At 40.6% G+C, this 144179-nt stretch overlaps 1 protein-coding gene across 4 annotated transcripts; it reads left to right on the forward strand.

Moving 5' to 3' along the window:
• Positions 1-7874: 7874 nt before the first annotated feature.
• Positions 7875-109216, forward strand: LOC120221321 (regulator of G protein signaling 7 binding protein). Of its 4 annotated transcripts, XM_039218646.1 has the most exons (6): positions 7875-8039; positions 8920-9086; positions 68164-68294; positions 85886-86033; positions 96625-96695; positions 108190-109216. In XM_039218646.1, exons 1-6 carry the CDS (start codon positions 7875-7877, stop codon positions 108279-108281), a joined length of 774 nt encoding a protein of 257 aa, XP_039074577.1. In that variant the 3' UTR covers positions 108282-109216. The 4 variants fall into 4 exon arrangements, with proteins under 4 accessions (XP_039074577.1, XP_039074581.1, XP_039074579.1 ...); XM_039218650.1 differs by lacking the exon at positions 108190-109216 and having other exon boundaries at positions 7985-8039; positions 96627-96699; XM_039218648.1 differs by lacking the exons at positions 7875-8039; positions 8920-9086 and adding an exon at positions 66632-66680.
• The last annotated feature ends 34963 nt before the right edge of the window (positions 109217-144179 follow it).

A 144179-nucleotide genomic window follows, 5' to 3' on the forward strand; every position in this document is an offset into this window, starting at 1 on the left:
GTACCTGGAAGGAAGAATCATATCTTTGATTTTATACTATATTCTCTGCAGTCAACATGGTGCCTTGTTCATGGTAAACAATGAGTAAGTACTATGGTAGAAAAATTATTCTTTACATGTTATATTAATCAGAACTTTTTTGGTTATACTTGTGGTAACCCCAATCAAAACAACTTAGTTTAAAAGGAATTTGGTTCACCTAACTGAAATTGTAGGTGTAAACTGGTTTAAGGCTAAGCCACATGCTCAAATAATATTAAAAATCGATCTTTCTATAATGACATAAAAAAAACCCACCTAGGAATAAATTTAACCAAGGAAGTGAAAGACCTATACACTGAAAACATAAAGATATTTGTGCTCATTGATTAGAAGAATGAATACTGTGATAATGTCCATAGTCCCCAAAGCAATCTACAGATTCAATGCATTATCTATCAAAATTCCAAAGGCATTTTTCACAGAAATCTAACAAACAATCCTAAAATTGGTATAGAACCCCAAGAGACTCCTAATAGCCAAAGAAATCTGGGGAAAGAAGAACAAAGCTGGAGGCATCACATACCCTAATTTCAAACTGTATTACACAGATACATAATCAAAACAGTATGGCATTGCATAAACATAGGCCTAGAGATCAATGGAACAGGGTAGAGAACCCAGAAATAAATGTACACTCATATGAACAATTCATTTACAACAAAGAAGCTGAGAGTATACAATGGGGAACACATCGTCTCTTCAATAAATGGTGTAATGCAAAACAGAACCACACCGCTATCTTACACCATACTTAAAAACCAACTCAAAATGGATTAAAACTTTGAATGTAAGACCTAACACCATAACACTCCATAAATAAAACATAGGCAACAAGCTCAATGATATTCGTCTTGACAGTGATATTTTAGATTTGACACCACAACCAAAGGCAACAAAAGTGAAAATAAACAAATGGGATTATGTCAAATTAAAAAGAATCTGCATAGCAAAGGAAATCATCAACAAAATGAAAAGGTAACCTAGTGAATGGAAGAAAGTATGTGCAAAGCATTTATGTGCTAAGAGGTTAATATCCAATATATCTTTAAAGAACTCTACAACTCAATATCAAAAAGAAAAAGAAAGGAAGGAAGAGAGGGAGGGAGGGAGAGAGAAAGAGAAAGAAAGAAGAGAAAGAAAAGAAAGAAAGAAAAGAAAGAAAGAAAGAAAGAAAGAAAGAAAGAAAGAAAGAAAGAAAGAAAGAAAGAAAGAAAGAAAAAGAAATTCAGATTAAATAAGCAAAGGATGTGAATAGACATTTTTCCAAAGAAGACAGACAGATGGTCAATAGGTACACAAAAAGTGTTCAACATTTCTAATCATCAGGGAAATGTAAATCAAAAATCAAAATCAAAATCAAAAATCAAAAATGTAAATCAAAAAAGTAAATCAAAAAAACAAACAGAAAGCGCTTCACACTCTTACAATGGCTATTTTTCAAAAGATAAGAAATAGCCAGGGTTGGTGAAGACATGGAGAGAAGTGAACCCTCATGAACTATTGGTAGGACTGTAAATTGGTGCAGCCACTGTGGAAGACAGTGGGAAGACTCCTCAAAAAATTAAAAATAAAACTACTGTATGATCCAGCAACTCCCTTTTGGGTATTTCTCTGAAGAGAATGGAAACAGTAACTCAGCCAGGGTGCCTCGCTGGCTCAGGCAGTAGAGCATGCAACTCCTGATCTCAGCGTCATGAGTCAAGCCCCACCCACATTGATGTGGAGTCTACTTTCAAAAAATTTAGTAATTATATCTTAAAAAAATATATGCACCCACATATTCACTACAACATTATTTACAATAGCAAAGATAGGAAAACAATGTAAGTGTCCACTGGTAGATGAATTAATGAAGAAAATGTGGTATACACATAAACACACACACACACACACGCACACACACACACGCACACACACACACATTTGGGCATAAAAAAGGAACTCTTGCCATTTGCCATAACATGGATGGACCTAGAGAGCATTGTGCTAAATGAAGTAACTCAGTGACAAAAAGACAGATACTATGTGATCTCACTTACATGTGGAATCCAAAAAACGATAAAGAAAAAACCGAGCTCATAGATACACAGAATAGATTGGTAGTTGCCAGAGGCAGGAGGTGGGGGTGGATCAATAGGTAATGGGAGTCACGATGTGCAAAGTTTCAGTTATAAAATAAGGAAGTTATGGTGATTCTGTGTCCAGCCTGGCAAATATAGTTAATATTGTACTGTATGTTGGAAAGTTCATCAAAGTAAATCTCAGAAGTTCTAATCAAAGGAAAAATAATTCTGCAACTACGTATGCTCACAATGTTAACTATACTTACTATGGTGATTATTTTGCAATACAACTGACCCTTGAACAATTCGGGGATTAGGAGTGCCCACCCACATGCAGTCAAACCTCCATGTATAACTTTTGACCACCCCAAAACGACTACTGATAACCTACTCTTGACCATCAACTTTACCAACAATATAAAGTCATTTAATACCTATTTTGTAACTTATATATTGTATTCTTACAATTAAAGTGAGCTAGAGAAAAAATATTAAGAAAATCACAAGAGAAAATAAGTCTTATAGAACTATACTATATTTATTCAAAAATCCACGTACAAGCTGGCCCATATAGTACAAACTTGTGTTGCTCAAGGGTCAACTGTTCATATGTTGTATGTCAATTACACCTCAAAAAAAAAAAAAAAGGAATCTTTTTCCAACTCACCCTTCCGATTTCTTCTGAGTTGGCACTCAGGCAGTCTGTTGACCATGAATAACAAAAGCTGCCACCAGAAACTCCAGGCTTACATCTTACCACCCTAGAAACTCAACAACAACAAAAAAAACAGTATTAGGCTAAAATATATGAAACTGCCATTTGTGTAGGTCAAAACCGGTTGAACAATGGTAACTTCATATGTTTCAATCTAATAGTTTCCGAAAAAACTCCCCAAGGCCTAAAGTTCATGGACTCCACTTGGACTTCATCTACTATTAACCAATCACGGTGGCCACTAGAATAGAGGACTCTTTTTGGCCAGGTCTGAGACACACGCCCCCTTGAGAGCCATGTCACAAAAAATGAGGGAACACTGATTCCTCCAAGAAAATTAAAAGTGTTTTATCAGAAAAAGAGGAATAAAAACAGAGAAGGCAAAACATGAGATGCCCATTGTGCATATAACAGACGCAAAATGTGTAAATTTACCATGAAGGTAATGAAGACTCACTTCAGGGAAACTCACCCGCACAGGCTTTGTCCAAGACTATATATCTGATCTCATATTTACATTTTTCAATTCTTTTTATTTGTTTTCTTACAAATGAGTTTCATTTGCATGCTGACCCAAGCACAGATTCCACATACAGATTTCTCATCTGCACAATGGTACGGTAACAAATGCAAAACATGCTTCATCTCAGGTACAAAAACAACTCGGCAGAATTCTTTTTCTTTAAACAGGGCCCTCCAAATCATGTAAGCTTTAGGAACAACAAAACCTGACAGTGCAACTCACAAAAATACTCAAACGTATTTGTACAACTAGTAAGTATTCTCAGTGTAGTGCCCTTCCTCCTGCTTATAGTGGAAACAAACCATTTAGTAGGTAGTTTATTTACTAAATTCTCAATAACTCAATCCCTTTTGGCACTAACAGGATCATCCCCTTCAGATCTCCCCAACTTCTCAGAACTCAGCAGACCAACAAAAATAAGGTCCTTTTTCACTCTTGCCCCACCTTGAACTTTACTCTCTGCTTCCAGGTATCCCCGTTCCTAAGAGCCCAGCCCATAAGAAAGCTGCATCCCTGGGCCTCACCGTGGTTCCATACAGCAACAACTCAAAAAAACTTAACAGATGCTCAGACTCACTCTAACCTAATGTTTATTTTTTAAAATTGCAAATCAAGCGGCACCTGGGTGGCTCTGTTAAGCATCTGACTTCGGCTTAGGTCATGATCACAGGGCTCACGAGTTTGAGCCCCGCGTCAGGCCTTGTGCTGACAGCTCAGAGCCTGAGGCCTGCTTCAGGTTCTGTGTCTCCTGCTCTCTCTCTGTCCCTCCCCAACTCATGGTGTCTCTCTATCTCTCTCAAAAATATATAAACAATAAAATGTTTTAAATAAAATTGCAAATCAAAATCAATTCTCAGAAATTACCAAAGAGAGAATGTGAACTGTAAGGTGGATCTGATATTGAAGTGAATCTAGGATGTGAGTTGGGTCAAAGCAAACATACCTACTGAGACCCCATTACCAGATTTGTGCCAAAATTGGGTCTGGACTACCAGAAAATGCACCCTTGTTACTGGGATTTCCAACTGCACTCTATCCTTCTGTTTGGCAGTCAGACAGCCCCAGGAATGTAAATTCATGCTGTTTGGAATGTGGGGGAAGGTGAGGGAACTAAGCCTGCCTGCTGCTATTCTGACTGTAGCATTTGTCCCTGGGAGAGACAGCACTGGCATTGATGGTGTTTTTCTCCCCTCTCAGGAAAATGGCTTGGGCTGTGTGTCAGGGAAGGCCAAGGGGCACCAACACGTGGCAATTTCTGCTGAATTCCCCAGCAGGCTTCCGAATCTGTAGTCCTTCAGACGTGGCACTCAGTTTGAACCGTTTATTTTCCTCTCCCCCCACCTCCTCCAAGAAATATGGCTAGAAACGGGGCAGCGCAATTGTGTTGCCTTTTTTCTTTTAATTTGTTGAAATTGTCTCTAGGCAGAAGAAGGGGGGGAGTAGAAACCAGATGGTTGTAGCTGGAGTGGAAGCCCTACTACTGAGGAGCTCTGAAACGTTCCAGTCTGGTGGCCGTCACTATTTCTCTGCAGGGAAAGGGATGAAATAAGAGTGGTGGCAAAAGATTTCCAGAAGGCTGACCACCAGAATCCTATTTTCTCTATTCTACATTTACACACATGTAAATCGAAATCTCCTTTCCTTCAACTCTCCAAACCACTGCCAACTTTGGGTTAAACCTTGGAGGTGAGGGTGTTAGTTACTTGTTATGAAAGGGGTTTACATCACGGGACTTAAACAGTCTACAAGTGAGTATTATCCTTTCTTCCTTACGGCCCCCTTAGCCGGCCTGAATCTTCCTCCTCAGCTTCCCCATCACTCACCAAATCCTAACAAATCTCTCTAAATCACCTCATGTGTTCCTCAATCTTTTCTTCCTACACACATCAAGTACTGAAACAATTGGGACTGAGGAAGGAGGAATAATCAGAAAGTTGGCTAAAAGTTAACCACTTTTATCTTCTTTTGTTTGGGGAGATGCTGACAGCAGCAGAGCTCCCCACCCTGGTCTCCAAGCCACCTAAACAGGGAGAGTAGCGCGCCAAGGTCAGGGTTAGGGCTAATGCCTCCCCCTTCCCACGCTTTGTTAGGGAAAACTGATTCTCTATCTTTTGTGTTAAAAAAAAAAAAAAAAAAAAACTATGCAAATACAACTGAATATCCATTCATATGTCCACCTGTTAGGGTCTTTTCCTCCCCAAATAGATGTATCTCTGTTAACACTACTTCTTCAGCTCTCCAGCACTAACTGGGAGTTCTACGATTCATCTCCATTCTGACACTAACTACTGGGAGTTAGCATCAGACTCCACTGGCTTAATGGCTCAATCCCACAAGACACCCACACTTCAGAGACCAGACACGAGTATCGAGTTCCCAGATTCCCCACACTTATGTCACACTGGACACTAATTCAGGGGTTCCCACAAAACCCTCTCAGATTGGATAACCTGTCAGAGTGACTCACAGAACTTGGGCAGGGCTTTACCTGCCAGTTGGCTGTCAAGAATGTGAGGCAGGAAGGGATGCCTTGGGCAAGGTATGGGAAGGGATGTGGCACTCCCATGCCCTCTCTGACCTTGCCACCTCTCCAGCGCCTCCACATTTTCAACAACCTGGAAGCTCCCTGAATGCTAGTGTGTAGTGTCTTTTATGGTAGTTTCATGATGTAGATATGATTGGCAAAGTTATTGGCTATTCGTGATTCAGTCAATCTCTAGTCCTTCTCTTTAGGGAAGTTGGTGGTGGGGTTGAAAGTTCCAAACCTCTAATTCTTAATCTTTCTGGTGACAAAAGATTCCTGTCACTCTTGTGGCTCAGGAAGCTCCAAGGGTTTTAGGAGCTCTGTGACCAGAACTGGGACAAAGACCAAAATATCATTCTTATTATACCACTCCGTTATGCTTACCTGTCTTGCAAAAAAAATCCTAGAGTCCCACTCCTTAAGGTGTTAGTCTTCCTATTTCTGTCTCTCCTTCTCTGAGTTCTCTCCATATCACCTTAAGAGATTAACCAGGAACTCCTTATATGTTGTGGTTGAGGCTTTTCAACACATAATTGGCTCCCCTGCGGTAGACCTCTTTATCTGTCCCCTACAAATAAATCCTTCATGGGAACAAGCATTCTCAGATCATGGGAGCAGAATACCAACCCCACCTCTGTTCTTCCCACAAGAATCTTAGAATGTTGTCGTAAGGGTGGACCTCAATGGCCCAGGAACTCACTCTCACCTTGTTTCTTTCCTGGGCCACCTCCCCTGGCTCTGGCTCACTGATACCCCATAAAGGAGAAGTGCTCATTTTGAAAGCCAGAAGGAGACCTGTTGGCTTTTACTTGTTAAGTCTCTAATGGGAACCCCTCAGAGCCAGTCTGGAAACTCCGGAATGCAAGATCAGGAACTTCACAGGTTAAAATGGGATGAGGACCAGTTTGGCTCTGTGCGGTCTGCGCCTCTGGTTGCCGGTTCCCCTCCCTGAATACTGTGCAAAAACAAAAAACAAAAAACATAACTAGAGCAACAACTGATTCAGGGAAACGAAGCTTTCCATTTCGGTCATCAAGAGAACTTCCTTCGAAATCAAGAACCTCTTACGCTCCTCAGTTTGGGCTTTAATGATCTGTGGCCCCCAGATGGTCTCAGATGGTGAGGGCCTTAAGTGCACACAGGTTGATTTGAAATCCATGTTTAGGTCCCGGCATGTGGCAATGTGCTCCACTCTGATGACACTTTTCGTTTCTAATAATAGCGCAGATGAAGTAATATTGCAACTGACGTTCCCGGGGATTTGATTGGATAAGTGCATAAACTGTGGAGGTGGGGAGGGGGGGGGGTTGCTCCATGGACAGATCACATTAGTATTCCCGTCCTATCAATGTGCGGGGCAGCGCACAACGTCAGGCGGACCGATTCCCTGCGTCTGCCAGTCCCGCCACGGATTCATTTGGGATCCTCAAACAGATGAGCCCGTAGAGACGGGGGATCAAGGCGGCCTATTAGAGCCAACTGCCTGCTTCGGGGACTGCCAGCCCTTCAGGCCTGGCAACGGGGGAGGGAGGGGAAAGACGACGGAGCGCCGCTGCTGCGGGAAGACACTGAAGCCAGAGCGACACTCATCCCCCCACCCCCACCTTACAGCGCAGGCTTTGAAAGCTGCTCCCCCATCTGAATGGAAACTCAGAACCGCCGGGCGGCGCGTTCCTTCTCGCCCAGCGTTGCGATCCATGCCGAAGGGCAGGTAGTGCGAGCCCGCGTCAGCGCCCAGCTCCCGGGACAGGGCCGGCAATGCTGCTGAGCAGAACTTGACCAAGCCCCTTCCTCGCGGCTAGTGGAAGCAATGCTGCACGGCGCAGCCGGCGCTTCCCAGGCTCTCCTTCAAGCTGAAGGTTACCCACCCGCGCAGCCAGCCCCAGCCCTGTGAGCGCCGCGCCTCGCTTCCCGGCTCCGGCTGCTTGGCGGCACGCAGGGCAACGACCGGGCCGCCCGCGCCGGGGCGCACTGCACCAGCGGCTTGGGCTTGGTGGATGTGTATGCATGAGTTCTGCACCGAATGGGCGCAAGAAGCGCCCCAGCCGGTCCACCCGCTCCTCGATCTTCCAGATCAGCAAGCCCCCGCTGCAGAGCGGGGAGTGGGAGCGCAGGGGCAGCAGCTCCGAGAGCGCCCACAAAACCCAACGAGCCCTGGACGACTGCAAGATGGTAGGTGAAAACTGCGCTTTTTTTTTTTTTTTTTTTTTTTGGAGAGGAGGTGGGGGAATCTTGTATGTTAATCGTTTGCTTGACTGCCTGCCACTCCCCCACCCTCAGCCCCTCCATGCCGATCACGTGCACATGCACTATTTTTAAATCTGCAGTCCCCAGATTCAGGGTAACACCCGGGTCGTAATGCCCCCAACAGAGAAGTGCCACGGTATGGGTCAGCGGCTGTAAGTCATGCCTCTACCCCCTCAGAGAATGGTGGATGCGAAAGACACGGTGAACTGGCTTGCTAACCAGGGAGGGAGGGAGAGGGGAAGGTGGGGGTGCTGCTTTGTGGGGAGACAGCAGCCAATAAACCCAAACACAGCACACGGGGCGCTGCAGAGGGGACGAAGGTTCCAGCGCTGAGGCTGTGGCCGGTCTTCCCTAAGGCTCCTGAGCCAGAGTGGTTCAGTGGCCTGGCGGGAGGTGAAAAAGGTTTGCCTCTGACAACCTGCCTTTGGCCTTTCTCCCCCTCCAAGTACACATCCTTATCTTAGCTGTAGTAAAGGGGAGCTTTTAAGTAAAAGTTCCCAGCATCAAACTCTAGTGACCCAGCGGTGGCATACACTCTTGCTCTTCAGAAACTGAGTCTGAACGGGTAGGGTGACTAGTCCCAAAATAGAGCTTCCACGACCTGACTTACCAATGAAAAATAAACACTTGCCTTGGACAAAGAGAAACGTACCCTCTTTGTACCTTGATCTTTAAACAATTTGGAGGCCCCTTAGCTGGAGACTTGTGGAGTTGGCTGAGGGGTCACCGAAAGCCCATGCTCCTTTACACTGAAATAGGAAACATTCTGATGATGTTTCATGAAAGAAATTCAATTCTCTTCCAGCTTGTCCAAGAGTTCAATACTCAAGTGGCCCTGTACCGAGAGATGGTCATTTCTATCGGGGATGTCTCTGTCAGCTGCCCCTCCCTCCGGGCGGAAATGCACAAGACAAGAACCAAAGGCTGTGAAATGGCCCGCCAGGCACACCAAAAACTTGCTGCCATCTCAGGGTAGGAGACTCTTTGGTAACTCATATACATTATTTGGTAACTCAGATACATGATGCATGGACGCGGACGCTAAGTTATGGTGGCCAAGACCTCCCAGGTGATCTTTGCAAAGGTGGGGTTTTAACCAATCACTCTGAGATCTCTTCTGAGAGCTATAGGCAAGCTATATGCCAAATTACAGTCTGAAGGTTTGTGATCCTTGTATGGACATATATTGAAGATTCGGGTATTAGGTGATTTTTTTTTTTAAAAAATCAACTTTCAATATGCGGTTCATATTGGAACTTGGGGCTTAAGATATTTTTGCAGAATGTTTGGCTATCAAAACGAACTTAAGTCATCATGCCTCAAGATTATTTGTCATCTGCTCTTAAACATCTACTGCACAAAAGGCCCGTGCAGTCGAGAGAAAATCTTTCCTAAATCCTAGATCTACTAAACTATTTATACCATGAGATAAATTCCTATGGTACCATTTAAAATAAAATCCTTAAAATAAAGTCTTAGATATAAATTACTCTCCTCACTGTAGTGTATGAAAGGGAACTTTTAACATAAGAAAATTATTTTAAAAATTGGGGAAATTCACAAATCTACCTAAACCTAGGTCGTTTATATGCCCCTCCTCACTATCTTTATTTTTATCACACTTATGGATTCCCAAACCTACTTTTGGTGCTAATATAGTGAGTGATAGGATCTCTTCTGAGACCCCATCTACTTCTTCATGATCTCTCAGTATCAAGAACAAAGTTAGTCATGGGTTTTGTCAACAGTTACTATATTCAAATAAGAACAAAGAGCCTGGAAACACAGGAATGCTTACACTAATACATTAAAGTGTTTGATTTCATCTGGATATAGCCTTTATCTTTTATCTGTGTATGTCTTTATCCCCTTCAAAGTTCAAGTCAGACTAACCAGATAATGTTGCAGATTGATCATGTGTAGAAATTATATCTAATTTACTTATTTGAAAGAATCATTCTTTGCCCTCCTTGTGTCAATAATATGTATAATGACCATAATATGTATAGTGACTATTACTGCTATATACAGATTAAAGGCATATGTTACCTTTCTCAGTAATTACCTTACATTTAACAAGTGGCATTTTCTATCATGAAAAAAGATACACAATCTAATGTCCTTGAAGTTAGTAGAAATATTGAGAAGCCTTGTCCTTTTCTGTTTTAACTGTTATACTATGAGTAACAGGAAGTGAATCTGGGATTCCATAAAGGAAATGGAAGGGATTTCAGTGTTTAAGGAATCTGCGGGAGAAATGCAGGTGTGATAAATCCCAGAGAAGAAGGGAGGAACAGCAATCAGAAACACAAATGGGAATAGTGGCAGAATAAAAACTGTAAAGAAACCATGATACAGAAGGGCAAATGGGTTTAGAATAGGAAATTTTATGCTCGGACCTAAAGAGTAGCGTCCATATAAACTTTGTGACCAAAGGCATCCAATGGGATTGTATTCAGGAACCCTGTAAGTTGAAATTCAAATGGATAACAAGTTCTAACCAGAGAAGATTGCCTAGAGAAGGAAACAAGGAGTTCAGTTTAGTGTGTTTTACTAAATGCAAGGCTCTTCCAAAGTTTCAGGAAAGAAGGAGTCGAAACTACTGCCTCCAAGTTGAGTTTTGAGGATTTGAGATGGATTTTACATACTCACAAGCGGATAGCCCTTTGCTACTTCCTTTTATCCGATCTGAGGGTTGATGTTATTGAGAGCAGTTTTTAAGACTTAGTGGGAAAACATGGTATTCTTAGAGCCTTGAAGAGGTAAGGCCAACTCTGTATAATGTTCTAGGATACGATTTGAAACATTTTCCACCTTAAAATAATAAACACAATTTAACCTTTTTTCTAAAATATGACAGTAATATGACTGAAGGAAATCGCTTTAGTTTCTCACCATGTAGCTTTCATTAATGGAAGATATGATTCCCCTTGGTGGAATTCTGTTCCTGAGACTGCTAGTTATGTGGGTTCTCATGTCAAGTTGATGTGAAAGCTGGTGAGGAGACTGTAGCATTCACTTTGAAATGTGAAGCAAGCATAAGAAAAGCAAAGGTTCTTGGGAGCAATAAAGGCAAAGACTGGATTTCTTGAGTGCCCGTCATTTGCCAGGACAATCCAGTTAATTCACAGAATGATCCTCTGAGGGAGGGATTAATATCCTTATTTTGCAAATATGTCTCAGGAAGGTTAAGGGAATTTGCCCAAAGTCACACAACTAAAAAGTAGTATAACTATGTTTCAGCCATCCGCACGGTTCTGAAATCCATCATCTTTCCTCTACCTATGGCTGCCATTTAAAAAGGTATTATGTAAGGTGGGCCTGGGTGGCTCACTTAAGCATCTGACTTCAGCTCAGGTTTTTGAGTTCGCGTCCCACATCGGGCTCTGAGCTGACAGCTTGGAGCCTGGAGCCTGCTTCAGATTCTGTGTCTCCTTCTCTTTCTGACCTACCCTTGCTCATGCTCTCTTCCTTTCACACTCTCACTCTCTCTCTCAAAATTGAAAAAAAAAAAAACCCCAAAACATTAAAAAGGTATTATGTAAAAATGAGTGAAATACTAAAACACGCTAACATATGGATCAACCAAAGATTATGTTAAATCAAAGACACCGGTCACAAAATGCCCTATATCCTAGGATTCCTTTTATATGAAACACTCAGAAAAAGCACATGTATAAGCATCAGAAAGTAGATCAGTGGTTGCCTAGATCTGGGAGTGGCAACAGGGAATTACTGCAAATGAGCTTGAGGTAACTTTTTAGAATCATCGAAGTGTTCCAAAATTGAACATGGTGATGACTGTACAGCTATGGATTTACTAAAAGTCATTAAATCGCACACTTCAAATGACTGAAGTTTATACTGTGTAAAATAGAGCTCAATAAGTGTTTTTTTAAAAAGGTATGATCTCCATCACCATGAATATCATTTGCCTTTCATTGGCCTTATTCTTTTCTACATTCCTAGCTTTTAGTTAAAGGGGCTTCAACTCGAGGGCTTGGGAAGCAGAAACCTTGGCCCTCCATGCATGCGTCAAGGTGCCTGCCGGGCAGCAATCACCCAAGCACCAAAGCTGTGCTCTGAGTAGGAACACAGGTGCTGCAAAGGCAGGACTTGAAGGAGTAAGTGAATTCACTCATTTTTTTTTTTTTTTTTTTTTTTTTTTTTACTGTTTATTTTTGAGAAAGAGAGGGAAGGAGAGTGAGCAGGGGAGGGGCAGAGAGAGCAGGAGACAAAGAATCTGAAGCAGGCTCCAGGCTCTGAGCTGTCAGCACAGATTCCCACATAGGGCTTGAACCCATGAACCATGAGATCATGAACTGAGCCGAAGTCAGATGCCTAGCTGAGCCACCCAAGTACCCATTAAAGAAAGTTTTGTAATGTTTGTTTATTTTTGAGAGAGACAAAGCACAAGCCAGGGAGGGGCAGAGAGAGGGAGAGACACAGAATCTGAAGCAGGCTCCAGGCTCTGAGCTGTCAGCACAGAGCCTGACACGGGGCTCAAACAAATGCACCATGAGATTACAAACTGAGCTGAAGTCCAGTGCTTAACCACTTAACCAACTGAACCACCCAGGTGCCCCGAATTCACTGACTCATTCTCCTGTTTACACCCTGGCTTTGGGGCCAGAGGAGGGAGACTGGGTTGGAGGTGGACAGGACAAAAAGACGATGAAGCAAGATAAATGAAGAAGGAGAGAAAAACCAGTGAGGGCTTACACCCCTTTCCTCCCTGACTGTGAAAACTCAAGAGTTTGTTTCTCACCAGCTGGCCTTGGGTAAGAAGGCCATCTTCACAGACACAGTCAAGACACTTTCTCAGACTGTGTCTAGGTCAGCAAAAGTGAGAACATAGCAGCTGAGGTCTTCTGGACAGAGCCAGCCACGTGAGTTCTCTGCCTGCCCTGAGTTACCAGAGTTACTGTCCCTTTTTTCCCTACGGTGCCGATTTTTTCCTCGGAAATAAAGTTAAGAGGGGCCTCAATGAGGACTTGCTAGAGTGGTCCCCAAACCTGTTTTAGCAGCAGAATCTTCCTTCAGTCTAAAAGTGGTTAAGTCAGATTCCTAAGGCAGGTCAAAAGTGGCATTGCTGTGCCCTGCTTGGTGTGTGTGTGTGTGTGTGTGTGTGTGTACACGCTTGTGTGCATGGCTGGCACACACATCAAGGGTAGGCGGCTGTCGGGCCAGGTCTCCTTGGACTTCCTTCCAAAAATGACTTCTGAAACACCGCTGAAGAATCCCTAGGGCTTCATGGCACACAATGTACTGATTCAGCATAATTTCCTTGTTTTGTATTTAAAGAGATTTAGAGGATTTTAAGCAACTTTAGAGGCGAGCTGGTTGAGTATGCATGAGAGGTTAGCATTTGGGCAGACCTGGGCAGAGTACCATCTTCTGTGACCTTGATGGCATTACTTCACTGTCTGAATCTCAATTTCCTCCTCCGTAAACCAGCTATGATGCTCACCATGTGGTAGTTGAGAGGGTGTGGGGGGCCAAGTATGTGACTCCCCAGCCTATAGAGGACACTGTGTCAGTCCAAGGCTGCTCTTAGCTGTCTTGTCTACCGCTCCCCAGTCTCATGCCTGCTCCGTCAAATACACCATGTCTTGAGAACGAAGAGAAAAGAGCACAGCACACAAGCTAGGAACAACCCACAGAAGCCGACATCCCGCAGGAGACCCTGGGAAATTATGCTGTGGCTGGTGGGCTGGGGGTTGGGATTCCTTTTCCAGCACTGTTTTTACGGTGCCTGTGTCTCACTCCATCTTCTTCACACCACTACCTTCTGCTAGTGGCTGCTGACGGAGTGAAAGTGAGGTTTAAGTAGGAAAATGTGCGAGGCAGCATCGTGTCATGGGAAAGAGCTTTGACTCTAAATCAGATTAGACTGGGATAAAATCCTGGCTTTACCACGTACTAGGAACGCGTGCATCTGGATATGCAAATTGCTTCCCAGGGTGGCAAATGTCAGGCTGGCACACCGGTTTAAGTACAGACTTTGGAGCCTCAGTGCCTGTGTTCAAATCTCAGCCCTGCCTTTTACAGATAGTGTATTTTTTACAGATAGTGTATCTGTACCTTTACAGACAGTGTAACCACCTGATGAAGGTAGATAATTATCCTTCTCTGCCTCAGTTTCCTCATCAGCAAAATGGGTTTTATAACTAATGGGACTGAATCAGCACTCTAAGGACTGAGTAAGTGAACATACATCAAGCACTCAGAAGGCTGAGTACTGTGTAGTAATACTATTATTAAATTCAAATTAGTGTTAGTGTAATTATTGGTAAGACATTCAAAATTCAGGTTATCGTGATACACTCATCAAAAATAAGTTTATTTGTCAAAAATGTTTCAAATAATTATTTTCGTTGAAATATATTTTGTTTCCCTTAGTTCCTTCTATCATGTTTGGGGGAATTTGTTAGCTTCCCGGAATGCTATCAAAAGGCTTCTTCTTTAAAACCTTAACAACAATATGGGTATGTGGAGGTTTAAAAGTACTTAAGTTTAGAAATATTTTCCTTGTATGGGGGCACCTGGGTGGCTCACTTGATTGAGCATCTGACTTCAGCTCAGGTTATGATGTCACAGTCGTGAGTTCGAGCCCCTCATCGAGCTCTGTGCTGGCAGCTGAGAGCCTAGAGCCTGTTTTGGATTCTGTGTCTCCTTCTCTCTCTGTTCCTCCCCTGATCGTTCATTCTCTCTCTCTCTCTCTCTGTCAGAAATAAGCATTAAAACATTTTTAATATTTTCCTTGTATGAATCAAACTGTATTCTTCATTAATTCGGTGTGATATTTACAAACTCTTTTGGCCTAGCTCTGGTAAAGGCTGTGAGACACTGGACAAGTCTGTTAAATTCTCTGTACACCTCAATGGGAGGGCTGCATTGAATGACTTCTGAACTTTCTAGTTTCATCATTAGAGTGTTCTGCATTAATTCACATAGACTTTAGGTACAGAACTAAGCTATTATAAAAAAGCATCATGAATGAAATTTCATGATTGAATTCTAGAGAGAATCTGAGATGTGAACATACTATGATCACAAGAAGAATCTCAATTTCCTAATGGCTTCTGGGAACAATATAATCAATATCGTAGAGATTCGTGCCTACAGATTTCAGATTTTTTGCCTTCAGCAACTAGTTTCCTGACCAACTATGCCCCCTAATTTTCTCTCCTTTTTTCCTTACATCTCTCCTCATGTACTTTTCCCCCCGTTTTTTTAGTCTGTTTTAGTTTTGTTTGACTAATTTACTTTTCTGCTCCATTTTTCCCAGTCCCTCTTCAAGCTAGTTCTTGTCTGTTTTCCATTCCGTTTGCTAGGAAGCTGGGAGAGCGGGGAGAGACAGAATACAGATTCACAGCTCAGTCGGTAATGCTTCGCTCCCACACTGGGGCTGAGACAGCAGCCAGTACGTGGGGTGGGCGAGTATGGAAATGCATGGAGGCAGCCCTCACAGCTTTCTTAATCCACATGATGGAGGAGGTCTTATTAGCACAAGAGGCCTGGTTGGCAGACACGCCAAGCCACCCACTCTGCCCTGTATGTTCTCTTTCTATTACAGGTGTTTTTGCTTTCAAAATTTTAACCCTCACTGGTCAAATCATGCAAGGAGATTATATGTGCACCAAAAGTATATGCCATCCATCAAAGGGAAGGATGAGAGAACAATTCTGAATTAGTTTCTGCTAGGGCTGCAGTAACAAAATATCACAGGCTGGGTAGATTACGCATCAGATTTGGAGGCTAGATATCCAAGATCAAGGTATAAAGAGGACTGGTTTCTTCTGGCAACTGGGAAGAAGAATCTGTTCCTCTCTCGTTTCTGGTGACTTGGCGGCAATCCTGGTTGTTCCTTGGCACGTGGAAGCGTCTGTCTTCATCTTCAATGTCCTTCTACCTGTGTGTGTCTATGTCCAAATTTTGTCTTTTTTATAAGGAAACCGGTCACACTAGATTAGGGGCCTACCCTACTCCAGTATGGCCTCATGCTAACATAACTAATTATATCTGCAATGATGTATTTCCAAATAAGATCTCATTCAGAAGTACCGAGATTTAGGATTTCAACGTAAGAATTTGGGGCTGAGGAGACATAATTTAACCTGGCAAATTCCCTTGAACCATCTTTAGGAATTCTCTTCAAACTTGGGGATGTTGGGCCCAGTGGGAATGGAGGTAGAGTTTTGCCCAGCACATTCTCTCAACACTTCCACACAAAGACTTCCCAGTGCCCAGGGCTTTATCATCAGACTTTAGCTTATGTTAGGGGTGGGGTTTGTGACCATGGACAAGAATGCTTTCTGTACGAAACAGATGCAGTCACAGAGGTATTGAATCCCTCGTATGGTTAGCACTCGGCTCTAATTTAACTACTAGTGTGTAAACATGGAACACAAAGGTGGTACAAAAATCCAACTGCAGGAGAGAATACTTGGGTGGAGAGAGAAGAGGCACATGACACTCCACAAGCAAGGTGTTCACCCTCTCTGGTCTTCATGGTTAGAACTGGCCAGGCACTGGTCCCTCCATGGTACTAACACTACTGCGTAAGGACCCGATGCCTACTCCGGAAACAAGTGACCTAGTAATGGCTCACATCAACTTGAAGAACCAGGCCATTATCAGTAACAAGATGACAGGTGATATGGAATCTAGACAAGAACTCTCCCTTTGCCTGTTGAAGTCAGCCTTTATGTGCTTTGACAAGACAGCAGCCTAATGACCTTCACCCGTTAGACCTTTCTTAACAAATGTGCCAATTAGAGAGAAAATGAAATCTAAAATGAACTTGAGGAAAATTTATTGTCACTTTATTATTTATATGGGCAAGCACAAGAGAGCAAGGCTGTGTTTCATGCACGCTTGCACCCTGGGGGGCGTGTCAGTGAGGATACGTCCGTTTTGTTTGTTCACTGACTTCCCTTGGCTTTGTAAAATCTACTCTGACAAAGACTTTGCAAAGTAAGAAGTGATCAGTCAGATTAGCTAATGTTTTATGACTTCAGATCATTATTTTTTTTCCTAACTGTAAAACCAGGAAGCGGTCTTTAAATAACAGAAGACTTTAAAGCACATCTAAGACTTATTTCCCAGGTATAGGTGTTCATTACCACAGAGGGCCAGCGGACAGTGTGTATTTTAGAAATGCTCCAAGTAATTATGTTTAAATAAAGTTGTTTGATAAAATATTGCCCTAATGTCTGTCTGCTTGGTGGATATTCAATAGTTTAATAATGATTTTCCATTAACATCACCCTTAAAAATCACTCTTGATATTTTTAGTCCTTGTAAGTTTAGTTACGACTCATCTAAAAAGCCATCTCCATAACGCACAGCTCGAGAGCAGTAACTATATTCACTTATTTCCTCTGCTCTGCAAGACAGGACTTAAAGAAAAGAAAAAAGAAAAACACTACATGAAAAACATTTAAGTGCTGCTCTCTATACATATATGCACATATGTATATTGCTTGTCTATATATATATACACGTATTTATATATAAACAAATACTAAAATTTGTGAAGTCGACTCTTATTAGCATAAAGTGTCTGAGCCTTTAAAGTGAAGAGCTGATTTAGCAAATAAAGGTTCCCCAATCAGGTTAACAAAATTCAACTTAACATTCGCAGCTGTAAATCAACTTCTAGTCTTTACCGACTTAAAGGAGTTTGAGCAAAAGAGTGAAATACATACTAACCCAGAGGTCAAACTCCTAGTGTATTCTTTTGTCACAAATTAAGTCAGTTAACATTAAGTCCCCGTCACCCTTATTCTGTTAGTTAGCGAACTCTGTGGTGTTTAATTTTTTTCAGTACCTACTGTCTCTCTTCCTTCCTCCCCATATCTGAGATGGCCCCCTTAGTTCACAGCTGGTACCCCCAGGCCATCAACCACTGCACGGACTCTCACCTCTTCTTTGCAGTGTATTTACTGGTTCCAGGCTAGTCCTCCTATAACTTTCCTTTAGTTTTGCCACTTCTTTGCTTTTATTTTTTAGTTTATTAATGTTGAAGTGAGATAGAGAGCAAGTGAAGGAGGGGCAGAGAGAGACAGAATAGAATCCCAAACAGGCGCTGTCAGCAGAGAGCCTGATGCGGGGCTCGAACTCACAAACCATGAGATCATGACCTGAAATGAAGTCAAGAGTCGGATACTTAACTGACTGAGCCACCCAGGTACCCGACCACTTCTTTGCTTTAAAACTTCAAGCCAACTCCCATTTTCTAAAGCAGAAATGTTTCTTCTGGATTGCCAGTCTCAGAATCACCTGGCTTGCCCTCAGACCCAAAGAACTGAAATCTCTGGAGAGCAAAATGTGTTAATTCAAATTTTTAACAAACACCACCCCATCCCCCAGGAGATTCGTGAACATGCTAAATATGAGGCCTGTCAGCCTGAAGCAGTGATTCTCAACTTGGCCTGCACACTGGAATCACCTGGGAAGCTTTAAAAAAAATTGCTGGTGCTTGAATTTCATCCCTAGAGTTCTTGATTTAAACTATCTGGGATGCAGCCTGGGCATTCGGATATTTTTTAAAGCTCCCCAAGTGAGCATCTGTATAGAAATGGCTTTCGTTTGGCTACATTTAACAAAAAATCCAAAGAAGTAGTCGTTTAAAGATACCAGGGTTTATTCTCACACAGAAAAGGAGCCCTAGAACGGGAATTTAGAATCGGTGTGGTAGCTCCATGGAGTCACTGTTCTGTTGCCCATTCTTAGCATATTGCTTCCGCCCTCAGCCTGACATGATGATGCAAGATTATGACAGGAGCTCCAGCCATCAGCCCAGACTAGAGGATGAATGGAGGAAAGGCTATGCTTCCCAGCTGGGTCAGCTCGTTTTAAGTAAACCAAAATAAAACTTCTAGAACTACATCGGGTAGTCACACCTAACTACAGAGGAGACCAGGAAGTTATTCTTCTCCAACGGACACTTTAACTAGAAGGGAAAGGGAGAGAATGGATACTGGCCAACAACCAACCACCTCACTCACAGCACCCAACCTGTATTTCTGATCGGAATTCTTCTTTTACTATCTGACTACTTACTCAGATTGATGTACTTCTTACTCCTTAAAGGTGTATAAAGGATGGTCCTTTCCTATTAGTCGACATCTGTGGGTTCTCGCTATAAAAGCCCACACATCAGCCATTAAAAGAAATCATTTAGCCTCCTAAATGCCTCCAGACTGCCTTATATGCAGTCTCATTATAGCGTACCATGCTCCTCACACAGAAATCCGCAACAGACTGAAGAGTCCCAAAGGGATCAACAAGACTTTGCCACTTTTAAATGGACCCATGGAAAAGATCAGAAGTGCAGGAACCTCTTGGGAGAGCAAGAAGTTAGGCAAGGTATGTTTGAGTATAGTTTTCAGAAGACAGGAGTATGGTTTGAGTATAGCTTCCACAAGACAGGAAGAGATGAGACACAGTCTACAAGGAGTATAGGCAGTGGCACTCAAGAAATCAATTAGAGGGGTGTCTGGGTGGTTCAGCTGACTAAGCATCCAACTTCAGGTCAGGTCATGATCTCACGGTTCCTGAGTTCGAGCCCTACATCTGGCTTTGTGCTGATAGTGCAGAGTCTGCTTGAGATTCTCTCCTTTTCCCACTCTCTCTCAGCCCCTGCCCCACTCACTCTCTCACACTCTTTCCAAATAAATAATAAACTTATAAATAAATTTAAAAAGAAATCATTTAGAAAATATCTACCCGAGATTGAGTGAGGCTCTTACTGAAACAATGTTAATTAAACTTCCTTTAATAAACCAAAGAAAGAAGTTCGTTGAGGAGTTAACATCTGATGAGCTATTAAGAATAAAAGGTAGAGAGGCAACATTTTCTGGATATACAGGTAAGCTGTAAGATGACCTACGATCAAGATTATAATAAAGTCGTTAAGAAAAATTGAACCTAGAGCACCTAGGTCATAAAATGCATTTAACCCATAGTTTGCTCAATTATAAGCCTATGCAACACATTATAACATATTCTTTGGGGAAACATATTCATTTGTAACTCTGGAAGTATGCTCTCTTCCTGGACAACTATTTATAGAGCATCCACCATATGCCACGTGCTTTTCTAGGTGCTGGAGATAGAGCAGTTCTGAACAAAATAAAGAAGGCTCCTGCATTCATGGCAAGGATGATCAAGAAACGCTGTGGCTCTGAATGTTTGTGTCTCTGCACAGTAGGCCTCAGTAGGGAGGGCCTTTAGGTGGAGCTTAAGTTCGAAGGTTAAAGCCTTCAGGAATGCAGTCAATGCCCTGATAAAAGCGGCTCCAAAAACGTGTCTCTTCTACCATATGAGGACACAGCAATAAAGCACCAGCTAGGAACCAGGAAGAGAGCCCTCACCAAAAAAGAGCATCCCGGCACCTTGGTCCTGTACTGCCGAAGCTCCAAACTAACAAGCAATAAATTTCTGTTGTTGTAAACCATCCAGTTCATGATGTTTTGTTATAGCAGCCTGAACGTACTGAGAAAAAAACCAAACAGGCAAAAAAGAGTACAATTCAGAGAGTGATCAATGCAGTAAAGAAAGTAGAATGATATAATGCAAGAATGTTGGATACGATGTGGGGAGTTATTGTCAGATCGGGTTTTCAGGAAGGCCCCTCTGGAAGGTGACATTCTAACTCGGTATTTATTTATTAAGTCACGGCTTTCAGGGACTTAAACAGACAACAGTTTATTTTCTCTCATAATTAAAAACTCAGGGATAGGGGATAGGAAGCACTGGTTCATGATTCAAAGATATCAGGTATGAGATGCGAGATTTCTGGAATACTTTGGCCTTTTCTTCAAGGTTCCAAGAAGGCTGCTCAGCTCTAGAAGGATCTCCCAACCATACATTTCATGATCTCATTTGCATACATCTCCCACCGTACTAACTATCCAGCAAGGACAAAAGTTTCCCCATCTATAAGCCAAAGCAATGCTTCCTGAGGCCCAGGATAGGATCTTTAGTGAGACTAGGGATCAGTAGGGAGCTCGGACAGGAGATGTGAGGAAAGAGGAGCTACACTGGGGAGAGAGAAGTATGAACAGATTCCTCAACATCTACCCACTCCTTCCTGCCCACTTTCTTCTTGGGGTGCTCAATGAACACCTACTTGGTCCAGGCACTGTGCTAGGTTCTGGGAAAGTCAAAATAAAACACAGCCACTGCCCTTGTGAACTTTGGGCTAGCATCTGTGTAGACAGACTTGTAAACAAATCATTGCAGAGCAGGGTCCTCAATGCTGAGATAGAAATATGCAGATGATACAGGAGACTCACACAGCTATTAGCTATGCTTGAGTGGGAGTAGCCAGGAAGAGAGACTTCATAAAGAGACGGTGGTGCTTACACCGAACTTTGAAGAACAATTAATGAGTGAGTAAAGGCTTCTGTCTTGAACCCTGGGACAATAGAAATAGCAATGTAAATGTGCGGACAACCAACCAAATGTGCCATACCCCTTATACATATATCACTTCATGAGTACATGAGTTCATCTGAAATAATATTTACTTAGAACCCAGTAAAATGTTTTTTTTAATGTCTGTTTACTTTTGAGAGAGAGGGCATGAGCTGGGGAGAAGCAGAGAGGGACAGAGGATCTGAAGCAGGTAATCTTTGCTGACAACAACGAGTTCGATGTGGGGCTTGAACTCACAAACCACAAGATCATGAACTGAGCCACCTAGGCACCCCCAGTGACAAGTTTTAAAGCCTGATATTTTGGCTAAGAAATCCATTTACCTAAAAGTTGCAGACATTAAACCACAGGGGCCTAGTCACGGAGCCAAAATGTATAAAGATGGGAGCTGGGATTACCTCAGCAGTTCGGTCCCACTAAGACTACAGTCTTTGGGATTCTTTGGACTTTTCCTTAACGCTTCCATGATAGTGGTCCCACCAGAGCCACTGAGGCTTCAAAGCTCCCTCCTGAATCTAGATAAGGTACACCTGGAGGCTTTCTGGAACACACAGGACACCAGATTTTTTTTCAATGTTTATTTATGGGGGTAGGGGCAGCGGAGGGTACGAGGAAAGGAGGGAGACAGGGAGGGGCAGAGAGAGAGAGAGAGAGAGAGAGAGAGAGAGAGAGAATCCGAACCAGGCTTCAGGCTCTGAGCTGTCAGCACAGAGCTGGAGCAAGGCTCCAACTCACGAACTCTGAGATCATGACCCGAGCTGAAATCAGACACTTAAATGACTGAGCCACCCAGGGGCCTGAAGAATACCAGATAATTTTTCAATTTTCATTTTGTAGTAAATTTAGGTTGATAAAGTTGAGACATTTAGTCAATTGGTGGGGTTGGGGTTTCAATACTGGTCTCTCAGGTAGCAGAGTCTTTCTTCTTAATGCTATGCCAGGCTCTTCCCCAGACGGCTCCCTTCCCTTTCACTTCCACCAAATATTATTTCCACTCAAAGCCTCTCTCCTCCCCTGGACACACTTCAGGACAAGGACCTCTTCAGCCAGCACACAGATGATTTGAAGGCTTTTAAGGTTTCCTCAGCTAGTTGGAAGAAGAAAACAAGCAAGAAAGTAAAAATAACACAATGATGGTCTTTCTGAAGCTGCCAACGGAATGTGAATGGATCTGGGCTCTGCATTCTGGAGGCCTAAGCACTTCTCTCTGAGCCCTGACTTTTTCAGACTTTCTTCATCCATGCTATGTCTACTCAGATTGCTCCTTAGACACCTTCTTTCCTGTCTGCCCACACAAGTCCTAAAAATGAGCATGTGGAACCAGACTTTTTCCCAGGTCTGGGTAGGCTGAATTCTGGGTTTCAAGAGTCAACCTGCTTCTTTCTAGCAGAGGACATTTGAGTAGGAGTGGGACACCCCATTACCCCAGTGACGTTGGCCACAAAGCTCCACTGTCCATCAGTACAGAGTACAAGGGGTTAAAGAGAAAGGGAAATGAGGAATGGTACCAAGTGTGCCGGGGCTCAAAGGAAAGCGAACTTCCCAGTGTGGTGATGGGTACACGCAAGAAAGTAACACTGAAGCTGGATAAAAAGATGGGAAGGGGCACCGGGGTGGCTCAGTTGGCTAAGCGTCTGACTTCAGCTCAGGTCATGATCTTACGGCTTTGTGAATTCGAGCCCCACATCAGAAACTGGGCTGACAGCTCAGAGCCTGGAGCCTGCTTTGGATTCTCTATCTCCCCCTGTCTCTCCCCCCACCCTCTAAAAAAACAAACATTAAAAAAAAAAAAAAAAAAGGAAGGGAAGGGAAGAACTCAAAATGAACAAGAATGGGAAGAGATTATCAGAACAATCTCAAAACGCTCCTTCTTAAAAGGCCCAAATCCCTTATCAGTGAACTCACAAGAGCTCCTGTCTCCCTAGCAAAGGGACTTTAAAATCACCAGAGTTATTATCCACCTTGCTCCCCCTTGTCAGAATTCCAGTTTTTAGCCAGAATGATGGGTTGTTAGAGCTTCAGGCTCTGAGTCTTGGACTCTTATTCGCTTAGTGGGTCTAGTTTTGAAGCATTTCAATTTGACTTGGCATTTCTATTTCCATTCTTGCCGTCTATTCACTGAGCTGAGGAATTAAGTGATGCTGGGGGTTTCTTTCCTTTTGCAGATGTTCATGATCCACAAACGGATCATTTTTCATCTTTCACTATCATTCCTATCATGTGGTCACTATGGAAATTCTTATTTATCTTAGAATTAAAGAATAAACCACTCCTCCTCACCTGCACCAAAATATTTCTGATATATGTTTGATATGTAAATTTATTAGGCAGAAACAGAGTTCCTAAAATTGTTGCTGGTGCACAGTAAGAACTTCATGCTTATTGAATGATACATCCCAAACGTTTTGGGTTTTGTGTCCTTATTTTTGTTCAAATGGATTTTTTTTTTTCAGTCATTCAACTCCTGTCTGTCCTTACTCTAGTCCAAAAGCAGCAGGCAGGGTAAGAAATGAGTAATGGGAAAGTTAGTCAAGGATAAATCTTAATTTTCAGACTGCTGTTCTTTATTAACTTTCATAAAAATTGATTCATTTTGATTTCACAATAATTCTTATCCAAAAATATTGGCTGGTGTACAAAGACCTTCCCTATGAGGACCACTACAGTATTTTTACCCCCAAATGAGCTAGATAAGACAACTATAAAGGACCAGAATCTTTATGTGAATGTGATTTGAGAATGTATAGTTTGAGTAAGTACAGCTGTCCCCTCCATGGAACACAGAAACACCCTACTGAGAGGTGCACGGAAGATATCTCCTAAATTGGGTGTGTTAGGATTCTTCAGAGAAAGAGAACCAATAGGTTATATAGGGTGTGTGTGTGTGTGTGTGCGTGTGTGTGTGTGTGTATGCTATAAAGCAGAGAATTGGCCCATACAGTTTTGGATGCTGAGCAATCTCACAATTTCCTGTCTGCAAGCTGGAGACACAATAAAGCAGGAATTGTAGTTCGGTCAGAGTCCAAAGGCCTGAGAACCAAGAGAGTGAATGGTTTAAGTCCAAGTCTAAGCGCAGGAAGAGACTGATGTCCCTGCTCAGTAGCCAGGGATAGAGAATTGACGCTCCCTTAATGTTTTTATTCTATTCAGGCCCTCAGTGGATTGGGTGATGTCTACCCACATCAGGGGGGGCCATCTGCTTTACTCAGTATACCAATTCAAACACTAATCTCTTTCACAAAGACCCCCACAGACACACAGAGAAATAATATTTAACCAAATATCTGGGCATCCTATGGCTCAAACAAGTTAAAACATAAAATTAACCACCATACTGGGCTAGTGTAGCTGTGGAGAGATCATCTGTGGACATTTGGGAAGCCTTCTGTATGTCCGGTGAGGAGAGAGACATCAGCAAGCCCCTACCAGTCAGCATATGGGCAGGAATCAGGACATCATTCACCCCTCACCAGGAGTAACTACGTAGGCAACAGTAGTTTCTGAAGAATTGCTGGATCTTCCCAACTGGGTGACTCCCATGAACATTTTTCCCCATAAGTCATGTTTTCTTACTATCTGATTTTTGAGCTCAAATGGCTGCATCTGTTTTAGTACTGTACCATCACTGAATAATGAGGAAACTGCTCAGATTATTTTAGGCCACACCATGCACCATAATGCAAAATCACTCGGCAAATGTTCTCTCCATAAAACAAGCCTTATCAACTGTTTTTATATTCATAGATTCAATCTTTTGTTTTCTGAGGATGAAATATGTTTCAAGTTACCGAGTCTGTTCAGACTCAGAGTGCCTTTAAATTATTCTCTAAATTTCACCATTAGGTTATTGTTACCAGCACCACTGTAGCTCTGACATGACAATGTGAAGGGAGTTCAGGTATCTATTTAGGTGTAATCTTTGCAAAAGAAATGTCATCACAGTTCATTCTGGGACAGTCTTGCTTCACGCTTTAGCATTATCAGGGCATTCTCCAACTTCAGGCAAGGAAACTCTATGGGCCATGAGGGGGAAAGATGTAGGAAACAGCCGTGAGGTAGCTGGAAAGACAGTGAGGTAAGACGAATGAATCTGTTCTCTGGGAACTATGCCGATTCAAGAGTTGGTATTGCCAAGAGACAAAGGAATGAAGTGAAGAGAAAATAAAGGCAGCTCTGCGGTCACAGGGTTAGTGGTCAGAGGACATTAAAGCTTTCCAAACTTAAGTCCGCCACAGGCCCAGAAGGCAGGGTGAAAAAGTGACGCGGGCCTGGGGTGGTGGTGAAGGAGAGAGCATGTGCCTGCGTGGCTGAAGCAGGCTTCACTGACTGTGCATTCACATGTGGAAGAATGGGCCAAATGTGCCCTATTTGTGACTTGTTTGTTTCTTAAGAAGATCCAAGAATTCATGTTTATGTGTCAAATGTTGTAATTTTAAAATAGTGCCCAATAGAAAGATTCTGCTGACGCTAAGTGGCCCTCAGCAATTAGTGTCTATCTCTGTTACTTATCACCTGCTTCCTGCTCAGAACATTTACAGGCTGTTGGCTGTGAACGAACAGTACAAGAAATACAAAGATGTCTTACCATTTGGGGTTAGCTTTAGTAACTGTGACCTGTATTACCTTCTTAATTTCTTTGTTGCTTTCAGAATGGTACGTTGTTGATGTTAAAATTTGTTAGTACCTGTCACCTCATCAGTAAAAAAAAAATTTAGCCAAAAATAGAAAAATATTTTAGCCTTGAGTCATTAGGTAATTAAGGCCCCCGAACACTTAATTAGCATTAAGAACATGTTAAACATTTCTAGAGTTGAACCTAAGGAGAGAAAATAGAGTATTTGTACATTTGCCCTCAAGTCAAATTGCTTGAAAGACCCTTTCTCCTTTGAGAAGATGACAATTATTTAAATTATCATACAGCTGACACATTACTTTCTCATATCAAACAGGAGCCATTGATCTTATTATGATCAAGATCAAGACAAATAGCCTGTCAGATGTGTAAGAGTCTGAGGGCCATATAAATGCTGAACAGAAGGCTTTTTTTTTTTTTCAAACTAAATGAAATCCTAAGGGGGCGGGGGAGGCAAGGATCAACCTGATTTCTTGTTATTTATAGGATTTGAAACTGGATAGTATTTCACTGAAAGAAGACACAATATACCAAGTACTGACAAATGTCCATTCGCCTGAGAGTCATGACCGTTTCTAAATAGCTGCTTCTGAATTCCCAGCAGAAAGTGTTCATTCCATGACTTGTTTTTTTTCTACTTCCAATCGTGGGAACGACATCAAACCTTTGCTTTCAATACTCAATGTGTCCCTATTCTAAGATTCAAGACTTAATGTAGCCCATGGGATTACCCATTCTTCTCTTGCCTGTCCCCCTGCTTACCCACCCTCCTTCCCTCAATCACCCACGGATCTTCCTCAGCCCAAAATGGGGTTACGTGGTAATAAACCCATCATAAATTGAAAATATTCTAGGTGGGAAATGCGTTAAAACACCTAATCTAGTGAACTTCATAGTTTAGCCTGGCCTATCTTAAAGGTACACAGAACACTTTGTTCTTAGCCTACAGTAGGGCAAAATCATCTAGTGTGAAACTTGTTTTATAATAAAATGATGAAGAGCCCATGTTATTTACTGAATACTGTACTGACAGTGAGAAACAGAGTGGTTGCCAGTGTATGGGCTGTTTACCCCCAGCTCGCCTGGCTGATTGGGAGCGTCGGCTCGCTGTTGGTGTGAGCATCACCAGAGAGGATCATTCTACACATTGATTGTCTGGGGAAAGGTCAAAATTCAAAACTCAAAGTACAGTTTCTACTGAATGTGTCTTGCTCTCTTGCCATCACGAAGCTGAAAACTTCCTAAGTCAGATCATCATGGGTCAGGGACCACCAGTATATAGGTGAACTAAGGTCAAGGTGGAGGGATGGGGGGTGGGGGGCTAGAAAGGCATAGGTGGCACCCTCAGAGGGACAGAAGTTGGGAGAAGAAACTTAAGCATTTGGAGAGAAGCCAGGTCAGATGACTGACCTTTAGGTTCACAAAAATTCTGAGATCCTGGGATTCCATAATAACTTAATTTTCTTCTTGGTTAGTTCTAGATATAGACACAGCATCTATATCTATGATTCAACATCAACGTTTCAAACATCAGTGTGATACTGCTGATACCATTGTACTTTCTGGGAGCACAGTGTCAGTAAGGTCGCCGATTCCTGAGCTTTCAAAGTGCTTTGAAAAATGTTATTATTGGTTATTATACTATTATTCCCCAAAGAGATAGCACACATGAACCTACTCATCAGTCTGTCATCACAGGCACCATGCTCTTTTATCCCTGCTCCGTCTGCCCCCAAAGCCCCTGAGCACTGTGAGGAATCCAGATGAGGGGCTATGTGGAGGTGTCTGGAGAGCTCCCTGTCCGCAGAGGGGCAGAGAGGTGCTGGGTTCCACACTGAGGTGGGAAAACGGCCTCCTCTTCAACTCTGTGCCATACCTGATCATCAGGGACTTCAAGAAACTCTGTTCCTCAACTCTGATAGATCTATTAATGTTTCTGTTTCTACTCCATCTCAGCACAGAGGTCGCAATTTAGCCTCGAACCCAGGTGGTAAGCAGACATTATTCAACCCACCGCAGACTTATTCCTCCCTCTTGTGTCTATTTCCTACTCCAATCTACTTCTTCTCCTCCAAGGATACAACAGATGCCCCAGAGCATATCCACAGATGCAAATACTGGTGATGGAGGTAGCGATGGGGGCACGAAAGGGATAAGGAAAGGTGTTCTCGGTGTGGGTCTCGTTTGATAGTCTAAAAAGGTCAAGAAAATAACTCAAACAGCTACTGAGGCTCATATTCCTTCCTAGGTGGTTTTCTAAAGACCCTTCCCATCCCCTGCCATTGCAGGGTTCTTTGGGCCCCCAACTTTAGAGCTGAAGTGGGTGCTATATACAATCCCTTGACTGCTTTCAGCCTTTAAGGCCCCTGAAAGGTGTACTTACTCTTTATTGAGTAAGTACAACCCACTGTCACTATGGATTTCTAGTGCTTTGCAGGATGCAAAGTGCATCTACAAATACAATGTCCATAAACCCTTTCTACCTTTTGGAGCTGCGGATCATTCTATTCTACATACAAGCAAACTGAAGAGCTCTGAGAGGTGAAGTGACATGCCTCCCACCACATAGCATAGCAATGACAGACTTGGAATAGGAAACCAGGTCTAGGGACTCCCAGCTCCTAGCCCTGTCCACTGCCCCATAGGTACCACCCTCCCATCATCTCATCATTTGTCTTGAAAGATCCAGGAGCTGAGATCACATGGATTCCTCTATCTCGTGTAAGGGGACATGCATTCCCTTTATGTGTGTTCCCTCATTTACCTTCAGTGGGTGTTCTGACATATTAGGCAGAGCTGGGAAAACCCAGGTCGTTGGAGGGACAGCACGGAGTCCTCAGGAGCAAATCCACCCCAAGAAAGAAGGCATCTTACAGGTATAATTACTCACAGAGTAGTGTTCTGGGGATCACAGGGCCCCTAAACTCTTCCCAGCCCAGGCCCTGGGATGGAATCTGTAGTTTTGCACTGAAAGCTGAATCGCTCAATGCTAGAGCTTTGCAGTCCAATTAGCTTTGCTCCCAGATGCTTCTTCAAATAAATGAAAGACACAGCAGGCAGTCTTTCTAACTTGCAGTCTCTGCCCTGGAGGGGTGGTGGGTAAGCTCCAGTTTGCTCAGCCTCCGGGTACAATCAACTCCCAGCTCCACTGAAGCCAGGAAGGGGCCATGGCAATGATGGACAGTTCTAGTCTCTTGGCACCTCTGTGGGACGGTTGCGGCCTGAGGCTGCAGCGGATCAGGCTAGCTCACTGTGGCAGTGAGCAACTAAAGGCATTGTTTAGACACCTAATGATCTTTTACAGAAATCACCCCAGGGCTCTTGGAGACGCCTGGGAGAGGCTGGCTGCCACCTAGATAAGGAGGGGCTAGAAGCTATGAAGATGTGCGGGCAGACGGGCAAACGCTAATAGGCTTTGTAGCTGTGGGTGCAGGTGGTAGTTGCCCTTCCTCTGTACCAGCTCTACAGCAAACATTCAAAGCCTCTCTAAAACCTGAATCGTTAAAGGAATACACACTCCTCTTTCCACTTGCAAGACCAAAGACTCCTGAAAATGAAAAAGCCACCCGAGTAATATTCTCGGGTGCTGGTAGCTCAATAAAGAGTAATTATAGGATGTTTTGAGTTCTGCCTTTAATTTGCACAAAGGCCGAGAGGATCCCAGGACACCTGTCGGTATGCTCTTGATTCCAGAATCATCATGGCCTAAGCAGTGATCCTAACCCTGCTGTATATTCTAGTACCCGGAGGAGTTTTTCAAGATGCTACCCGGGGGCTCCACCCCAGATCAATGACATCAGAACATCTGGGGGTGAGGCCTGGCCGTGGTGTTTGTAAAAAAAAAACTCTACAAGTATTTTGCAAGCCTACAGCAGGGTCTGAGAACCACTGAGAGGCTGAGAGGAAGGAGGACTAGACTGATTAGCAGAAGACCCTATTTAGAGTTACCACCATGCTTTCAACTGGGTTGCTTTGATCAATCCCCTTGATCACTACAGGCTGTAGTTATCATGTCTACATTTCCTTGAAGCTGCACAAATGTGTGTGTACATTACAGCATGGCTTGTGACAGTAAAAATGAGGGAATGATCCAAGAATCCAATAGAGGATTGATTAAATAATAGACCCAGGTGCTAAAATACTGTGCAAACCTTTAAAACGACATGCAGTGAAAAAAGCATATTATAAAACAGTTTTACATAATGACCCCATTTTTTAAACAAAATGAAAATTATATAAGTAGATCTAATTGAAAGGATACACACCAAAATCTTTACAAGTGTTTCTTTCTAGATAAATGACTCTCATCTTTTTTTACATATCTGTATTTTCTAAATATTTTGTATTAGATGTTTAGGGGCAAGATCGACACACCCATGTCAAGCCTTGAATATCAGTCTTGGATACAAGCAGGAAAATATAAAAAATAATTGATTTATATAGGTAGAGTTCTAGTTCTTCTGCTTATTAGGTGGGAAGATGCAAAAACCTGATGCTTTGCTTGTCTTGTAAGTTACTTATAAAAAGGTACTAGCCTTGGGACACCTGGGTGGCTCAGCCACTTCAGTGTCTGAATCTTGGTTTCTGCTCAGGTCATGATCCCAGGGTTGTGGGAGAAAGCCCCATGTCAGGCTCTGCGAAGAGTGTGGGGCCTGCTTAAGATTCTCTCCCTCTGTCTGTCCTTTCCCCTGCTCATGCTGGTGCTCTCTCTAAAATTACAAAAAAAGAAAGGTACTAGCCTTAAACTTGTTCATCTTCCTTATTTGGAACTAAAGATCCAGAGGGAAAAAATGAGAGAAAACATCTCTCCTACAGTATTTGTTCTGGGCCCTGCCGGGGCTGCCCCCATTTCCTTGGAGGGAATAATTAGAGAGGAAGCAGGAGTGAAAAAGTCAGGAGGCTGGAGAGCCAGGAGAGAAGGCTTTTGATCTGTTTTTCTCTTCCAGAACATTCTGTCATATTTTTTGCCTCGTGTGTTGGTGGTTATGAAGATAAAATGAAATCAAAGGACTGAGCACACCTTTAGACACACAACTGTTCAACATTCCCATTCATTCACACATGTTTCTGTAAAGGGAATTACTTGGCTACTTATCACACGTGTGACCTCAGAGCGTCCCCATATCCTTCATCTCTGTTTCTATCCCTAGAAAAGTAAGGAAAATAATAGCACCAACCTCCCTGGGTTGCTCTGAGAATGAACTCATGGGATATAGGTAAAGCACTTAGCAAAACATTGAATACACAATAAGCATTCAATACATGCCAGCTATTATTATTACAACTTAGTCCAGCATTCCTTAATCAAAACCACCTTGGAGTATTGGTAAGCTTTTCACTGTAATCCAGAGAAAGAATTGTACAAGTTGTATAGCTCTAACAGTTTGGGATGAGAATGATAAAAATAGTTGGAAAGATTCTGTTTTGATTAGAAAAATGTACTTTTTTTTTTCATCATTTCAGTACTAAAAAAAGATTATTATTTCAAGTGCTCAAGAATAACCCCTCTGTGGTTTAACACCAAGAATAGAATATTTCATTTCAGAAAGAATGCCTAAGAGAAATGATGAGCCACTGATAAAGGTTATTACACTACAAAATGACTTTGAGTGTAAGGCAAGTATTTTTGTGTTATAAAAGTTCAAAACAGCACGGTGTTTGCATATAATATAATGAACACCTAATGACTTGTTGTCAGGCTCAAGGTTCAAGAGGACCAGGACTTAGTAGAGGGATGGCGAGACAGAAACTTGGACATTGATGGTTTCAATTCACAAGCTTTACTGGGAAAAATTGAGTATGAGAGCAACGTAGAACAGCAGTTCCCAAACTTTTAATACCCTTGTAGTAGCCTGGGGAGCTTCAGAAAACATGAGTGCCAGGGGCTTGTCCTCAGACGTTCTGATTTACCTGATGTGGGGCATGATCTGGGCTCCACAATTCATTAAGCATCTTCAGGTGATTCTGATGTGTGACTAGGTTTGGGAACCACTGCCCCAGGCAAAGGATCTATCTGAGCAAATGGCCCCCAGGTGTCTCCCTTCTTCCGCCCTCAGGGGGAAGATGCCAGGGCATGGAATGGCAAGCAGCCCCCACTTGGGGCCCTCTTTGCTTTCCCGGTTTTTCCCTGCCTTGTGCTCGAAGAGTTACATCAACTGCCCAGAAATAGTTTGGGATACATCATCCAAGTCCAATGATCACATTTCAGACTATAATTCACACTGTGCCAGCAAGATGCCACCTCCCTTTCTCTACATCTCTGTCTAAGCTTTGAGACCCATTAGCTGTGTCACACACCCAGAAAACTTTCATTTACTTCCCCAGAAGTGCTTCCATGGGCAGGATTTTAATTCTGAATTAAATGGTATCAATAAAATGAGAAAACATGTTTCAATCACTGATTTTAGGTAGGCCCCAAAATTTAGATGGCAGGCTTGAAGGATCTGGCAAATGCCTGCTGGTCTGAGTTCTTCTCTACATGGGGATGTCTGTCTGTAAAGGAACGAGCTAAGTTGTGTCAAATATAAACTTAGCTTTTGACCTGGGAAACAAGGAAGTCATCTACTCATGATTTAAAGTACTTTTTAAACTAAAATTTGAAGGCCCAAGGTATCTCCAAAAAAGAAACTAGGAAATACGTAACAGATGTGAATTATGTACAAAATCAAATTATATAGAAAAAAAATTTTGTTGGCCTGGAATGATGAAAATAGCTTTAAGTTTTAAAAGTCCTTTTATGATAAAAATAATCTCTTCTTGTCCTTAGAATATACCTGGATAGTATTTTTATTCTTTTTATGGAGACTCATACAGATCAAGTGTCTTGCACAAGGTCACATAATCAATAAATAGGGCCAGTACTCAAACTCATGACCTCTTAATTCAAAGGCCACTAGACTTTCCACAATAGACTACAAGAATGCAAGTATGACTCAAATTTATTAGATAATTTTTAACTTTTTGCTTTCCCCTTAAATTTTTTTAACTGTCAGGAAGAGGCTCAGCTCGGTCACTGATCAGTAATTGCAGAGATTTATCAATTAGGATTTTTGCAAGGAAGAACAGCTTCCTCCAGATACCTTGAGGAGGAGGATTTATTGGGAGGTTATGGAGTTTGGGGCGGGGAAATCACACAATCAAAAGGGGAGCATGAGGGAGGGCTTGGAAAGTGGGCACAAACCAAGGAGACTGTACAGATTACATAACAGAAACCGGCTGGCCAAGATGTTGCTCTAGCCAATGCCAATGATTGACGCTGTTGCCCCAGATAAAGTCCTAACCATCCCTTCCTCTTTGGTCACACACCACAGCCTCAAAGCCTTGGTCAGAATGCCCAGTTTGTTGGGTGCAGTATCCTGGCTACAGGTGCAGAGAGAGGGGCTCTCTTCCTTTCAGCTTCCATAGTGGGAAGCAGGACAATGGGACCCCTCAACACCACGGGTAATAGAGAATCTCCCAGCAGAAAGAAGGGTAAGATGTTGGGATGGCTGAAGAAATTATCTCCTGTAGGGCAACACTGATTTAAAGTTGATTTTTCTATTTTCCTGCAGCATTAGAAAAATGTTAAGGGACGTTTCTAAGGAAAATTAGAAGCTACTATAAAAAGAGTATCACTCTTTTCATTGTAAGAAAAAATCTGTGGTTAATAACTCAAAGTTACTGGTGACATTAGTCAACTTGCACACTGAAAAAACAAAACTCTGTCCCTGGGGAGTGTGTTAGGAGGTCTGTGGGGTTTCACTCTCATTAGCTTTCTAACAACCCAGCTCCGGTCCATGAAAAAAAAATAGCCCCATGCAACAGATCCCATCTACTGTGAGCCTGAGTCAGCGAACACACCGCTTGTTCATTCATTCATTCGGCCTACATTTATCACGTACTGCTCTGCATGCTAGCCACTGAGGTTTTCAGTACCTGGCACTAGGAATACAAAGATAAACAGTCACAGATCCTGGAAAAACATCTTGCTTGTGCATCGCTGGGGTGGGCCTGTCTTTGTAGGTATGAATTCAAATTTGTGTAAGCTGCGATGCAAGAATTAGAGATAATCTAATTTCTCAAACCACATAGGGGATTTAGGTAATCTGCTACTGGAGTAGCAGAGAGACTAAAATGTTTAGACCTTATTAAAATGTATCATCTTGGAAATTCACCTCCTGCTGTATGCTGTAGCTTCCCACCTGCCAGATTTTCCCCTTTTGGCTATGTGCATACATACTCCACTAAAAAATAAAAATTCCTTATTGCTAAGTGCTATTTTTAGAGAGAATCTTAGATCTTGAAAGATTTCGTTGCATAAATCTGTTCAGCATGCTGTCTTTCAGAAAATTAAAAAGGAGGGGGGTGCCTGGGTGGCTCAGTTGGTTAAGCGTCCGACTTCAGCTCAGGTCATGATCTCACAGTTCGTGGGTTCGAGCCCCGCATCGGGCGCTGTACTGACAGCTAGCTCAGAGCCTGGAACCTGCTTCAGATTCTGTGTCTCCCTCTCTCTGACCCTCCCCTGCTCATGCTGTTTCTCTCTCTCTCTCTCTCTCTCTCTCTCTCTCTCAAAATAAATAAAAACATTTAAAAACAAAATAAAGGAGGGAGCTCCCCAAAGACAGGTTTATGCTTATAGTGAGGCTAATTTAAGTGATAAAAACGGAGCCGGATACCTAGATGGGAAGAGCTGAACAAGGACTTCATGTTACCATTGTCGAACTCTTTTTCAAAACAAGGGAAGCACCACCAGAACTTGTTGGAATATCCTTTCTTTCCTGAAGCTGTACCTGGGTTGTATCAGCTCAGTGTCTGTTTCCATAAACCCAAACAGAAAGAGCTCCCTAGAACAATGAGGCTTAATCTGCAAAACACAGAGAGGCAGAATGGGCTTTATAAAAGAGCATTTAGTCTTAGGAGAAACTGTGTAAATACCTTTTCAAGTGTCAAAATAATAACCTTTTATTTCTGGAAACTGACTGTTAGAACATCCATGTTTGCTTTTCTAGGTATTTAGAAGGCCATTTCCATTTAAAAACATTAAGGAAAGATGATGACCATCCAGTCTCCCACTTCACAGAGAAAGTAAGGGCATCAGCTGCTCAAATACCTCTAGAAATAGTAAAACAAAGTTTCTCTAAATTCCTCAGTCCGTGAAGGCCTACTTTTACCTTTAGTGGCCCGCCTCATTCTTCAGGGAGTCTAGAGCTCTGCTCGCTCCTCGCAATCCCTGACGAAGCCATTTTTCTCTGGTGCACTTGGGAAGCAGGGGGCTTGTCCTATATTCGCTGCTGAGTCAGCCCACCCTCAGGCCTGGATCACTGCTGTTACCAGATTACCCCCATTTGGTATTGCTCTTTCCTCCTCCCTCACAACTTCATCCCAGACACATACGGATGGGAATGTGGATTACCACTCTTGTGCCATCGTTTCCCAAGGCAACGCTAATATGGAGCTGCTGTTACAAATTAATCTCTCCCCGTGCCCAAGTATCCCCTGGGTGCCGTCCCTGAGAATTTTCCAGGTTCTAATATGGTCCAGGTGAGAACCATCCCAGTTTCTCCCTTGAGAAGGCAGGGAGCCCCTTGGTTTCTTTCCTCATGAGTGAAACATCATTCTCCACCTGCATCCAATTCTCTTATCATTGCTTCTGAAATGTCTTAGCCTTTGTGTTGCCTTCCCAGCTTTAGAGGGATTGACGTGGTTGGTGATACCAAAACTCAGCCAGGATAAGGGAGGACCTTTCAGGCCAACCCTGGTTGTATTAATGAATAAAAAAACGTGAAAACTTCTAATACTAGGTTCTAAGACAAATGGCTCTACTTTCTCAATATGATGGGCTTTGAGAAGGAAATTTCATGAGATTAAAATAGATCCTCTAACACAGGTGTTCTCAACTTTGGATGCATATGGAATTACCCGGAAAGCTTTTACCACTCCTCACGCCCAGGCCATAATCCACATCAATTACATCAGCACGCTTGTGGGGGTGGGGACCCAAGCTACTCAGGTGATTCCAGAGATCAACCAAAGTTGAGAACCATAGCCCTCAAAAGTGTCAAGGTGAGGAATTCAACATAAATATCATCACTTGACATTTTTTCTTCACTAGACTGACTTAAGTACCTAGATTTTAAGAACCTGGTTTTAAGAACAACTTCATACCCTTCCAAAGCCTCATGTCTTTCTATAATTATACACACTGAAGTGAAACTGTTACTGTGTAACAAGTAAAGGTCAGTGGTTCCTCCAACATTTCTTCCCCTCAGTCTGAGGTACATTAGTTTTACAACAAGGATGGATGGAGCACCCACTGTTTACCAGGTGCCGAGAGTAACCCAGGAAATAAAGCAGACCTGATACACCCTAATGGAATTGAAATCTGCTAGAGGACACATACAATAAATAAGAAAACAAATAAGGTTATTACAGAAGTGGTATATGGACAAAGAATACAATATAAAGTATAACATTTGTTATACAAGTGGGTCACCTTCAGGAACAGGGAAACAGCAGCTGATTTAGGTGGCCAGGCAAGTCCTCTCTGAGGGAGTGACATTTGAGATAAAACCTGAATGGTAAAGAAGTCGCCATGTGAAGATCGGGGACAGAGCATTCCAGGCAGAAGGAGGGGTGAGGGCCAGGACCCTGAGGCAGGAACAAACTTGGCAAGTTTCAGGTTCCGACAGACTGGAGTGTGGGGACAGGAGAGAAAGACAAGACAAGGTCAAGAAGGGAGCTAGAAGCTACCCAGGCTTGTTAAGTCACAGGGAAGAGTGGCTGTGACTGAAAATTTAGTGAGAAGCCACTCAAGGGAGATATTTGTGTTTTGTAAATGTGTGGGGGATGATTATGGAGGGCAAGAGAGAAATTAGTTGCTTTGGTGATAGTGCCTTATTGTATTGTTGTAGAGATTAGGCCAGAAGGGCTTCCAGATGGATTGAGGGTTGGAGGGAGAGGGGAGGGGAGGGATGAGGAAAAGGGAAAACTCCAAAATGAGTGCTCCACTTTTGGCGTGAGCAACTGACTGGATGGTAGTGCGGTGTTGTCAAACAGGGAGGTCTTGGTGAGGAGTATTTGGGAGATGAGAGGGCAAAAATCAAAGGCTTTCTTTGGACCTAATAACTTTGAGCTTCCTTTTGGCATTCATTAATATCCATTAGAAGCCAGTGTCCACTAGGACAAGTCTAGAGCTCAGAGGAAAGGTCAGGGCTGTAAATTAAAATCTGAAAGTCACTCACATGGAAGTGGTATTTAAAACCTTGGGACTAGATGAGTTCGCTTACGGAGATAATGTAGACAGAAAACAGAAGAGAGCAAAGGACTGAGCAGTGAGTTCCTCTTAACCTATGGAAAGAAAAGAGAGATCCAGTTAAGGACACTGAGGAGCGGCCAGGAATTTAGGGTAATAGGACCCTGAAAGTCAAAAGCAAATGTGTCTCAAGTTGGAGGATATGATCATTGTGCCAAAGGCTACTGAATGGTCAGAAATGTCTAATAAGTGAATTTGACATGAGCAGCCAGTGAGGCAGTGGGGACAGAAGTCCGGGCAGGGTGGTGAAGAAACAATGGTGGGTGAGGAGGTGGTGGTAGTGGCCACTGACGCGCGTACCTACAAATTTTGTGGTGCCTGGAAACACGTGCTTATTATCCATGCCCTGACTTACAGCACTGAGCACAAAGGCACATTACAAAGGTACACACTTCTCTGGTCAGGACAAAAGTGGGTGCATTAGATGCCCACCCAGTTGGTATGCTATATATTCAGTGGATCCCTGGGTTGGAATAATGGCTGCAAGAAACATGAATGAATGTTTAGGGTAGGACTGATTCTGCTCTTACTTACCCCATGCATTTTCCTTCTGGAAAAATGCTCCCTACAAGGCCCGCCTCTCCAGCTAACTATCATAATCAAAGAGCAAGATACACTGTCAGCTTATAAAAGCTATCAATGAAAATTGATTATTAAATGACAGAAAAGGCTAATATAGCTTCAACCTTAAATCGTTTGAAATAAGACTTCTTCACATTCCTATTCCTTTTCACTTAAAACATGAGTACATTCACATGGCTTTTAACTGAAGTAGATTTTCACTTTCTTTCCACAGCAGATAGGAAGCTGTTATATCCTCCTTTATGGAGATTAAATGGTCCTGTGGCACCTTTTAGGTCATGGCCTCAAGAAGTAGTTGCAAGTGTGTGGATAGTTACTGTCAGTGGAATAGCTTAATACAAGTTTTTTTAAAAAAGCGAACACCTAGCCTTTTGGAAAAGAAACCTGGAAATCAAAATGCACGCACACGTGCACACACACACACACACACACACACACACACATACACACACAAAAGATTCAAAGAGACTTCGTTGTGGGTGTCCATGCAGACAAGCCCTTGGGGTACAGCCATGACTGACATAAATTACTATTAGTGGTGCCAGCTTAAGTCTCTATTTTGCAAAAAAAGATAGTTTGTAACTTTCAAAGTCAACATAGTCTAGCTGTGCATAGCAAGGCTTTCCAAGCTGGAGTTCAGCAGCTTCATTGGAAAGGTAATGTCTTCAGTAGACATCAAGGAACAGAAAAAGAGTGGTCCATAATCTTGGAGCAGGATCAAGTTTAAAGACAGAAGCCTGTAGCCTTAGCAGTAAAAGGAAGATGATTCTGATTTCCATGGGTAAACCACAGTTGGGAGCAAGTGGTGGTGATCATGGTAAGAAATTAGGAGTATAGCAAATTCTGAGAGAAACCATGTGAGGAATCCAGTGTGCATCAGGGGTAGCATGGAGCAAAAGAGAATGTGTTATAACTGGGGCGATTATGTTCCTTCTGGTGTTTATTGCCATGTACATGCACAATAAAAGAAATCCAAATATGTGGTGCAGTAGCAGCAGCAGCAGCAGTAGTAACCAGTAGGATGAAAATCTTAATTCTGTTTGCACTTCCTCCTGCAACTCATCTTGGTACAGAAGAAGGGTGATTTCTATCAAGCAAGGAACCACACACTTTACTTTTCAAAACAGTATGTACATAAAGTATGCATGTAGTCTGTCAATCAACAACACGGAATATCTACATTTCAAGTACTGGAGGTATTACTTTAACTGATTCTCACTTACTTGTGTCCCTAGATTGAGGGAAGTTCCCCATTCCCTCTGTAAAACCTACTGGTGAATGCTCATGTTAGCAATCATCTTCTAATACTTGCCTTGGACTTCTGCCCCACCAATCGAATGGTATGCTAACCAAGAGTCAAGTTATGTTGGTTTCCAAACTTGTTTATGTTAACGCTGTCTTTTTGATTAGGTAATATGATGACGTAGAAGGGGCAAAAAGAGAGCTGTTAGTATAAAAACTAAGCCATTGAATCACTTCACAAAGTGACCATGACAGTGAGCCGATAAGGAAAAAATGTATTATCACATGAGGTGTGGACAAGACAACTATAAAAGGCTATGAACGAGAATCATGAGATTCCAGGAAGATTCCACACTTGGCTTGCATCACAAGTGTCTTTAAGTTCTGATGCACTTTAAAAAACTGAAACAGGAAATCGGAGATGACATATTGTGAATATGGTTTTTGCCAGATGGAGAACTCTACAGTCAAAGAGAAGGCCATAGCCTTTCACCAGAAGACTGGTGGGGGAATATGTAATTATGGCTCAGCTTAAAATAACAGTGTAAGATACAAAGTTATAGGAAACCTATTAACCACTCAATTGCCACTCACTGGGTAAGTTTCTACTGTACTGTAGGTGTGGGGATGTACACTTTGGATTCTCTGAGCTTTATTTCTCATTAGAAGCTTAGCTAAAATCATTTATATTCTAGAGAAATATCCTAGAAATATGTTAGCCATGAGTTTCTCTAACTTCTATCCCTGGATTAGGTCAGATCCACAAAAAGGTACATTGCAAACCATTTTTCTCTAGATTATAATGGAAATTCCTTTGCAGAAATATGATTTAAGTGTTAGACTCTTGACTTTTATGGAGGACCCATAAAAGAAGTGATCATAGGAAGAATATCTCTGTCTGGTTTGTCAAACTGATATCTAAGCTTTCTAATACACCATTCAAAGCCTAGTACATGAAGAATCACATGATAAAACCTGACTCAGTGTGAAACGCCTGAAGGCATCCATGGGAAGAGTAGAAAAGAGAAAAAGAAAGAGGAGAAAAATTGTAGTTCTAGACATAACTGTCCCAGCCAATTAATTACAAAGCTCCTTTTTCCTTCTGCTTTAACATGTCTTCTTGTGGATTTCTGAATTTCAAAAGTTGAGACTCCTAATAATTATCCATTATTTCCTAAACCATATGTACAGCTAATTCTTTTTCTCTGATTTTTTTTAAAGTTGAAGTATAGTTGACACACAATATTACATTAGTTTCAGGTATACAACATAGTGATCTGACAAATCTATGTTATGTGAAGCCCAACCACCATGTATAACCACCATCTGTCACCATACCATGCCATTACAATACCAGTGACTATATTTGTTGCTTTCATTCCCAGGTCTTACTGATTCCATAAAAGCAAGGCTGGATCTCCCACTCAACTTCACCCATTCTGCCCATCCCCTCCCCTCTGGGAACCACCAGTTTGTTCTTTGTTTATGAGTCTGTTTCTGTTTTGTCTGTTCATTTGTCTTGCCTTTTAAATTCCACATAAAAAGTGAAATCATGTGGTATTTGTCTGTCTCTAACTTATTTCACTAGCATAATATCCTCTAGTCCCAACCATGGTGTCACAAATGGCAAGATCTCATTCTTTTTTGTGGTTAAGTTACACACACACACACACACACACACACACACACACACACCAGGTCTTCTTTATTATTCATCTGTTTATGGACACCTAGGTTGCTTCCATACCTTGGGTATTGTAATTAATGCTGCAATAAATGTAGGGATGCATATATCTTTTCGAATTAGGGTTTCCAGGTTTTTTGGGGAAATATCCAATAGTGGAATTACTAGATTGTATGATGTCTATTTTTAATTTTGAGGAACTCCAAAATTAAAACTCCACTGTTTCCACAGTGACTGCCCCAGTTTGCATTCCCACCAACTGTGCACAAGGGTTGCTTTTTCTCCACATCCTCACCAACACTTGTTATTTTTGTCTTTTTTGATATTAGCCATTCTGACAAGTGTTAGATGATATCTCTTGTGGTTTTGTTTTGCATTTCCCTGATAACTAGTGATGTTGTACATCCTTTCATGTGTCAGTTGGCCATCTGTATGTTCCCCTGGAAAAATGTATATTCAGTTTCTCTGCACATTTATAATTGGATTATCTGATTTTTTTCCTGTTGAGTTGTATAAATTCTTTGTATATTTTGAAATTAACCCTGTATCAGATATATCCTTTCCAAATGTCTTCTCCCATTCAGTATGTTGCCTTTTCATCTTGTTGATGGTTTCCTTGGCTGTACAAAAGCTTTTTGATTTTGCTATATCCCAATAGTTTATTTTTGCTTTTGTTTCCCTTGCCTTAGAAGACATATCTGGAAAAATATGGCTAAGACCAATGTCAGAGATTACTGCTTATGTTTTTCTCTAGAATTTTTATAACTTCAGGTCTCACATTTAGGTTTTTAATCTGTTTGGAGCTTATTTTTGCTTATGGTGTGAGAAAGTGATCCAGTTCCATTCTTTTGTATGTATCTGTCCAAGTTTCTTAATACCATTTATTGAAAAGATTGTCTTTTCTCCCATTGTATATTCTTCCCACTTTTGTCATAGATTAATAGACCATGTAAGGATGAGTTTATTTCTGGGCTTTCCATTCTGTTCTATTGATCTATGTGTCTATTTCTGAGCCAGTACCATCCTCTTTTGAGTCCTGTAGCTTTGTAGTGTATTTTGAAATCTAGGGTTGTGATACCTACAGTTTTGTACTACCTTCTCAAGATTGTTTTGGTTATTTGGGGTCTTTTGTGGTTCCACACAAAGTTTAGCAGTATTTATTCTACTTCTGTGAACAATATTATTGATATTTTAACAGGGATTGCATTGAATCTCTAGATTGCTTTAGATAGTGTGGATATTTTAAAATATTAATTCTCCCAATCCATGAGCATGGAATGTCTTTCCCTTTCATTGTGTCATCTTCAATTTATTTCATCAATGTTTTATAGTTTTTAGAGTACAGATCTTTCACCTCCGTGATTAGATTTCTTCCTGGCAATCGTAAATGGAATTGTTTTCTTGATTCCTCTTTCTGCTACTTCATTATTAGTATATAGAAATGCAGTTGATTTTTTATATTAAATTTGTATCCTGCAACTTTACTGAATTCATTTATTACTTCCAATAGTTTCTTGGTAGAGTCTTAGAATTTCCTATATAGTATCATGTCATCTGCATTTAATTTCTTCCTTACCAATTTGGATTCCTTTTATTCTTTGGTTGTCTGATTGCTATGGCTAGGAGTTCCACTATTTTGTTGAATAAAAGTAGGGAGAGTGGACATCTCGGTCTTATTTCTGATCTTAGGGGAAAAGCTCTTAGTGTGTCACCATTATGTATGATATTAGCTGTAGGTTTGTTACATCTGGCCTTTATTATGGTGTGATGTTCTCTCTCTAAGCCTACTTTGTTTAGAAATTTTATCATGAATGGATGTTGAATTTTGTCACATCCCTTTTCTGCATCTATTGAGATGATCATATGTTTTATATCCTTCATTTTGTTAGTGTGATATATCAGGTATTATGTATAACTTGATTTGCAGATACTGGAACATTCTTGCATCTCCGAATAAATCCCACTTGATCACGGTGAATGATCTTTTTAATGTATTGTTGAATGCGGTTTGCTAATACCTTGTTGAGAATTTCTGCCTCTGTGTTCATCAGGAATATTGGCCTGGGGTTTTCTTTTCTGTAGTGTCTTTGTCTGGTTTGGGCATCAGGGTAATGCTGGCCTCCTAGAATATATTTGGAACCTTTCCATCCTCTTCTAATTTTTTTGTTGTTTTTTGACTAGTTTGAGGAGAATAGGTATTAACTCTTCTTTTAATATTTTGTAGAAGTCACCTGTGAATCCATCTGGTCCTGGATTTTGCTTCCTTGGGAGATTTTGATTACCAAATGAATTTCCTTACTAGTAATTGGTCCATTCATATTTTCTATTTTATCCCAACTCATATTTGGCAGACTGTATTTTCCCAGGAATTTATCCATTTCTTCTAGGTGGTCCAGTTTGTTGGCATACAATTTTTGTAGTAGTCTCTTATAATCCTTTATATTTTTATGGTGTCAATTGTAACTACTTTTTGCTTCTAATTTTATTCATTTAAGTCCTCTTTATTTGTTTCTTGATGAACCTAGCTAAAAGTTTCTCAATTTTGCTTATCTTTTCAAAGAACTAGCTCTTTGTTTTATTGATCTTTTCTATATGCTGCCTAAAAGAGACCCATTTCACACCTAAAGACACATACAGACTGAAAGTGTAGGGATGGAAAAAGATATTCCCTGTAAATGGAAGTTAAAAAAAAAAAAAAAAAGCCAGGGTAGCAATCTTTATCAGACAAAATAGACTTTCAAACAAAGACTGTAACAGGAAAAAAAGAAGAGCAATACATAATGATAAAGAGATCAATCCAACAGGAGGCTATAACAATTGTAAAAAGCTATCTGCCCAACACTGGAGCATCCAAGTACAGAGACAAATACTGACAGATATAAAACTGAATATAGGTTTTTAATTTTCTTGGGTAAATGCATAGGAGTAAAATACTGGATCATAGGATAGGTACATATTTAGCTTGAGTTATAACCACACTTTTTGTGAAAGAATGCCTATTACCCTCCCCAAATCAATGTGTAGAAATTCTTCTCACCAAAGCTTGATATTATTTTTCTTTTTCATTTTAGCTTTCCGGTAAGCAGACATTTTGAAAATCAGGTTTTCTGACGTAATAAACCACAGCTTCGCCAGCGGCATACATAGGAATTTCAAAGCTTTCAACCTTAAAAAGTACTTTCCCTTATTGGCTATTGCCCTTTGGTAAACCTAATCTAATATTAAAAACAGGTAAACATAATTCAAGATGTTTCATGAGAAAGAGACAATTTAATTCTCCTTTAAAGTTAGCTAAATTTAACATAATGATCAGGACAATCCTGTCAGAATGAGTCTCACTGCAAATTATGAAGATATAGGATGTATTATCATCTAAATGTACTAGTAAGAATCAAATCACTTACATGGTGATGGAAATTCTTCATTGATATATCTATTCCAAATTGCATTCTGTATAAGCAGTGAGTTTGGAGATAATGGTTCTGTTTCCACTTCTCATTTTCATTTTAATGAACTATATTCGAAATCATCATTCACTATGATCAGAATTATAAACTACAGTTTTGAAAAATGCTAGGAGTCTTTTAGGGAAAAATAATGAAATAGAACAAACAGCTCACTTACGATTAAATACTGATTATTTTGTATTTGACTCCCAATCTTTCTCTCTCTTTGATGCAGTTTTTGTTTGATGCAATATCTGAAACTTAACAAAGCAAATATATGACACTCAAATCGTGTTATCCCCACAATTTATTGTTGCATTAAATAAACATTTATTCATGTTAATATGACACACAAAATTGATTGTCAACACCATCACCTAATAATTTATTTCTTACATGTATCATGGTAAATCTATTATAAAATCTATTCACACATTTGCCATAATAAGATAGATTACAGATTTAGGTTTAAAATTGAAAGGATAAAAGTCTTGGGAAATAATAGAGATACACATTTATATAATTAAGTTTGGGAAAGGCCTTTCTAAAATTGAACCCAAGCCAGTGACCATCAATAAAATGTTAGATACATTTGCTCCATGAAAATTTTACATTTCTGTATACAAGTAAAATAACCACGTAGAAATAGGTAAATTCAGAATGTGAAACATCTTACTGGACAACTGACCCAATCTCTTCAAAAAAAGCTAATGTCTTGGGAAAAAAAGGTAAGGGACTGTTCTAGAATAAGAAGAGATAAAGGAGGCCTAACACTTTGTGTCAGCTTTCATTGACTTGATTTGAAAAATTAAAAAAGATTTTAGGGACTTTTGAGAAAATGTGAAAACAGATAATATTAACATGTTTTCTGTACTAATTACATAATTAATGTACTTACCAATTAATTTCTGTAGCTTTTTGTTTACCAGCTGAAGGACAAACGTACTAAGAAAAATATTTCAACAAGTGTTTCAGAAAGAAGTTAATAATTTACCTTTAAAACTTTTACAAATGAGTAGAACAAAAACACTTGAGTAAAAAAACAAAAGCAGAGGACATGAAATCCCAAATGATGAAAAAAAAATAAAATGATCAGAAAGCTATGGAAGTTTTTCCTAGTTTGTGAGTAAGCAAAGAAATGCAAATTAGATAGCCAAAGATTGAAAAAAAATAGGAAATCTATACATTCTCAGAAATGGCTGGTACTGGACATCAAATGGTTTAAACTTGACAGGCAACTACTTAGGAACATTTATCAAAAGTCTTAAATTGATTCCTCCCTTTCATGTACCTGTTGGCCATATGTGTGTCTTCTTTTGAGAAATGTTAGTCATCAGGGAAATGCAAATCCAGTCACAATAAGATATTATCTCACACCTGTTAGGATGCCTATTAACAAAAAGACAAAAGGTAACAAGTGTTGATGAGGATGTGGAGAAGGAAAACCCTCTGCACTGCTGGTGGGAATGTAAATTGGTGCATCATTATGGAAAATAGTATGAAGATTCTTAAAAAAGGAAAAATAGATCTACTATGTGACCCAGCAGCCCCCCTGTGAGTATATACCCAAAGGAAAGGACACCATTATCTGCACTCCATTCACGGCAGCATTACACATAATAGCTGAGATATGGAAACAACCTAAGTGTCCTTGGATGGGTGAAGGGATAAAGACAATATGGTAAAATGGAATATTATCCAGCATTAACATGAAGAAAATCTTGTCATGTGCAATGACATGGATGAATCTAGAGGACATTATGCTAAGTAAAATAAGCCACACACAGAAAGACAAATACTACATGATCTCATTTACGTGTGGAATCTAAAAAAGTCAAATTCATAAAAGGAGAGGATAGAATGGTGGTTGCCAGGGGTTCGGGTAGGAGAAATGGGGAGACGGGTCAAAGGGTATGACATTTCACTTATGCACGGTGGATAAGTTCAGAGGAACACATGTACAGCATGGTGACTACAGTTAATAATACTATACTATATACTTGAAATTTGCCAAGAGAGTAGGTCTTCCCATCACACACACGTGCGCACATACGCGCGCACACACACGCACACACACACATACATACACAAATGGTAATTAGGCAAGGTGACAGATATGTAAATTATCTTGAGTTGATTGTGGTCATCATTTCATAAATGTATACATATATCAAAACATCACATTGTACACCTTAAATATATACAGTTTTTGTCAATTATACCTCAATAAATCTTCTTAAAAATATTCCTACCCTTGATTGAGAAATCTCAATTATAGTAATTTATCCTAAGGAAATAACTGCTTTTGCAAGGACTTATGAATATAAGTTTTCCGTACAATGGAGTTCTGTAAGTGTACTAACATGGAAAAGTTCACGATGTACCATTATTCTGAAAGAGGGTTAAAAATACTATTTATGACATGACTCTACTCATTCTTAACTTGTGAGGTTTATACATTATATATTTATTTAAGAAAACATCTGGGGACCCTGGGTGGCTCAGTCGGTTAAGCATCCGACTTCCGCTCAGGTCATGATCTCCTGGTTCATGAGTTCAAGCCCCATGCTGGGCTCTGTGCTGACAGCTCAGAGGCCGGAGCCTGGTTCAGATTCTGTGTCTCCCTCTCTCTCTGCCGCTCCCCTGCTCACACTCTGTCTCTCTCTCAAAAATAAACGTTAAAAAATTTTTTAAAAAGAAAACATCAGAAAAATACATCTGAAAGTCAATTATTACTATGTGGAATTATGGGTAACTTTTTTGTCTTCTTTCCAAAGATTCTATGATGAGCATTATTCATTCCTTAATAAGGAGGTGGGGGAGAATGTTACCTTCAAAAGAAAACAATCCATTTGTAGCTTTGCTAGTCTTTTGAGACTTTTTTTCCCACTTCCTTTTGCCACAGAGTAACGTGATCAGCACCAACCTGATTGTAGCCTCTGCTATATTTCTGTCCGACTTAAATCTGTATCGGGAAATATGAAGTACTTTCCCACATGTTATTTATACTAAACCCTATGAAGGCACTTGAAATAAGCCTGATCTCTTGCTTTTATAATTAAGCACAGAGAAGATCACAGTGATAAGATGGCTCTTTTCCCTCAGTCGGAGGGCAGTGGTGGTGAGTGGGGTACCAGGGCTCCTGGCTTTTTCCACAGACATTCAGGAGTGGTTTTCCATACAGCTATAAGGTACATTATGCTAACAAAGCCAATCGTGCCTGATTTTATTGTCCTCAGGGATTGACACTATTTACTGGATACCACCCTGAATCAAACCTAAATTCTGCTTTTTAAGTGAATTTCATAAATAAAATACTTCTTATTAATTTTTTCTTTAGAAATAATTTCAGACTTACAAAAAAAGTTGCAGAAATAAAGCTTGTGCAAATATCTGCCTACCTACTGTAAATATTTTATTCACCTATTGTAAATATTTTACCCTATTTGCTTTATCATTTGCTGTATATACATATCATTAAATATATGATTATTTTCCAAATCATTCAAGGGTAAGTTGAATACATCAGGGCTCTTGACACCTAAATATTTCAGTTGACATTTTTTAAGAATAGAGATAGTGTCTTACATAACCATGGTACAGTTACCAACATCATAAATGTACATTGAAATAATAATCATATAATCTATTATCCATATTCCATGTTTGTCAGTCGACCTAGTAACTGTTGTTTATAGCATTTTTGCCTCAAATTTCCAATACAGGTTTTAATTTAGGTCAGGTATTGCACTTAGTTGTTATGACTTTTTATTTTTTTAAATGTTTATTTATCTATCTTGATGGGGTCAGGGGCAAAGAGAGAGGGAAAGCATCCCAAGCAGGGTCTACTGTCAGCACAGAGCCTAACTCGGGGCTTGATCTCACGACAAGGAGATCATGACCTGAGCCAAAATCAAGAGTAGGATGCTCATCTGACTGAGCCACCCAGGTGCCCCATGTTATGAGTGCCAGAATGGTTGAGTTCTGGGAAGGGCCCTTTTACTGGCTAGCATATGGCTCCCTTCTCACCGTGTCCTTACATGGCAGAGAGAAAGAGACAACGAGCTCTCTGCTGGCTTTTCATTTAAGAGCACAAATACAGACCAAGGAAGGCACTGCCCTCATGACCTCATCCAATTTGACTAACCTCTGAAAAGCCATATCTTCAAAAACCATCACGTTGGGTGTTAGGGCTTCAACATATCAATTTTGAGGGGACATATACATCTAGCCCATGATACAGAACATTCTTCATTTTATAAAACAAATGCATTTGTAGATATACTAGAAATGAAGTTAACTAGGGGCACCTGGGTGGCTCAGTCGGTTGAGCGTCTGACTTTGGCTCAGGGCATGATCTTGTGTTTCATGGGTTTGAGCCCTGTGTCAGGCTCTGTGCAGACTGCTCAAAGCCTGGAGACTGCTTCAGATTCTGCGTCTCTCTCTGTCCCTCCCCCACTCGCACTCTCTCTCTCTCAAAAATAAATGAATAAACATTTAAAAAACTTTAAGAAATGAAATAGCCTAGACCTATAAAATAGTATTTTCTAAAGCCATTAAACCAGAATAAAATGATAGCCACAATTTTCCAAACTGAGTGCTCACTGAACTGATATTTATTTTGTTGAATCCCCAGTCATTACCACCTAGTCTCTGTATTGGGCTTTCTATTTATGTGTCACCCTCATTCAAGAATGTGCCCCCTTCTGCCAACACAGTATTAAAATAGAAAAAGATTACTCTCTACAGAAACACACTGTGTCTCAAGGATTTTTATGGAAGTCGGGCTATATCAGAACCGTAGAATGTGCTTCAATTCATTTTTAGACATCAAGAATTCAGAAAAAGTATTTCAGATCAGCACTTGGCTAATAAGAACAAAGAGATTTTTTATCATGCAACTCCTGATCTTCTTTGTTAAGTCATTAGAATACAGTATGTTTTTTCTGTACTTTCTTGAAATATTGCATCTTGATTTCTTCTCATTATGTGTTAAGCAGTTATTAATATTGAATTAATTAGCCCATTACATATTAGTATACCGTTGTTTACTGTTAATCGAAAACCTTTCATTCTGGGGGATGCCCGGGTGGCTCAGTCAGTTGAGCTTCTGACTCTTCATTTCAGCTCAGGTCATGATCTCACAGTTTGTGGGATTGAGCCCCACTTTGGGCTCCACCCTGACAGCACAGAGCCTGCTAGGGATTCTCTTTCCTGCTCACTCTCTGCCCCTCCCCTGCTTGTGCTCTTTCTTACTCTCTCAAAATAAATAAACATTTTTCAAAAACATTAAAATCTTTTACTTTTTAAATTTTAAGACCATTTTTCTAGTATTCCAATTAGGTATCATGTGGTTCAAATGCTGTAGTAAAGGATGTTAACCTGACACCCTTACGGTAAGTTTACCAGTGTACTCCAAACAGTACCCAGCTCCATGTTTGATACCTTACAAATTTAACCCTTCCTCATTAATTAGAATCTGGATACGAACTTTTTTCAAATCATTTTGAAAAAGTAAAGCATCTCTTTATCTCTTATCTACAGAATTCAGTTTCCTTATTGTCAAGGTATATTCTAAAACAAATTACCCCAGCATTTAATGAAATGTGCCTCACGGTGATCACAAAATGTGGATAATGTGGTCTAATATAAACAGTCTAGATATATTTACCAATAGATAATAGTTTCTAAAATGATATGTCAAAATGTACACATTAAGAAAAATTCTTATTTTTTTCTTTTTCTAGCTCCCTTTTTTCTATTAATTGTGATTATTTCTTCCAAAGTTAGTAATATTTTCTAAATAGCTTTCTAAAATTATCCAGTTTTTAGACTATATTTGCTACATCTGACATTCTCTTGAGTATTTAGCCTTTCAAGTAGGACATGTGTCACTGCATATCTTCCTTTTTTCCCTTTGGCTTTGCACTAATTTCTCGACACAGCAGAATTTTTCTTTGTCTTCGTAAAACAAAAGTTTTGGAATAAAAATGACCCAATATATCTAACATATATTCATTTTTAATTTCTCCTACATGTGAAGCAATTATTTGACCTGATTTAACATAATCTGGAAATAGAATTTCTTCTTTGTGCTCCACATCAACTCCTAACACCTGGTTTTGAATTTAAATTGAGGGTTTTTCTGGACTTTTAAATGTTGCTTTCTTCTTTCATTGGTGTGTGTTGACCATTTCATCTACTCAGAGGCTTTTGATTCTGTTTTGAAACAACATGGTCATGGTACAGTTGTAAAAGCTCAGATAATCTGAAATCAGAATTTTTTATTTCACGGTCTTGTATGATCTAAAGGAAAATAAATGATCAAGATTTAACTGTTTTCCTCTCTTAATGATAGTTTCTATGGAATAAACCATGTCAGAGTCACACCTGCAATCTATAATACTTTAATGCCATTCCGTTTATCAAGGAAATTCTGGTGTTTGTGTGTTTTAGCCTATTTTTCTTTTCTTTCCTTTTTGGAGCTTCATAGTCAGTCTTACAGATGACCTCATATTGCTTGAATTTGTTTTTGTTTTTCCTTCCTTCCTCCCTGACTCTGTCTCCACCGCTGACTGTCTCTGTCTCTCTCTCAAAAATAAAAAACATTAAAAATTTTTTTTCAATGAAGGAGGGAATAAAAAGCCAGGTGGTAGGCAGCATGGACTGATCCACTGGCTTCCCTGAAGGAGTTTGCTAGCCCCATCCCAGCTGCAAGGTCATGTGGGGACAGGAATTAGCAGTGAGATACAGGAAAGTCATGTGCTGGCTCTCTGCTCCTTGCCCCTCTCCAGACCCACTTTTCACCCATCTCTACCTTATCCCACTGGGCTCCCTTCTCCTCGGGCTTCCAGCTGGACTTAGCCAATAAGGAAGAAGCTGGAAAAGAAGAGTGAGTTCAGCATATCTATTTTCCTGTTTCCCTTCCTATGAAACCCCTTTGAAGTGGCTGTGTCCCATGGATGCCTGCCATGTACAACCTTCTCCCCTTGGGTCCCAGGAATTTCCTTCTGCCCTCATTCCTTAGAGCGGTGACAGCACCATGTGGTCAGCTTTGAGTTGACTGTGACTCCCATTTGCCCCCCATACCTTTGTAATAAGGAATATGTAAAGAAATACTCCTCACACCATCCATTGGTTTTCTGCTTGAGATTCTGATACAAACTAAGAATTTCAAAGGGCTACGTGTTCAGTGAAAAGGGAATCTAGGGGAAATGTGCAACCAACACAAAGAGATCACTTGCTCGATTTGGCCCTTTTTCAATGTTTATTTATTTTGAGAGAGAGAGCAAGAACATGAGTGGGGGAGGACAGAGAGAGGGAGAGAGAGAGAATGCCAAGCAGGCTCCATGCTGCCAGCGCAGAGCCAGATGTGGGGCTCAAACCCACGAACCATGAGATCATGACCTGAGCTGAAGTTGCATCCTTAACCAACTGAGCCACCCAGGTACCCCTTGATTTGGCCTTCTAAGAAATTATAACCATGCTTTACCCTCTATTATAGCCCAAGAGCAGGTATCTACAGATCACTTCCTACTGAATACGAAGTCACAAGCTTAAATTGTGAAACACACAAGGAAAGATGTGGAAAACAGACAGTAGGACTGAATTTTCCAAGAGCCTTAGTTAATAGCATTGCCTGATAATGTGTCTTCAATTATTAAAGACACAGAAGAAGACTTGAAAACATGAGACCAAAGAGAGTATGGAAAAATAAGAGTATGTAAAAAGAAAGAAAAAACATACAATCATTAAAAATAAAAGAGGCACTCAGCAAATGGGCGATAAATCTTGCTACACCTCTCGGTGGACTGTTCCCTGATGACCTGAATGAGCTGTTTGTATTTTGCAAACATATTTGTCTGTGCTACTCAATGCAATGCAGTGTTTGCATGTTTCCTTTGTTTTAATAGTTGTTTGGTTTTTATCTCGTTGAGCCCATTGGTCTCACCTAAAATTGTTTTAGGTGTTTTGTTTTAGGTGTTTTCCAGCTTCAAACAAAAAGCTGGAAGTAAAAATGCAGGCATATTTTTATGTGTTTTGAAAAATACAACAGGAAAAATTGTTCTGAAGTTTTAGAAGATACAAACTAAAAAGAAATCAAGGAATGTATAAAATTGGTGGGAAGCAGCACCAGAAGAAAAAAGATAAATTTTACCTGTGACTTAGAGCAAAGATTTTAGCTGAAAATAGGCAAAAGGTATGGATGGACAGTTGGCAGAGGCAGACATGAGGGAAAATAGTCGACTCTGCTCGTGGTTGAAAAAAACACATGGAAATATAGAATTGTATGCACGATAAATTAGCAAAATGTCAAAAAATGACTGCAGCCTGTTCTGGTAATTCTTTGTTAAAATCGGCATATGTATATATTGCTAGAGGCACAGAAATTTAAACTTACATAATTAAAATAATTAGTAGTAAAATAAGTAAAATAATTAGGCGCAAGGGCGCCTGGGTGGCTCAGTTGGTTAAGCATCCGACTTCAGCTCAGATCATGATTTCAACAGCTCAGGAGTTTGAGTCCCACATCGGTCTCTGTGCTGACAGCTCAGAGCCTGGAGCCTGTTTCAGATTCTGTGTCTCCTTTTCTCTGCCCCTCCCCTTCTCATGTGCTCTCTCTCTCTCTCTCAGAAATAAATAAATGTTAAAAACTAAACAAACAAACAAAAAAAAACTGCAGTTCCTTAGTCACACTAGCCAATTTCAAGTGCTCAATAGCCACATTAAACTAGGGGTTATCATACTGTTCAGCACAGAATATTTCCATCAGCACAGGAAACGCTATTGAACTGGAGACCAGAAGATAGACACAGGAGTGGTAGCAGTTCTTAAAGAGGCACAACTTCCATAGTACTTGATATTTCAAGTTGTTCTCCAGTGCTTTTATCAGTTGATCTTTTGACTGATACATTACCCAATCTCCTCTTAAATACTTGGCATTTTCAGACCTATTTTTCTTTTCTTTTTTTTTTTAATGTTTTCATTTATTTCTGAGAGAGAGAGACAGCGTGAGCAGGGGAGGGTCAGAAAGAGGGAGGGAGACACAGAATCTGAAACAGGCTCCAGGCTCTGAGCTAGCCGGCAGCACAGAGCCTGACGCAGGGTTCGAACCCACGAACCGTGAGATCATGACCTGAGCTGAAGTCTGCTACTTAACCAACTGAGCCACCCAGGCGGCCCACACCTATTTTTCTAAACTAATGGAATGAAATTATATATCTTGCTGATGCTGATTTTTAAAATTTGCATTTTCCTGATTACTAATTAGGTCAAGTGTTTTTTCATGTATTTATTAGCCTTTCATATTTCCTCTTCTGTGAGTTGCCTATTTGTTTTTTTTCTCCACATTACCATGTTGAAATTATTTAAAATGGGAAATGTTTATGATATAGTGACAATTTTTTTTTAAAAAAGAACAAGCTCTTATTCTTTGTTTTCTAAGTCTTCCTCTTGGCTTGATTATTTTTCTTTATCCTGCTATTATTTTTATTTGACATTTATTCCTTTCTGGTAGAACACTGTGTGCTTGACCTTAAATAAAAGGGTGTGTGTTTGTGTGTCTGTGTGTGTGTCTGTGTGAATGTATGCATGTGCATAAAAGCAAGAATAGAGCAGAGAGAGAAAAACAACATTTCAAGATTTGTATCTTTAATTAGACTACATGTTTAAATTGCAAAGGAAACTGCCTTCCATAACTCAAGTAGAAGGAAATGAATTTGCGTATATTGTTTGGAGACCTCTCATATTCATGTTTTGGAAGTTAACTTAAGCACACAGTAGTCTAAGTACTCAACTTGGAAAAGAAATTACATTCTTTAAAGAAGTGAAACTGCACTGTTTAGAAACAAAAACAGAAACAAGACAAAGAGAAATGGTAGTGTAGAAACTGAACAGAAATTAATTTTTGCCCAGCTTCAGTCCTTGGGAAAAATGGGCTGTATCCCTTAGCCCGTTTCATGGCAGTTTTGGCATCCAGCATGTGGAACCTTCTGCTAGTGAAATGCAATTACGTTCCCACAGGTACCCACGCAGATTTGTCCCCAACTGGTCCTTTCCCTCGTTTACTGTCAACCAGGCTCTTTTATATTATCCTTTCATTTCCTGCCTAGATCATTTTTCCCAATTTCCCTGTTTCGCTCTGCTAAACAATGTTTCCCATCCCTGATGTAGGTGCTTTTTACAGCAGGTCCAAAGGGCACTAGGATTTTCACCTCTCACAAAGACAGACGGGGCTGTCGGTCTGCTCACCGAGCACTGCAGGCTCTACGATGCTGCAGCCTCACATCCTCCAAGCGATTTTCATGCGCTGTAGGCATACTGGGTATCTGTGCGGGATCTCTGGAATTTTAGTAGCGTGAGCTAGAATATGCCTTTGTACGTTCTCTGCCTTTCCCACTTGCTTCAAAATGAGCACGCCTGCAAGTGACTTGTTCAGAACAGGAGTCAGAGAGCCTCTCAGTTTGTTGTTCTTGCCCTTGCCCTTGCCCGGAACAGTGCCACTTGCCAGCGGTCTCACCACGCGGGGCTCTTTGTTAACTCATAGACTAAATTGTAAAGTGGGTGTTGCTGCATGTCCTGTGATCTGCAATAAGATGTCAGTTCATTCTAACGGTGTTGTGACAGGAGTTACAGGACAGGAAATGAAAGAAGGCCACAATGGAGTAAAATTTATAAAACAAGACGTTTTCAAAATTGGGGAAAAGCCTGGCCCAGTAAAACCTGGAGGGCCAACGAAATAGGATTTGCAACTTGAATGCACACCCTTCAGGAGGCCTCTCAGAAGAACAGCCCTGACTTCCCAGGGGGGCTTGTGATGCGGGAGTCCGTATCCCTGCGCTCCTAGAACCTCCCATGGTCTTGCATCTGCTGAAGTTTGAGCTAAGGTGTGCGTTTGGATCTACTTACTAAGATTTCCGTAACGTGCATCCTGAATGTTATCTGAAAACCTTTTTCTTTCCATGCGCCTGGAATGTACTGGGATGTTTCCTGAAGCTACTCTTTTGCAAAACAGAGTTAGATTTGCTGCTGTGTGTTGTGATTTAGGGGCACTCATAGGGTCATCTGCTTTAAATATCAGCCTTACCACTGGCATACGGGCATTATTAGTTCTTTCCTTTGGAGGCTGGATGCCTTTCCTTTTTTTTTTTTATTCATTTATTTTTTAATTTTTTTTTAATGTTTTATTTATTTCTAGGAGAGATAGAGAGAGACAGCGTGAGCAGGGGAGGGTCAGAGAGAGAGGGAGTCACAGACTGAAACAGGCTCCAGGCTCTGAGCTGGCAGTCAGCACAGAGCCCGACGTGGGGCTCGAACCCACGAACCGCGAGATCATGACCTAAGTGAAAGTCGGACGCTTAACCAACTAAGCCACCCAGGCGCCCCGCTGGATGCCTTTCCTAAAGGGTATGGCTGTAATAAGCTACCCCGTTGCTTCACAAAGTGTGGTTCCTGCATCAGCCGGGAACTTAATAGAAATCAAATAACCAGACCCTAGACCAGACTCACTGAACTGGAAACGTGAGGGACAGTGCCCAGGGTTCTGTGGTTTAACAGGCCTTTCAGGTGATTCTGATGCTCATTAAAGTTTGAGAGCCTCCTACTGAAGCCCGTGGACTTCAAAGTGACGTGTGCAAGATGATCTGAAAGGAAATATTGTAACTTTGTACTTCATAGTCTCCATTTCTAATGTCTACTTTTGTGTATTTTATATACCTAATATGCATTATTGTGTTTGTATAACTTATCAACACATGCATGTCGTGTACTAGGAGTTCATGTTTAATTGTGTGAATGATACGGATGCATGATATACAAAGTTTGAAGACTACTTGTATAACACTTAAAAATGCTTATGCTTTGGGGCGCCTGGGTGGCTCAGTCGGTTGAGCGTCCAACTTCGGCTCAGGCCATGATCTCACAGTCCGTGGGTTTGAGCCCCACATCAGGCTCTGTGCTAACAGCTAGCTCAGAGCCTGGAGCCTGCTTTAGATTCTGTGTTTGTGTCTCTCTCTCTGACCTTCCTCTGCTCATGCTCTTTCTCTCTCTTAGAAATAAATAAAACATAAAAAATGTATATTAAAAAATGCTTATGCTTTAACACCAACTGAGCTATTAGCCAGCAATAATGACGTGCATTCGTGTTCATACATTTATCTCCTTGGTTCTAAAATGCTTTGCAAATAATTTATAGTGTTCATTTCTACTGTTGTATGGAGAATTCTCACATTCCCAGTAAAGTGATAAAAAGAGACCTCTCTGTTGCATCCTGGATTCTTTTTGCCTCTCCTTAAACAAAAGAGAGAAAAATGGCCCATGAAGAGCATCAATGGTGCCTTCCCACGTCCCCCTCAGCACATTCATCAAATGTGTATGCAGAAAAGTTACAAAGAGCTAGAAAGGGGTTCCTATGTCCAATCCTTGCCATGCCCTTTTCCCACTCCCATTGCTCTGCTTACATGGAGGAGTCCCTGAGGTCTGGGGGGCACTCTGTTCTCCTTGGAAGTTTTCCTCACTTCCCCACAAATACCAGCTTGCACGAGCCTGGTGTGCCTCCTGTGTTACACACTCATGCTCCTTTTGTCTTATGTGTTCCCAAGCTACCCAGAAAATACCATGGTGCACTTGTTATAAATGGAAAAAAAAAATGGAGGAACTAGGAATAGGGTTGACTTTCAAGCCACCATAATTTAGCTCAACAAAGGAAAAGAAAAAAAATGGTTATTCCATTCCTAGCATAATGTTTGCATAAAGTTTGCTCTCCATACTGTGCATGAAAGAATAAACAAACCTATAATACAGTTCAGTTCCTGAGCACTGCGTTCCAGTAAAATTACATAGCAACTTAAAAGCATAAATACAGGTTTGAGTCTTACCACTGTACTTACTATTGGTGTGACCTCGAGGAAGTCCCCTAACCTCTGCTAAGCCTCATTTCCTTTAACCTGTAAATCAAGGATAAGGGTAGTAAGTACTTTATAAACTTACTGAGAGAATTAAGTGAGATGTAGGTGTTTAGCATGGTATCTGGCACATAGTAAACTCCCAGGAAAAGTTAGTTATGGTATGTCGCTAATGCTCAATCAAATACCAAAAATTCACAAAAGCGTATTTCTTGCCCTCAAGCCCTTTCTGAATGAAGCTCACACACTCTTTTTTTCTTCGCTGAGGCCAATGATCTTACATAATCTATGTTCTTCTGGAAATCAAAAGCAATGCCTTTATTGAAGAGATGGACCTAAACATTTGTTAATCACTATCTCCTCCTGCCCATATGTCTGTCTACCTGGAAGAGCTATTTTTGTTCTTGAGCTATGACTACTGGCAGAGGGGCAGAGTTCTTTCATTCCATCTCACCTAATGGAACATGATACTTCATCATTAAGAAAGAAGGGGAAAATTATATGCAGATCTCCACACCGGAGCCATTTAGTTGAAAACTGGATGGCAGTAAAATGATACCACATCAAGGAAGGAATTAAAGACTACAAGTTTTCTATCAGTGTTTAGAAAAATTAATTTGTCTCAGAGGAGACTTTATAGGATGCTATTATCAAATAAAAACACCCTAGGATAATAACGGAAGTTTCTACGAACTCTGAAAAAAAGGACTCCAGAAAAAGTAATACAGCACTTTCCTCTTCCCCCCACCCCGATTCACCCATTGTGAATAATGGGAAATCAATAAATATTATTTAATTAATAATTAAGTAAGAAGAAAGCCTGTAATAAAGGTGTGAGGATGTCTAGGCATAATGTGCAAAAGTGCCTTCCTGGAATACTTTGCCCATTCATTTGTGCCTGTTACAATCACATCATTCCCATATGTGACTTGACTTCAATATTTTCAATAATGTATGAAGTAGGTATTACTGTCCTTATTCAGTGTTTTAGGCAGTAAGAATTTGAGACATTGCCCAAGTTCATACAGTTATCAGTAATGAAATCAAGACATAAACCCCAACCCACTTATGGCTTCATGTGGAGGATGGAAAGGGGCTTTTATGTTCATCTTTTTTCCCTTCTTTGAGAGAACATGAATTATGGCAGCAAAGTGGATCCCTTCCTCCTGGGCTCACATCACCACTGCTTTGCTTCACTGACTTGAACACTCCGAATTTACTAGTCTTGCCCCTCCGAGACCACTAGGTCTGTCACATGGACTCAAACATTGGGTCGGTCTTAAACGTTCACTTTGATTCATTTCAAAACACATGAACTGAGAGCCCTCAGTGAACCAGGCACTATGCTAGGGGCTTGGAAACCTGCAACAATGGATAAAACTTCTTGCTCCTGAGGATATCAGTCTGGAAGGAAATAGACCAAAATGATCATAATGAATACCTCTGGCATTGGTTTAAGCCATCTTTTCCTCTTTTTTCTTATCTGCATAAAATGTCTGCTAACATGTATTACTTTCATAAAAACGCTTAAAGAGAAAAACAAGGACGGCAAAGAAAGAAACTATTCAGAAACTGATCTCTAATGACGAAGGCTGCACCAGCACCGTTACCCCAGCCTTCTGACTCCTTACATCAGAGAGGCACTAGTGTTCAAAGCCACTTTGGGGAACTGTATAATTGAGAACCTGCTAGATATCAGACAATCTGTCAAGTGTTGGAAGTTACAGAGATAAATAAGATAAATTTTGAAGTGGAAAAATGATATTTTACATTTATACTGATACTGGTCTCTCCTGTTTGCATAAAGCGTTTGCCTGTTTTTGTAGAAAGTAGCTGTTACATCTATCTAGAAATGCATGTTGCCATATTGACATGAAGTGGCTTTTTTGAGAGCTATGCAAAAAAACACAAATTATCATTGCATGCCAATAGAAAAACAGAATAACCCCACAGAATTCTCTTAGATATAATATTTAAAGAACCCCTAGTGTTGGGTAGGAGTCTGAAGCTGAAAAAGTAAACTGCCCAATGCTTAAAAAAAAAGTCCTAACACTTCTCAAAATCCTTCCTGTAAACAAGGGAATGAACTAGAGAGCGAATCCAAATTGCTAGCACAGAGCAGAATGCTCTTGTTATTAATATGATAAACGGATGCCTTAGATGCCAACTTTCTACCGTCTGCCTAAACCCTCTCCAAAGAGCCTTCCTGACTTAGTCCTTTTATAAGGCTAAAAAAAAAAAAATAATCTCAGGCCTCTTGTGGGCCATATTGGATTCTCATGGCCTTTTGTCACCCTTCAGACCCTCGCTCTAGATAAACAGCTTCTTACATGTAAGAGGAAGCCATTGGCACCAACGACAATGGATTTGACTGTTACTCTATAACTATACAACTGATATGTCATCATTCTGCAAGAATTGATCACCACCTTGTGATATTTCAGAAGATTTTTTTTTTTTATCAAAAATGCTCTTTTGGATTAACTTCAGCAGTTACACTTGGTCAGCCCAGTTATTGGAAGTTATTTTAAAATTGTGTTATTATTTTGGCAATATCGATGAAGACTATGGCTTTAGCTAAAGAGAAATATGACATCACATAAACTAATGACATGATTAAGAATGAAGGGTTAAATACCATTTAGATAAACCAACAGTTTAATCTCCTGAGCCCTAAAATTCCAGCAGATAAAAGCAGGAATTAACTGCAAGCTGCAATTAATGACCCAGAGTTTGAATATAATGAAAATTAATGAGCTGAATTCTTTCCAGTGTAACACATGGTAATTGACCTTTGAAGATCATTGGTATCAGGTGAAAACAGTAAACATCAGAGGATAAAAATCTTGATTTTTGATGCAGAAAATATTTTCCAATTACAATGTAAAAATACAATACACACACACACACACACACACACACACATATATATATATATATATATATAACAAATAAACTGATCCCTGCTATAGACACTGGGATAGGGCTATGTGGCTATGTTGGAACTATGTCCATGGTGCTGATTGCCATCCCAACAGAGATTCAGGAATCCAGGACTCAGACTCTTAATAGCCACAGTTCTCTCTTTGCTAGTATAAGAATCACAAGACCTGGGGCACCTGGGTGGCTCAATCATTTAAGCATCTGACCCTTGATTTTGCCTCAAGTCATGATCTCAGGGTCATGAGATCAAGCCCTGCTTCAGGCTAAAAGCTGGGCATGGAAACTCCTTAAGATTCTCTCTCTCCCTCCCTCTCTCTCTCTCTGCCCCTCCCCTGTGCCTGCTCTCTCTCTCTCTCTCTCTCTCTCTCTCTCTCTCTCTCTCTCAGAAAAAAAAAGAACAATACCCCCAAAAAACCCATTAAATAACAAAAAGAGAATCATAAGACCTGGTAGACCAGGACCTAAGGAGCTGTTTGCAAATGCCGTGACTCCCAACCAGAGACCATAAAGAGATAAACATTGAAAGAATCAGAGAGGGAAAAAAATGGAAATTCCAAGGGATTCTCAAGCCAGAAATGAAAAAGGGTGGGTAAGCAGGCCAAGACAGAAAAAGAAAGATATTTCATTTTGGAGAGTGAAGAAATATTGCTTTATAAATGTTAGCCTTCCCTGCATCAGTAAACATGAGTCTCAAGTATCAAGCAAAGGAAATCATAATATGCACCCCATTAACTCCTTCAACCTCTAATGGTCCAAGAAATGCCCACAAAGTCCTTTCAGAATCTCCACAAAAGTCACCACCTCTTCCCAACCCCCACCCCGTAATGCCTTAAACAGTAACATTTAAAATTAATAAAAGGTGATTTATAATTCAATAGTCATATTTTTAGTCTTCGTTATCAGTGTCATCATGTGAGGAAACTGATGGCTGTTGTTTTTTTTTAAGTGTTTAAATATAGTTTTTACTCTTTAAATGGAAAAAAATGAATAAGGTGCCTCAGTAGGCTACCCATTATTTAACCCGAGCTCCCTTTTGCTGCAAGGGGAAATGTCAGAGGTTGGGCCAGAGGGCAAACCAATGGTCAAAGGGAGATGAAGACCAGAATATGGCCCTAAACCGTGAAAGGTGCTGGCCCCTCTGGGCCCCGATGCTTTCCATAAAAGTACCTGAAGAAGCCACCCACAGATAATTCGGGTGTGTTTCTGGTTTCACTCCATTGTTAAAAGTCAAGTTTCATTTCTGACTGAACCTGAACAGTTTCAGGGCAGAGTCTGATCCTAGCTCTTGTTCAGGGATGACGAAGTCACGGAACCACATGTTCCCATGCAATGACATGCTGGCGTGGTAGGGGAGTTACTGCAATTACTACTGCAAAGGTTCCTGGAGGAATCAAACTTGGTATGACCCTCTGTGAAGAAAATATAAAGAGGTTGCCACCGAAAACACAAGTTTCATGAAAACTCACTAAAGAAAGATGATGAGAAAAATGGAGACTATAGGGAGAGCCAACTATTACATATATATAGATAGATATCTTGAAAACATGTCTTGTTTCTGTTCTCCTGATTAACTGGGCTTCTCTTTTTATTGCACTGATTATTTTGCACTAGATCTTAGCCAAAAGGCCAAGAAGCAATTGCAAGTGCTTATTTTGGTACAAAAGAGTATAGTCATGGGGCACCTGGGTGGCTTAGTCGGTTAAGTGTCTGACTTTGACTCAGGTTATGATCACATGGTTCGTGAGTTTGAGCCCCACATCAGGCTCTTTGCTGACAGCTCAGAGCCTGGAGCCTGCTTCAGAAATCTCTCTCTCACTTTCTCTCTCTCTCTCTCTCTCACTCTGCTCCTCCCCCACTCACACTCTCTGTCTCTCAAAAATAAAATTAAAAGCATTTTTTTAAAAGAGTACAGTCATTTAGTAGGTATCTAGCATCAATTTTCTGTTTTTGAACTTGGCTAGAGCCTGTAATTACGTTTAAGAATTTGAAACCTATGGGGCGCTTGGGTGGCTCAGTCAGTTAAGTACCCAGCTTCAGCTCAGGTCATGATCTTCACAGTTTGTGGGTTGAAGCCCTATGTCAGGCTCTGTGCTGACAGCTCAGAGCCTGGAGTCTGCTTCAGATTCCGTGTCTCCCTCAGTCTCTGTCCCTATGCCACTCATGCTCTCTCTCACTCCCTCTCTCTCAAAAATAGATAATAATAACCATTAAAAATAATAAAAAGAATTTGAAACCTAAAATAATAACTAGGACACACACACACACACACACACACACACACACACATTTGTGCCTTCTCTGCCCTATAATTATCCATTGAATACTTAAACTATGAAGCCACACTGAGATGTCTCCTTCACAGAAGATATATGAAGGCAGGACTCTGAAGCTGTCCCGCATTTGATACAAAACTGGGGTACACAATTGTGAGTGACATCCATCTGAGAGGAAATCGCTGTGGGGGGTGGAGGGAGGGGTATTGACAGACCTTTGGTCCTTTGGTCAAGTCAGTGAATCCATTCCTTCCCTAGCTATTTGCTCTGAAAAATAAAGCAAAGGATATCTCCTTCCCACACGCCATTCGGCTTCCTGAATCTTGCCTTGTTGTTTCACCTAATAGCCGACAACAGAATGGATTCTGAAAAGAGACACTTGGCTGTATCTGCTGCAGCAGAAGTTCTGGTTTCTGTCTCCCGGAGCGGACACATCCCAAGTGTTCTTGGCCTCACCAAAGTCTGTGAAATGCTGCAGGGCTGTCAATGGGGTCACACCTGTTTTTCTCAGCCTAATGGCATGTTTTTTTAATCAAAGCCCATATTTGGAACTGTAAACAAATAAAGAATGTTATAGAAGAGCAGATAATTTTTGAAACTAAAGACCACACTCAAGCATAAAGCTAAGTAAACACAACTTTGATGTGTTAAGATGGATTGCAGCCAACTTCGAACAGTCCTTCACAGTTTTTACTTGGTTTCTCACACATGATCTCATTTGATCCTTGCAACAACCTTGAGATACTTTAATCACAAATCATTGTTCTCCAAATGTCACAACAGAGGAAACCGAGTCTCAGAGAAGTTAACATGATTTTCCAGAGATTACTCTTTTAAGCAGCGAAGTCTATATTTAGAACTGAGTTTTGACTCCAGACCCATTCTCCTTTTTTTTATGTCTTGCTGCCTTCAACTAAATCTGTAAACCATTACATGTGGGACAAACTTTCGAAACAACAAACACTTTGCTGGGTTTTGAAAAGCTCTGTAGCAGGCGCACAGAACACTGAAGTCTGGCAACCTCAATAAAAGAGCAGATCAATGCAGGGCCAGAGCATTCCACAACTAAAATCTAGTGTGTCCCCTCTTGAATGTGGCCTGACTAGTTGTTAAGCTTCTCAGTTGATTTGTTCCGTTTATACCATGTAATTATTTGGGTAACCAAAAATCCTTGGACATCAAGTAAATGCTGATCACCTAGATTCTACAATTAACATTCTATTATACTTGTTTTGCCCCATATCAACTGTCTGGACACCCTTCTATCCAGCTAGCCTTCTGTATTATTTTTCTGAAGCTGCAGCTATCAGTAAATTTTACACCTAAATTGCTCGGCAAGCATCTCATTAATTATCATAATTGCTGACAGCTCTTATTTTTTAAATACAATTTGCATATAATCAAATATATAGATCTTAAGTGTACCATTCAGTAAGTTTTGCCAAATATATAGATTCATGTAACTCAAACCTCTGTCTAGATATGGACTATTATCCTCGCCCTGGAAAGTTCCTTCTCTTTAGGCCCCTTCCCAAATTTCCTCCTCACTATTATTCTAATAGTGATCACTGACGATTAGTTTTATCTCTTCTAGAACTTCAAATAAACGAAATCATACAGTATTTACTCTTTTGTGTAAGGATTTTCTCACTCAAGATCATATGTTTGTGATTCATTCGTGTTGTTTTGTGTATCAAGAGTTTACTCCTTTGAATCGTTGAGCATTTCTCTATTGTAAGAATATATTAGTTTCTTTTTCCACTGTCGTCTTGGCAGACACCTGGGCTATTTGCAGTTTTTAGGCATTCTAAATAAAATTACTATGAACAGTCTTATAGAGCTCTTTTTGTGAATACGTTTTCCTTTCTTTTGTTAAATACCTAGAGATGGATTGCCAGGTCACAAGTAGGTGTATGTTTAGTTTCATAAGAAACTTCCTTAACCCTTTTCGAAGCAATTGTACTGTTTTAACTCACATCAACAATGTATGGAGAGTCTCTGTTGCTTTACATCATCAGCAACATTTGCCATCTTTAGTCTTTTCTAATTTTAGCCATTCTGGTGGGTGTTTATCATATTACTTTTTGAATTACCAAATAAGAATATTCAAAAAGTATATCTACACTTCCATTATCAAGGGGCATCTTAGGCAATCTCTAGATCTAAATCACTCTATTACTATACCAGTCGAGGCTTAACTATACCTGTTAAGTCATTCGGTTAAGACATTAAATCTTGATTCTTGTCCTTCAGGATTGATTGAAAGATTCACTATTTGACAAGTTATTTTAAATGTTTTTGCCTTCAACCTGAGCTCCAAGTGACTGAATATCATTGAATTTAATTTTTAGAATGTTTTCCCACTAAAACTAAGACATTTAAATTAATCAAAATGATCAGAATAGCTCTTGACTTATGCTCAATAGAAAAAGAGGAGTGCCTGGGTGGCTCAGTCAGTTAAGCATCTAACATCAGCTCAGGTCATGATCTCACAGCTCCTGAGCTCAAATCCCAAATCTCTGTGCTGACAGCTGAGAGCCTAGAGCCTGGTTCTGATTCTGTCTCCCTGCCTCTCAGCCCCTCCCCCACTCATGCTCTATCTCTGTCTCTCAAAAACAATAAACATTTTTTAAAAATTGTTTAAAAGAAAAATAAATAAATAAGCACAACCTAGTCACGACCTGTAATGTGTCTTTGACTAAATTAAATAGGCACCACCACAGGGGTGACTCTCTTAGACTTAAACTTGATATTAATAAACTCTCTTAGACTTAAACTTGAATCCATTTAAACTAAGCTTAAGTAATAATATGTGGTAAAGTTACCTCCAAGTTAAGTTGCTTCCAATTGCTGGAGGAAGTCATAGGCCCAATTCTGTCTTAAATTCTTCCTTAAGCCTTCTAATTTATCCTTTGAAAGTTTCAAGCTTTTACATAGCTGCTTTCTTGGCTTTTCCTGCATTCACTCTGTTCTAACTTCATTGCTCATTTATCATGAAAATAACCTACGTGATCTTAATGCTTATCAAAGTGTATTTCAGTCCCCTGCTTACAGCATTAGACATATTATAACTCGTGTGACATTTTGTCTTTAATGAACTTTTAGTAATCAGCAGCAATATTGCAGCTTAGAGCCCTGAAGCGGGAGAAACAAACTGTACAAATCCTGAAACTAATGGAACGGGTCAAGTCATCTCATTAAACACTAACGTAAGCAATATAGTAACTTTTCCACTGCTGTTTAACTAGTTCTTTTCTTTCTTTGACCAATTTTCCAAGATGTGAAAGGATATTCTGCAAGTAGATGTATGAATTTTTGAACCAGAAGATTTATAATGCCACCTGAGCAGCAGTTAATCATTGTTAGCCACATTGTATTTCCAGTGGTGCCCATTCAGTTCCTCTCTGTACCATCTAGGATGGGCAAAGTGGTTCCACAGTTTCGAGAATCCCCCTTGGTTACAGAGGCTTTAGCGAGATGGCACCTGAGGGAATGTTATGATTTAGGCATTTTAATCTCTGTCTTGACTTGCCTTTTTCAGGAGCACTAAATATACTACTTTCTTACTCATTATCTCACTGTAAGATAATAAAACATACTGGTTCTTAAGATATGTTAATATGGTAATCATTTGTTTAAATTACATCAAATGTCACCTATATATGAGTTTGCATATTTTTAGAACTAACTACTAGGCACATGTTTTGTACTTCTGAAAGTAAGGATACTCCATGGCTTGAAACGATATTACCATGACTAATTGTCCCACACATCAAATGTGCAATATATACTACAGATTTATTATAAGTTCCTCTTTTAAAAAATCTGCGTCTGTGCCACCAGGGCCAATGTTATATACACAGGTGAAAATAGGCAGCTATTTTGGGGTGATGAAGCAGCACAGAAAAGACCTGCCTGCCGAAACGTAGTTTTCCTCCAGGCTGCCATAGGGATAGACACTATCTTCAGGTTTTTCTATCAAAATCAACGTAGGAGCGGGTAATATACCAGAATCACTTTTTCCTGTATGAACCATTAATGCCCATTATTCCTCCAGAATCTAGAACCATGAAGGGACGGAACACAGCGAGCGATATTCTGAAAGGCTGAAGATGATATGAAGTGAGACATGGTGTCTGTGTGGTGGGGGGTGGGGCGGCTGGGAGGGAGAACACCAAGTAGCCCAGGGCAGCTTGAGGGTGGAAGCCTCCCCGGGAAGAAAATCGGGACTTCAGCAAAAGATACATTTGTTTCCAAACTGGCCTGGGGCTGGACCGCTGAGCCACGCGTGAGAAACTAGCATAGTCCTTTATTTTCTGGAGAAAGCCAAGTTTTGCATGTGAGCTCTTCTGAGGCACTTTGCTGTGGCATAGAAAAGACAGAATAACTTCGCAGGCTTCAGTGCTACTGAGGCAAAAACTTGTGCATTTTCCCATGTTACATAAGCCATATAGTTCGATAAACACTGGTTCGTCTGCTAAATAAGTGCTGAAAATGAAAACCTATTATCATTGTAAACTGCTGTGTAAATACAAATTCTTTTTACTGTGAGTTCAGAGCTTAAATAAAAATCAAGCCATCATTCTTTTTCTGATAATTGTCCCTAACATTTTGCCAGTGACCACTTTATAAAGGAATCACATCCAAATGCTGCATCGTTTAATCAAATTTCGTTGCGTTTTAAATGAACGAGGACAAAGACGACACATTAGGACATGTGACAGAGCTCACTTCTAGGCTTCTTCCATTTCTAATGTACCTCTAAACTTTATCCCTTTTATGCAGATTGCTTTATTCAACACATGCTATTGTAACAGCATATAAAGGGTTTTCCTGACAAGGTACTGCTCCACAAATAAAAAAATAAAAGTGATGCCTCCATGTTTTTATCATATTCCCATTTATACATTTTATCATAGGCAATAGAGAAAGGTTCAAGGACTTTAGAATAAATTTTAGAACATTAAGTTCAGTAATTATTTTGCTTTAGATTGTTAAGCATATATTAGAATTGTATTACTTCTCATAAAATGTTTGTGTTTTCACTAAAATCATTGGCCTTTTGTAAATTAGCCAGAGCAAATAATAAAGGAATATCCTTCAGACTGAGACAAAAGACCTTGATAAAAATAACTGATATCTTGGCTCTCTAACCATATTATTCTAGGGTCTTAATATTAAAGAGCTCTCATAATTGGCAATTGAAAAGCTCTTCGTTAGTTTCTCTAAAAATAAGAGTTTTTAATCTCTTCTTGCAGGGTAGGAGAGCCTTATGATTTAAATATATTTTGGAAATCTGTTTCAACAGTTAAATCGAAAATGTCTGATATTTTCAATTACTTAAAACATTTATGATTTTAAGCTCCCAGCAGAAATCTGCTGCTGAAGGGGGAAAAAAAAAAATTAAGAGCTGTTAGTCAGAAAGACGCTTATGTAAGAACTGTGACATTGGTCATTGCTTTGAAAGCAGGAAGTCCTATATTTTAGACTCAAGGCTCTAAGGAATCTTTATTGAGCAGCCCCCCACCCCTCGGAGCTGAGACAAATGGCTGATGAGTGAAATCTTGAGAAATGCTCACAGCTTTTCTCCTTCATTCTGTTACAGCCCGGAAGATGGTGAGATCCATCCAGAAATCTGTCGGCTTTATATCCAGCTGCAGTGTTGCTTAGAAATGTACACAACAGAGATGCTCAAATCCATATGTCTGCTGGGGTCTCTTCAGTTTCATCGAAAAGGTATCTGCATTTAGTGTACTGGCATAAACACTGAGGAATGTGAAACAAAAGCTAATCTTTCCTGAAGGCCCCTATGTACCCTATGTCTATCTACACACAATTAGAATGGATGTAAATTTTCAGGGGATGTTTGAGATAAATTAATCAAAGAAGTCTATACCAATACTAAGCACATAAGAACACTGATCATCTTGAACAGAAATTGTGGTAGAAACTGTTCTCAAATGTATCATTTTACCACTTGTGAACATGACTTCGGTTACAATCAGCGTGGGGAGTAAAAATATGTAACAATCTTACTAGGGGTAAATGCCATCCAAGACTGCTGCTATCTCCCTAAATGAATTTGGCTGCAAGAAGACAAATTATATATTATGTCTCAAAGATTCAAAAATAGGGGGAAATCAACCAACAATAGGGAGGCATACGGATAACAGAAAAATCTCATTCCTTGACTTAAATTATAAAGAATACATTGGCTAAAAGGACTGGAACTTCCAGAGGTGCCCATGACTTTAGTGTGGTTTGATCAGACTTTTGACTCACATTCTGGATGATCCCCTCTGCAATCCCCTGGGTGTTGGCTTTACCCTCACACTGCTTTCTCCCACATCAGCGAACTGATTCCAACAGTTCTAGCCATCACATCTGCATATGAAAATATCCATAAAGAGACTGTCCCCCCACTACAGACTAGAAAATGTCCTGAGCTTCATTCTGATTGCATCAGGTTGGACCATGGGTCTATACCTGAACCAATCACTGTGGCCAGAGGGATGGTTTTATATGGACTGATTTAAGCAATCAAGGCCCATTCCTGGAACCTCGAGAGGAGGTTCAACCAGTGGCCATTACATGATGGGAGCAGGTGGAATGGAAGAGATGCTGGGTTGGAAATAAAAAGTTTCTGTTAGTGGAGGATTCCAGCTATATTTTCTTTACTCATTCAGTGAACAGATAATTTATTGGAAATCTCCTAAAGGCAACCATTTTATGCTTGAGCTCAAAAGAAGAGGATGATGTGAAGAAGGCAATGCTTGTCTGCGATTTAAATTCAGAGAGAGTAAACCCTGTAATATCCAGGGAAAATCTTATAGGAAGGATAGGGCTTGAGCTGGGCTGTGAAGATAGGGTTCAAGTAGAGAAGGAAAAACAAGGACCTTGCAGTTCACATAGAGACTTGAAATCAAATGAGGATGCAGTTTGGGGGGGGGGGGGGGGAACTAAATGACATGACAGAGTACTTCTAAAAATCAAATCTTGTGTATACGCTATACATGCACAAGGCATCCTAAAAATAGGATGATGCTCCACTGCTCCAGAGGAAGGAAAACATTTTTTTGAAACATGAATATTACTTTTTTTTCCTTTCTCCTTCTAAAAGCTAACCGTTCAACAATTTCCTTCAGTATTTCTGTTATTAATGCAAGTGAACATGTTTAGAGAGATTAGCTCCCAGACGCTCTTGATGCCTGATCATAAACTGAACGCTCACACACACTGATGACATTCAAGCAAGTTGTCACTGGCCCGATGTCTTCATTTATCCTGTCTGCTCCCTCGCTCCCTCGTGCTCTCTCTCTTTCACACACATACATGCGCAGATGCACGCATCCTTACATTAAACTCACATGCAGAGTAGCGTTTTCATTGTCTTTAATCATGGTTGAACACAATAGGTATGGGTGGTTTTTTCCTGAGGTCTGCTTTGGCTGCTCTTGCAGTATTTTATTTCATGAACACGTTGCTACTGGAATCTCCCTAGTTGATGACATGTCCTTAACACCCAGTGACCCCCACCCCCACTCTCGCTCTAAGTCCTCTGTGCCACCTGGTCTTCTGCCATCTACTCCTACTCTCTTTTCACAGCTGGCTTTTGAAAGAAAGGCTCTTCTCAACAAGCTCTCTGTTTAAAAGTAAAAGGGATTCCCTCATCCAGGTTTTTTCCTTATTGTATTTGGAAATACTGTATTGTCCTGAGCACACAAATAAAAAAATGCATCGCCTCTTAACTGATCAGCTCATTTGGTCTTCGGTGCCTCCTGTCTTCATTGTCAGTCTCTGATTTCCTTCCTTCCCTGCTCCTTGTTCTAAAAATAATAACCCCCTGCTCCCTACCCTAGCACCTAGCCTTCCATGTACAACACTAAAAAGAATCTGCCTGATAGTGTCTTTGATTTCTCTGACATGTACGATTAAGACTCACTTGGACATCTATTTTATTCTTCTTATTTAAAGTGTAAATTGTTAGAAAATCTGCTTCAAAATTATCCAGGATTCTGACTACACTTGCAGCCTCATGGATCCTACCCTAGAACTACTGCATCGGAATCTCTGGGGGCCTTCCAGGTGATTCCAAAACACAGTGAAGATTGAAAGGTTTTATTCTACCCTTTGAAACAAAAGGAAATCACCCCACTATATGAATAAAAACTAATACGTCCAAGTCTTTACCTTGCCATTCTCTATCCACCTAAGTATATGCTTTCAACTCTGTCCTATACGTTCTTCTTCATCATCCAAGCAGATAAAAAGCAAATACAAAAGTAGTAGGTACCTCTGATGAGCACAAGCTGTGTGCTTTCCCCACAAGCCCTTGATATGACCACTCAAGTAAAGCTGTGGTGTTCAAAGTGTAGTCTCCGCACTAGCAACAGCAGTATCGCTTGTTAGAAATGCAAATTCTTGGGCCCCAACCTAGATCTATGGAATCGGAAGCTCCCCTGACTATACTTTTTTCCTGCTTGAAGAAAATTAAAAGAACAATTCATCGAGACATTTCTTCAACTGCATATTCTTGTAACCCTCTGTAACCTTCTGTAATCACCATCTGTAATCAGCAACCCATACTTCTACCCCTGGCAAGCCTCCCGTGTTTCCAGAAAACACATCCAAGAGCTAATTGTCTTATGGATTGTTACCTCTGTCTAAGCACCAGGGGAGATAAGGCAATGAGGACAAAGAGGTTTTCTTAGTGAGAAATCTCCAAACTAGGAGTAAAGAAATTAGTCTTGCTTAAAGTTAAAAAACCTGGGGCACCTGAATGGCTCAGTCAGTTAAATGTCCGACTTTGGGGCCGCCTGGGTGGCTTAGTCGGTTAAGCGTCCGACTTTCGCTTAGGTCATGATCTCGCGGTTCGTGGGTTCGAGCCCCGCATCGGGCTCTGTGCTGACTGCCGGCTCAGAGCCTGGAGCCTGTTTCAATCTGTGACTCCCTCTCTCTCTCTGACCCTCCCCTGCTCATGCTGTCTCTCTCTCTCTCTCCTAGAAAAAAAAAAAAAAAAAAAAAAAACATTAAAAAAAAGAAATGTCCGACTTTGGCTCAAGCCATGATCTCACGTTGGTGAGTTAGAGCCCTGCATCAGGCTTACTCCTGTCAACATTGAGCCCACTTCAGATGCTCTGTTTCCCTCTCTCTGCCCCTCCCTCCACCACTCTTGCCGCACCCTACCACCCCTCACTTCCCTGCCTGTGCGCATACTCACTCTCTCAAAAATAAATAAACCTTAAAAAAATAATAACGAGTAAACTTGAAAAACTACATAGAAAATGGAAGTAAGTAAGTAGAAGTAGGTGCCAAGGAAAGTGTCATTAAACCAGAGAAAATAAAGCACTAGAAAACATGTATGAAAATACACACTTGACAAATACCCAGAAAATTTCTGGAATGCCAAGGAAAATACTAGCTCTTGGAAAAGGGATGTTTCCATTAAAGAAATCTTTTCTAATTTTTCTAGTCCTATTTTTGTGTTACACTTCATGTGTATTTCTTTATTCTGCCCATTAACGTCCTCGTTACACCTAAGAGATTAGCCCTATAATTACTGTTTCCAAGTCCTGGCTTGTTTGTTACTGTTCACTAATTTATAGTCCCACCATCAGTACGGCATAGAAACTATCAGTCGATGTCATTAGCTTTTCTTTTTTCTTTCTTTGGTATCATTGGAAACTGGAGAGTAACCTGTGTCCAGAAGCCTCCAGTTAGTAAACAATAAGTATATGAAATGTGCTGCTAACAATCTGGAAGGCTGTGACTAAAAAGATGAGAAATACTTGACTCCAGTGACCATAGACTGCCAGAAATGACTGGAAGATATACGTCCAGGGAAAGTGGATTGGCTCAGTCTGTAGAGCATGCAACTCTCGATTCCTGGATTGTAAATTCAAGCCCCACACCGGGTGTAGAGATTGCCTAAAAATAAAAGCTTAAAAACAGAAGGAAGAAATATGTCCATAGACCATAGCACAGGAGAATGAAACTTTAAGAGTTGGGCAAATTAAGAGATATAACGTGCATCTTGTCCTGGAAATGTACAGCCCCTACTCATAAAAGTAGACAGAGGGGAGTCACCAAGCCTACAGTCTTACTGCATGAGAACAAGAAATGGGGAAGGGATAGGGGAGAAGACTCTGCCAATGTGACTTGCTAAGAAATGGAGCCAGGATATGTGATTAAGGGAGAGTATGTAAAGAATTTAAATGAGCAATGGAATGGATCCTGCAGTATAGGCCATTCCAAACTTCAGGGAAGGTTGTAGAAGTGACAGAGGGAAGTGTGGATCAAGGAACCAGCCCCCTTTCCCCAGGATCTATACAAATCTGTCTACCAAGATTGAAGATGCTAGATAACATATTCTTTATCCAAAAGCAATAGTATCTCTGGTGTGGCCTCAGGCTAGGAAAGTGGCCTGTCTAGAAAAATCTCACTAAGTCCCTTTATCCAAGAAATCAATAGTCCATGGAACCTTTGGAATAGTGACTCCCATTCTAGTCTGTTACACTCAAATATCTTTCTGCTTAGAGTTTATTTCTGGTATGTTTCTTCTAATGTTTGATAAAAGTTGATGTTTGGATAACTTCTGGTTAGTTAATTTCTTCTCCCTCTACGTGAGTGTTACTGCTCAGCCATTCCCCTCTTATTCACTATTTCTTTTCCATCACAGAAAAGGAAGGAATTGTAACTGAATCAAGTTTGGCTCTATAGCAGAGTCTCTGATCAATTTGTTTTCGCTGTTGTAGAGATTAGATATTGAAGCCAGATTGTTTCACAGTTACATGTACTTTTAATTGTTTATTTCTAGTTACCATGTGGCTACCACCAGAAATTCAGCAAGTACTGTGTACCATGTTTAGTTTTGCTATTGTATTGAGCAGTCATGAGCTTACTTGTAGGAGAAAAAGGGCACACAAAGTTACTGCAGGAGCAAAGAGTATGGTTTCTTCATGGGAAAAATAAGGCTCAAATCATTTTAAAGCTCCTATAGGGAGCTTGGATTTAGTACTGAAGATTGTCTTTTTCTCCCAATTAAGTAACTTCTAAGTATCCTTTGTCCTTAACATAACCTTCTGTGGATCTTCATGCTTTTTCCATGTACCATGCTTCTGAATTTTTGCTGTCTCATACATCTCTTTGGTACAATCTCCTTGGAAATCATTTATAATGTACAAGATCATGCTACTGCCAAAAAGAAGAAGGAGAAGGAGGAGGGGTTCGAGGTGGTGGAGGAGGAGGAGGAGGAGGAGAAGAAGAAGAAAAACAGTAATAAAATGATTTTCTTTTTTCACAGCCAACAAAATTAAAGTCAATTACAGTAATGTGAGGTAAAAATCCAGATTTAATAAAGGCATTGAGTTGTACCACGTAGCTTGTGGTTTGAAGGATTGTTTATTTCAAGAAGATGACAGATGGGAATAATTTTAGTCATTTTGTAGTTTCGTATTCTAACACTTCTAAGTTGTAGATTGGACCATTGCTTGACAAAGTGTAATTTCTTTGTTTATAGTGCAAAATAGTTGCTCTCTCTTCTTCACACTTAGTTAGCTAGGAACTCTTTTCCCATAACTATGTCCCTATATCGCATTGACCATCAGTGCCTGTTTCCTGTCACCCGATGAAATGAGTTTGTAGGTCTCATTCACTCTGTTGGCAGAAAGTGGGTCCAGGTTTCTAAGGAAATTGATTGATCTTACTGTTTTGACCATGGCTCTCCTCTCTCTCACTTTCTCTCCCCATTCAATCAGTTTGGGTGACATTGCTATTGAAAGGAGCAGAGACAATAGAACATTCCAGCACAGCTCCCCTTTGCATGTGAACTTGCCCTTTCCCTCTGTGTTTTTGTCTCACCTTGCACTGTCAGTGGCCCCCTCTGACTCTGCTCCACCTCTTGGCCACAGCTTATAGCAATTTGTCCCCAAGTCCTCTGAGGGTATAATGTAATCACAAAGGGAAAGGAGAGAGAAACGTTGAAAGTTGGAAAAAATCTTAATTCAAAATCTAGTGGGAGCTGAGAGCTCAAGATGTTATTATGAGAAGTTAATGAACTGCCTGCCACCCAGCAAAATACAGGATGAACTCAAGACAAAGAATAGAATATGAGCAGTAAAGATGCCAATGTATTCAAGCCTCTTCTTAAGAAATGTAAAGGATATGACCCACACTAATAAAAGAAACAAGCAGCACAAAAACAGAAATAGAATATAGCCACAAGTAAGGACTTTATTTCCCAATGTAATGAGGCAATTGATACTAAAATAGAACAGCAGGTTAGAAGAAATGAAGCAGGATAAATCTTAAAATAGACTATGATTCAAAATATGAGCAGAAACATGCATTCATTCTTTGAACAAATATTTATTGAGCATCTATCATTTCTAAGGAGATGATAGCATCTAGAACAGGTGCTAGAGGACTTCAGGGATCAAGGCTGAAGAGATAGCTGTTATTGTCAAGTATATACTCTGGTGCAGAAAAATAGGAAAGAAAAGAAGAGAAGAGAGGAGAGGAGAGGAGAGGAGAGGAGAAGAAAGAAGAGAGAAAATGTTCTAAAATTCCAAATACTAATAAGTGCAATGTCAGTAATTAAAATAGAATGAATGATATAATAGAAAGTAACTGGGTGGCTACCCTAGAAGGGATGGTCAAAGCTTTATGAAGAGATAGCATTTAATCTAAGATTTGAATGACAAGAAGGAACCAGCCTCATAAACATAGGTGGCTGATGAAAAGAATCCAAGACTAGAACAAACTTGTACTGTTTGCAGAATATAATTATAACCACCTTCTGGAATCTATTACTAGGATTATCTAGTACCATCTATTACTCTCTCTCTCCCTGACTTCATATGCCAAACATTGAGAAGGGCAACATATTCATCACCTTTTGTCAAAGTAGAGTCAGTTGAGCACTAGGATGATAGCACTAACAGAGCTTCCACTCACTGTGTCCTTTCTACTGGCAACTGCTTTATACATACTACCTGGCTTTTTCCTCACTGCTGTTTCCTCCATTTTACAGATGAGAACCCGAAGCTGAAAGTGATATCTTGCCCCAGGTCACACGGCACATTAATCCCATTGCAAAGTTTGGTTGTTCCGCCACACCAGACCATTTCCCACTAAGCTACATTGGAGAAGGGCATGAGAACATATCCAATGGAGAAATAAAAAGCAATAGTATGATTGGTTGAATTTTATCTACAGATTTGACTTTTTAATGATTAGTGTACACATTTCGAAATACCATGTTTAATGGCAAAAATCTATTATGTATTTAATTTCTAAAAAAATAACACGAAGTTGGAGAGTGGGAGGGATGAGAGAGAAAGTCAACTCCACAGATGATTTAATAATTTGTAAAATATTTTACTTTGGGTATGAAAAACTGTGACAAAGAAATGATTATGTTTAGTAAAATTAAGTTAAATTAAAATTAAATTAAATGTAGCATTTGTGTGATCCAAAGGAAACATGATTCAGCCATGATACCCATATGGAAAATTGGAGTTAATTAATTATACAGTAAACACACCTTATATTGTTCTGCTCTACTTTAGGAGCCAGAAATAAAGCAGTAGAAACCTTGTAGGGACCTCCTTCAAATGCATCTCTTTGTCTGCTCGTCCCCTTTGCTGCTGGGGGGCCCTGTACCTCTGCTTCCTCACACAACCACACACAGTCACCAAGATGGCGGCCACTGTGGGGGCAGGGACGGGACTACAGTACCATAAGGAGCAAAAGGATGGCGGGAACGGAGGAGCATTCTGTATCTCTCCCAAATTGGCATTATTTTCCAGTATATGGATAAGAATAGAGCTCTATTTATGTTATCGTTTTTATTTTCCTCTATGTGTGTTATGGCTGTGTGGATATCTTCTTACCACAGTGTAGAAAAGCCTCTGAAACTACTTTCAAATATAGGTAAACAACTAACTGAGTTAATATAACTTCTTTCTACTTATATTACATTCTTTCGAGAAACTCGAGAGTAAAGGCGGATTACTTCACAAGTAGCCTACATTTCCTCAGTTTTGTTTTTCTTCTTTCACAGTGAAGAGAGCAAAAGAGCCCCTACCAGTTATGAAAATGCTTGAGAGCGAGAACAGCTACCTAGATATGGTTCCATACATGCACCTCATGTAAACCATGTTTGCTCTGCTCCCAGTCAGGATGAAAACTTTTGTGAAAGCCTTGTCTGTGCAGAGCAGATAACATGTGAGGAGTACCAGGAAGACAGGCAATTTGCCCTTATCATCAAGGAGATGAGAGTGCAGTGGTATAATATTAGCTCAGAGAAGATTGGTTTTGATTCCTGGGGAAATTACGCAAATGGATAAAATTGACATGGCTAGACACCAAGGGCCTCCAAAGAGACAGTGTCTATAGCAGTGGCTCCCAAAATCACCGGCAGGAAAGCAAGAAGAAATGGAAAGGAGGAAGGGAAAAGCAGTAGAAGAAAGCATGGACAGAGAAGAAAGAAGGTGGGAAAAATAAGAAGTCAGGAGAAGGAAACTCAAAGTAGAGTGTGATAAAGAAGCTCACACTGGAAAAAAGGACCCAAGGACCATCTGTCAGGACCCGGGATTTCTGAGGTGGAGAATACTCTCTGGAACTCTTGAGGCTGCCCCAGAATCAGATGTGTTTTTATTTCTCCTAAACAACTGACCATTTCTCACGAATATAAGAATAACCAACTTTCCACACTGGTATGTGCTTCATGGGTGGTTTCCCTTAACTTTTCTTCAAACACGCCCCTTATATTATCCATAAACAAACTAAAAATACTGGAAATCCCAAGGGAGCTGAAGGCAAAAAGCTTTCCAAGGCCCTGAGGAAAGTGGCCAACTTTCTGATGTCCTAGTTCTTCACAGTGATGAAGCCAGCTTACTGTGATTTCAAGGTACTCTACAGACTCTCTCCCCTACCTCTATCCCCTCCCTGAGTAAATATTTGTTCACTGAGGCCTGAAATTGATTTTTCAGGGGACAGAGTTTTTCATTTCATAATCAGAAATGATTTTAAATGCATATTCACTCTCTTGGGTACAGTAAAACATTGACTTGAAGTTACCATTTGCAAGCTGGTTGACTCTTTTCCTGCGAGCCGGGCACCTGAGAGCCCACCTGACGTTAGTGAACTGGTACTCCAGTCTAAGGACACCTGCTCAAAGCAGGGAAGCTAGGGAGAAAGAACTCAAGCTAGCCACTGTCCCAGTGTGGAGAGCAGTCCTCTGCTTATTCGTCAATGTGGCTCGTAAGAACATCTATGAACTAAACCTAATTTTTCCAGCTTTGTCTTTCACTAATAACCCCTACCTCACCTACCGCCCATACCTTGCCCTGCCACTCTCCAGGCATCGTGAACTATCTGTAGGTACTTGAACTTGCACATTCTTTGCAGTTCCTCCTTCTGCTTGGAACTTATTACCCATGCTCCTCCATCCCGCCGCCATCCCTTTCATCTGGCCTACTTTCTGGGACTTCCTACAGGAAGCTTTTCCTGGGCCTCCAAGGCTGGGCTGATGCCCACTCAGTATGTCCCCAGGCATTTCCATGGCACAGATTTTAGCACCTTTTACACTGAGGAGTAGGGAGTTGCCTGGTTTCCGATCTGTTGTCCTCTCTAGACTTGATCACCTTGAGAGCATTCCCCACTGTATCCCCAGAATTTAGCATAGTGCCTAGAACAAAGTTTTCCAGTCATCACTAGTGAACGGATGAATGTCCTGCTTTCCTTTTGCATCTGTTGTCAAGAGAGAGGGAATATAATTGGTGGAAAAGCTTGTCCAGAGATGTTAGACTGAACTCATACATATATTTGCCTTTCTACGGAAATTCCACTGAAGTAACAGAAAAAGATAGAATGAGAAAAATAAAGAAATCCATATTTGTTCTTATATTTGTCAGGATAGAGTACTGCTGCATGAAACACCACCAAATCTTGATGGATTAGAACAGTTAGAAGTCAGTATCCATGACATACTCCAATGAGAGAGCTGGGGTGGGTGAGCAGTATTGCTCTTTCCATTCTCCACATCCATCCAATGGTCAGGAGGAGAAAAGAAAGCAAGGAGAGCCACATGGGAGGATTTTTAGCACCAACTTGAAAGAGGCATATACCACTCCTACTTAACAATCCGTTGGCCGGCCATAGCTCTGCCACATGCCACCCCCACCCCCCAATTGTAAGCAGAAAAGGAAACAGAGGTCGGCAAACAAAGAACAGCCGTCTATGCCCCTGAAAAACAAGGAAGGATATCCTCAACAAACCAGAAATTTTGAAGAATTTCTCAAAGCTCCAAAGTTACTGGGATTGGATTGGTAGATATAAATGAACAGAGGAAACCAGAGCTGATAAGATGCCCAGAAAGAAACAAAAGAAATTCAAGCAGGAGAAAATTACTGCAAAAATAAAATCAATTCCAGAAATACTTTGAACTTGGAATCCACAAATGCAAATCACAGGAAGGATTTCTGGGACTATTGTCAGGGAAATGAGTGTTTGAAATGGCATTCAGAAAAAGCGGGACTGCCCCACACTGAGCCATGAGACCAGGAGACCATCGCTGCGCGCCCCCCGGAAGACATCTGGTGCGATTGTCAGGACTGGGCAGCAAAGCAGAGCAGAGTGTGAAATAACTCCGAGCCTCCATAAAGACAGCCGTAGAAGAAAAAGAAAGTGAACACATTACTCCAGGGTTTTTTCACAGGCTAACCTGCTCAGTATATCTCACAGGAAACTCGGAGTAGACCTGAGGCCCAAAAAACAGGCCAAGTGCCCAGGTAACTTATTACTAGAGATGAGAAGCACCCAGAAGATACGTTTTAAACACTTACTTTGCAGCCACACATCCTGTCCCTTCTCCAAAATAATAAGAAAGAGGACACTGTAATCAGAACATAGGCAGAGATCCTCAAAGATAAATGCGGATAGACATCCAGGAATGACAAATTAAAAAAAAAAATCCACTTGGGTAAGCCCCGCTTCTCTCTCTCCTTCTGTCTCTGTCTCTGTCTGTCTGTCTCTCTGCCCCTCCTGAGATTCTCTCTTCCTCCCTCTCTCTCTCCGCCCTAGCCCTAGCTCACTTGCTCGCTCCCTCTAATAAAAAAAAATTCCAACACCCCAGAAAGGGGACGCCAGTTGCAACAAACAAACAGCAAATACATGAAGAACAAATTGTAAAGTGGAAACAGACGAAGAATTTTTAAAATATATGTAGTTGATATTCTCAGAGACATTTGAGTATGTCATACCCTTTAAACAATAATGGTCTGTAACAAAAAAGAAGCAGTTAAATTTGTTGTAAATAAAAATGTTATCAACCAATAAAAACTAAATAGATGGGTCACTTAGTGTTGGGAGACAACCCTCCAGTTTATTGCATTTCTGTATATCTTGCCAAGTGAGGTGCTGATTGCCCTTTGTTTTATACTATCTTTTCAAGGGTATTTACTTAGCAGACACTTTGGAAAATAGAGATAGCATCACTCTCCAGAGCAGAGCATTCTGACTATTCAGTATAATGAAAATGTTTCCCTCTGGGGCAAAGGGCAGACAGGCTAATAAAAGGCAGGTTTCCTAAGCTCAGGGTTCCTCTTCTGTCACACAGCCCCTTGTTGGACAGGTAGTGATCTGACCCTTTTGGTGTCTCCGTGTGGGAATTAGGACTCAAGAAAACAACACACAAATGCTTATTAGTCTGGCCATTGCTATTCTGTGAGTTATAAACTGTTTTTGTCTCTGAGCCAGAAGTCTCAAGTCTTCTTCCAGTATCCAAGGAACTGTGGCAGGCTCACTGACGGGTAGAGGAAAACCTCAGGCCATTCACAGTTCTTAACAATTATTATAAGAATATGCTGAAATCCTAAAATACTGAACTATAAGATCAAGTCAAGGTATCCTCCCAGAATTCAGCCTCCAAAACAAATACAGAGTATGGAGGAGAGTTAAGAAATATACAGGATGGATCCAGAGACTCCAATAATAGGAACTCTGAAAGAATGGAGAGAATAGAGAGAAGTAAATAATCAAGAAAAAGAGAAAAACTTTTTCTAAACCTAAAAAAACACTTAAATTAAAAATGCCATAACATCTCAATGAATCACTCCATAGAGTACTTAGCAATTACTAAGGGAAGAGGGTACATCTATAATGGTAGATGCCTTTTTTTCATTGGAATGAATGCTTTGGACAGAAACCAAGCCACTAATAATACTTAACTAACAATAATGGGACAAACCGACTCATATGCTTTCTAATGCACTGCACTGAGCAGGTCACAATACCACTTCTATAATATCCAGACCAAAAACTGTTTACTCTGAATCCACACATGCAGAAACAATAAGAAAATCCAAACGGAAAGACTTTCTGTAAAACTAGCCCGACCTTGTCATTCAAAAATGTTAATAACTTGGGGGCGCCTGGGTGGCTCAGTAGGTTGAGTGTCTGACTCTCGATTTCAGCTCAGATCATGAACTCCCAGTTCATGAATTCGAGCCCCACATTTGGCTCCATGCTAACAGCATGGAGTCTGACTGGGAATCTCTCTCTCTCCCTCTGTGCCCATCCCCTGCTTGTTCTTTCTCTCAAAATAAAAATAATAAAATAAAATAAAACATTAAAAAATGTTAATGACATGAAGGGCAAAAAAAAAAAAAGGCAAGGGTGCAGTTTTAAAAGAAAAAGGACAACTAAATGCAGTGCACAATTCTTAAATGGAATCTTCAATTAAAATAAAAGCTAGAAGGGTAGCCTGAGTGGCTCAGTTGGTTAAGCATCCAACTTCGGCTCAGGTCATGATCTCACAGCTCATAGGTTCGAGCCCAGCATTGGGCTCTGTGCTGACAGCTCAGACAGAGCCTGGAGCCTCCTCCAGATTCTGTGTCTTCCTCCCTCTCTGACCCTCCCCCCCTCACGCTCTGTGTGTGCATCTCTCTCTCTCTCTCTCGTATATAAACATTTTTTTAAAACTTTAAAAAAAAGATAAAAAAACATTACTGGAACAATTCAGGAAATGTGAATATAAACTATGTATTAAATAAAAGTATTGTATCAAATTGCATCGAATCATAGTTAATGCAAGTTAAATAATTTTTTGACACTATCATTGTTTTGAGGTTATGTATGAAAAGATCCTGTTCTTTAAGAGATATAAGCTGAAGTAGTTAAAGTGTCATTAATGTCTGCAACTTACTCTTAAATGGGTCATAAAAAATTATATTTATATGTATGTGTGACTTTATACATAAAAATTATATATAATCAATACAGTCTATATATATGAAACCTCTATAAATATACATACACATAGAGAGAGAGAGAGAGATAAAAGAAAATATAGCTCAATGTTAGCAGTTTGTGAAACTGCAGTATTTGGGTGTCCACTGTATTTTTTACAACTTTGTCATAGGTTTGCAAATTTTCAAAATAAAACAATGGGAGATAATAGACTGCAAATGCCAATCAAATGCCAAAAAAAGATTAACATTAAAAGAAGCTATCCCAGGGCGCCTGGGTGGCTCAGTCGGTTGTGCATCCTACTTCTGCTCAGGTCATGATCTCACAGTTCATGGGTTCGAGCCCCACGTCGGGTTCTGTGCTGACAGCGCAGAGCCTGGATCCTGCTCCAATTCTGTGTCTCTCTCTCTTTCTGCCCCTCCCCTGCTCATGATCTGCCTCTCTCTATCTCTCAAAAATAAATAAATGTTAAAAAATTTTTTTAAAAGAAGCTATTGCATCACATATTTAGGAACCATTCCATAAATCAAAAAATGTAAAGATAACACTCTAACAAGTTTTCAGAAAGCCGTAAACAGGCTACAGACAAGTTACTCTGGATATGGATGGAAGAAAGGAAACAGTATCATCCAAATCTAAAAGAAACTGACTTTGAAGATAGATTTCTATATCTGGTCAATTAAAATGTAAGTGTGATCACAAAGAAAGAGAGAGAAGAAAATGTATTTTCACAGATATTCTCTGCGATAATTAGTCAAGGATATGCTGCAACAAAATGAAAACTGAATCCAAGAAAGCTGAAGATGTGGAACCCAAGAAATGTGGTGTACAAAGAAAGCAGGAGCCATAAATACACCGTATTAGAGATATGACGCAGTTACAAGAAAAACCGTATTCAAATTTATATACTATTAAAAATGTATTTAGGTAACAAATGCATAAGGGGCACCTGGGCAGCTTAGTCAGTTAAGCATCCAACTTCGGCTCAGGTCATGATCTCCCAGCTAGTGAGTTGGAGCCCTCTGTCAGGGTCTGTGCTGACAGCTTGGAGCCTGGAGCCTGCTTTGAATACTGTGTCTCCCTGTGTCTCTGCCCCTCCTCCGCTCGTACTCTGTCTTTCTCTCTGTCTCAAAATAAACATTCAAAAAATACATAAGCAAGATAATTTCTAAAAGAGATAAGTACTATAAAGGCAATAAGCAAATACTGTACTGGGAAGGGATGCCCAACATAAAGTCAGTGCTATCAGTAAATGAAAGCAATTAATATCTACTTGCAGAGTAAACTTGACCCTGTAAATATTCTGCAGTTGAAAACCCCTTAAATGCATACTGATCCCTTCTGTCTTTGAAGATGTTTCAGCCAGAGAAGATACAACATGATTGAAATTCTGCAGAGATTTTGTGAGCTGATAGAAAGCACTCAAGTGCAAGCCCAAAGTTCGAGGCTTTTATTTTTGTTCATCTGCATTAGCAGAGTCAGAACTAGTCACTGAAAATGAAGAAAAGGAAGAGATGACCTGGTGAGACGACAAGCTCACAGGTGTGTTTCAGGAATATATGAATAGTTATTCTACTTTGAAAAGGTCATAGAATGATATGTGTCTTACATAAGTAGTAGAATTGTTACAGGCAGTAAGTGGAAACAAACTGATGGTAGATTGGATTCTATTTATGCTTTTGCCCGTAAAAAGTATATACATGAGGGAGGTAAAGAGAGGACTCCAGGGGCGCCTGGGTGGTTCAGTCAGTTAAGCCTCTGACTTCAGTTCAGGTCATGATCTCATGGTTTGTGAGTTGGACCCCCATGTCAGGCTCTGTACTGATAGCTCAGCCTGCTTCAGATTCTGTGTCTCCCTCTCTCTCTGTCCCTGCCCCACTCAATACTTGGTCTCTCTCTCTCTCTCTCAAAAATAAACATTAAAAAAAAAAATTTAAGAAAGAGGACTCCAAGAAAGAGTGGCTTTGTACCTCATGTCCTCTCCTGTTCCCATTTGAATGAGAGCTTTGAGCTGTATTGTCCTGACCACAGGACAGGTGCTACTGTGGCCCCAAGCCAAGCAAAACCCATAGGCAGAAAATTAAGTCTGTTTATGTTATCTTCTTTCTCTACGGTTTGCTGCCCAAAGCATACTGCGTTCCCAAAGCATTTCAACTCCACAGGAATACCCCAGGACCCATGTGTGTTTTCAGATGGCCCAATCCTTCAGAGTTTTGAAAAGCAGAGGGCTGGGGTTTGGGAGCCATCCCCCTCCCTGCCCCCCCGCCTTTTGCTTCTCACTCAGTTCTTAGCCACTCCCGCAGAACTGTACCCTTGGGCTGACCCTGCACAGCGGGAGGTGGGGGGCGGTAGCAGATGGGCGTATTTGTTGCACTTTCCCAGGAAGTGCAATGCAAATGCTTTTAAGAGGTCAGTGCCCTCCAACTGTGAAACGGTAAGATGCTAAATTATGTGCTTAATTAAATTTCGCCCCCACAGCATACCATAAAATTGGAAAAGCAATTCCATCACCTAGGATCAATGTGCATAAAGTATACACAAAAGGATGAGAAGTTCTCATCAGCAAATGTGTGTGTGTGTGTGTGTGTGCTTTGGCTGAATATTCAGAGGTCCATTTCTACTCTAGGTCGATAAATGGTGTACAGTTAATTATCACTTAATTGCTTGTTTCTGTTTCCTTGTGTTGCTGCCATATAGGTTAGAAATTACAAGGATGAGATTTTTGTTAGTCTCCTTCGGTCAGGAATCCAAGGGAAAATCTTCCCATTAGATTTTACCATCCTATTCACAAGTGTGTTTACTTTAATTTTTTGTTTATTTTTTTTAACCATGCAAAACACACATCAGTACTAGGAAAACTGAGCTAAGAGGTAATCTGGGGTGGCTGCTATCTCGTGAATATTCAACAATATGGGATATAATACATTCTTACCAACTAGTCCAGAGCTGTATCTTCATAAGAGAAATAAAATGAGATAAAAGAATAATAAACAATCTAGCATCAAGCCCAGTACCTGAGCCTTAGCTGACACTCAAGAAATATTTTTAAGTGAATAAATGAATGAGTGAGTGAGTGAACTGATAAAACTCACTTCTTGGGCTTCAAATGCCATTTCCATGACACCAGGATAACCCTTGCAGATGGCAAGGGCTCAGAGCAGAATAAAAGACATTGACAGAGGATATCTGGGCCATAGACTGTGACTTCGATTTCATTTCATATGAATTTATTGCTGAACCAATTTGGAGATTTGTTTCTAGAAAGTATTGATGTATTCACGTGAGATCAATCATGGTAAATACAAGTCTTAGCAGAGTGGCAGTGCATGGCTGTGGATGGCTACCCAGTATGTACAGGGCACTTTATGTTCTCAGAAGCGGAAGGCTGGATCTTGAGGCTGAACTGTTTCCTCAGAGAAGGATAATGTGAAGGAGGTTGGAAAGCCAAGGAAATGAAAGGCAAGTCCACAATCTCTGCTATTTCCCACATACTAATATAACTACTTTCCACATACTGGGTCCCCAAATTCACATTTATTTAAGGGAGATGAATCCAAGAGAGTCAGTGTCAGAGTGTCAGAGTCAGAGACAAGGGTAGGAGCTCCCATTCTACCTGCGGCATGTCACCTGATCTTGGCCCTCGTAGTTGCTCCTGAATCAAAGAACCAAAAACCAGCATGATTTCACAGGCTGAAACCCCCCCTCAAGCTGACCTGATCTGTCTCACTAAGAATGGATTATAGAGCACCAGTATTCCGTCAAAGATGGAGCCCTCACTTTTACCTTGACCTTCGGGTTTTCCCAGAATGTTGTGAAACATGCTATGCACACACACACACACACACACACACACACACACACATATTTATATAGCTAGAAGCAGAGATAGGTATCTATATTCAGTATTACTCATAAATAACTGAATTAGTATTGTATTTAATATTCAGAAGTTTTTAGGGTTAATGGAGCCTATGACTCAAAGCATAGACAATCTTTGCAATGATACTGTGGCTATAGAGCTTGCATTTCTGATTTCTTATCCTTTTCTTTACCAACCCCCCCTCCCCCCTCTTTAGGAAAGGAGCCTGGTGGGGGAACCAAGAGTTTGGATTGCAAAATTGAGGAGGGTACCGAAACACCTGCTCTAGAGGACTCCTCGTCATCCCCTGTAGATATTCCGCAACATTCCTGGCAGGTTTCCACAGACATTGAGAACACTGAAAGGTAAGAGGGAAGTTACCACCAGTATTCCTCCAGCTAATACTCTTAGGCGCTATAAAAGTTGAGATTTTCTCATTCATATTCATATTTCAGAAATCTCAGAAAACTAAGACAGCAGAAGGGGAGGAGTCCAAACCCTGCAGTAGAACTGGTAGAATTTCCAGTAATCATAGGCTCCCAGGGGTCTTCTCACCCTGCTCCAACACATTGTGTCTCCATGGACATGAAAACATTGTGCTTCCTCGGGAAGGGAGAAAGTGGGATCCATATACCACCACAGTTTACCCACAGGGCTGGGTATGAAAATGTCCATTTGCTTAAAGGGAAAAGAATCCAAAATCAGGCAAATATGCCTCCTGTAGATTCTGAGATTTCAAGTGTATGGAATGGCCTGCTTAGGTGCCAGTCCAGGGCTGCGCATTCTATCCAGTTGACAGACAGCTTTTCATAGCGCTCCCTTCTCTTGCTTTCCCAAAATGCAGCCGGCAGCCCCTTAGTGGTCAAAGCGAGTGAATGCATTTATCTTAACAAGCACCAGCTCACTGCTAGACAGGGAGTTTCCTTCTTGGGAAGAGATTCTACAGTGATTCGGTTTCACTTGGGGAAAGGAAGCAATAATAATATAATAGTAAGTGCCGTGGCTCATCTAGATGCTAAAATGCCATTCTGTGAGGCAGGAGGACGAGGCCCTTATTTATTGGCCTTCACAGCACTAGCATGTCCTTTGTGACTAATGTCCCTAGAGCTGGCACAAAGCAGTTGAATGAATACTGGGCAGTTCCACTCTGTGCTTTGTGTAGAGTTGAATCATTGACAAGATAATGAACATTTTATTTTTTTATTTTTAGAAATGTAACACACAATGGCACTTATAGCCATTGTGGTTCTACTTTCATATTGTAATATAATTCTAAAGCTAATTACTGAATTTCTGTGTTTATAGAAAATTGAAGCGTGTGATAATTATGTGCTATTAATAAAACTTGGATTTTGTATAAGCTTGGAAATCTAACAATTCAAACAATAAGGCTGTTTGGCACGGTCTGATAGAGCTATAGACAAATGGTGAGGGAATGATTTATCTTAATTTATGAAATAGAAAATGCTTTGCTCTATTTCCAGGAAGAAATATCTGCCAGAGGGCCATGATCAGGGCATAATCCATCAGCAAAGACATTTTCCTTTTCAGAAACCTTGCACAGCAGCTATATCTAAGCCTTCTGAGCTTGTAAGAAAGCAAGCTATGGCTGGCAATAAATATAAGAGAGGCTGGAGTTGGGTTCAAGATGGCGGCATAAGAAGATGTGAACTCACTCCCTTTCATGGATCTGACAAATACACAATGATTTATGGAATAAATTCCACTGAAAAAGTACAGCAAATTGGACGAACAGAGCCTCTACAATAAAGGACGAAAAGGACAGCACTGAGATGAGTAGGAGAGGCAAAGACACTGCCTTGCCAAAAAGACTCCACCCTAAGTGCCATGATCCACAATCAGGAGGGATTTCAAAAGTAGGTAACTTTTCCCTAAGAAGTGAGGGGTTTGTGCTCCACACCAGGCATTCCAACCCTTAGATCCTACATGAGAGATATGAGCCCCCTAAATACCAGGCTTTGAAAATCAATGAGGATTACATCCAAGATAACTGTAAAACTGAAGGGAATGGAGAACCCACGTTTAAGGACTCATGCACAGATTCACTCGCTCTGGGACGTAGCATAAAAATGCCATTGAAAAGTGCCTGGGTTATATGTGAAGGAAACTCACTCAACTTATAGCACCTGCCAGAGAGGCAGGAAAATGATGGGACTTTATCCAGAGACAGAGATATTGGTGGTGACCATATATGTGACCTCTTCCTACCTTGATTAGTTCGGTATTGGGAGGCACCATTTTGGAACCATCCCTCTAAACTGTTAGACCTGGTAAGCATGCCCATAGTCAGAGCAAAACCACACGTCATAGCCAGGCCAAGTGCTAATCCCACCTACCCCAATCCCACACATACAACCTTGTTGCCACAGCACAGGGCTGTGTGCAGCCCCTAGAGAGGACAATACTTGAGCGCCTAGCTCTGGTCATCAGAGAAGATTGTAGATCTGGGCTCCACATGACAACTCCTGTCCAAGGACATTCTTCAAGACTGGAAGGCATAGTTGATTTGACTATTACATACAAACAAACACAGAGAGTAGGACAAAATGTTTCAACAAAACATTACATTTCAAACAAACAACAACAAAACAAATAAAATAAAACATCAGAAAAAATATATTAATGAAACAGAGGTAAGCAACCTACCTGATAAGGAGTTTAAAGTAATGGTCATAAAGATGCCCACTGAACTCAGGAAAAGAATGGATGAACATGGAGATCCTCAACCAAGAGACAGAAAATATAAGAAAGTTTCATACAGTAGTTACAGAGCTGAAGAATACCATAACTGAGCTGAAAAGTATACGAGAGGAGTTCAACAGCAGACTGGATGAAGCCAAAAACCAGATCGACAAGCTAGAAGACAAAGAATAGAAGTCACCTGGGCAAAACAGCAAAAAGAAAAAAGAACTTTTAAAAAATGAAGATAACTTAAGGAACCTCTGAGGTATCAAGTGGAATAATGTCCATATTATAGAGGTTTAAGAAAGAAGAGAGAGAAAAAAAGCCAGAAAACTTATTTGAAAAAATAAGCCTTGAAAACTTTTAATCTGAGTGTAATCCGGGTGTAAGAAGCATAGAGTCCCAAATAAAATGAACCCAAAGAGGTCCACAACAAGACACATTATAATTAAAATTGTAAAAGTTAAGGATAAGGGAAAATGTTGAAAGCATCAAGAGCTTCCCATGAGTATGCCAGAAGATTTTTCAACAGAAACCTTGCTAGCCAGAAGAGTGGCATAACATATTCAAAGTGCTGAAAGGGAAAAAAAAATCACCAAGAATTCTCGGCAAGTTATTCAAAATTGAAAGAGTGATTAAGAATTTTCCGCATTAGCAAAAACTATAAAGGAGCTTATCATCACTAACCTAGTATCACAATAAATGTTAAAGTGACTTCTCTAAACTGAAAAGAAATGATACTAATTAATAACAAGGGAATATATATGAAATTCTACTGGAAAAGTTAAATGTATAGTAAAAGTAGTGAATAAACCACTTACAAACCAACTATGAAGGTGAAAAGACAAAGATAGTACAGTTAACTAAAACTATAATAACTAAAGGATGCATAAAATTAAAAGATGTAAAAATGTGACATCAAAAATATAAAATGGGAGGGGAGAGAAAAAATTGTCAAGTTTTGTCATGTTGCTATTAACTCAAAACAGACCATTATACACATAGGAACTTGTATGTGAACTTATGGTAAGCCACAAAGCAAAAACTAATTGTGAATACACAAAAGAAGATGAGAAAAGAATCTAAACAAAATACAAAAAGAATGATCAAACCACAAGGGAAGAGAGAAAGAAGAAAGGAAAAGAGAGGAACTATAAAAACAGGCAGAAAACAATTAACAAAATGGTAGTAAGTACTTAATTAGTTACTTTAAATGGACTAAACTCTCCAATCAAAAGACAGAGTGACTAAAGGGACAAATGAAGACCCATCTATATACTATCTACCAGAGACTCACTTCAGAAGTAAGGACACACACAGACTGAAAGTGAAGGGGTAGAGAAAGATATTTCAGGCAAATGGAAATGAAAATAAAGCTGGTGTAGGTATATTCATAGCAGACAAAGTAGACTTTATAACAAAGACTATGATAATAGGGGATGCCTGATGGGCTCAGTTGATAGAGCATGTGATTCTTGATTTTATGGTCATTAGTTCAAGCCCCACATTGACTTAAAACTTTACTTAAAACAAAGACTGTAATAATTGACAAAGAAGGGCATTACATAGTGTAAAGGGATCAAAACAACAAAAAGACATAACACTCTTAAATATATATGCATCCAACATAGGAGCATGAAGATATATAAAACCAACATTATCAGACCTAAAGGAAGAAATTGACAGCAATACACTAATAGTAGAGGACTTTAACATCCTACTGACATCAATGTAGAGATCATATAAACCCAAAATTAATAAGGAAAACTGGCCTTAAATGACACATTAGACCAGATGCACTTAATAGATATATACAGACATTGCACACAAAAGCAAAAGAATACACATTCTTTTCAAGTGTACATGGAACATTCTCCAAGACAGATCGATTACATGTTAGGCCACAAACAAGTCTCAGTAAATTCAGAAAGCCTGAAATCATACCAAGTATCTTCTTTGACTACAATGGTATGAAACTAGAAATCAGTTACAAAAAGAAAACTGGAAAAAAACTATAAAAATGTAGAAATGAAACAACATGCTACTAAACAACCACTGGACCATAAAAGATGCCAATAAAGAAATTTTAAAAAAAAGATGGGCTGCCTGGGTGGCTCAGTCAGTTAAGTGTCCCACTTCAGCTCAGGTCATGATCTCACAGGTTGTGGGTTTTAGCCCCAAGTCGGGCTCTGTGCTGCCAGCCAGCTCAGAGCGTGGAGACTGTTTCTGATTCTCTGTCTCCCTCTCTCTCTGGCCCTCCCCTGCTCACACTGTCTCTCTCTCTCTCAAAAATAAATAAAACATTTAAAAAAATTTTTTTAAGAAATTAAAAAAAGAGAGAGAACAATGAAAACAGAATTATGACATACCAAATCTGTAGGATGTAGCCAAAGTGGTCTAAGAGGGAAGATGATAGCAGATTTACCTCCATAAGCAAGAAAAATATCAAATAATCAACCTAACTTTACATCTACAAAGCTAGAAAAAAAGCAAAGCCCAGATTCAGTAGAAAGAAGGAAATAATAAATGCAGAGTTGAAAGAAATGAAACAGAGACCTAAGGGGACAAAAAATACACAATAAGACCAATGAAACTAAGAGTTGGTTCTTTGAAAAGATAAAACTGAAAAACCTTGAACTTGGCTAACCAAGAAAAACGAGAGAAGGCTTTTAATAAATTAAAATCTGAAATCAAAAAGGAGAAGTTACAACTGACATCACAGAAATACAAAGGACCATAAAAACTACTCCAAACAAGTATACACTAACAAACTGGACCATCTAGAAGAAAAGGATAAATTCCTAGAAACATACACTCTTCCAAGACTGGATCATGAGGAAGTAGAAAATCTAAACAGACCAATTACTACTAAGGTGATGAAATCAGTAATCAAAAATGTGCCAGAAAACAAAAGTCCAGGACCAAACAGCTTCAAAGTGAATGCTATGAAACATTAGAATATTTAATACCTATCATTCTTAAACTCTTCCAAAAAAAAATTGAAGAGGTGGAAACACTTCCAAAGTCATTTTATGAGGCTAGCATAACCTGATACCAAAACCAGACAAACACATCACAAAAGAAGAAAATTACAGGCCGATATCATTGATGAACATTGATGCAGAAATTCTCAACAAATTATTAGCAAACTGAAGACAATAATACATTATTGTATTCATACACCATGATCAATGGAGTTTATTCCAGGAACACAAGGATGGTTCAGCATCTGCAAATCAGTCAGTATGACACACCAGATCAACAAAATGAAGTATGAAAATTATATGATCATCTCAATAGCTACAGAGAAAGCATTTGATTCAATTCAATACCATTTTTTATGAATACTCAATAAAGTGAGCATAGAGGGAACATAAGGCAACATTTGTCACATATGACAAATCCATGGCTAACATCACAGCCAGTGGTGAATAGGTGAATGCTTTTCCTTTAAAATCAATAATAAGACAAGAATGGCCACTTGGTTTTATTCAACATAGTAATGAATATCCTTACAACAATAATTAGGCAAGAAAAAGAAATTAAAAAGTGTCCAAATCATAACGAAGAAGCAAAACTGTCACTATGTGCAGGTGACATGATACTATATAGAAAAAGCCCAAAAAACTCCAATAAAAAAAAAATGTTAGAATTAATAAATTAATTCAGCAAAGTAGCAGGATACAAAATCAACACACAGAAATCTGTGGCATTTGTATATACTAATCACAAATTATCAGAAAGAAAAATTTAAAAAATAATTCCGTTAGAATTGCATCAAAAACCTATGAATAAATTTAACCAAGGTGAATGACCTATACACTGAAAACTATAAGACACTAATAAAAGAAAATGAAGACACAAATAAATGGAAAAAATATCCCATGCTCATGGATTGGAAGAATTAATAGTGTTAAAATGTCCATACTATCCAAGACAATCTATAGATTCAGTACAAGCCTCATCAAAATTTCAGTGAAATTTATCACAGAACTAGAACAAATAATTCCAAAATTTGCATGGCACCACAAAAGATCTTGAATAGCCAAATATTGTCGATAAAGAAGAAGAAAGGTGAAGGTATTACACTCCCTGATTTCAAGCTATACTACAAAACTATAGTAATCAAAACCATGTTATTTTAGCATAAACACACATATACACACATCAATAGAACAAAATGGAGAGCCCAGAATTGAACAAATATATGAACAATTACTTTATGACAAAGGAGCTGAGAAGATACAATGGTGAAAGAACATTCTCTTCAACAAGTGGTGCTGGAAAAACTAGACAGCCACATGCAATAGAATGAAACTAGACTACTGCCTTACACGATGCACAAACATTAACTCAAAAATGGACAAAAAACCTGAATGTAAGATCTGAAACCACAAAAGTCCTGTAAGAAAACATAAGTGGTAAACTCCTGAGTCTTAGTGATATTTTTGTGTGTATCTGATTCCAAAGGCGAGGGAAACCAAAGCAAAATAAACAAATGGGATTATATAGAATTGAAAATATTTTGCATCATGAAAGAAACCATCATTAAAACAAAAAGGTGATCTACTGAATGGGAGAAACATTTTGCAAGTCATATACCCAACAAAGGTTACAACCCAAAATATGTAAAGAACTTGTACAACAACAAAGAAACAATCCAATTAAAAATGGTCAGAAGATCTGAATAGACATTTTTTCAAAGAACACAGAGTTGGGCAACAGGCACATAGAAAGATGTTTGACATCACTAATCATCAGACAAATACAAATCAAAACTAAAATGAGATATTACCAGCCACCACTTAGAAGAGCTAATACCAAAAAGACAAGAAATACCAAGTGTTGGCAAGGATGTGGAAAAAAGGGATCTCTCACTGATGAGAATGTAAATTGGTGCCGCCACTATGGAAACAGTATGGAGGTTTCTCAAAAAAAAAAAAAAAAAAGAATAAGAATAGGACTACCATATGACCCAGCCATTCCACTTTCTAGGTATTTTTCCAAAGAATATGAAAATACTGATTCAAAATGATTTATGATTTTTTAAAATTTTTTATTTATTTCTGAGAGAGAGAGAGAAAGAGAGAGAGAGACAGCATGAGCAAGGGAGAATAAGAGAGAGGGAGACACAGAATCCGAGAAACAGGCTCCAGGCTCTGAGCTAGCTGTCAGCACAGAGCCCGATGCGGGGCTCGAACCCACAAACTGTGAGGTCGTGACCTGAGCTGAAGTCAGATGCCCAACCAACTGAGCCACCCAGGCACCCCTGATTCAAAACGATTTATGCACATCTATACTCGTTGCTGCCGTGTTTACAATAGGCAAGAAACTGAAACAATCTAAATGTCCATAAGTGGATGAATGGATAAAGAAGATATGGGGTGGAGTGTGTGTGTGTGTGTGTGTGTGTGTGTGTGTGTGTGTGTGTGTGTGTTTTATAATGGAAAACTACTCAGCTTGCTATTTGCAACAACATGGGCTCACCTTGAAGGATTATGCTAAGTAAAATAAGTCACACAGAGAAAGACGAGTACCATATAATCCCACTCATTCATGGAATTTAAAAAATCAAAACAAAATGAAAGAAACACAAACTCATAGATACAAGAGAACAGATTGGTGGTTACCAGGGGGAAGGTTGGGGGATGGAGGTAGGTAAAATGGTTGAAGGGGGTCAATTAGAAGGTGACATCATAATAAGACTCCTAGTGATCACTTTGTAGTACATACGGATGGCAAATTATAATGTTGTACACCTGAAACTTAAATAATGCTACATACCAATTTTCCCTCTATTTAAAAAAAAGGAGAGTATAGACCACAGTTTTGAAGTTCAGTCTTGAAGTCAGATTCAAGTCAAAGGAGGTGGGAACGACAGAGACAAGTAGGTACAAGAGACCTGGCCTGGTAAGGCAGCCTTTCCTAGGTTCCCCTCTGTCTTCCCTAAGAGACCAGTGGGTCTCACCCTAGGCTGCACATTAAAATCATCAGGAGGGCTTTTTATTTTTCTTTAAAATTTTTCTAATATTTATTTATTTTTGAGAGACAGAGACACAGAGAGACAGAGTGTGAGTGGGGGAGGGACAGAGCAGGCTCCAAGCTCTGAGCTGTGAGCAGAGCCTGATGAAGGGCTGGAACCCACAGACTGCATCAAGACCTGAGCCGAAGTCCGACGCTTAACCGACTGAGCCATCCAGATGCCCCAGGAGGGCTTTTTAAAAACACTGATTCCTAGGGCACCTGGGTGGCTCAGTTGGATGAGTGTCCGGAGATGAATGTCGGGGACTTCCGGCTCAGGTCTTGATCTCACAGTTCATGAATTCAAGCCTTGCCTCAGGCTTGCTGCTATCAGCACAGAGACTGCTTTAGATCCTCTGTCTCCCCTCTCTCTGTGCCTCCCCCACTCACACTCTCTCAAAAATAAATAAAACGTTAAAAAACACAGACAACATTGATTCCTGAGCCTCATCCCCATAAACCAGCAGCATCAGGCTCTCATGGGGTGTGGTCTCAGCATATAGTGATTCTCCAGTGCAGCACCAGGACTGAGAATTGGTGCTTTCCAGAGAGACTTGGCCTGAGTCTCACATACTGCATTTCTAGCCGATTCCCACCCTGTGCCTCCCCACCTCCCATTCCACCTGCCCTTGAGAATTTTACAGAAAATCAGAATGTGCCCCTTGCACTTCTGGATGTAGGGCTATGCCTTTCATTCTCCCCCTCCCCCACTTTCACCTTTTCTCTCTAGAAATATCCTTTGCAGTTTATGGTCATTACTGCCCCACAGGCAGATCCTCATACCTATGGGGAAAGAATTCTAAATGCTTTTAAAGGTGTTATTTCTATACATGATCCACAAGTCTGCTTTCCTCTCCTTTTCCAATCAGCCATTCTGGAGAAAGAGTTCCTTTTTACACGTCAGTTAATATTGAACGAGAGACACTATAGGGTGTCAGGCCTCCCCTAGGAAAAGTGGTCCTCCAACCATACTCAAGAGAATAGCTGTGTTTCAAGAAATGAACTGAGAGACAGGGGTGCCTGGTTGGCTCAGTCAGTAGAGCATATAACTCTTAATCTCACAGCTGTGAGTTCAAGCCCCACGTTGGGTGCGGAGCCTTCTTAAAATTTTAAAAAAGAGAAAGAAAAGAACCGAGAGATTTCATACATAAAAGTAAATGGTGGTTCTTTTTCTTCATATAGCAGAAGAAAAATAAGTTAGTAGATAGAATTTCCTCAACTTTAGGATTGTCCTCTCAAAAAAACTTCCATAAATCCTTTGTACCAGCTATTGCTTGTCTATCCTGGAGTTAACTAAAAGATGTATCAGATTTTTGCTCTTGTAAACAAAATCTACCACTATGTCCTGTGCTTTCAAGAACACTATCTCTAGCGGACGACCACCTGAACATGTGGGGAACCACTGTCCCATGGACTTGAAAAGTCCACCTTACCCTTACCCCAGACTAAAAGCTCCCTGAGAAGGCTTCCTCCTCCACTGTTTGGTGGTTTTAATAATCATATGTACTCGAAGGTGAGAGGGGAGATGTTAGAGGTATGCAGTGGCTTACCCACATGCCATTGCCTAGAGAAAATTCCATCTGTCCCAAGTGCTTCCCTCTCCCTGCCTCCTTCTCTCTCTCTGTCTCTCTGTCTCTCTCTCAGCCTCCCCCAACCCCCACATCCCCTGCCACTGTGAAGAGCTCTTCCCTGAAGATTTTACAATCTGTTAGTCTCCCGTCATTCCAAGCCAATTTAATAAATGTTGAGCCTTGTAAATCCCTAACACCTGTGTTACACTGAATTTCTATCACAGTAATGAGACACTAGCAAGTGAACCTGTACAGCCTCAACAGCCCTCTGACCAGAAGATCTGAGAGCACCATCGCCCAGCCTCAGCTTTGCCCAGAGTACTCCTGTTACTCAGGTTGCATGACCTTGACCTCCCTCTTACACAGCAGCAGTACTGTCCTCATTATCCAAGAAGAGTCTGGTCCAATGAAGGCAAGATGAGGGCTCCCACAGCAGAATGCCCCGTGGAAATGTTAGCCAGAGTAATCTCTTTCACTCCAGAGCCATCAAGCTCAGATATTTTTTCTTCTAAAAACAAAATAAATTCAGTATTTGCCCACTGGAAACTAGAGCTTGTACAATTAAGCACAGGCTCTCGTCTCTCAGTTGTCTCATAGAACAGACGGGGATTGCATTTCAAAACTTTACAGCTGATTATTTTTCTTTTTATCACTTTTACAGAGACATGCGAGAAATGAAAAACCTTTTAAGCAAACTCAGGGAAACTATGCCTTTACCATTGAAAAATCAAGGTAAGTTCTTGTCATTTCTCTTTGAGGCAGAGGATGTTGTTAACATGATAACCTTGGGACTTGTTTCTTGAGAAATTACAAGTTTGTTTTACACAAACAATAGAAGGCATTGAATAGACACTCCTCTCTCTTCAAGAAGATATGATCATGAAAATGGAGTCCTTCAGGCAAACACAGTTGTACTCTGACCCTCAAACAGAGGATTCCTCTACTGGCCTTGTCAGTCAAGGGCATGGATTAATTGACTTGCTGTGGAAAGCATTGTACCAGGGGTGGCAAACAAAAGAAACGGAGACTTGACCCTTGCCTATAAGAAGTTTACAGCCTACAAGAAGACACTTTAGAAGTTTCCGAAGGAAGCTCTCTGCCATATAGATGCTTCGTTATCCAAAAGAAGTAATAATAACATCTATGGAGACCTCACAGTGTGCCGCTGTGGTTCTGCACCCAATTCCAAAGTGTGGGGGTGGTTTTCCACACCACCAAGCAATTCATGAACGCCAGCGCGGTATCCTGCAGTTCATCTGAATTCTGACCTGACAGGGAGACAGCACCAGATCTCCCAAGTTCAGGGCTGCGTGACTGCCCTCTTCCACCACTTGAGATGTACAGGTTAGAAGTTCCAATGGCCCCCTCCATGAACTTAGTCAATCTGCTAGACCAGCTCACAGAACCCAGAGAAACATTTACTTACTAGATCACCAGTTTATTATAAAAGGATGTAACTCAGGAACAGCCAGATGTCAGATGCCAGGCACAGATTGTGGGGAAAGGACAAGGAGACTCCATCCCTCCTTCCCTCAGTGTGCCAGTCTCCTCAGATCTCCACATGTTCACCAACCTGAAAGTTCCCTGAACCTGTCCTTTGCTGATTTTTATAGAGGCTTCATTACATAGGCATGATTGATTAAATCATTGGCCATTGGTGATTGAACTTCAGTTCCTTCCATTCCCTGGAGGTTGGGGGTGGGACTGAAAGTTCCAGCTTTCTAATGACAGAGTTATTCTCCTAGCAACCAGCCCCCACTCTTAGGCAGTTCTTGAAAGTAGGCTCGTTAACATAACAAAAGATCCCTTCATGTTGTCATCACTTGGGAAATTCCAAGGATTTTAGGAGTTCTGTGCCAGGAATGAGGTGGAAGACCAACTATATACTTCTTATTATAAATCACAGTATCACAACCACTGTCCTAAATAATTTACATGTGTTAACTGTATCAACTTATTTAATTCAAATAATGCCTTTCAGGGAAACAACTATTCATGTTTCCCAATTTTCAGGAAACTGGGGCAAAGAGAGGTTAGCTACCTCTGCTAAGGTCACATAGAATGGTTGAGATGTGGTCCCCAGCAGTCTGTCTCCAGAGCTATGGAAATATACACTTTAACACAGAAATGAAAAGATGTTTTCACTAGAGTGAACCGTCCATAGAGGAACCACCTCTATATGCTTTTGTCAACTATGATTGTATATTCTGCACCTAGAGCAATGCCTGGCTCCTAGCAGTAAAACCCCTGGCATACACAGTAAATGTTTGTTCAATCTGTGCCTACCCTGCAGCCCCAGGGTCTGAAGACACGTATGAAGGACTCACAGGAGCACATCTCCCTATGCGGCCAGAGCAGCCTTAAGTGAAGCACCAGCTTCCCAGAGAGCTATCCTGAGGGTGGGGAAAGGGTTTCTAGAGTAAGAAAGAAACTCATGAGGTTCCCACTGATCAAAGCCTGGTGGAGGGAGGACAGGGTGCTGCTTGCCTCTGAGAGGATTTGGCAGCAGAGCTGGGAGCCTGCTGGCTCGGGGAGCAACGCGGCATAAGGCGGAGAGGTGGAAGTGGGAACACCAGATGAAGAGGCCGACAAGTAGTGGCCTGAGCTGCACGGAATGGAGGCAGGGTGTCAGGAAATGAGAGGCAGGGGTGCGGAGCATCAATTATTAACTCGAAGCCCCCCTGAAGGGCCTGGGGTCAGACTAATGGGCTTGAGCCACAGGGGTATTGTTGTGGAGACCTTGCGGTGGTGGTTTTGGTAAACAGACATCGTGGTGTCTAAGTGGGGTGTCTGTAAGATCAGAGGAAGGCCCTCAAAGGTGGGGCAACGATCAGATGGAAGCCAGTGGCATGAGAGGTGAAGGGGATTCACCAGAGGCAGACCAAAGGAGATAGAAGTTTATGGCCCACACGTCAATGAAGCAGTGGGCCGAAGAGCAGAGAGGCTGTCTGCAATCAGGCGGTGGGAGGGGGCTGTTTTTTTAAAAGGAGAAGACAAGGAGGAATGGAGACATATGGGATGTTCCCTTTTTTGGTAAGTGTGCCTGGTTGTAAGTAGCCTATTGGTCAGTTAGGGTCTATGGCTATTTTGAGGTGGGCCACCTGATAGATGGACCTGTATTCGGCCAGGTCGTGGTGGGCCCTTTCTGCATGCCATCACTCAAGGCTGTTTGCCTAAAAGTGGCCTCTAGTGACACAGTCTGGTGATAAGAGAGCCCTCCGACCACAGAATGGAAGATTGTTGCTAGAAATCCACATGGTGGTTGGGACCAGGGACTTTGGATTAATGCGATACGTGAGTTCAAATGCCGGCCCTTTCCCACTTACTAACTTTGTGCCCTGGAACAAGCTGTTTAACTTCCAGCAATTTCATTTTCCTCAGCTCTGGAAAGGAGATGTAGCATGCGTTACTCACTTCAGAGGGCTGTCTTGAGGGTTAAATGAAACACCACCTATTGAAAGTCTGCTACAGACCTTTCAGAGAGCAGATACTGGACAGGTGCTTTGTTGTTATTGTCGGTATTGTTATTCTTTGCCAGCTGGCCCGCCCAGCCTAGCTCAGAAGAATCCTGTGTCATCACCAAATAGAACAGCCTCTACTACCACTCATTGACCTTGAGCCTTTGGTACAGAACATCGGTCCCTGTGTCTTTGGAGTTGGAGCTCATGTGTGAAGCTATTTTCAGTTTCTTGATATGTTTGGCAAGTTCCACCCGCCAACAGCATGGAGGGAGGCCTCTCGCTGTACCTCACAATCAGGTGCCCAGGAGGTTGACTACTAGGGCCCTCAGACAGAATTTCGTGGACCCCATGTAGCCTCTTTTTCAAATCAAACCATCCAAAACATTCCCTCTGCAGTTCATGAAGTGCATCCAATGGTTTCCAAAATGTGCATTAATGGAAAAATGGGAATTTCATTTTATTTATCTAGGAAATTTTTATAATCATAAAAAGTATAAATATTTTGTATAATTTTGTATTACTTTTATAAAGAGAAAAAAGAATTTTAAATATATTTTTAAAATATAACCCATCACAATAAATGATTGATAACGTGAATAAAAACATGAGTGAAAAGGGCATAGCCCAAATAAATGATACTCAAGATTTAAACTTTAAATCTGTTTGGAGCAGGAAAAGGAAAAAGCTAGGAGATTCAAGGACCTGTTCAGGAGGGAATGATGCAATACGATTTTGAAATGTAAAAAAAAAAACTGAGGTAAAGGCTTCAATTCAGGGAATTTCAGGTTTCTTCACTTGGAGGAGAAATGGGACCCTCAGCATGTGATGCCACATCTCTGTTCTTTACATGTTTCATGGGTACTCACAGCATGATGTCACTATGTGCTGACCAGTGGAGAGGCGGATGTGAGTCAGAATCAGAGGGTCTGAGAAAGCCTGAAGGAAAGTCTCTTGGGTCCCTTTGGAACATTTTTTTTTTCAGACGCACATGGCACCATTTTAATGAACAAATCAGCCTGATCCCTCTATCTGATTCCATAAACCAACACGGACCATAGGAGCTACCCCATGACCTACCTGGAAGTCTTTTGCAACTCATCTGTTTATTATATGAGTCTAGGTTAATATGTGCAAGAAATGGTGTGGGGTAAAATGTGGAAAAATGTATTCCAGTTCTTTTTTCTAGGACCTTATTGTCAAAACATCTTTGTAACTGGATGAAAACCATTATAGAAAGCCATCTGTTTTCTTTCTGGCTCTTGCTTCCCTTCCTCTGTGTATTCCATTTACATGTGGGTCTGAAGCAGAGAGAAAAAAGGGAAAAGATACCACTAGTGGTTCCCTTCCTTCTTACCTCACCCCGACCATGTGAAAATCCTGCCAGGCAGGTGCTGGGGGATTCTACGACAGAGATGCTCTGATGCCCCTGTTCTCTAGGCTCCGCCCTAGTTCTCGACTCAGAAACTTCCATGTTTATTTCAGCACTTAAAGGTTCAAACGTACCTCCCTCCTTGCCTACCACAATCAAAACTTGACTCAACAACAGTTTGTTTTAAATTGATTTTCATTGGCCAGTAAAGGAAGGTGGTCAAGAGCAAGAATTTTAATGGGTAGCGATTATGCCCTCATTTTAGACAGTGCCTTTTCTTTTCAATCCTTCCCGTTTAAGACTGGAGACAAAGAGATGCACAAAAGAAAAGTGAGCTGTCCTCTTTTTGCCGCGGCTCCACAGCAGGCTCCTGACCACGGTCAAGTCTCCTGGCTCTCAGCCCACTGTTCTTTCCACTGCTTCAGCGCCTCTCCTGTCCTACATTCTGGGTCACTGGCAGTGCTGTAGGGAGCTTCATTAATTATGATAGTCTTGCTGTGTCAAATGGATTACAAATGGAACCACCTGTGGGGAGCCTGCAAGGTTAGTGACAAAGGCTAAAAGGAGAATGGAAAGTGAAGGACAAGCATCTTCTAAATGCATGTTGTAATCAAACAAAACAAGGTGGCAGAAATAAATTAAGCCTGAAAGACAGTTTCACCTTTTCCAGAATTCTGACTTAGTGAATGCTGTGGGGGGTGATTGTACATTCACTCTTGCCTAGAATGTGGTTGTTGAGACCATGCATGAGAATCCGTCTAAAGGGGATCAGGTGGGAATTGAATATGCTCTAGCGTGGGTCCCTTCTGGAGACAGTGCTACTCCAGACTAAACTGGGTCTAGGAACAGTTCCCCCAGGCTCATATGCTCAACCTACTCCAACCTGGACGCCGCTCCCCATATCCACCCTAGCCATGTTGGGCAGAAGTGTATGATATCTAGCTGAAGAAACCTGGGCTGTTATGCCACTTGGTTGCCTAGAGATGACCTTCTAGGTCCTTTCTCCAGGGCCTCATATAAAGACTTTGTGTGCTTCAATCTGGTGTCTGAATGTTATTCTGGGTAGTTTTTACTCCAGCAGCCCCATATTCTTTGTAATCTCTGCAGTCTTTCATCCAGGATTCAGTATGACATATGTACTTCCCTTCTCTCTTCCACTTACTTCACACATCAATTTCTTAATGCATTACTCTATGTTCAGCCCCTACTCACAAATGTCTACTAGAGGAAGAACAGACTTCTCTCCCTAACATCTGGTGTCCCCACCATCGTCTAACACGTTACGGTAACCTATAATGTGCCAAGTTCTGTGTCAGGTGGTGGGGATGTCTCTTCCCCCTGGAGGCTCTCTGCCTCAACAGAACACATTGGGTGAGAATTACCTGAGAAGACTTCCCAAATGACATGCTTCCCTTCATAAAGATTGGGACAACGTTTTGGGGGTAGGGCATGTGAATTCTAAAAACAACTAACACACATACTCACACACACTCACACACACACGCACGCATGCACACACACTACTGGAAAGACAAAGAAACTAGTACTTAGACTGCAACAGTGCCATAACAGCCACAGGTCACTACAAACATATACTGGATTCTCATCTAGCCATATTTGAGTTGTAAGGGGCAAGGGTGCAAAGGTGGCAGAGAAGGTTGTTGGTATCAAGAACTGCTTTTTGGAAAGTGAGCTGAGATTCCTGAGGATGACTCATAGTTAGCCAAAGAAAGAGGTGAAAAAAATTAAAAAGAGAGAGAGATAAAAAAAAAAATTCTAGGCAGAAGATTCTAGATATGTGAAGGTAAATGAGGAGATGAAAGAGCAGGGCATTTTGATGAGCTATAAGCACTTCATTAGTTGGTAAAGTGGTTACAAAAAAAGACATGAAAGACTAGAGAGGTAGATGGGTCTATATCATAAAGGCACCTATACGCTATGTTAAGAGGTTTGGATTTGGGGTGCCTGGGTGGCTCAGGAGATTAAGCATCCAACTCTTGATTTCTGCTTGGGTTGTGATCTCACAGTTCGTGAGGTTGAACTTTTCACTAGGCTTGTGGCCTGCTTGAGATTCTCTCTCGGCCCATGCTCCACCCCCCCCCCCCCCCCCCCCCCCCCCCCCCCCCCCCCCCCCGNTTGGGTTGTGATCTCACAGTTCGTGAGGTTGAACTTTTCACTAGGCTTGTGGCCTGCTTGAGATTCTCTCTCGGCCCATCCCCCCCCCCCCCCCCGCCCACCCCCCACTCTCTCTCGCTCAAAGAAAAAAGGAGGGTTGGGGGTTTGGATTTTATCCTGAAGCCATTAGAGGGATTCAATTAGGAGACAGTGGCAGTAATCCAGGTGAGAGATGTTTAAGATCTGACCTAAGGCTAAGGGGTTGGAGAAGAGGATGTGAACAACTTGATAGGCTGCACAGGAGAGAAGGCAGAATCAAGGACGCAACCCAGGTTCACTCTTGAAAAGCGAGGTGAATGTTATGTCTGTCTATTCCGAAATTCAGAGGGAAGAGAGGAGGAGCAGTAGAGATGGAGGATGGTTTAAGTTTTTGAGCGAGGAGCTCCCAGAGCAATGCTCAGCGGTGAACAGTAGGTGTATAAGTCTTAAGCTGAGGCGAGACATGTGAGCTGGGAGGGTGGAAATACATATTGAAGCATCATGAGCATAATGGTAATTGAAGCCTTACGGCTGGTGGAGACCACCCACAGAGTGCATGTATAGAGAAGAGCACTGGAAAGCAAAATTTAAGTTTTGAGGGGAAAGAACTATGATTTACAGAGGGGACTAAAACGAAAACCAGAAGAACATTATGAAATTAGTCAAAGAAAGTCGTAAGCTAATCTTGAAGGAGGGATTGGCATTTGTCCAAGAAGGGTGGACTTTTTTGGAAAAAGAAATAGTGTGTGTAAGGGCAGAGAGGCAAGAGAAGGTATGGCCATATTTAAGGAATACTGTGTATTTTTGTTTTGTACTATTCCCTCCTTGGTATACCCTTCATTCCAGACTGGATTGTTTACTTGGAATGAAATTCAAGTTGCCTTTGACCTCTATGACTTTGTTCACACTGTTTTCTCCATGCAGAAAGCCCGTCTCCCCCTTCACCAAATGTACAAGTTCTCCTCATTGTTTCTTGTAGCCCAACAACAACACCAAGACCGCTATGATCTCCCACAATTACATTCTTCCTTCTCCTCCTCTTGGGAGTAAGTTCACCCATAAGAGTTCTCAAAGCATTGTATTTGTATCTCTCTTATGGCATTTCTATTAAAGCTTCATAGTTACTCAAGCAAACATCCTTGAGACCAAGAACCGACTTTCTCTCAGGACCCATCAGGTATAATCCTCAGCACCCAACATGGAGCCTGCACTTAGCAGACCTTTGATTAATGCAGAGCTTCTCAAAGTGTGGCCTCAGAACCAGTAACATCAACATGTCTGGGAACTTGTAAGCAATCGGAATGCTCTGGCCCCACCCCAGACATACTGATTCAGAAACACTGGAAGTGGGGCCAGAAATCAGCACTTTAACACGCCCTCAGATGTTGTTAATGCAGCTAAAGTTTGAGGACCACTGAGTTTGCTGAAGGTCTCTTTTCCTTCTAGAATAGAAATTTGCAACTACAGTTACATTATGAGCACTTCTCTTGATTCTGAGAGCATAGCTATAAACTTTAAACTGAGCCTGGGTGGCTCAGTCGGTTAAGCGACTGACTTTGGCTCAGGTCATGATCTCATGGTTCTTCAGTTTGAGCCTGTGTTGCACTCCAGCTGACAGCTCAGAACCTGGAGCCTGCCTCCGAATCTGTGTCTTCCTCTCTCCCCCACTCATCTCTGTTTCTCTCTGTCTCTCAAAAATGAATAAACTTTTAAAAAAGGATTAAACTCAAATGCTCAGTTGATTATTTGAAAACTTCTTATTTTATGTCTTCTGTTTATTAACATACCATGTATATAAGCATCTTTTATTAGCAAAAGAAATTTGAGCAGTGTTCCTGGCTTTAGTAGTATCCAGGAATTAAGCTTTGTCTGACTAAGATTTTAACTTGCTGATGGCCGAATTATCTATTCTCCTTTTCTTTCACTTTCTCCTCTGCTTTCCTCCCTCCCTTTTCCTTTCTCCGTGTTTCATTTTCACATCTAAAACTGTCCTTGGTTACAGTTCTCTCAGAGCATGCACTTTGGAGAAAAGATGTTATAAAAGTCTGAAATGTTCACAATAAAAATCAAAGGGTTCCCAGCAAGGTCAGGTGGATTCGCCCAGAAAGTTTAGCACAAGAGGGGAAACATTCCATTTTCTTCACATTCTTTTGGCAGCCCATAATTTCAGAGACAGGATTTCAATCAATGTGGAAAGACATCTTTCCTTAGAGTTGAATTCACTCCAAACCATTCCAGGCAGACTTACTGCTGCTGAATTTCAGCATTTACTGCCGGTGTCAGCTTCCTAGGGTGTAGAAAGCTGTTCTGAATTTCTGCCAAGAATTTTTGAGCTTTTGTGTCACCTCAGCCCTAGGTGATGATCAGACAAGCTCTGGGCTAGGGAAAGGTGTCACAAATGCTCAACAAAGATGCCCCAAACCAGCAGTCATCCTTAATAGGCAGCCTGTCCTTTCCTTAACATCTGAGCACTTTCTCATCAATTCTAACACTTACTATTCACTTAAGAATGCTCTGTTGTGCACACATATATATAGCACTCACAGGTGAATGTATGTGTGCATATCTATCTAACCCTAGATAGGTAGATATGAAAAGAAGGCTGAGTGAAGAAAATTTCAATAGCATAAAAGGTTTTTTTGATTTGCTGTAATGAATGCATAAAAGTCAGTCTTGATATAAGTCTCATAATACCCGTATGCTTTTAATGTATAAAAAAGAGAACGTGGTGGGTGCTCAGTCAGTTAAGCATCTGACTTCAGCTCAGGTCACGATCTCATGGTTGGTGGGTTTGGGCCCCGCGCTGGGCTCTGTGCTAACATCTCAGAGCCTGGAGTTTCAGATTCTGTGTTTCCCTCTCTCTGTGCCCCTCCCCTGCTCATGCTTGGTCTCTCTCTGTCCTCAAAAATGAATAAACATTAAAAAAAAAAAAAAACTTTAAAAAGAGAGAGAGAACATGGTAGCAAACATAGCCACCACAGCATACCCATGAGCAGTTTCTTCATAAATACAACATGTAGTAGCCATTTCCTCAAGTAACGGGAGCAGTATACATCTGTACTGCATTTTATAAGATATAAATACCCATTAGGTCACTATGCAAATGTCTTAAATGTTTGGAGAAAGGGAAGGATACATGGGTATTCAGGAAATACAGCTTCCAAGTCTTAAATAGAAATAAGAAGATTTTTTTCTTGCCTATAAATATCTTCATAGTTTTGGTGATTCTGTTCAAGGAAATATTGAATTCCTGGTGAACTTGCATTTTAGGAAGTACAGTCAGTATCCAAAGAGTTCCAGAAGATAAAATTCTTTATTCTTCAGAGCCTGCTGTACCTTTGCCTTATCCAAGTAGGATGTTTATCAATTATTTGGTGGTAAAAGAAGTAAGAGTCCTAAAGCTGATGAGAAAGTGAGTTATCAGTTTTTTCTGTTCTAAATAGACGATGATTCATCTTTGAGAGATTCTCCTGAGAAATCAGGCTTACGTATGGTCTTTGACATTGCTTTCAGCGTCTTAACTATTTGGGGCAAGTTTAACTATAAAAGAGAGATGTGCTATTTTTAGTTTCAAAATGTTGACATTCAGAATATAGCAAATTGCTTGTCACTGTGGAAAAGACAGAGTCCTGTTTTCTCCACATTAGCAGAATATGAATCTTAAGAGAGAATATTAATCTGTGGAGACTGGGAGGGTACACTGTTTGACTAATTTGATGTGCTCAGCTGGGGCGCCTGTTTTCTTCTCTGGCTGTGACTTGCCACTCTGGTTCTATCTAAATGTATAGCACAGTGTGCCATTCCAAGGAACACTGTCAACTTGGTGAGTGATGCTAATTTCCTAATAAGCATGACACATGACAGCCTTTGGGGAAGGGGAGGATAAGCCCAGATACTTGGATGACACAATTTATGTGAGAGGACTGGAAAGCCAGAACTTGCTTTTGTTCTAGACAGTTCCCTGAGCATCTAGGCTCAGTAATCAAGAAAAGCAACCCTCATTTACAAACTAGTTTTATTGAAGTGGGGCACATTTTTCACCTTACCCATCTCTTCATCTAACCCCGGATTCTGGGCTCTTTCCCAAGGTAGAAGGGGGAAAGGAGAAAGCCCCTTAGCTCTGATCTGGGAGGGTAGTGCAGCTAGTCCTGGCAAAGCTTAGGTACATAAGAGTTACCAGAGCCAACCAGCCAACCATCTTGCGGCCCTTAGCTCCATTCTGATCATGTCCTAGTGCTGCCCACATTGGCAATTCCCAGGTAGTTTCCTCGTGGTCCTTCTCCCACCTCTGGGACCAGACTGCCAGTCTGCTCCAACGGGCTATTTCTCCCCACCCTCTCTTTTGGACTGGACTCTTTCTTTACCCAGCTCACTAAACTGAATTTGGTTTACTGGTTTATTTCCTTATCTACTTGTCATCATCCTAAAAATTTCAGCCCAAAACTTATAAATTCAGCAGGTGGCAATCTTCTCAGAATGCCCTTGTATACAGAAATCTATAGAAACTACTAGACAAAGACTCACCAAGGAATAGTTGAGACTTCTTCCTGAGACAAAAAGTAGGTAAGTTGAGGCAAGAAGATGGTCCCATGTCAAGGAAAATAGTAAATAAGAGCTGTATTTACCAAGTGCTTCCTCTGTGCTAGGCACTGAGGACCTCACCCAAGCTTAATGTCTTTCATAGATTAGTTCATTTAATCTTCACCTAAGGTAAGTGTTATTAAACCCTATTTTGAATATGGGAAAACTGAGGCTTAGCAAGCTTCAAGTTCCATGTTCAAAGTCGCAGAACTAGTAAATAGTAGAGGCAGGTTTAGAAAAGAGGCCAACCTTACTCCAAAGCATGGGCTCTTTCTAAATAGCTATGCCTCTCCCAACTGAAAGAATGCCTTCAAGCAGTTTACATTTCATTTTAAGCAGTGGTTCTCAACTGTAGGCATTGAGCTCCCCACCGCCACCAAAAAAAGAACATTTGGCCCTATCACAGGACATTTTTGGTTGTCACGACTGGTGGAACAGTGTTACTGGCATCCAGTGAGTAGGGAGAGGCCAGGGATGCTGCTAAACATCCCACAGTGCTCACGACAGCCCCAACAACAAAGGATTGTCTTGTCCCAAATGTCAATAGTGCTGAAGTCCAGAAACCTTGATTCGAAAGACGGTGGCTTTTTAAAGCCAATTCATAAAAACCCAGGTTATTTTGATTGTGATTCACTCATATGTACATTCTGTCCCATCACAGATGACAGCAGCCTTCTAAATCTAACTCCCTACCCCCTGGTTAGAAGACGGAAGAGAAGGTTCTTTGGGCTGTGTTGTCTTGTCTCAAGCTAGGCTCTCCTCCTGGAAACCCAACATTGCGAAGACCTGAAAATATCACAGAACCTGAGGACCTCCAGAGAGCTGATCCACAATTCTTGGTTTTTGACTATGTTTTCTAGGCTTCCTTATTACTTTTATTCGCCTCCCTCTACCCTTTTAAATGATTTTACATGTGAAAGCAGCTGCTGTCAAGGGGGGAAAAAGATTCAAAACGCAGGCTGTTTTTAAAAGGATTTTTAAAGCTGACATTGTACGTGTCTGCTCCAAACCATACCATGACAGATGCAAGAATTATGGTTTTTAAATTATTTAAAGGTTTTTTTAAATGTATTATACAGAGAAAAATTATTTCATGTATAATAGTATATCTTTAGCTCTTGCTGATCTCATGTTAACAATTTATCATATATGAAAGTCTTTAAACATAGAAATCTCTCTAAAACTGCAAAACTGTGTTCAAAAATCCAATCATCTGTCAGTACTATTAGAAATAATATTATAAGCAAACATATACCACCTCACCTATTGCTTTGTCTGCGCTCATTCACATTTAGTCTTCCATTCTGTCAAAATCCAAGAGCTTCTACATAAAAACATCTTAATTTATAATGCAACAAAAACCATATATGAAAAGTATTTAAATTTTGTAAATACACAATAATCCTAATACCTTCGTACAATGCATATGGGCAACTAATTTCCTTTTGATCCAATGGTGTCTTTTTCAGCTTCCTGGAGAATGAAGTTAATCCAGTTAGAAAATGGTGTAGTAACATATACAATTACCCTCAAATGTAAAATTGAATATTATCACATTTTGTTCTAACTGAAATCTGAAGCATGATGTCTGCACAGCAGCATAGTGTTAAATCTTATAGGGCATGCTGGAATTAGCTCAGATCGTAAAACTATTTAACATTTTCTGTTAATAAAATCTTTTTAGTTAAGCTAAGCTTGTCTCATTTTAGATGACTATGCAGATATGACTTTTCCAATGTGTACTTGGTGTCTTGTCTTATGCTTAGAATCTTGAAAGCAGGACACATTAAGCAATACTGTATTTTAGAAAGGAGGAAGCCACACGCTTCGTTTTTTCTGCTCACAGCTTTGTTATAACCTTCCTCACTAAACTTGTAACATGGTACAAATTTTGTTATATTTTTCCCTGTCCTTCCTTGGCCCGTTTCCCAAAGAGAATTTCCCATGGGTTGAGAGATCAGGCCTTTGGACTTTTTTTCTTGCTTTCCAAAATCTAATAAACCCTGAAGTCGGACAAGAGGCACCAGTGTCTAGTACAATAAAAGGGTGGGCGAGATGCCTATAAGTGATTTATCCAAGATGCATCTTCAGTTCCAACCCTATACTTTCTCAGTGCTTATGCACACATGCATTTAGAGGCACCGAGATTTTAACCTAACAACTAAATATGCTAAAGCTTTTAGCTGTAGTGAAAATGACGATAGGTATATATGAACTAGTGGACTACTCGTTGTATTAGGTTGAACCATATGAAATTGCTGGTATTTGACTGTTTTGACCTATAAAAATGGCAATCTCACATGGTTCAACCTAATATCCGATGTGAAAATTATACTTGGAATTGTCTTCTAGCATTTGTGGTTGAAAGCGAATGGATTGAAGGGTTGGAAGATATCTCAAAAGGCTATGCAGATCTCTATTTAGATCATACCAGCTGGTTTGAGGCCTTATTCTTGGAATCCAGAGTAGTGTGCCAATGACCTGGTAATGAATGCATGGTTGTCAGTATGCCTGACTTCATATAAAGAGGTCTCCTTGAAAGTTATATGAGAAAACCATAACTTTCTAAATCAAATATTTGTAAAACAGTTATTCGAGTATGCTACTTAAAGAATCTTAGAATGAATACCCCCTTGGAAAGCAGGCAACTACTCCTACATGTATCTGGTCTGTAAACCCTGATTTCATAAATCAGGTTTGACTAAAGCTTAATATCTTTTTTGACTATGGTTCATTTCCATGCCTTGTGGTTAATTCACTTAAGGTCCATTGTTTTAGAAATTACAAAATAGCCCAACTGGGCATGTTCTCAGCTCCCATCTCAGCCCTTGCCCACCTTTCCACGATATTGAACCCTTAGCTTCAATCTAGTTCCTACTAATTCATGCAAAGTTATCAACTGATAAACCCACCTTGGTGTTCAGCACGTTCTGCTTGACCTAAACCACTTCTGCTTGGTTAATTTGTGCTCACTCTCGCCTTAGTCTCGGTATGAAAGGAAAACTTACCTTCCGTGCCATTGTCCTTTGTACAACTGAAGACTGTTAATAAATTCAGGTCTCACCTCCAGGTCTGGGAGGGCTATAGTAGCTATTCATGGAGATGGGAATTTGCCTAATTCCCTAGGTAGGCTTTCCATATCTAAGGTAAATAAATTTAGCCACCTTCTCTTTTATTCATAGTGCCTGTTTCCCAGACTTTGATTGGTTTTGTAGTTCCTGTGGACACACTCCAAGATTTATAGATCTTTCACTAGCAGGTCCTAAAATTAAATTTAGTGCTCCAAGTCGTGATGACCTACACTGGCTCATAGTGGCAATAGATAGCTCACCATCTCCCATTAGATATGCTAATGCATCTCTTTAGGAGCTGACCCCACTCTCCTCTCACCTACCAAAGGACTTTCTCAGGTGCAGTCCGTGAGATAGAGGTCTACTGTCTCGGCTTCCTACTAGTAATTCGCTTTCAGATAAGCAATAACACTGACCTGATCTCTAGGGGTAAGGAGAGAACACTGAACCCATTCTGTTGCATGGGTACTCACATGCTGAAAACAGAAAAGGATGTCAACTTTTTCTAGCACGCGCTCACCCATTTTGCCACCATAATTTTAGTATCCTGTGTTGATTCATCGTTGTTGTTGTTGTTGTTGTTGTATGTGTGTGTGTGTGTGTTTTCAGATTACAGAGACAACATATATTGTTTGTGGGAAATCTGAAACATACCACTAAGTATAAAGAAAATAAAAAATCACCTGAATCCCACCACAATCATATTGTTTAAAACCACATTTCCAGTCAGTGGCTGAGGCCAAAGGCACTTGTGACAAGATATGTGAACAAATGCCCACAAGGTCAAGGTATCACTTTAAAATACCTTGTCTGCTGATGTTTTGCACGCTTCTAGAAACAGATTGACTGCAAACTTCTGGTTGTGCCATTGTCGAAGGGTACAAAGAAGACTTTAGAAGTAGCAGGGCCTGATGCCTCCCGTAATGAAAGCTTTTAATGAAATTCTACATTCCTGCCAGATCATTTCGTTCCTGGTGCTCTTCTAATGGTTGGATACTTACTGTATGGCAATACTGCCACCTACTGAATGCTGAACTTTAGGGTAAGAAGGGAAAATAAATGCACAGAATGTAAAAGCATCTCCTTCATTTTAGACAGCAAGCAATGGGCCAGATTCACAATATTCCATATGGAATTTGGATTCTGGAAGTCTCAAAGTTGAAAGGTATCATCCAGGCTAACTTCCCACACCACCTACATGTACCTAAAAATTACCTATCATTTCTTTGTGTTTTCAAACATCACCAAGTGCAAAATGCTCAGCTTTCAAGTAACTACAGATCGGATGAGAAAAAGCAGTGATGCTATTTGCCCATAATAAATCATTATAATTAAATATAAAGATCTGTGAAAGAAGGTTGGATTACCAAATAATTTGGGATGACTGGCCATTTTGGGGGGAAAATACTAGATCTATACCTCATAACTTCCATCAAAATAAATTCTAGGTGAAGTAAAGATTTACATGTTTAAGCACATAAACATATAAAAGGACTAAGGCAATACTGATAAATATCTCTGTAATCTTACTATGGAAAGAAAGCCTTTCTAAGCATGACACCAAAGGAAGAAACCAAAAAGAATAAGATAGATGGATTTGACAATTAAAAAGGCAGAACTCCTCTACAGTAAAAATTAACCAAATTAAGAGAAAACAAAATTTGAAATATATGCAAAAAAGAGTATAGATCTCTAATGTGTATGAAGAGCTTCAACTCCATTACTGATGGGAAGTTTCTGCGATCTACAATCTTCCCAACAAAGTGTTCCCATTTCATTCTTTCCTCATTGCACTTTTTAAATTATTGCTTATTTGTCTTTTTATCACCACTAAACTGGAAGTTCAAGAAAGCAGCCACCCTGCCTGTTTTGCTTACTGTTATATCCTCGATACTTAACACAGTGCTAGACACAAAGCAACTACTGAAAACATATTTATTGTGTGAGTGAATAATGAATGCATGACTAAATAACATTGTATGATCAAAAAGAATCAAACTTTCCAGTAGAAAACTGAGCCAAGGACACAAACTGGCAATGTATCATAAACTAAAGTAATGAACTAATAAAAACATGAAAATATTTAAATATACTAGTAATCAAAAATGCAAATTATTACAATACACTCCTTTTTATGTATCAGAAAGACAAAAGGTATAAAGAATTATAGTTCCCAGGGACAGCAAGGAAGGATGGAAGGGGACATTCTCTTACAGAGGAAACAAGACTGTAAATTGATCTGATCTTTCTGAAAATATTTTGGCAATATATTTTTTGTGTATGCCAAATACTTCCACTTTAGGGAATTCTCCTTTTAAAAAAGTTAAGACAAAAATGAACTAAGATACATTCATTCATTATTCAAAAAATATATGCAAGAAAGGATGCTTATAGGAGCATGAAAAAAATTGGAGGAATGGAAAAAAATATAAATAAGTCCATAATATAGGGTTGGTTACGTATGGTATATCCTTTCAATGAAATCCTGTGCACCAATTAAGAATAAGCACTAGATGTATATTTACTGAAATAAACAGCTATATTAAATGAAAAAAGAAAGCTACGGAAGAATATAGTATGTTCCCATTTTAAGAGTATACATATATATATGTGCATTACCGTGTCTGAAAGGATATTTGCTAAAATGTTAACAGCATCTATCTCTGGGAGGTGAGATTTGGAGCAATTATATTTTCTTTTTGCATATCTGTAATTTCTGATTTTTCCACAATGAGCATGTAGTATCTGTATAATTTTTTCAGGGAATAAACAACAATGTTCACAATATATATTAAATGAAAAACACATGTTATAAAACAGTATGTATAGTATGAAACAATATTTGTAAAAAAGAAAATTATATATAAATATATCTATGTATGTATATATATATGCATAAGAAGCTAGAAAGACATACACTAAAATGTTAATAGTAGTTATTTATGGGTAGCGGGATTATGGGTGATTATTTTTTCTTTTTGTTTTTCTGTGTTTTCTAATTTTTCTACAATGAATATGTATTCCTTGTGTAATAAAAACTAATAATAAAAGTTTAAAAAAAAGGAAAGTGAGACTTTGTGACTCACCACTTGCTCTCATCCTCCCTGCCACGCCCTGGACTCACTCCCTGTCATCAAAGTGTGGGCAGTGGGGTTGTGGAAAGGAAACACCAGGACACCATAACTTCGCAGGATGGAATAGAGAGGCAGACAAAGGTAGATGGGAAGGACAGAGAGAGGGCGGAAGGGAGGGAGGGATGGAGGAAGAAAGGAAAGAAAGAATTAAGTGAAAGTGTAGTCAATAGAGGAAGGATTAAAGCAGGCTTTGGAAATATTTTCCCTAACAATAGCAGTAAGTCTCTAACTTTAACTCTGTTTACCTGATAACTATGACAAAAACAAAAACAAAAAAACCCATGCAGTTAAATAGGTTTGTTTTCTTTATTTTTTAAATGTTTATTTATTTGAGAGAGAGAGAGAGAGAGAGAGAGTGTGTGTGTGTGTGTGTGTGTGTGTGAGCAGGGAAGGAGCAGGGAGAGAGGGAGACACAGAACCCAAAGCAGGCTCCAGGCTTCAAGCTGTCAGCACAGAGCCTGACATGGGGCTTGAACACACGTACTGTGAGCTGAGATCGGATATTTAACTGAATGGGTCTCCCAGTCATTCCAAATAGGTTTATTTTCTAAGAAAAGGAATCATATATGTGTCTGGAGAGACATCTAGGAATTCAGTTCCTACAGGAGCGTATCCCAAGAAGTTTTTCAAGAATCGAGCTTTTGAGGTCCAGCTGGTTATCAAGGGCTGTGCAGTACAGCCTGGAGTTACACATGCTTTTGTCTGAATCTCAGATGTGTGCAACCATGACCAGCAGTTCCGGTAGGCATTCTCTCCTTTTTCCGTTTAGAAACAGAGACCCCAAACTTCAGCAAGATACTAGCCACCTAAATTAAACATTCCATTTGCCATGGTTTGGGATGTGGCTATGTAACTAGGTGTTTAAGAAAAAAAAAAAAAAGTGCATACCGCCATTAGCACCGGCATTCCCAGAAGGTGAGATGGATTCTGTGGCTCAGTAAAACACACCCGGGAAGGTGCCACAGCGACCCCTACAGTTCACCCCTGGCACTGCCCAGATCCACTTGCTTCTCACACTGACTTACTCCACCCAGGTATCACTTCTTCTGGATTCTGTTATTACCATTCACTATACAAAAAGAGGGGCTGGGGGACAAACCACAGCTTCCACTTAATCCATGCTAGATTCCCCCCTCTTAGACACTCCTGAGCTTCCTGGGAAAATAGTCTTTACTCCCAAGTGATCTCAGACCCTGGTTACCCTGCCCTTAGTACACTCTAGTTGCTATACTTGCCCATTGACAGTTAAACCTGGGCGTAGCAGAGGTGACCCAGTGGTCATGTAAGTGCCAAACATACTCCTCTGTGTGTACCCCTCATATTGCAGTAACTCTCCCTTCTCACGACAAACAGAGCCAATAACTTCCGTCAGTATGGTAACTCTTTTATTTGCCTACTACTTTTCTGCCTTTAGGGCCCTAAGTTCACTGCTTACCAGTGGTGGCTTAAAGCTTAGTGGGATTCTTATTTTCTTCACTCTATGACCTAGGGCCTCTAGGGACACAGATTCTAGACCCCCAGACAGAGAGCACAAATTCCTCAGTGGCCTCCTGAAGTCATTCCTACTCTCACCCCCTGATTTTTGGACCCATGAATTTAGAACCTTCTAATGGTCATTGATTGATGTAAGGAGTATAGTGCATCCCATAGGTTGCACCATCCCATTATTACAAGGCATCGTCTCCTTAAAGAGGCCAGGCCACCCCACCTTTGGGATGGCAGCTTCTGCTTGGTGGATCCCACAGTCGTGTTCTCACTGATGCACCTGCTTTGCTAAGAAGTAGGGCTCTCAGTCTTAGGCAATGTTATGTAGGATCCCGTGTTGGTAGGTCAGACACTTTGCGAGTCTGTGGATACTGGTGCTGGCTGGAGCACTGCAGACAACAATGGCAAACTCAATCCTAGTCAGGGTGGATGTAGTCTCAACTTGCCTCCAGCTGGCAGTCTGTTCTCCAGGAAGAATGGTATTATATCAAGGGCCCAGTGTCAATCTCTGGTACTAAGAAGCTGGACATTCAACAGCAGTTGTAAATTAATTTTGCAGAAAAAAGCTTGCATTAGTTTCTTATTGCTGCCACTGTAACAAACTACCACAAACTTAGCGCTTAAAATAACCCACATGTATCACTCTCATTTCTGGAGGTCAAAAATCAGTTTAATGGGTTTAGTGTCAAGAGGTCAGCAAATCTGTGTTACTTCTGGAGCCTGTAGGGGAGGATCTATTTCCTTTTCTTGCCCAGCTTCTGGAGGCTTCTTGCATTCCTTGGCCTGTGGCTCCTTTTTCCATCTTCAAATCAGCAAAAAAGTAGCATAGCTTCAATGATCTGTGTGTGTGTGTGTGTGTGTGTGTGTGTGTGTGTGAGAGAGAGAGAGAGAGAGAGAGAGAGAGAGAGACTCCTTTCATCTTCAGGTATCTGTTCTACTCTTTTATGCCTCACTCTTAGAGAGGAACATGCTGTTTTGTTGGGCTTGCACAGATAATCCAGGATAATTGTCCCATTTGAAGATCCTTCACACACAATCAGAGCTGCAAATTCCTTTTTCCCAAGTAACATATTTAGAGGTTCCAAGGATTAAGAAGTGAACATCTTTGGGGACCATTATTCTGTCTACTGCGAGGCCAGTGCTGTTGGACCCATTTACAGCTTCCATCTCTACTGGGAGCTGCTTTTTGAATGGTCTGTTTTTCTCTGCTGCAGATAGCATGGCCTTGCTCTCGAACTCCAAGAGTCTATGCTGACTGTTTTACTGGACTTTGCCACAGTGTCCCAGCATCCTTTCATACCCAGATTCTTCTAGTACCATGGCCTCTGCCAGACAATATGGTACAAGTGACAGGGCTACTGATGGTAAAGCCTAAACATGCTGAAGAGCTGAAGGTCCCTTACTCTGGGACCAACTTATAACTAGAGCTCTACCCGACATGTGGGATGTGCTGCCTTCCAAACCTATGGAGGCTGCTCAAGCTTCATGTTACTATCTTCGTGGTAGGAAATGCAAGGGACAGAAACTTCTTTTTGCTTTAGAGACATCCCAGCATCTCTCAGACCCCTCAACTCCTAAAAACTGCAGTGAGGCAGCAGGCCCCTTGATCTCTGTAAGGTTTATCTCCCATCCTCTGGAGTTTGTGTATCTTGCTTACCAAGCCATTCAGAGGACTCATCATTTCATGCTTGCTGTGTCCAGGGAACATGATGTCATCAACTTGGTGTGCAAATGTGATATTCTCTAGAAAGAATACGCTGATCAATAGGATTGGACTACGCTGCTGTGAGCCTTGGTGAGGTCATCTAGGGATACACAAGCCTGCTTCCCAAAGGTCATCTGAGAACAGAGTGATGCTCAATCTTTGGTACCAAACCATTGAGTGGTGAAAACAAATATACAATGAGGTCATAGGGTGCTATACACATGTGAGATCCACTAGAGTTGGAGAAGTTTGGTTCCAAAAGGTCATCTGAGAACACTGAGTTGGACTTTACTCACATACACAGCTGCTAAGTAATAATATTATACAATGAGAACACAGAGTTCCATTTTCTGTGTTCTCATTGTTAGATAAAAGCCCATAACAATTTGGCATAATTTCTAATAGTGTGTATGCATTTGCTGGTTGATAAAACTCAGCCAGGGCTTTTAGGGATTTCATCTCCACCTGCTCCTGGTAAAACCTCTGCTGGGAACACTTAAGGGTAGTTCATTTGTTGCAGGGAAGATAAAAGTAGCATGTCTTTCTGGAGAGCCAGAGTGTCTTGAGATTCTTGATTCTCTTCAAAATTCTTACCTTGATCCTCTTCAGACTTCATATAATTTTTTTCCATCTATAAAATGTATTCAGTAGAGATCTTTGGAACTTTGTTAAAGTCTCATGATTATTCTTGAGGCCATATTAGTCTGTTCTAGTAAAGATACCACATTTGGCACAGCAGCTATTACCAGGGCGTCTTGGGTAAGCTTGAAGGAGTGATATTCATCTTCCATGACCACCCAGTGTTTGAAGAAACCAAAATGATCATTAAAATGAGGGGTGTGATAAGACCTACTATTGCTGAATCTTTTACATCACCTTTGATTTGTAATAATTTTTTGATTGTCTTGAGGATGGAAAAAGATTTCAGACACTTGAAATTACTCTTTCCTACTTATAATAGCTTTTCCCTCTATACCAAGAAATTGGTGTAACGGTATTGCCAACAATTAGGTATGTACATAAAATTATATGTTTGGAAATTAGAGAAATGATTGCCGGATGGGTCCATGGTACGACTGACCCACGGTGAGGCAGATATGGGCCATGACTCTGTTTACAACCTTACCTCCATTGGTTTTTCCCCTGACAGATGTCAGATCCCTGACAATGTCAGCTCAGACCCTATGTCTGAAGGCCTTGAAAGATCTAAATGTTTACTCTTCCCATTGTTTGGTTATCTGGGTGAATGGCCACAAGACCCTTTTGGGAAGGCTTGGAGGAATCACTACTGTACAAACTGGGCAAATTTTGCAGGATCTGTCTTAATATCTATGCAGCTTCTCCTTTGGAAGACAGGTTTGGGTTTAGCTGTCTCAGCTCTGGAAACTGAGTAAGAGACGGTCACTTTCCTTAGGGGAGGTTATGTGAGTGTTGTGCTCTTCTATCCTTGATCTCCTCAAATTATACATATACTAAGTCATACCCTGCCTATCTGTCTTACCCCTAGGAATACCATGATCACCATTATGAGCCATCTCCAAAGAACCCTGCATGTCAGCCTCTCCTGTGCCATTCTAATCTTGCTGTCCATGACAATTATTCCCACCTTGCTTCTGATGGTTATGTGGTCTCACCTAGTCTTTTCCAATCCAGGATTCTACCATCCCCATTGCTACTAGCAGCCCTGTTCAATGACAGCATCTAACTATCAGCCTGACCTACAAAGGATGGCCACCACTGAGCTCCTTATTGATGCTGCTGTTCCCCTAATTAGCACATTCCTTACTGCGTTGGAAAATAAAGGGTCCCTGGGTCCTCCCGAAGAACAGAATCAGCTGCTGAATTTTCCAGGCTCATAGGGGATCTATCTCACCATATTCCTTCCTCTGTACTGTGCCATGAGAGTTTTGCTATCTCAACTTTATTTAATGAGGCTCATCATTTTTTTAAGCCTCCAAGCGCCTTAACAGCAGCACATTTAAACTACCTTCCAGAGCACTTACCAAAGGGTTCAATCCTAGCTCATGAAATAGGATCTTTGTGTTCATCTTTTATATTCTGTCACGCCTGACTCAGAACCCTCTGGACCCATTCCTGGGCATGCTTTACTGGTTTCTGCTGGTACCTGTGAGTCAGCACCTGTGATGTATAATCCATTACCTCCCTTCCTAACCTGGCACTTGCCTATTGTCCATATCATCCTCATTACTGATTTTTCAGCCAGAAAAGGAAATAAAGGCAGATCTTGAGGAAAACTAGCATTGTCTTCTAAAGACCCTGTCTCATTTGGAGGGTCTGCAATGTCTTAAAAAAAAGGAGGGGGGAACAACGACAATCTTCCACAAGGTAGAGTGGGCAGTGTCTTTAGGCCCAGAGGCCTCGAGACAATCTAGGGATTTAAGACATTCACAGGAAAATACTTGGAAGTTCCCTTTCCAGATCTCCATCTCTATCAGGGCCTTAACTCTGATATTGAGAATTCAGTCTACTCTGACATCCTGCCACTCTTAAAATTAAGTCTAGTGACTGGTTTTCAAGGATGTCTGTCCTCCAGTTACAGGAGATAACAGCCTCTTTAAATTCTTCCCAAAAGGCCCACTCACTCTCCTACTTTGCTTACAATTGTTGATTGATTACCCTGAACCTGTCATTTTCTCTCCTCAATGAACCCCCAATTCCACAGTTCCCTAACTGTGAGTTCTCCCATGCAGAGGTGTCACATGCGAGCCAGTGCATCCCCTCTTACGTATATCCCTTCCAAATTCACTAGAGGCAAATATTGTAGCAATGGCACTGCTCAGTGCCAGGGCTCAGGGCTCTACTTCCCATCATGGCTGGAGACCTCACAGCCCTCTGTCTGGAGAGTAATACCACCCTTAGAGTCAACTTCCTAACACCACTTTGGTACCCAATGTCTTAGGGTATGTTTTACAGAAGCAGATTCTAAGATAAGGATTTGTGTGCATTTTGTTTGTTTGTTTGTTTGTTTTGGCAAAAATCTGTGAGGAGAGAAGGAAGCAGGATAGGAAAGAGGAAAGAGCTGAGCAAAGATGTCTCAGGTAAAAATCTAAGCTATCAGGGACAGGAGAGAAAGGGTCTGCAGCATAAATTGTATTGCCTAATATGTCAAACACACAGATATCTTTTCATTCAACAAAACAATCTTACCTCTATCCTGGGCTTTCCTCAGGGTATTTTACTCATTAACAGGCAACTACCATCCTTCCACCAACAGTGAGATTGACACTGCCTAAAAGAATTCACTATGTGTTCTTCTAAGTTCTTCAAGCTCTCTCCTCATCAATACGTAATGGGAGAAAATAATCCAAAAACGATAAATTAATACTGATGTCAAAAGAATCCATCATGGAGTTACAATTTTACAGGGCTTGGGTCTCAGCTGTTACTTTTTTTTTTTTTTTTTTTACAAATAGTTTATTGTCAAATTAGTTTCCACATAACACCCAGTGCTCATCCCCACAAGTGCCCTCCTCCATGCCCATTCAGCTGTTACTTTTGACTCTGCAAAACAAACTTTTATATGAAGAAACTCTTCCACAAAATTTCACAAGGTTAAAATCTCCATGATATTAGTCAATTTAGGAAACTGAAGCTTGAAGGGGAATGCGCTGAGTTTTATATGGGTTTTCATTCTAGTTCTTGCGTGACTACAGAAGCATACTTACTCCTCATTCTATGGGATCCTGGCTTACTCAGTTACCCCATCTGTAAGGTGGAGTAATATGCCTAAGGAAAAGCCATAACAGCCACTAGGTATCTAAGAGGAAAGAGATAAAAACAAACTTCATCACATTGTGCAGGAAAACTTTGCCATGCTGAATGTGTTCCAACCCAATTCCATTTTTTAAAACCCCCTTGACTCTCCTAAACTTTATTCTCTTAAACAGTACATTGTCTATCTCTGAAGATTTCACTTTGCCCCTTATTCATACCAGAGCTCATCATCCGTATGTATAAACCCCAAATGCGGGTAGAGTGGGCCAATATTCATGTTGCCCAAATGCTCAGAACCCCAACTGTGGCACCTGAACCAAGCCTGCTCCTTTACCTCCTCCAGCAGCCCACTGTACTTAAAGCTTTCCTCCTTTCCCTCCCTCTGTAAGAGGTCACTTCTGTGTTTTATTTTCTCATTGATTTGAAATGGATTTCTACACACTCTTGAGTTTCTAGAACACTAATGCAATTACATACTTCAAATTCTGATCAAATGGAAATTTTTCTTTTGCTACATATTGTTATGGTGAGTCTGTCACTGAGATGAGAAGATTATATGACTGGTTATAGAGCAGGGAACCACCTTCAAATATGAGTTAAGAGACTTAGAAAATATCAAAGGGGAGTCAAAGAAAGACTGTATGCTTACTGAATATACAGTAGCTTTGCTTCATAGATATATGACAGTGTGGTTATGGAGGTGAACAATTATACGATAAAGTGGCACAATTATAATAAAGGGTAACCAGGCGAATTGTTCAAAACCTACTTTTTGGCCAAAAAATTCTAATGCTAGAACCTGTAGTGTGCTCTTTATACCTATACCTTAAAATAAAACCATTGGTCAACAAATACTATTCACCTTCAGCTTTAACTACTCATTCTTAGCTACAAACAGACAAGGAAGGCTCACCAGACACTCAGAATAGTCTATAACTTGAAAGAGAAGGACTGTCGTCAAACAAACAAATAAAAAACAAACAGAGGTAGTTACTTTTTTAATATAATTACCAAGTTAGCTACCATACATTGTATACAGTGTGCTCTTAGCTTTGAGAGTAGATTTCCATGATTCATCGCTTACATACAACACCCAGTACTCATCCCAACAAGTGCCCTCCTCAATGACCATCACCCATTTTCACCTCTCCCCTGAACGCCTCATCAGGCCTCAGTTTGTTCTTTGTATTTAAGAGTCTCTTATGGTTTGCCTTCCTCCCTCTCTGTTTGAAACTATTTTTCTCCTTCACTTTCCCCACGGTCTTCTGTTAAGAAGACTCAAATTCCACATATGAGTGGAAACATATGTACCTATCTTTTTCTGAGTTATTTCACTTAGCATAATAACCAGTTTCATCCGCATTGTTGCAAATGGCAAGATTTCATTCTTTCTCGTTGCCAAGTAGTATTCCATCATATATATATAAACCACATCTTCTCTATTCATTCATCAGTTGATGGACGTTTGGGCTCTTTCCATAATTTGGCTAGTATGCTCAAATAAATTCTAAAAGATATTCCAGCTCTATCAAACAAGCATAAGATATTTGGGAAAAGGAACAATGACATAGGAGCTAATAAAAATCCCAAGCAACTGCTGAAATAAAAATTCAAAAGAATTATTGAACACAACACTAGCAAATCAAATACAATCTATAAAAGAGATAATACAGCTAGACCAAGTGGGGATTGTCCCAGGAATACATGACTGGTTCAGTCAATCAATGTTACTTTCCATATTAAGAAACCACAGAAGGAAAACCATGTGAATCTCTCAATAAATGGAGTGGAGAGACAGAAACATGTGATAAAATTCAACATTTACTCATGCTTAAAAAAAAAAAAAAAGCCTCTTAGCAAACTAGGAATTAAGCAACATTTCCACAGAAGGGACATAAAGGACATCTAAAAAAAACCCACAGCTAACATTATACTTAATAGTGAAAGACTAAATGCTTTCCCCCTAAGAGGAGGAACAGGTAAGGACGTCTACTCTTACCATTCCTATTCAAAGTGTACTGAAGTTACAATACAAAACAGAAAATAACAAATGGCAGCTAGAATGTGACGAAACTGGAACACTAATACATTGTTGGTGAGAATGTAAAATGGTGCAAACTGCTTTAGAAAATTTTGGCAGTTCTTCAAAAGGTTTAACATTGAGTTACCATATGACCCAACAATTTCACTCCCAGCTATATGCCCAACAGAAATGAAAATAGGCATCCACACACAAAAGACTGTATATAAACATTCATAGCAGCATTATCCCTAGTAGCCAAAAAGCAGGAAAAAACAGTGTCAATCATCTGCTAAATGGATAAATAAAACTTAGCGTACCCATACAATGAAATACTCTGTGGCAATCAGAAGGAATGAAGTACTGACACATGTCACAACATAGATAAATCTTGAAAACATGCTAAATGAAGAACCCAGTCACAGCAGACTATACATTGTATGGCTCCATTTATGTGAAGTGTCCCAAACCAGCAAATCTAAAGAGACAGAGAAAAGCTTTCTGGTCGCCTCAGGTGAGGGAGCTGGAAGGGAAATGGAGAGTGACTTCTAATGGGTATGAGGTTTCTTTTGAGAGTTGCAGGCATCCTTTCCCCAGGATAGGCGTGGCTGGGCTCTGCTAACATATGGCTTCTGTGACTCTTGTTTTCCTAAGCTTAAAAGGATGATTAACTTCCCTTGTGACTGATACCTCCTCCCCAATAATATGGTAATACCTTCAGTTGAGTCATAATTGAGTCTGGCAGACCTGGGAGCAATTCTGCCTCTTTAAGGTGACATTGGATGTCTGTGCTATAATTTATTGAGGAGCTAATACCATAGTTTAATTCTCAGGGGCCAATTTTACTTCTAAGTCCTTAAGAGACTTTTCCTTTTCACTTCCTTGTACCATTTACAAAGTGGCAATAGGCTAATATGCAATGGTTCACTAAATTAGCTTTTAAAATAGAATATTGAAAATGAACTGCCATAAGCCACAGAAATGACCCCTAACAGAGGCAGCATGTGATAGCAGACAGCAGGGGACTAGAAGTCAAAAGTTCTGGGTTTCAACCTCAGCTCCACCTGCTGCACAGCTCGGACAAGCCGCTGACCTCTGTCCCTCACCCATCAGCCCTGTAGAAACAATAATATCTGTCCTGCTGATTTCCAGAGCTATTATAAACAGTCTGGAAGTTGGAAATTTCTATGTAAATTTAGCAGACCACTTATAGGAGAACTGGATCGAGCAGCTGGGGAAAGTAGTAGCATTCTACAGGACATTTTGATAACTTCACCACATATTCTGTGCCTAGCTCCTCTAACTGAACACTGCCTGATTCCAGCATGCAAGAGGCAGACAAGCCCTGAGAAGAATAATGTCTTGTCAGCCATAAGCAAGCATGTAAATAGTTAGACGCAACCTGCCTACTGAAGGGAAGGAGCTATTTTGCAACTCGTAGCCTGAGTGTTGGATATTCTCCTTTTAACCCTCCAGATCTATCTCCAATCTTCCCCCCACTCTGAGCCACAGAAGGATGATCCATGTGAATTCCATCAACGGGCTCCCTTGGCCTTTGGTTTCCAAATGTGTTTTGTCAAAGGGGAGCCCTGACAGAAGTGGGGAAAGACGGGAAAGAATAAAATCAGAATATGTATCACCCTGACTCTGTCCCTTCATAATCCCAGTGGCCTGGCTGAATGCCTTGACTGAATGTCTCAACTCCTGACAGAGGACCTTTTCCATATAGCTCTGTCTCTGGGTTCTGCTCCATAAGGATGGTAATAGTATCCCAATTGTTACTGGCCCTGGGTTCCCACACTATCTCGTGGTTTTCCTGTACCCTGTCCACACTTGATAAATCCTTTTATTAAACTCTCCTCACACCAGCCATCTGTTTCCCACAGTCTCTTTCTGCCTTATATCATACACTTGATACAGACACACTAAGGCTCTCATACTAAAGACAGCACAAAACATTCACTCCTTCCAACAAATATTCACTGAGAGACAACGTTACCAGACTTAGGGAATACAGCAGTGAACAACATGAATAAATCCTCTCCCTCCATCCTCAGATGGTTGATTAGGGAAGGCTTTCTTGAAGAGACGACACTGAGGCAGATTTCAGGACAACGTGAAAACCCAGATGTGCAAAGATCTTTTGGAAGAAATTTCCAGGCAGAGAGACTAACAGGTAATGATTCTCAGGAAGAAACAAGAATGACCTTTTGAGGGATAGATAAAAATCCATGTGGAAATAAACCCATGGATATAAGTCCATATTCTTTCTTTGGCTCCTGTGCAAGGACAGGCTGTACAGTAAGAGTGACAGAGAGACAAATTACAAGAGCATTAAAATAGCTGAGCTAAGGAATAGTAGTGGCATGAATCAGGCTGGTGACGACAAGAGCTGGGGAGAAGCGGTAATACTCAGAATGTACCTAAATTTGCTTATGCATTGGATATGGAGTGAGGGAAAAAGAAATAAAGGATGCTGTGAAAAATGTTCTTGGTAACTCAGTGGTCATTTACTGAGATGTAGATGATGGGGGTTTCTGCCAGGTTTTTGCAGGTTGGGATGGCTGTGGAGAAATAAGAATCTGCGTGTCTACCCGATGCTGAAATTGAGATGTTGAGGAAGCACCTGAGTATGAACCTGGCTGTCCGTAAAGTCATGAGAGTTCAAGAACCATATGTGTGAATCACCCTCACACTGACTGGAGAAGATTACCCTCAAGAACGGTGTGGCTGGAGGGGCGCCTGGGTGGCTCAGTCGCTTAAGCATCCGACTTCGGCTCAGGTCATGATCTCATGGTTCATGGGTTCGAGCCCCATGTCAGGCTCTGTGCTGACAGCCAGCTCAGAGCCTGGAGCCTGATTCAGATTCTGTATCTCCCTGTCTCTCTGACTCTCCCCTGCTCACGCTCTCTCTCTCTCCCAGAAATAAATAAACCTGAAAGGAAGGAAGGGAGGGAGGGAAGGAGGGAGGGAGGAAGGAAGGAAGGAAGGAAGGACTGACGAGCGAACTAACGAACGAACAGTGTGGCTGGAGAAGGTAAGGGAAGGAGCCAAGAACATCAGCTGAGGTTTACAGCTTGGGAAAATGAGGAAGAGCTGGCAAAGAAGACAAGCCACCAGTAAAAAAAGAAAGAGGACTACAATGATGGGTGTTCAAGGAGTCATGTAAGTCCTAGGAAACACTTAGGAAAAAGAGTATTCAAGAAAAATCAAATGAGGAGGCACCTGGGTGCCTCAGTTACGCATACAACTCTTGATTTTGGCTCAGATCATGATCTCGTGGTGGAGTCAGGCTCTATGAGCTTGGGATTCTCTCTTTCTCTCTCTGACCCTCTCTCACTTATATTCGCTAAATAAATAAGCTTTTAAAAAAAAGAAAAATCAATTATGCTACAATTATGCTAAATGTTGCTGAAAAGTGGAATAAGGCAGAGCTGAAGAGTAAATCATTGAGCTCGCTGACACAATGTTGATTTCAACAATAAGTTATAGAAATGAAAGCCGGTTAATGAGAAAATTGAAGGTTATTTCAATATGGAGACGGACAGTATCAACAGCTATTTGAAGGAATTTTGCTTAAGGGGAGCAGCCAGCAGAAAAGGTGGAGTCAAAGAGTGGCTGTTAATAAGACAGAAGATAAGGGAGCATGTTTGTATGCTGATGGGACTTTTCTAGCACAGAGAAAAAAATTGATTGTGGAGGAAAGTGGGGAGATAGGTGAAGGGAAAAGGCCTATAGGAGATCAAAGATCCACTCTGTAAGCACAGGAGTTGTCCACTCAATAGGACCTTAGACATTCTAAATTCTTGATTCTAAATTCCAGTGCATATTAGAATCCCTTGAGAATTAAGGGGAAATAAGCGTCCCACACGAGATCAAATAATTCAGAATCTCGGCACTGGGATTTGAAAATTCTACATATAGCCCCTGTTGATAACCATCGAAGCACTGAAACAGCAAAGACAGATTGAGTACAAATGCAGGTAGTTTAATCACCTTGGTGGTTGAAAGATGAAGCAATTCTCTGATCACTTCTATTTTCGTAATGAAATATACAACAAGGTCTGAGCTAAGAGGGTGTAGTTGGATTGGAGAGAGCGTTAAGATACGAAATAATTTTAGGAACTAGAAAAGCAAATCCACTCCAAAAAATATAATAGGATTGCAAGGATTTGCAGAGAGTCCACTTGAGATTTGTGGTGATAAATATAATGTGAGATTAAGTTAGCACAGCTGTATTTCTCCTCAAGCCACATCCATCTGGGTACAAGCAGGGAGTAGGTGGAGATATTCTTTTGTGACATCAGAAGCAGTTGGCTGCCATCACTTGACTCCTGATTAAAGTTACAAAGTGGAAGAGAGCTGTCTTTGGAAATTTCCTATCTCCATCCAGCTTCCTAAAATTAAGATACACCAGGCTGACCTGACCCCTATCATCGGCCCACCGGAATGTTATAAAAGAAGAGCTAGTAAAACCAAATGGAATTCAGCCTTTGGTGGAAAGGCTGAAGGAGAGGACAGGAGATTTTTAAAAATCTTTTTTAGCATTCATTCAGTTTTAAGAGACAGAGAATGAGTGGGGAAGGGCCAGAGAGAGAGGGAGACACAGAATCTGAAACAGGCTAAGCCACAAACTGAGATCATGACCTGAGCTGAAGTCGGATGCTTAACCAACTGAGCCACCCAGGTGCCCCGAGGACAGGAGATTTTAACAGTACCTTATTGGGGCACAATTTAAATGAAGTAAAAATGTATAAACCTTATCCATACTGCCTGGTAATTTTGCATATTTTATACACCAATATGTGATCACCACTAGATCAAGATATAACATATTCCCATCACCCCACAAAACTCCCCTCCTGTCAACACTCATATTCCCAGGATGAGAGGCTCTAAGACTGATTCTCTGATTTCCACCCCCAACCCAGACAGAGCCAAAGTCAGAAGGAGATAGGGCCTGACACAAGAATCTCATTCATTCATTCATTTGTTCATTCCTTCTTTTCACATACAGATAAAAAGATGATACATACACATGTCACACCTGGCCGTCTGTTGTCTCTCCTTTACACCAGAGATTGCCCATTTCCTCTTCCTGGGCACCTTCCAGAGCTGAAATCTACTACTCTTCCTGTTACTGAATCCCAAGTTGATCTCAGGGCGGCAGACAGGAAACCATCTGCAAGGACTGACTTCTAATGTCCCTTCCAGCTTTAACAGCTAATCATCCCAGAGCACCAGCCTCGTCCATAGGCATGGCTGTGTGACAGGTGTTTGTCATTGTGGACTCAATTCCTTATGATTGATCTAGTAGCTAAAAAGCTTTCAAGCTCTACACCAGGGACTGTAATCACTGTTGCTGATACATTTGAAACAGAAGTACATAACTTTTGAAAAAGTTTACAACTACACAAGTGTAGTTCAATATATGTCCCAAAGATGGCAGTACAGTTATACTTTGTGCTCCACTGTACCTTCAACTATTTTTAATTCTGCTAAATTATAAAACATGTTGAGGGGAAAACATGAGAGACTGGAAAAACATGAAATTTTTGTTTTCTGTTATTCTATTACTGCTACAGGAACATGTGTGCAAATAAATAAAATCACACTATGCAAAGTACTTTGAAATATGCAAAACACAATCACATACATGATTTCTTTAATCCTCACAACAAACCTGTAAGGTTATTAATTTAATTTCACATCATGAGGTTCAAAGATTGATTATGCCTAAGTCAAGGTCACTCAGCTAATAAAGCAGCACAACCAGTTTTCTAAAGACCAGGACTCTTTCCTGCACACTCCTGCTTAGCAAAAAGCAAATATTGACAGGTCCATAATTTACCTTTTTGTTTTAATGTTTGTTTATCTTAAAAATTTTTAACATTTATTCATTTTTGAGAGACAGAGAGAGACAGAGCACTAGTGGGGGAGGAGCAGAGAGATAGGGAGACACAGAATCTGAAGCAGGCTCCAGGCTCTAAGATGTCAGCACAGAGCCCTATGCAGGGCTTGAACTACCTGACTACAAGATCATGACCTGAGCTGAAGTTGGATGTCCAACCAAGTGAGCCACCCAGGTGCCCCAATTTATTTATCTTAAGGCAGAGAGAGAGGGAGAGAAAGAATCCCAAGCAGGCTTCACGCCCAGCACCTGAGCCCAACACAAGGCTATAGCTCATGACTAAGATCAGGACCCAAGCCAAAATCAGGAATCAGTTGCTTAGCCGATTGAGCCACCCAGGTGTCCCCATGATTTACTTTATATATCAGGGGTTATTATGATCCAGCAGAAACTTGGGGTTAGTCGTAGAATTTGGAGCTGAGATTGTTTGATAAGTAGAGTGACCAGTTTCTCCTGGTTTGCCAGGGAATTTAACAGTTTTTGCACTGAAAGTCTCACCTCTTGGAAGCTAACCCTCGCTCCCAAGCAAACCAGGACAGTTGGTGATGAGCAGCCTGAATCATCTTGTGCGCCCGTTAATTGATGGGTGTCCCACATTTCTCCGAAAGCTCTGCCAAGTGGTGCCTGGCACGCTGCCTTGTACTTAATAGTAGTCAATGAATATTTATGACATTTTAATTTAGTATTATGTTTTGTGTACGGGAAAAATATTTTCTGCTGTTTCCTAGGTAGGACATATTCTTTGGAGTTACTCTTGTTGACTCCAGCTCAACAGCTCAGCCCATTTGGCATCATTTCCAACTCTGGTCCCGTCTAGTCTCAGCTTAGTCTACCTATTCTGTACTGAGGCAGCTGTCTGAGGGTGCGACAAAGTAGAGGAGCTGAAAGACATGGTGAGTGGGAGAGGTTTTCTTCTACTAGACTCTACACTTACACAACATAGAGCAAAACCGAGTTCTTTTACATTTCAGATACTAAAGAAGCACTTCCTCAATGTTGAGTGCATGAGACCAAAACGGCCAGTCTTTCCTTACTCTTGAAACTACTGAGAACAGAAAAACTAGGTCGGTCTCTCAGGACTTGAAGTGGTCTTTCTTCTCCCTAGTAAAGGAAGTTCTCAGGTAGGAAGCCATTCTGTCACCATAGCCCCAAAGAAGGGAGGAGGAGAGAGAGAGAGCCCCCTCAGGAAGAAGGATGTGACCGCAGGGAAGGTGTAACAAACCAGGAAGAAGTGACCATCTGGCACTGTCAGCCTCCAGATTAGGAAGAGGACAGAAGCAGAGAAAGCAAGGTTGCTGAGATATTTGCTGTGTGACTTTGGATCTCAGGGCGGATGTAACAGAGAAGACAGGCTGAGAAGAAACCTGTCTCAGGGTCTTTTTTTTTTTTTTTTTTAAAGTTTATTTCTTTATTTTGAGAGACAGAGAGAGTGGAACAGGGGCAGAGAGGGAGGAAGAGAAAGAGTCCCCGAGTTGGCCAGCATAGAGCCAATGCAGGGATCGAACTCATGAACTGTGAGATCGTGACCTGAGCTGAAATCAAGAGTCTGATGCTTAACCCACCCAGGCACCCACCTGAGCGGCTCTTTTAGCAACTTGAGGGCAGCTACCTTTCAGTAAAGCTGGAGGGGTTATGGGACTACCTGATCTTGAGGGACTGCAGAGTCTCCCTCTGCTCCAAGTGGCATGGAAACTTGCTAGGAGCTCCCCTGTGGCCTGTATTGGAGCACAGAGGAGTTGGTGCTGCTCGCTGGTAAGCGTGTTGGGGTCATTCTACACTGATAGCCATGTTTTCAGGACCATGACCCTAGAAGAGAACCAAATAGGATTCACAGCCAGATCTTAGGAATAATATGCACACTCACCAGCCGCGGAGGTGGGTCTGAGTCAACACAGTAGACTATTCTGAGAAATTACACTTCAAGTCCTCCAGCAACCTTAGCAGACCTCAGTCACAGGAGCCAGCAAGGTGATCAGGGACAAGAGCGGCAGGGAACATTCCTTCCTCAGGAGCACAAGGGTCTACTTACAGATCAGAATGCAATAGGCCATCACTCCAAATGCCATCTGTGTCAGGGACACACTGGAGGGTGAGGAATTGTGAAAGAGTAAGCATTTACTGAAAAGGAATCAGTTGAAATCAGAATATAATGATACATGCTTAATGTAAGTTCTAGCACCCAGTAGAGTATGAGCAAGAGGGAAAAGTACTCAGAAGAAAGATTGTATTAACTGTTGATAAATAACATTTTCTTTCTACTTTTGTGAATAGAATGAGTAAATATGCCATTCTCTTGTAGTCATGAATACAGTGAAGTTTTTAGTGTATTGATAATTCAGCAAATAGCTCTTTTGATGAATTACTCAATCAACTAATTGCTAGTCCAGAAACCACAATGTGGTGAACTGGTACACAGCACATTGGCTTTTTAGCAAAATTATCTTTTGATAAATTGCTATTCAGTGAATTGATCGGTTTCAGCCTACTGGTAAGGAAATAAAGAGTGTCCCCACTCTCATGATGTTTATTTTGACTCATATTGTCTTAGCAACTCAAAGTTTGCATTAGTTGAAAACTCTGTAAGACGTTTATGTTGCTTCCATATCAGCACCTGCAGCTTCACCGTTTTGGCATGAACATGAAATCTAACGAACCATGCATGACTAGTCACAAATCTGGTGCGAGTGGCTCTCCAAATACAGTTCTGGCCTTTCCAGAATCCTTCCAGGCATAATAAGAATGCAAAAGAGGACAGGAAGGAAGTGGGGTGGGGGACAAGGAAGGGAAGATGGCATGATACAAAAAAACCCTGAAACTAACTGCACTGCTTCTGTGAAAATCCACAGAAAGAGCGCCACGCTTTCTCGGCTGGAGCCTGCGTGCTGGTGTTCACTTTGCAATAATCTTCCCCATCTCAAACCACTCCATATCTCCACACCACATAGAATTCTTTCCTGTGGCTAAACTGTTGGTGGGTGGTATGCAACAATTTTTCTAAGGTCTTTTTTGCATACGTGTCCCTGGGAGCATCTGTACTAAGACATCTTTACAATCAAAGGCATCCCAATGTCATATTCCACGGTTCGGAAGGAAAGCTCTTGGGCTCGGTTCCAGCGCTCTCTGCTCAACTCATCACACGCACTGGTCAAGCTGGTTTTCTTTCTGGTCTCCTAGATACCATGTATCACTTCAGCACGGTCTCTTGTTCTCCACGTTGCCCACCTCCTGCTTTTTTCATGGCTCTCTCATTGCAACAACTGCATGACACCTTCCATCGACCACCTCAGCCCACAGTGATCTCCCCATTTTTTGGGACACCTCTAAGCACTGCTTTCCTGTTCACTCATTTGGGCTCTCAAACTCCATACAACTCACATCTTCCTTGTTTCATGCATGTGTCATTCCAAACATCATAAACCTCTGGAGATGCTGTGTCTTGGATGTCAGACCTCGCTGTGTGACACACACTCTAAAAAGGTCTTATGGAACTGAATGGAATTTTCAACGGCAACCTAAACATTCTGCTCTGATTTAGAAATAATTTTGCTTGCTCATATGCTCAAAATAGACACCATGCCAAGTCATTTAGTAGAAAGAATGCTTTCAGGAAGATTTTTATAATGATGGGGAAAGATAGCATTCAAAAATGGAACTGAATTGGTCCTTTGAAAAACAACTTTGGAACATAATATTCTTCTTACAAATTTGTTGAACAAATCATACAGATCTAGTATATACAGATATTTTGGGGTCAGGGGGGAACAAATGCAGGATCCAAATGAGATAATAGAGACAGAGATTGAGTAATTCCCTTAATAGAGAAAAACCTTACAAAATGCAAGGCAAGAAAATAGAGAAAATAATTATCTTCATATCTTAATAGGTCATAATGGGAATACAAGGATATTTTTAGAACGAATATGATATTGGGGTAGAATGACAAAGGCATATGTACTAAGAAACTCGTTCAAAAACAAAATAATTTTTGACAAAGGGCTCATACACAGATCTATCTTTAAGTATTAAGTCTATTGAAGTGTCCCTAGATAAACTTAAAATCAATTTGTTAATGTAGTTTATGCACATCTCAAGAATATATCTATTAGTATAAATAAAGGAAACAAATTGATGGTTGCCAGAGGGGAGAGGGTGGGGGTGGGTGACCTGGAGAAAGGGAGAGGTAGGTACAGGCCTCCAGTTATGGGATGAGTAAGTCATGGGAATAAAAGAGCATAAAAAATATAGTCAATGGTATTAGGCAGCAAATGGGACAAATGGTGTGTACACACGTGGTGAAGGTACCATAACATACAAACTTGTCAAACCACTACATTGTACAACTGACACTAATATAATGTTTTGTGTCAACTATACTCAAAACAAACAAACAAACAAACAAAAAGTGTGTCTCTATTTGCTTCTGGGCATTAAGATACATTCTTTATGTTCTACTGTATTTGGTTAATCTTTGGGGTTGGATTTTCATTTGGGAACATCATCCAGAAGTACAGAGAAATTGCAGTTAAAAATCAAATGAAAGGGGCACCTGGGTGGCTCAGTCAGTTAAGCATCTGACTTCGGTTCAGGTCATGATCTCATGGTTTGTGGGTTTGAGCCCTGCACTGGGCTCTGTGCTGACAGCTAGCCCAGAGCCTGGAGTCAGTTTCAGATTTTATGTCTCCCTCTTTCTCTGACTCTCCCCTGCTCATGCTGTCTCTCTCTCAGAAATAAATAAATATAAAAAACATTAAAAATCAAATGAAATAAAGACTAAAAAAATCCCCCAAAGAAATGTTAAAGATTTTGTAAGCAAAATAGAACTAGAGAACTACTCTGAATAATTTTGATGCATACGTAAGTTAAAAGGTCTCATTTATATTTAGAAATACAGTGATAAATAGCAGGGGAAACAGGTAAAGGAGGTGGAAAGAGTACCTCTATGGAGGTGACCACAGAGATGGAAGAAGATAGGACAAGGACTCTTTGTTTCTCTATAAGCTTGGTACCGACCGAGTTTTAAAACCATTCATGTATTACATGGAAAACAAAATAAATTGTAACTGAAGTGTGAGACGCTGTGGAGTGGGCTGGAAGTGCTATAGTCTTGGGTGGAAATTCTCGGCCGGGGGCCTTCACTCTGGGCCACTGGGTGGAGAAGTAGCCACCGTGGCTGCGGGGCTGTGGCTCATGTTATTAAGCAGAGGCCTTTTCTCTGAGGCTGCGTTCCTGGAGTAAGTTCACAGCATCTACACGGAATCAATCAAAATTCCAGTGTAAGCATACTTTTAAAGATATGGAGATTATCACCAAAATTAAAGTTTCTCCTAAGAGGAAAGAGTGATGGTGAGGAAGAGAGAAGCCAACTGTCACTTTCTTGTAGTGACGAGTCCATTTTAACCATGTGCATGTACTACTGGGAACGTTTAAAAGAACCCAAGCCTTTTTGCTGCAATCCATTAGGAGTCATTCTCAAAACGTAAATCACCACTCGCCATAGGAATTGTGCCTATTTTCATACGTGTGTCTTTCACATTACTGGGTGTGGTGCTCTTCACATACAAGAGTAATCAGTAGGTGTTGAGTGAATGAATGAACCTTGATCCATGCGTCTGCTGCATATTCTCCATGTGCCCTCCAAGATCACTCTCCAACTTTATCCACTCTGTTGACGTCCAGTTAGCTTAGACAATGGGAAGCCCTTCCAGGAGATCTGGTAATGGGGAGAAAAGAGGGACAGGTATTTACTTGCTCCCTCAGCCCCTGCCCTCTCTCTTTCTCTCCCTGCTAGGTCCCAGTATGGCAGTGGCCATGTTCCCCCACCCAAGGCCACAGCTCTTGCTGGGCAGCCTTTTTTCTACAACTTCAGCTCTTGCCAGAGCCCAGCAGCCACTCCCTCTCCTTGTCCCTTGGGACCCGGGGGAAGTGACAGCTTCATGCTGTTTTTAGCCCCTGCGCGTTCACTACCTTCCCTGTACCTTGGTAAATAATCCTGTCTTTAAATTTCTTCCATTTCTCTTTTGATTCTTCTGCTTGATTTCTCTTCTATTTCCAGTTCAACCTTGACAGATGTAATATGTACCCAAAGTATTTCTCAATCTAATTCAATGAATCTTTAGAGTACAAGGCATTGTACAAAGGTAATGCGGGAGATATAAAGATTCGTTCTTGCACTTCAGGGAAGGGTATACAAGGAAACATAAAAATAATCATACATTCAACATACGGATCCATTTGATTTCTCACAGATGTAAAATATTAAAATAGAATAATGGACAAACTGAGAGGGCAGACAACTTTCAAATTTCCTCTTTTCCCACTTTGTTGCTAAAGGAGCCGGGTATATATCAAGCGAGAGTGGGCGTATATCTATACACTGGGGAGGTATATACATCTGCCTTATCCTTTGTCATAACTAAGTTAGGACAATTGCCTTAATAAACAGTTCCTGGACCTGGGACTCATTCCAGCACCTGGCATGCACTGAAGACCTTAGAAGGGTGATGTGGAGCAATGAGATGTAAAGCTCCAGCTCCTTTATTATTTATGAACGAATAATTTTTTGTTAAAAAGCAGAGAATTTATAAAGTCAGAGACTTCCCAGGGTAGAGGGAAAGAAAATACATTTTCCTGATCCTGTTCCCTTTTGCGTACCCTCCTCAGCTTTGTCATGTGAGCCACAATGTTGTTTTGTTGGGAGAAGAACTCAATTTATAGACGAAGATTTTTTAAATTTTATAACAGGGAGTCTTACTAGTCAAGGGCAGACTACTTGGGTTCAATCTTAGCCCTGCTACTCTTGGAGACAAGCTACTGAGCACCTCTGTGCTTCTGTTAACTTATCTGTAAAATGAAGACAGGGATAGTACTTATCTCACAGGATCATGATGGAAATGAAATGAGTCAACATGAAAAGAATTATCTGTTGTTCTTGTAGTTTGGGGAGTTTATGAAGTCATTATGAAATCCTTTGTCTGAATTAGACTTGGCCTGGCACACGGACCGCTTTTCTTGATGTGAAGAATTCCACGTGGCCAGTAAAACTCTTGAAATGTCGCCAGTTAAATGTCTCTGTCTTAATTTATATTTCCCAAGATGAGCCCAGATTGGAAATAACATTCTGAAACAGCAAAATTTAATAGAACTTAAGAAGTCTTCAAACTCTCAGGTACAGAGGGCTCAAAGGAGGAAGAAATCATTGTTGACTGGGAACAGGTCAGGAGATACTTTACCAAGGTGGGAATTTGAGATGGAACATGAAAAAATCAGTAGGACTTGCAGGAAGGACGAAAGAAACGGTACACGGCTTTCCTCTCAGGAAACCATTTTTAGTCACCAGACTGTGCTTGTCTTTTGTTTATTCCAGGGTACTCTTTCTAAAAGCACTCAATCTTCCCAAGGACAGCACTAATAGGCTCTGATATTGTCTATTCTGGGGGGGGGGGGGAGAGGGAGAGAGAGAAAAAAAGAGATAGCCAAATGAAGGTTATGTAACCATGTTACAAATGCTTTGCGTTTCACTTTGCCAGAATTTCATTAAAAACGGAGTTTATAATACTTAGGTATCGTGTGTGTGTGTGTGTGTGTGTGTGTGTAACCTAGATGCTAGCCCTTCTCTCCCTGCTTGTAAGTCACTTTCTTCCAGTTTATTTGGGGGAACGGAGGGCTTGACTCATACTCTGAGTCAGGGCCATGCCACAGCTTCTCCTCTCTGCTTATTAGTGTCCCCAAAGGCCATCATTCGCTCTCCTGCCAGTTACTGCCAAGACATGTGGCCTATTGCCCCCTTGAAAAGATGCTGCCCCCCCACCCCACTGTAGGTGTCAGCAAAGACAAGACAGGACTGGATTTTCACTGCCCTGACTTTTTATTTCCCTCCATCGCCAGCCTACAAGGTTGTTCTGGCAAATTACATTTATACCAAAGATTTCCAGGGGCGCCTGGGTGGCTTGGTCGGTTAAGCGTCCGACTTTCGCTTAGGTCATGATCTCGCGGTTCGTGGGTTCCAGCCCCGCGTCGGGCTCTGTGCTGACTGCCAGCTCAGAGCCTGGAGCCTGTTTCAGTCTGTGACTCCCTCTCTCTCTGACCCTCCCCAGCTCAGAGAGAGCTGTCTCTCTCTCTCTCTCCTAGAAATAAATAAAACATTAAAAAAAAAAAATTAAAAAAAAAAATTAAAAAAAAAAAAAGATTTCCAATTATAGGAAGTTCACGTCACAACAAAACAACTTATAACTGAATATTAGAGGTCCTTGGTCTTGAAAGTCTTGGCTTTTCCACTCCTGGGAATTTTCTTCCTTCCCCGGTTTTATTGCCAAATCTCTCCCCCCTTGTCTTCTCTGGATTCCCTATCCTTCCAGATTCACCCCAGCACAAAAAAAACCTTTGTTTATTCTTATGCAGATCAATTCATCCTTTCGGTTCTTCATCCTCTTTGATCGCATGCCCTCAGGTCTCTCCTTTCAGGTTCCAACAGCTTACCCAGGCATTTTCTTAAACAAAGACATTAAGAGGACTCAGGCACCAGGTGCTAAATGGTAAACAGGATGAGGTGATGGAGAGGAATCCTCACAGAGGAACACTGTAACGGACTATGAATGGATCAGCCAGGATGGTTATTTCTCTACTGAAATGCTACCAAATCTACAGACAGTCTCCAAATGGAAGACCATCTTTCCTTAGATGAAATGTTAGATAAATGTGTAAAGGAGAATTGTCTAGAAATAGGACTGAGAGGGAGATTACCATGGGGGTGTTTTATTGAGAGAATGTCCTCAGGGAAACATGAAGAGGAGTCAGGAAAGTAGGATGGGACCTGGGAAAAAAGCCAGGCACTATGGAGTTCAGACAAAATCTAGCCCTGACCTATACCATCAAGGAACTCTGGAGCAAGAATAACACCACAAAGTGACCCTCATTTGCAATGGGAATTCCAGGCTCTTGTAGTCACATTTCAGGCAGACACTGACTGTGCCACTCCTGAGGGGACAATGTGACCTCCTAAGCACTTCCATACACGATGGCTCTTGTTGGCAGAGGGCAGTTCTCAGAAGGATGCGCCTGTGAGCCATTACCAGCCTTACCAGCTGGGGGAGAGGTGCAACATCCTGATGAAAGGGGAGGGAGCATCTACTACATTGATTACATAGTAAGAGCAACTACCACAAGGCCCAATACCTCACAGCAGAAATTTCTGTACTAGCTCTGTAAGGGCACAAGTCTAAACCAAACTGACTCCATGACAGGCTTTAAGTTTCCCCTCTCAACGAGGGGGCCTAAGTTTCAGCTTCCCGGAAACTATCAGGCAGTTACACATTACCCAAGGCAGGAGAAACCACCCTTGCAACACCCAATCAGGAAAGGCCAGCAACCACCCTCCACATTACTAAGGGAGAGGCCTATAGATAGAAACCATAGATAGGACTCTGTTACCTAATGTTAAAGTTAACCCGTTAGTCGCCGAACAAGACCCTAGGCTCGCTCTGTAATTGGTTAAATTTAAAGGTACTCTAAATGTTGTAATTGGATCCCGCCAAAAGTAACGAATACTCTAGACAATGTGTATGGTTAAACCCGCTGTCAATAATGTTGAATGATTATGACTGAATCACTGTTCCCCTGCCACAACTTCTGTAACTCCCCTGTCACAAACTCCATAAAGACCCTACTCTGCCTTTGCTCAGGGCTCTCAGCACGGATCCACTGCGTTGGTGAGGTCTGGGAGCCCGAGCTTAAGCCCGAATAAATGCCCATTGCTTTTGCATACGTGACTCGGACTCCTTGGTGGTCTTGGGATTTGGGGGAGATCGTGATCTGGGCATAACAGCTCCAGGTCTGGAGCTGACAAGCAGCCACTGAAGAGAGCCAGACCCATGAGAAGACCAAACACACACCAAACCGCATTCTGCCCATCACCTTCTTTTGTGTTTTTTCCCTTCCCTAACTCAATTCAGAATTTCTACCCCCCTCCATATCTTCAAGATGTTTCATATTTTAATTTTATTATGACTCGCCAACTATAAACATGTATTCTCACCTTCTCAGTGTTGCCCGGTTCCACTATAGATACTACTATAGTCAAGCCACCGAATTCTGATAACATAACTAGATGCATGTATGAAGCTTACGGAGGATCAAGGTATTGCTGGGTTCTGATTGGTTGGATTGCTTATAGATTGATCTAAACCTTAGATAGAGAGGCAGAGATCCACAAAAATGGCTTTGCTCTTGCAAAAGTAATAGATGCTGTATTCACTTAATATTTTATATAGCAGTGTTTCTAAGCAAATATTTGGCAATGTCCCATTCATGTGATAACCACAGAAAGAATAACCCAGAACACAATGGTTCCCTTTCACAAAGGAGAATGGGGGAAAAAAGGTGTGTACAATTATATAGGCTAGTATTAGAGCCAAGATTTGTTAGTTACCAAGAGCAATCAAACTAATTCTACTAAAGAAAGAAGTTAATTTCAAGGATTCAGGAACTTCACAGACCCTAAGGACAGGCAATGACACAGAGAGCTGCAATATCAGAAGCTCTCTTTTTCTTGGTGATGGTACAGTCACCTCCAACCTTGTTTCTTGATGCCATCAGGGCCACGTGTAGGATCTCTCAGTCGTCGCTCTTTACCTCCCATCACAGACATGGCCCTTGGCTCAACTCACGTCGGAATACTAATAATTTGAAACATCCCTCTAGGTTTCTCAGAGTCAAATACTTGAGAACAGGAATCTGGGTGAGGACACTTTCTCTACACCAGCTGAACTCTATACAGAATCAGAGGAGCCCTGCAACGTACTGTTGGAGCAAGAAAGCTTAAATTAGACAATTTAATTGGGTAGGGGCACCTGGGTGCCTCAGTTGGTTAAGTGTCTGACTCTTGATTTCACCTGAGGTCATGATCTCATGGTTTGTGAGTTCAAGCCCCATATGGGGTTCTGCACTGATGGCACGGAGCCTTCTTGGGATTCTCCCTCTCCCTCTCTCTGCTGCTCCCCTGCTCTCTCTCTCTCTCAAAAATAAAATAAAACTAAAAAAAATTAACTGGGATTCAAAGATCCACTAATATTTATGGTACATAGAGTTTGCAGATACCACACACATTCATACCCGGTAACTGGTTATTCCATGTTCTCCAGCTGCTTTGATTTCTTCTTGTGTCATATGTATTTCGTATAGTTTTTGACCTTCTTTATTTTCAAGCAAACATATTAAAAGCTATAAATTTCTTCTTAAGTGATTTCTTTAGCTATATCCTACAACTATTGACTGACATGTAGAGTTTTCATTACTACTTAGTTTTAAATTGTTTATTAACTTTCTCAATACAAATACTGTTTTTCAAACACTACAATTCCTAACTTATTTTTGAAACTATTCTTTTGTTTTAATTAGCATGTATAACAGCCCTTAGGAATGTATTGACTTTTCCAATGTGGCTTATGTCATAAGAAAAAAGAGCTGAGGCTCAAACTTTTGAAATTCTCCTCTTGTCATTTACTGAAGATCTGCATACAGGAAAGAACAAGAGTGACCATCAGTCAGGAGCCAGAGATCATCACCCTCCAGTATTCACCATATGAATTTTGAGGAGTTTCCTCTATATACAGGGGGAAAATGCCAAGGTCTCCCACATATACCTTCCAGGAATTGCTTTGAGACCTCCTGGGAAAGGAGATGTTGTATTCACAAGTAAAAAAAGATTTGAAAATGTAATTTCCAAATAACGGGAAGGACAGTTAGTTAGATTAAATAAATATTTGTAAAGAGACAAAGTAATTGTCCAGGGGAAAAAGTGGGAACGTCATTGAAGTCAATTTAAAGAGCTGCTGGTGGTTGTTAAATAAGTAAAACTTTAAGAATCCCTTCATGATTTACATTTTTTTAAGTTTTTGTTTAAATTCCAATTAGTTGACATATCCTGTTATATTAGTTTCAGGTTTACTATTTGGTGATTCAACACTTCCATACAACACCTGGTGCATAGCGCCCTCCTTAATGAGTTATGATGTACCTTTTAGAATATGACATAACTCTATTCATGTCTCTTTGTACATATTCTGTGAGTCCTTAAAAAGGATGTGGATTCTCTGTAAGGTGCAAAGTTTTCTATACATCTAATAGTCTTGCGGAACTTTTTGGTATCAATTCCTAATTTGTCTGCTTGATCTTTCAGTTTCTAAGTGTGTGTGTTAAAATCTGCGTTCAGTTGTTGATTTACCTTTTTTTCCCTATAGTTCTAGTAGTTGTTGCTACGTTTCAAGGCTGTTGTTAGATGCATATATTTTTATTGGCCATATTTTATGATCCTATATTTTATTTTACAGGATATAATCTTTTCTGTCATTTATATTTTTTGCCTGAAACATGGATAAATTATTACTATTGCTACTTGAGCTTCTTGTTGTATAATATTTTCCTGGTATATGTCTCTTTTTCTCTTAAACATTTTATTGAGTTTTTGTCTTAAATATGGCTCTTATAGAGAAGATACTGTTGAATTTTTTTTAAGTCCAATCTAAACCTGCCCTTTAATTAATTTAACTGTTTGCATTTATTTTATATTAGGGTTTGTTTCTGTCTTATTTAATTCTACCATTAACCTTTCTTTTTTTTATTTCTTTTTTCTCCTTTGTTGCTTCCATTAGGGACAGGTGAAGCGATTTTTCTTCATCTAATAGTTATATATTATTATATATATTCTTTTGGTGGCTATTCTTTAATACCCACACTTGAATTTATTTATACTGCTGTCTTAAATGTATTAATATCTAAACTTAATCCTAACAAGAAAGGTAATTTAACACACCCTCATGTCCTTGTAGTACTTCCCATCCCCCCCCACACACTTATCATGTTGTTAATGTATGGAATTTTAATTTTTGCTTATTACAGATATAATAGTTTTCATTTCCTTTAGTCCTGGCTCTTCAAAATGAAAGACCATAGAATTGAAGTTATTCTACCACCCATCCTTCTCTTATCTCTTGGTGTAGAGCCCAGAGCTTTCTCCACAAGTGTTTTCAGTCAGAGTCTGTGTGGTATGCCTTCTAAGGTATGCACACATGAAAATATTTTTATTAAACTTTCAAATTTGATTGAAAATTTGGCTGGGTATAAATTTCTAGTTTTGAAACTTTTTTAGTACTTCAAATGTTTTACTTTATTGCCTTTCTACATCTCATGCTGCTGATGAGAAATCTGATGTTTGACTTATGTTTTTTTTTTTTTCTTTTTTGATCTGTTCTTTCTCTTGGAAAGCTTTTATAGATTTTCTCTTTGTCTTTGATAGTCTTTAAACCTCTTTATCATATCTAGATATTTATTTCTCTTTTTTTCATCTGAAGTGTTTTATCATTTTTTTTATTTTTGGAAATCTATCCAAAATTATTTCTTTAAATAGTTCTTCCCCTTTTATTTTTCTTTCCTTTTGGGTCTTCCATTTCCTAAATACTGGCCCTGCCTTCCAAATTTCTTCATATTTCCTTTTCTTTTTATTTCTTTATTGTTTCTTGCTGTTTTCTGGAAGAGTTCTTTTGATTTTCTTCATCATTATCTTGTTCTATAGCCATCTCTATATATCCAATGCTTATTTTAAATTCTCATAGTTTCTATTCTAATATTTCTAAATTACATGGTTATATATAATATATATATATTTCTAATTCAGATGGTTATATGTAATATATATATTTTTCAGTTTGTGGTCACTTTTTTAGATAGTTGAATTCTTCATCTGTTAGTCATTTTGACCTTTGAGCTCATGTTCTCGTGGGGTATCAACTAATCTCTCTAATAACACACACCAGTGAACGGCCAAAGTCAGGCCCTCATCTATGTCAGACCAGGTGTATTAAGGGAACGGAAGAAAAGATGAGTCAAGGATGAGAGGTGCAGGCATTATAGAACCACTGGAGATCCCCTGCTCCTACTCCAAGCCTTTACCATGAAACTTCAGGAAGGGCAGCATTGGGAATAGGCTAGGTGGAAGCCATAGCCCCAAGGGTTTGGAAGAGCAATGCTCAAAGGCTGACACTGACGTTGCTTTCATGAACACCTTACCCAGCAGGACTTAAAATGCTGCCGTGATTTTGTCCCTAGCACACAAGTGTCAGAGGTGAGGAAAGGTAACCCAAAAGAGAGGAAAGAGCAGAACTTAATATTCTAACCCATCCTCCCTTTACCGTCACAGGCGGCAGCCCTGCACGGCTGAGCCACCCAACAACTCCTGCTCTTTTAGGACAGGCTGCGGTCTTCCCATGGCTTTCTCACTCATTGTCGGTGCTGCCGCTCCGGGAATCCATACCTTCCTCTTACTTGTACAATTATTGCAGAATTGCTTTCGAGGGTAGCAGTCTGCAATGTAGGCTTGTCTGCCGTCTTGGCAAAAAGCAGAATCCGAGACATTTTAATAGCTCTTGATCTATCGTGGATCCAGCATTTTGACCCAACATGGCATCCAAAAGCACTGAAGCAATTGTACAGCCACTAGAATGTAGCACAGGGCCCACGATTTTGTATCCTCACCAGCAATGTGTTTAATCTCATGTATCTTTCTAATTCAGTAGAAAAAAGTACATCTCACTGGTTGCTGTGCATTTCTTTGTTCACTACTAAAGCTGAAATTTTTTCCAACAGGTTTATTGACTCCCCAGATTTCTTCTCATGAGAATTTGACGATTTATGGCATTTACTAGTCTACCTTTTCAAAGCTTGGTGGTTTTTTTCTTATTTATTCAGTGTTCTATGATTTATTTTGATTTATGATTTATTGATTTGACACTCAGAATTTTTTAAAAGTGTATTATAAAAAGACTTTATAGCATATTAAGAGTGATAACAGATCTGATAATACCACAGAAATGGCATTCTCTGAGAACTGTCTATGAAATAGAGGCTGGATCATTTTTTGTTTTCTATGTCCAAATGTTATTATTTGTATGCACTCACACCTGTCAATATTTTCCTTTATTATTTTATCTATTGTTTCTAAGCCTATAATTATAAAAATATCTCTTTGTAACCTTCAAGGCTTCAAAATAAATTATATTTTATTCTGATTTCTAAGCTTTAGTATTTTATTAGTCAATCTTTTAATCCATCTGAAATGGATTTGGGGGGGTGAGGAAAATGGTTTAAAACGTGAAAATTACAAATTGACTTTCAAAATGGACTCTCCCCTACCTTTTATCCGGCTAAATTATTACTACAGTAGATGGCATAAGGCCATGAATCCAGGCATTGCAAAGAAGATAAATACTCTTGTCAAAAAAAGATTGCTCAGCCAAAAGAGAATAATGACAGAGAGGAAACTCATAAAATGTTCTTATTGAGAGACTGTTTTGGTTTTTGTTGTTGGGGTTTTTTTTCCCCCTCTTCTGTTCTGATAGCTTGATTGTTGGGAGAAGGGCTGCAAAAAGAAATGGAGGGAGCTGGCTGATTTTAACTCTTTATCTAATGCAAAATTGCCTGCAAAATACAAGCGCAAGTTTGAACTGCTAACGCTGGCACAGCCCAGCCTGAAATAAACGGTTTCAGGGAAAAGCTGAACCGTAAAAATTATACTTTGCAAAGGGATATCCTTTTATTTCCTG

The sequence above is a fragment of the Hyaena hyaena genome, unplaced genomic scaffold (genome assembly GCF_003009895.1).
Source record: "Hyaena hyaena isolate Hyena2069 unplaced genomic scaffold, ASM300989v1 scaffold_768, whole genome shotgun sequence".
Classification (NCBI taxonomy): Eukaryota; Metazoa; Chordata; class Mammalia; order Carnivora; family Hyaenidae; genus Hyaena; species Hyaena hyaena.

Excerpts from the sequence above, each read along its gene's own strand:
- LOC120221321 (XM_039218646.1), top strand. The coding sequence starts at position 7,875 with ATGAGTTCTGCACCGAATGGGCGCAAGAAGCGCCCCAGCCGGTCCACC. Across the intron at positions 9,087-68,163 it reads AAACTTGCTGCCATCTCAGG|CCCGGAAGATGGTGAGATCC; the intron begins GTAGGAGACTCT and ends ATTCTGTTACAG. Across the intron at positions 96,696-108,189 it reads TTTACCATTGAAAAATCAAG|ATGACAGCAGCCTTCTAAAT; the intron begins GTAAGTTCTTGT and ends GTCCCATCACAG.